General features: G+C 43.2%; 5 protein-coding genes across 8 annotated transcripts; 3 read left to right on the forward strand and 2 right to left on the reverse strand.

Annotated features, from left to right (window-relative positions):
• Positions 1 to 3415: 3415 nt before the first annotated feature.
• Positions 3416 to 5218, reverse strand: DDX28 (DEAD-box helicase 28; the record flags this gene model as incomplete). The annotated part of the gene is made up of 1 exon (XM_080937085.1): positions 3416 to 5218. The coding sequence occupies one exon, from the start codon at positions 5216 to 5218 to the stop codon at positions 3593 to 3595; it is 1626 nt and encodes a 541-aa protein (XP_080793211.1). The 3' UTR covers positions 3416 to 3592.
• Positions 5219 to 5311: 93 nt separating this feature from the next.
• On the forward strand, positions 5312 to 43941 carry DUS2 (dihydrouridine synthase 2). Of its 2 annotated transcripts, none has more exons than XM_080937090.1 (16): positions 5312 to 5369; positions 8733 to 8874; positions 16456 to 16501; positions 21705 to 21796; positions 23662 to 23705; positions 25414 to 25474; positions 27144 to 27191; positions 32238 to 32303; positions 32442 to 32512; positions 34966 to 35052; positions 36697 to 36865; positions 38652 to 38773; positions 40410 to 40559; positions 41926 to 42013; positions 43018 to 43091; positions 43305 to 43941. In XM_080937090.1, the coding sequence occupies exons 2-16, from the start codon at positions 8749 to 8751 to the stop codon at positions 43540 to 43542; spliced, it is 1482 nt and encodes a 493-aa protein (XP_080793216.1). In that variant the 5' UTR covers positions 5312 to 5369; positions 8733 to 8748; the 3' UTR covers positions 43543 to 43941. The 2 variants fall into 2 exon arrangements, with proteins under 2 accessions (XP_080793216.1, XP_080793217.1); XM_080937091.1 differs by lacking the exon at positions 5312 to 5369 and adding an exon at positions 7084 to 7177.
• Positions 43942 to 50080: 6139 nt separating this feature from the next.
• NFATC3 (nuclear factor of activated T cells 3) lies at positions 50081 to 108740 on the forward strand. Its single transcript, XM_080937078.1, is given in 12 exon segments — positions 50081 to 50392; positions 64243 to 65380; positions 68803 to 68965; positions 75415 to 75614; positions 78090 to 78262; positions 80387 to 80527; positions 82181 to 82236; positions 84720 to 84846; positions 87381 to 88385; positions 96947 to 97011; positions 97014 to 97050; positions 106188 to 108740. Coding segments are annotated over 12 exon segments (3333 nt in total). The 5' UTR covers positions 50081 to 50289; the 3' UTR covers positions 106313 to 108740.
• A 134-nt stretch (positions 108741 to 108874) lies between these two features.
• On the reverse strand, positions 108875 to 114870 carry ESRP2 (epithelial splicing regulatory protein 2; the record flags this gene model as incomplete). 2 transcript variants are annotated; one of them, XM_080937082.1, is made up of 15 exons in its annotated part: positions 108875 to 109696; positions 109785 to 109950; positions 110198 to 110384; positions 110496 to 110694; positions 110787 to 110999; positions 111093 to 111394; positions 111537 to 111579; positions 111660 to 111792; positions 111866 to 111976; positions 112049 to 112103; positions 112320 to 112418; positions 112721 to 112835; positions 112934 to 113047; positions 114444 to 114572; positions 114673 to 114870. In XM_080937082.1, the coding sequence occupies 15 exons, from the start codon at positions 114868 to 114870 to the stop codon at positions 109607 to 109609; spliced, it is 2154 nt and encodes a 717-aa protein (XP_080793208.1). In that variant the 3' UTR covers positions 108875 to 109606. The 2 variants fall into 2 exon arrangements, with proteins under 2 accessions (XP_080793208.1, XP_080793207.1); XM_080937081.1 differs by having other exon boundaries at positions 111866 to 112003.
• Positions 114871 to 124806: 9936 nt separating this feature from the next.
• On the forward strand, positions 124807 to 140384 carry PLA2G15 (phospholipase A2 group XV). Of its 2 annotated transcripts, none has more exons than XM_080937096.1 (6): positions 124807 to 125013; positions 128793 to 128949; positions 132954 to 133072; positions 133313 to 133411; positions 133802 to 134026; positions 136001 to 140384. In XM_080937096.1, exons 1-6 carry the CDS (start codon positions 124887 to 124889, stop codon positions 136510 to 136512), a joined length of 1239 nt encoding a protein of 412 aa, XP_080793222.1. In that variant the 5' UTR covers positions 124807 to 124886; the 3' UTR covers positions 136513 to 140384. The 2 variants fall into 2 exon arrangements, with proteins under 2 accessions (XP_080793222.1, XP_080793223.1); XM_080937097.1 differs by having other exon boundaries at positions 133927 to 134026; positions 136001 to 136138.
• Positions 140385 to 143172: the final 2788 nt, after the last annotated feature.

The following is a 143172-nucleotide window of genomic DNA, read 5'->3' on the forward strand; positions in this document are numbered from 1 at the left end:
CACACCAGAAGAGGGCATCAGATCCCATTACAGATGGTTGTGAGCCACCATGTGGCTGCTGGGAATTGAACTCAGGACCTCTGGAAGAGCAGTCAATGCTCTTAACCACTGAGTCATCTCTCCAGCCCTCAGCACCTTTTTCTGACCTTTGAGGGCACTGCATGATTATGGTGCTCAAATATATGTGCAGGCAAAACATCTATAAACATAAAATAAAAATCTAAACACCGCACTAACAAACAAAAACAGGCAGACAGGGTTTTATTGACTTTGTTCTGTCCAAAGAATACATTCATAGAACCTTTATTTTATTTTATTTTTTATAATTGAGATCTTAAGAAAAATCTAAGGAGAAAGCTGTGAATGTAGGGCTATATTCAGAACGCTCACCTGGTCTGCATGAAGCCCTTGGTCCTGCCCCCAGCACCGCATACACCAGAATGGATTCTCTTGCATGAACTTGGGATGCAGGAGGATCAGGCATTCAAGCTCATCAAGAGTTGTTAAAGAGTTAGCTGAGATTAGCTTTCTCTACGCAAACATTGATCTCAGTCAGACAGGGACGGTTTATTAAAAGCACACCCTAATACTGATCAGGTCAGGGATGTAGCTCAGAGTTATCTGAACTACATCAAACATTTCTCAAGGCAGGTTCATGAAGAGGGGGAATCCCCCACAAAACCCACAATGAGCTCATATGCAGGTGCAGGAAGTATTGCCTAGTGGTTAGCTCTGACTCAAGCCATTTTAGACATAACAGTTCATAGTGACCTTTGATTTGATGGGTCTTAAGTAAAGCTTTGTCGAATTTCTTAAGATTAGCAAACCTCAGAGCATACAGAGCATAACGGGATATGTTCAGCATGACCCTGCTCTGAGTCGTTATTTTTTTCTGTGTCAGTGACTGGCGGGCATAATACAACAACAATATGTTGTCAGGCATGGAACAAAATGGCCACAGGTATGCTGGGGGTGGAGGGAGCAGACCTCAACAGAGTGTTTTCCCATCAAACACATGGGCTGCCTCCAATAAATGTAGGTGTAATAAGAGACTGAGGTAGGAGGATTAGGAAGAGTTCAAGGTTAGCCTGGGTTCAGAGTAAGACCCTTTTAAACTACTAAAACTGAAGCTGGGTGTGGAGACTTATGAGAGGCATATGTGAGGCATATGCTACCATGACCAGCTTTAACCCCAGCATTTGTGAGGCAGAGGCAGGAAGAGCTAAGTTTGAGACCAGTTTGGTCTACAGAGCAAGTTTTTTTTTTTTTTTGCATTTTTTAAGGATTTATTTTTTAGCATGTATGCGCAGGTAGGTTTCTGAGGCCAGTGGGTGTCTGATCCACCGGAGCTGGAGGTGCAGGTGGTTGTGAGCTGCCCAACATGGGTGCTGGGAGAAGACCTGGTGTCCTGCGCTCACTTAGCCGTCACTCTTGCCTGTTCCTCTTGTGAGCACGTCACGGTCTCACTGTTCAACAGTTACCACAGGGATGGCCTAGTTATTTTGTAGAAGTACTTTAGTTGTTTTGGATCCGAGTGGTAGTTGTCCGATAATATAAACCCATGGTTCTAAAAAGTAAATTAAAAGCCGGGGCTCTGAAAGGCTGCCCGCAGGAAGAGGAGGCATCCTGCCTTAAGAATGCTGGATGTGCTCAGATCTTAAAAGCTGATTTACAGAGCAAGTTTTATGCTAGCAGGGTTACATCATGAGACCGGCTCCAAAAACAAAAGCAAAACAAACAAACAAACAAACAAACAACAACAACAACAACAAAAAAACCCCCAGAACCCAAGCTTAGGCTCCTTTTATCCAGTCCAAATTCAAACAATGAAACCTCCTCTGGGCTTATCCAAGGTCACACAGACAATGTGTTTGCTTTTTAAAAAATTCTTTTACATTTACTTTTTGTTTGTATGTCTCTGTGTGTGCCCATATTGCACAGGATAGTCAGACAGGTCAGAGGACAACTTGAGGTAGCCAGTTATCTCCTTCCACCATGTGGGCCCTGGGAAGGAACCTGGGTTGTCAGACTTGATGCTAGGCACCATAATCCATTTAGTCATTTCATGGGCCCCAGAATCAGTGTTTTTTTTTTTTTTTTTTTTTTTTTTTTTTTCCCCAGCAACACTATGGCTTCATATTATTCAGATGGGATTTCATATTTACAAGTGTTGTAGGCCATTATATTTAAAATCAGGAGGATTTTTAAAAAGGATTTATTTGAGTACACTGTAGCTGTCTTCATGCACACCAGAAGAGGGTATCAGATCCTACTACAGATGGCTGTGAGCCACCATGTAGTTGCTGGGAATTGAACTCAGGACCGATGGAAGAGCAGTAAGTGCTCTTAACCGCGGAACCATCTCTCCAGCCAGATCAGGAGGATTTTAAAGGTGCTGGAAGGAAAAACAGTTCTTGCCAGTGACATTACATAGTGGGATTGGCAGAATGTTTTTGTAGAAATAGTATTTTGTTGAAAACACACTCATGGCACAGTGACATAATACTACTGGGCAACCTTTTCCTTTCCCTTTCCAAAACAAATAGGGTTGGAGATGCATTTGTAGAACACTTGACCAACAAGCTTGAGGTCATGGGTCAAATTGCCAGTGTGGTAAACAACCATGACAAAAAGAAACAACAGCAGCAACAACAACAAAAAAACAAAAACAAAGCAAAAACAAAACAAAAAAAAAAAAAAAAAAAAGGAAGAAAGGGCTTAGATTGATGGCTCAGTAAGAGTGAATACTTGCAAGAGGACCAGAGTTTGGTTTCTAACACCTGTCTGGGCACAGTCACAATTACATGTAACTCCAGCTTTAGGGGATCCCACCCACTCACTCTAAGTTCTGAAAGTGCCTGTTTCAGGTGTGCAAATGTGTGTTTACACACACACACACACAGAAAATTCAAAATCAGTTAAAAAAAATTCAAAGCAACCCAACCCAATAAATCCTACATGGTAAAGTATAAATTGGTAAAATCTACTGAATTCTCTTTCAACAGTGGTTACTATTAAGGCTGTCCCCACAAAACCACTATTAGCTACGAGACTCAGAGATCCACCTGTGTTTGCCTCTTGAGTACTGGATTAAAGGCATGTGGTACCACTACCAGGAAAGGGACCCTGTCTTTAAAAAAAGAAATGAAGATTACTAGAGACCAAGTCCACTGTGTGATATATAGTGCCAACTTGTTTCAAAACAAACAAATCATTTCTTATTTATATGAGGTCCATTGAAATAGCTCAGTGGGTAAAGGCAATTGTCAAGCAAGCAGGATGATCTTAGATCCCTGCAACACACAGAAAAGTGGGAATACTGACTACATGAATTGTCCTCTGACCTCCACACACACATACGATTAGAAAGAAAAAGAAATCATGACATTATGTAAAGTCAAAATCCACTTTATTTTTTAAACATTACTCTCCAATCCTGTCCAGGAGTTTACTTTTCAAATCTTGAAACAATTCATACTTTCAAAGAGGCAAGGGCTGGTGTGACCTAATGTCACCCACTGGCAAGTGTTCAACTTTCCAGGACCTCCAAGAAGTATCCTTGTTCTAGCATTAGATTTAAGCCAGCCAAAAATCAGGCTTGTTGAGGCAAAGGGTCCTTCACTGAAGATGTTAGTCCTGGAAGGCTTCTCCTTCGACGAGCTGCCAGCTCAATTTTCTGAACCAGGCTCACATCCCAGGGGTGGGTCACAAAACTGATAACAGTCCCTGGAACTTCGCTGCCCACACGACCCACCCTTCCTGCTCTGTGGATGTAATCCTGCAGAGTAGGGGGGAAATCATAATTGACAATCACCTCCACATGGATGCTGTCTAGGCCTCGTGAGGCAATGTCTGTGCAGACAAGTAAGTTTTGGGAGCCCTTCTGGAAACTCTGGAATATACCTGCCCTCATTGAGGCTGGCATTTGCCCTTGCAGTCTTAAATGTTGGATTTTGTGGTCATCCAGAACGTACCCAAGCCAGTTCACGGTGCTGGCGCTGTTGCAGAATACCAGGACAGTTCCTGAGGGTTCTGCCTTATTTGCTTTGTCATGCTGTTTGAGGATCTGAATCAGTTCTGCCACCTTCTCTGCTCCCTTTAGTCTCATAAAAGTCTGTTTGACATGAGGCATGATGCAGTGGAGCTTGGAGCTGGTGATGGTCGTCAGACTGTCCGGGTTGGTGACTTTACTCAGCAGTTGGTTTAGGCCTTCTGGAAACGTGGCTCCCACCATCACTAACTGAGCTTTGGGATTAAAGGGGTCTTCTAGCTCAGCTGGACTTTCTGCTATAGGGCTCTTTCCCAAGATGTAGTCCACCAGTTCTAGGAAGCTTTCGTCTAGCAATGTGTCTACTTCATCCAGCACTATGAAGTTAAGATGATGTAAGCTAATCAGTTGACTTTTCAGAGCCTTCCACAGCGCCCCTGGAGTAGCCACTAGCACATCTGCAGACGGTCGTTTACTCAGCTGAAGTTTGAGCCTACGCATTCCGAGGCCTCCGCCAAGTTCTATCACCTGCAGGCCCAAGGGCCTACCCAACGACTGGGCCACTGCCTGCACCTGTTCGGCTAATTCTCGGGAAGGTACCAGAACCAAGCCTCGTGGAGCGGTGGAACTACGGGAGTCCAGGTTTGGCCCTCTCAGGAGCCGTTGAAATAGGGGCAGTAGGTAGCTAAGCGTCTTGCCACTACCGGTTTCGGCAGCGCAAAGGATGTGGCGGCCGCGAAGCAGTGGGGGGATGGTTTTCGATTGCACTGAGGTTGGCTGAACAACTTCGGGGACAGCCTCCTGAAGCGCGAGCAGCACTCGCGATTCCAGACCCAGGTCCTCGAAATTGCCCCGGGACGACAGGTTCCTTAGAGTGGGCGCCTCGTGCTGCATTCGCTCTATGGAAAAATAGTCCCGAAGCGATCGCCGATGCTTCCAGCCACGCGAAGCCAGTGGCGCCTGCTCCCAACGGCCCAGCGTGAGGCGTGCGGGCTGGTTCAATTCTGGCCGCCGTGCCGAGACCAGCAGTGGACCAGGTTGCACTAGCACCGGCCGCTGGGAACTCCCACGGCCGCTCCGTCGCTGTTCCTGCCGTCGCTGCAGAGCCCGCGGAATGCGCACCACTGGCAAGGACTGGTCGGAACCGCGCACCGCAATGTTCCGTCGAGGATCCAGAAGCAACCGGACTGCTAACGACAATAGCGTTGGTGATGGCCCGGCTAAAGCCATAGTTCCCTTGATGCAGAAGAGGCGCATACAAGTGACGTCATGCACGCGACCGTAGCCTGAAGTACGGTGGCTGGAGCGGGCCAGTGTGGCGTGTGGCGCTGCAGCACGGTCAGGAAGGAGGGAGGATCCTTAAAAGTTCAGTGGCTGCGAGGTCTGTAGGTTTCCATCCGGCATGGCTATGTCCAGATTGGGGTCAACTTTGGGGAAGGGTAGTCGGTGGAGGCAGGAGTGGGAATCCGCAATAGCAGGGGGTCATGGGTTCCTGGCTCAAGGAATCGAGTGAGGATGGCCTCTTTCACCTTAATGCTTATTTTCCGAGATTCTTCCTTGAGGTCAAAATTGCCCCGATGTTATCCCATATGACTCCAAGGGTACAAAGTATGAGATGTTTTCTTAGGTATGCGCACCGCTCAAAGCCTGGGAGATCCAAGTTTCCTGAGAGTCTGAATGAATGGTTGGCCTGGGGACTGAGGCAAAAGTTGGAAATCTGGATCTAGGCTCAACCTTGTTCTCTAGTTTAGAACCCAGAGTGCATGCTGGTGGTTTTCAGCATATTTCGTCTTTGAAGTGAGATAAATGGTCTCAGTTCTTTCAGGTATAGTTTCTCAGTTTTTCTTTTCTTTTCTTTTCTTTTTTTTTTACACTTTATCCCTTCCTTTCCAGGCGAGCTCACCCTCCGTTCCTTGTCACACCTTTATGTTTCTCAGACTGGACCTACCACTCCTGAAGTCTGCTCAGATCTTCTGGCTTCTCAGGCAGATTCTAAATTGCCTGACTAGAAGTAGAAAGAAGGGTTCCGTTCATTACCCTATAGAGTGATGAAACTTAACTCACGTAGCACTCACAAGCAGACTACTTGACTTGAATTTAGTGGTTCAGATTATTAAATTTTTAATTTTTTTGCTTTACTTCATACTTCTTGAACACATCTGAAAAAAAAAAACAAAAACGGGCGTTAGGTGTCAAGTGTCTGGAGTGGGAGATAAGGTCAATGTTTGTGGACTGATTACCTGGGAGGTTCCTATTGACTGGAGGAAGTGTTTTAATTTCATTCACTTGACCTGGCCCTCCATATCTATAGGTGGACATCTGTGGAGTTTTCTACTGTAGAGTGAAAATATTCATGAAAAAAATTGGTTCTGTACTAAGTACAGACATTTTTTTAAATGTTACTCTCAAACAATACAGTATAACAAGTATTTACATTGTATGTATATTGTATGAGTCATAAGCAGTTTACAGTTGATTTAAAGCATGTGGGAGAGGGTTGGGATACAGCTTGGTGATGCAGTGCTTGCCTATTAGCGTTTGTGAAGTCCTGAATTCAACTCTTCCTAAAAAATCAAAAGTATGAGTCTGTGTAGGGATTTTATGCAAAGGGCTTGAGCATCCTCAGATTTTGGTATCTTTGAGGTTCTTAGAATTAGTCTCCTAATAGCTACCTATTGATGACACTACCTTTAAGAAGATTAAAATTTAGCTGAGCATGGTGGCATATGCTGTTAATTTCAGCACTTGAAAGTCAGAGGCAGGTAGATTTCTGAGTTGGAGGCCGTACTGGTCTGTAGAGCATGTTCCAGTCAACATAGACTGTAATAGTGAGACCCCGCCTTAAGAAAAAAAGTAGGACATAGGTTACTTAATTTTATTCTTTTTTATGGTGGTGAGGATGCAGGCCAGAGCCTGTGAATTCATAATAGGCAAGTGCCTTACTAGTAAATTACAGTCCTGATGCTTGATTGTTCCTCCCTCTACCCTTGTGGTGTCTTTCTTTGTGTACCTCTGGCTAGCTTAGAGCTCACCATGCCCAGCCCCAGCCCTTCTTTTTGTTCCTAATGTTTCTCCCTTCACAGTATCTCTAGAATGTGACCGCTGCTTACCAACCTCACTGAATCCCTGTCATCTCTCAAGTTGATTGACCGAATTGCCTTTGAGTTGATCTCTCTGCCATCCTGCTGGGTACAAGTCCTTTCACGATCCCTTCCTCGTTTGCTATTAACACAACAGTCAGTGTGATTCTGTGAAAACATGAGCGAGCTCCTGCTACTTCCCCACTTACAACCCTTTACTAGGTTATCTTTTTGAAGAGCCAAGAGAGTCTTAAGAATGTCCCCGAAAGGCCTACACAATCTGAGTACTGCTCCCTATTATCTAACTGCTGTTCCTAAAACATTGGACTTCCATGATTTTCTGTCGCATAGTCCATGTTATCCTCCTCACGACTCCTCCAACACACCAGGTCAACTTCTGCTTTGGGTCCTTTGCACTGGCTATTGCCTCTGTTGCCCATTCTTCTAGATCCCTATTTGGTTAATCCACATCTTTGTTTTGGTCTTATCTTTTTTTTAATTGAAGCATAACTCAGCTTCTCTATTGAAAACTGATGCTAACGCTTTCAGCCTTGCTTCATCTGCTTTTTAATTTTAATTCCTGTGCACTACTGGTTTCCCAGCACAGTAGATAATTGTTTATTTATTTATATGCTTACTGGTTTTTGATTGTACTCTCCTATATTCTCTTAGGCAGGAGTCCTCCCAGTCTTGCCAGCCTTCCCCCCCCCCCCATACTATGACAGTGACTGGCACTTAATAAATAGTTGTAATGACTGGACATGAATCAGAGATAGGTATTTAAGGAGGGAGGAGGCCTGCCCAACATGACAGAAAGGATTTTTTTCTATTTATGTTTCTTTTTTTCTTGTTGTTTTTACTATATAAGGGTTTTTGCCTGCATGTGTGCTTTTGTATTACAGGTGTCTTAGTCAGGGTTTCTATTCCTACACAAAACAAAGGGTTTATTCAGCTTATAATTTCCACATTGCTGTTCATCACCAAAGGAAGTCAGGACTGGAACTCAAGCAGGTCAGGAAGCAGGAGCTGATGCAGAGGCCATGGAGGGATGTTACTTACTGGCTTGCTTCTCCTGGCTTGCTCAGCTTGCTTTCTTATAGAACCCAGGTCTACCAGCCCAGGGATGATGTCACCCACAATGGGCTGGGCCCTGTCCCCTTGATCACTAGTTGAGAAAATGTCTTACAGATGGATCTCATGGAGGCATTTCTTCAACTGAGGCTCCTTTCTCTCTGGTAATTCCAGCTTGGGTCAAGTTTACAAAACTAGCCAGTACAACATGTGTGCCTGGTTTCTGTTAAGGCCAGAAGAGGTCATCAGAAGCCCTGAAACAGGAGCTACAGAAGGTTATGAGCTGCCATGTAGGTCCTGGGAATCAAGCTCAGGTTCTCTGCAAGAGTAGCAAATGCTCCTAACCACTGAGATTTCTCTCCAACTCTACATTTTTTTTTAATTTAAAAATTATTTTTTAATTGTGTGGGTGGTGGGGCATGGGTATGCATGGAGATCTGAGGACAGTGTTTGAGAGTCAGTTCTCTCCTTCCACTGCCGGTTCCAGGGATTGAACTCAAGGTGGTCAGGCTTATGCAGCAAGCCCCTTCCTCCCCTGAGCCATCTCACCTGCCTATCACTATGTTTCTAACCTATATTTCCTCTTTCTTCAGGCATAGCAGAGGAGGAATGATTGTGAACAGCCTCTCCCTGTGCTACCACAATAAACTCATATTAGCCCCAATGGTTCGTGTGGGGACTCTGCCAATGCGCCTCCTAGCCTTGGATTATGGAGCAGACATTGTTTACTGTGAGGTAAGGTATTCCTGGATTTCTGGGCGTCTCAAGGGAGTGGGTATGGCAGTGTTTAGGAGGCTGGGGATGCATATGGGACTTCCATTGATGGTCTCATTAAAGTCTGAAGAGATCCACACATATGATACTGATGACTTCTGTTGGTCCTGATGCCCTCAGGACGTGGGCAGTAAAGGCTGTGGGTCATATGGACAGACGGACAGTCTGTCATGTCACTGCCCAGGTCTCCATTCAATACACCAGTGAACTAACTGAAGTTTGAAAGAAGAGAAAGAGAACCGGATTCAGAGTCAGGAAGTTTGACGAGGTTGGTGGCGGTAGCTGGAGGACCTTTTTTGGCACTAGGTCAGTAAATGTATCCATTGGCTGGCCCAGAGATTGTTAGGGCTTTAGAGCCAGGTTCAGAAAGATCTGATAGGAAAATGGAATTGTGAGAGTAAGCTGATACTGGATAGTGAGGGAGTGTTCTCAGTGGAGCACTTCTCAGAATTATCTGGAGATAATTCTGTTATTCGTGACTGTTGAGATGTTGGGTAGAAGAGGCTTCACACTTTGTATCTGCCAACAGGCAGGGAAATGAAGCGAATACGTCTTCCAACTGGGCCACATCTCTGCAAGTTTCTGACACCTCCCAATAATATCTGTAGATTGGCTTAATGATAACATCCCAATAGCCCAGCCTAGTCCCAGAGTCTATACTGTTCCCTCAGTTTCCCAAGTGCTAATTTTAGAGGTGAGAGCTACCAGGCTTAGATCTAGCTATATGAGATCCATCTCAAAACAAATATAAAAACAAAACAAAAAAAAAAAATTCTCTAACCAATCAACCAAATAGCGGCCAACCAAATAAATAAATGAATGACAAGAAGAAAGCCAGAAGGTATTTGATAAGAGAACAGGGCAGCTGGGAATAGCTGTAGTATAATAGAAGGCTTGGGGCTGAGGAGTGAATAGCAAACCAGAAAGCCTTCAACCACACTGTTGGGTATCTAAGGGTAATTGAGGAGGTACAGGCAGCTTTAGGAACTTTGAGGTTTGAAAGAAGGAGGGTAAAGGAAGTTGTTTGTAGATGACTTGCATGTTTCTAGAATAAGAGGAAGGAAGGCATTCAATATGGCAGGGGTGGGGGTGGGGGTTAGGCAAGGTCAGGCCTTGGGAGGTCATGTGTTTTTGTTTTCAGTGCAGGAGATGGAATCTAGGGATTTGCAGATCTTAGATTTTCTACCATGAGTTATGTCCTAGTTTAAAGTTCTTTCACCAGAATGTTGGTGTTTATGGGAGCTAGAGGTACATGTGAAAGTCAGATGACAACTTGAGGATTTGGTTCTCTAATACCCTCTTGGCTTCTGCAGATCAAACTTAGGTCATTAAGCTTGTGCAGGAAGTTTTTTTTTTTTTTACTTGCTGGGCCATCTTCCATCTTCTGGCTCAGAATTCTTTTTTTTTTTTTGAAATAGAATCTTACTTTTGCCACCCAGGCTGGTCTCAGTCTCCATAGTGTTTAGTCCAGTTGACTGCTGTTTTACTTGACCTTTTTTTTCTGGAGAGATGTGAACCAACATATATTCATCTCAGATGGGGTACCAGTGACAGAGCAAAGTACAGAGTCCAAGAATCCAACTTGGTGAACCAGTGAGGGTTTTTTTTTTTTTTTTAAGATTATAATATAATGATCCAAATGAATTTTATTGGCGTTTCTTCAGGAGTATGGGTAAGGAGTTACATACAGGAACAGAAATGACTCAAAGCTTACCCCAGCATAGGTGACAACTCTCAAAAGACAGACAGGTAGAGTACATTGTGAAACTTTCAGGCAGCTAGATAAACTGGAGACCATCTCTGTTTGGCAGTTCAGTTGGTCTGAGCCTCCTCTAGATAGCTTAGTCTGTCTTTCCCAGGTGGCTTAATCTGAGAGAGTCTTTTTAGAATTCCTTACCATTTATGTATACTCTGGGTGGGAGGAGCCTGGTATATCTGTTCAGTTTCAGGAACTTCCTGAAGACTTCCTGAGTTGTTCACTTCAGGAGTCTAAGGCCCCCACTTTAGGAAGGAATGTTTCCCCTCCCCTAAAAACATCCTGTATCTTTAGGAGGCTCCCTCTAGCATGGAAGGTTAAAGGATAGAAGATTTCACCTCCCTTTAGAACATCCAGTGTGGCTAACTAGCTTTCCTCCAGGATAGAAGGTTTTATTTTGACACAGTGTATAGAACCTACCCTTCTCTGAGATGACAAGTAAGTAATGGAAGGAAAAAAATGCAAGGACTCCCATCGTTACAGGCTACAGGAGGATTAGGAAGTTGTTCTTCTGTTGAAAATGAAGAATGGAATAATGAAATGATCCACGTGGTATTATTTATTGATAACCATCCTGATTAAGCCAATTAAAGTTTTGAGTCCTTTTATTAATGGCCAGACCAAGATCAATCTAGTGCCTCTAAAAAGTCTTTTGGTGCCCAAGATCAGGTGTAAGGGTCTTTCTGGCACAAGGTTATCTTGGCAGTCAGGAACCAAGAAATACCACAAAAACACACTATGCAACAAACCTCACACAAGAGATTTATTGGGGAGAAACACAAGGTGGCTGCTACCTCTGAACAGGAAGAGAGACAGCTGAGGACTGGACAAAGGGAGGGCTTTTATAGGGCCTTGGAGCATTCTGGCACAGAAGGCTCGGAAGCCTCAGGTTGGCTGTGGGCTTTGTCCCTGGTTGGGGCTATGCATACTGCTAGCATAGGGTCAGGGATTTCTAAGATGGTGGCAAGATGAAGTGGGAGGTAAGAGGAAGAAGGAAGTATTCATCCAAGAGATTTTTCTTCCTGTTTTTTTTTTTTTTTTTTTCCCCAAGACAAGGCATTATTGTAACTCAGACTGTCACCAAACTATTTATATGTCTAAGGATAGCTTTGAAATCTAGATCTTCCTGACTCTAGCCCTCAAGTGCTATGAGTTCTGGGATTACAGTTATGTGCTACCAGGTATGTGGCTTTTCCAAAACTTTAAGGTAGAGGTCAGAAAGCAGGTTTCTGAATTGAGGCTATAGAGGCTCACATCCTTGTTCTAGAGAGTTGTGACAGGTATTGGTTAGTAAGCAGGTCCATAAGCCTTTCCTATATTAGAACATGCCTAGGTAGGTAAGAGCCGGTCTCCTGGGGTCAGCATTGGGGCACCTGACATTAATAATCTGCCTCTTCGGGGCCCTGGGTGCTCAGCTGTGTGTCAGCTGTAGGTTTTCTTGGCTGGGACCCAACTTTACTTTCAAGAAAAGTTTTTGGGTTTGGAAGGGAAATGGGAAAAGGAGCAGTAAAAGAATCACTGACGTCTCACAGCCTGAGGCATGGGGACAAAAAAGACCAAATCCCCATGGAAATACGTAGACCAGGCTGGCCCTGAACTCCCAGAGATCTACTTGTGTCCACTTTCCTGAGTGTAGGAATTAAAGGCATGCACTATCATGACCAGCAGACAACAGTTACCTTTTCTTTGCCTGTGACGAACCCTACGTCCTTCTTCAGAACAGTTGAGAGAGATGTTGTGGGTCATCACCAGTGTGGTCCCTTTTTGTCAGCTAGGTTCAAGGGATGATGGATTCCAGGGGACGCCCCCAGCTTACCTGCTATTCTACTTCATCTCTGTCCAGTTGTGTCCCCCAGGGTCACTTCAAAGCTCAGGGTGAATGGTGTCTCTCTCCATTGTACTTGTTCTTTATGTTCTGTCTTCATAGATGAATGATTGTCAACTCCATGCCCTGTCTCCCGAGTCTTGATCCATGGAGTGCTGGCACCCTTGTCCCTGCCTCGCCCACCTGTGATTTTCATGTACTAGAGCATTCGGGTTAAGGGCTTCAGCTCCGTAGAGTCATCCGCTCACCTGGGCTCAAACCTGTTCTGGGGCAAGCCTCTCAGTGTTGCAGAGATGCCTCCACCTATATAGTTGCTCCTTTTCTTCTGACCATCAGTTTTCCAAACAGCCTGGAGATCCAGAACAGGGCATGTTTTCACTGAGAGAGGTGTAGAATATATGAGGGTCGGGGTGAGGGATGACGTCCATGGCACAGCACTTGTCCTACATGGTCTGTTGATGGCCTAAGTCATCTGCACTAATGGGGATTATGGAAGCTGTGCAGTGGAAAGTCTGTCTGCCGGGTTCTACAGGGTCAGCTAATTCTGTGGGGATTCTTGGGGGTAGTTCAAGGCATTTAGAAGCTAGAGGTTCAGGGCTCATGTGCTTCTTTTAGTATAGCCTTCTTTTCTCACTGTCTCTCTCTTCCTTCCCTTCTCCCCCTCTTTCTTTCCTCCTCCCTCTTGTCTTGGGATAGGGTGGCTGGGGCTAGCTTCAGACTTATTTATTATATGACTGAGAATGGCTTCAACCCTCCTGCCTCCACTTCCTGCTAGTAATGCATTAGTCAGCGTTCTTCAGAGGAGCAGAACTGATTGTGTGTGTGTGTGTGTGGGGGGGGTGTTAGAGTGACTTACAGGCTGAATTGAGGTTCTAATACTTAGCTGTCAGGCAATTTACTAATTGGGCCATACCCAACTACTACACCTGTTTTTGTTTGTGTTTTTGCTTTTTGTTGTTGTTGTTTGGTTGGTTTGTTTTAGTATGGGTGTTGAGGATTGAATTGGGTCATCAAACTTGCACATCAAGCATTTTACTGGATGAGCTAATGTTCAAACTTGAAAAGCATGTTTTACCAGTAAATGTGACTAATTCCTTTTTTTTTTTTCAGGGTCTTGCTTAAATTTGGAGTGGAAATTCCAAATACTTTAGCCCTGTTTAATGTGCTCTATGCCGAGACAGTTGGTATGAGGAACAAAGAGGTTTTTGCTGAGGAGTCAGTCCTAAGCCTCACACCCAGGCCCAGCTCTGAGGAGAGCAGGGAGAAAAGCAGGTGTATCTCTTGCTTGGCTTGGGACCAGAGTCTGACTATTGGGCAATGTGGTGCTTTCCTTTAGCCCCAGCACTCAAGAAACAGGCAGGCAAATTTCTGGGAATTTGAACCATCTTGGTCAACATAGTGAGTTGCAAGCCTAATACAGCTACAATGTGGTGCCCAGTGCCCTCTGGTGGAGCTAGAGTTGCTCTACAGGCCAGCATCAGTACAAACTACCTGGATGTTCTTTCTAGGTGAATCACATAGTTGATCTGTGAGATTACAGAATCAAGTCAGTTTATCCACCTTGTATGAAGGTACTCCAATAGTCCAAACTGTAAGGAGACACCTGACTTATTTTCTTTGTGTATGTATTGGCTTTTTGAGGCAGGGTCTTATAATATTGTAGCTGTATTAGGCAAGCACCACCACATCTGACAAGATTTATTTTTCATTTTTATTTTATATATAACAATGGGTGTTTCCCCTGTATGTCTATCAGTTGTGTAACACTATTCCTGAGGAGATGTGAACAGATGTCTCTCAGTCTAGATACAGAACCAACAATAGACCAAGAAGTCTAGCTTGGTGAGCCAGAGCTTTACTGAGGTTATTTATAGGAATAGGGGTGAGGGGTTACTTATAAAAGTAGAAATTACTTAAAAAAGAAAGGCCTGTTTGCATGGGCGGGAACTCATAAAAGCTGGAAACTTGGAGCACACTGCACAGCCGTGTGGAGGGAGCACTTTCCAGGTGCCTCAGTTGGTCTTTGTTTCTCCTAAGGAGTTTTGCTGGTTTCTGCTTCTTTCAGGGTGCAAGGCTGATCTGTTTCTTCCTGGCTGCTAGGTCTGAGCCTCTTCCAAGAGGTTCAACTGGTCTGAGAGTGTCTCTCAGTGGTCCTTACTGCTTATATATATTCCAATGAGTATATATAGCCCGTTGCTTATTCATAACTTCATCAGTGGACATCTGAGCTGCTTCTGTCTCTTAAGAATGTGAGAAATGCTGCAAGTATCTCTTTGAGATCTTACTTTCAAGTAGAGTATGTGCTCAAAAGTGAGGTTTCTGGACCTTTCCCCTGTTCCCTGGGACTGAGCATTGAATCTAGGGCCTCACACACATAGGCAAGCTACCTCCCAGCTTTTTTAAAGAAAAATTGAGCTGGTGTGATGGCTCAGTGGGTAAAGGTACTTGTTGCTAAGCCTGACAGCGAGTTCCATCTCTGAGTCTCACGTGGTAGAAGAATAGGATGGGTTCTCAAGTTGTTTTTGATATCCACACGTGCACCATAGACATACAGTATATATGAAACAAATAGATGTAATAAAATAATTTTAAAAATAAGGTGAAGAGCAGTTGAAAACATTTCACATCAATCTCTGGACTTCACACAACTTTATGGACTAATGTTTCTGAACACACATGTACATTCACTCAAACAGCACATGTGCACACTGAATGCTTTCCCACATGCCCACTGTCTTTTTGCCTATTGGACATTGCCCACCCCTTGGGGTACCACAGGATTACCGAAACTTGATTGTGGTTGTTTGTTCAGGACTGAACGTTAGACTTTTGATGGTTTGAACATTATCAGGAAAGAACGGACACAAAAATGCATAGAACAAAGCTGGGTGGTGGGCACGCCTTTAGTCCCAGCACTCAGGGCAGAGGCAGGCAGATCTCTGAGTACAAGGCCAGCCTGGTCTACAGAGTGAGTTCCAGGACAGCCAGGAGGACACAGGAAAACTCTGTCTCAAAAAACCAAAACAAACAAGGAAGAAAGGAAGATAGGACAGATGTAGAGTATGTTTATCTACATGTTGCTATTATCGAGAGACGTCACATGGGGGCCATCCGGTCCTTTCTTTGGTCATCCCCCAGCTCTCCTATGCATGTAATGGTATCCACCAGGCTGAGTTTGTGTTGTGTTGAAGCTCATAAGAGGAGAGTGTGAGGATGACTATCTTGGATGATAGTCTTTTACTTTTTACTTTTGGGTGCCAGAGTCCATGGCCATGAGTTTGAGACTTGTCTTAAATACTGCTTAAGTACTTACTACATCTGCTTAAATACTCACCGAACCAAGCAGAACTGTGTTGTATCCAACCAAGAATCACAAATCAGTAGACATCACACTCCCCTCCATTTATGATGCTGATTTTGAAGAAGTCTCTTTTTTTTCTCTCTGCTCTCAATCTGCTGGAACAGCTTACCCAGGTGTGAGGCTCACCTCTGTTTACATAAAGTGAGCTGAGTAGATTTTTCTTTTCTGTGTTTGTCTCAGATCTTCTCTAGGCTTTTATTCTCTAGTTCTGATTTTGCCTTTGTCTGGTCCCCGGAACCCTTCACTGCCTGTCCTGTGTCTAGTAATTGCAGTGGGAGGCTCTTTGAAGTGCTAGTGCTTGAACTGAGTCTAGTCCTAAGGACATTGTCTCAGTGTCTGTACCCTGGATAATTTTCTTTCCAGTACTCTGAATGGCTTATCCTCTGACAGCTTCAAATACCTCCAGGATCCTGGAGAAAACAGCAGATTCACAGTAGCTCCTGTTGGTCATCTTAGTTGTAGGGGATAGCACGATGCGTCCCCAAAGCCATGATTTGTTATCAGCAGTATGGTTACCGGCTAAACAGTGGTCATCAGGAATGTAATGAAGACCTTCCATCTGTCTACAAGACTAACAAATGTCTTCTGATTCCTCTGCAGGAGCTGATTGACCTTAAGATGCTCCAGTGCAAGCGAGTTGTAAATGGTGAGTGCAGCACTGGCCTTGGGATTCTGTGTGTGTCCAGCTGATTCAAGCAGGTCTGTCACCACCGCTGCCCAGGATCCTTCCTTGTATTATGTAATTGCATAGATCACATGCTTCTTTAGTCACTGCTCTTCAGATGCAGTGACAAGAGTCACATCTGAGGTTCAGAGGTGCAGTTCATTGGTAGAGTGCTTACCTAACGTGTTTGAAAGGTTTGGACCTCGGCATCACATAAATAAATAAACTAATAATAAGTCAGTTGTGAAACAGGCTACAAATGCCTTTCTCTGATAGACTTGAAAGCAAAGAAATGTCTATATTTCATAGTGTAGGTAGGACTTTAGTGGCCCAGGAGTAAGGATCACTTTAGTACTGGGTGCACCTCAGACATGTAGTAGTCTCTTAATAGTGCAATGAGAATCATAAGCCTAGTTTTACTTAATTCATAGAGTTAGGTCTTGGCTCAACAGAGGTAAAGTACCAGTAAATACTTTGCACACTTTAAGCTCTGTGGGATATGTAGCTATGATGCATTGAGATTCTTTTCTGCTTTATTGATGGGGCAGATTATGCTTTGACTGACATAGTAATCACTGAGGGTCTAGAGAGTTTGTTTGTTTGTTTTCTTAGGCTATGTATGGAGGATGGCTTTGAACTCCTGATAATCCTGCCTCTACCTTTTTTAAAAATTTATTTATTATATATAAGTACACTGTAGCTGTCTTCAGACACACCAGAAGGTGGCATCAGATCTCATTTTAGATGGCTGTGAACCACCATGTGGTAGCTGGGATTTGAGCTCAGAACCTCTGGAAGAACAGTCGGTGTTCTTAACTACTGAGCAATCTCTCCAGCCCGTAACACTATTTTAAATTTATATTTTATTTTGTGTTATGAAAATTCAGGGTTGGGCATGGTGGTATGTAGGTTTATGTTAAGGCAGTACATGATTGGACAGTGGAGAGGTAGGCGGGGAAAGAGGCTGGAGGAGCGGAAGAGGAGGTGGAAATTTCGGAGGCAAAATGGAAGCCTATGTGTATGTTTCTCTCCGTGCATATCTAGCTTGATGAGGTTGCTATGATTATTTCTAAGGGTCTATGGGTCTAATTTATCTTTCCTGGATGGCAGTTTATATCTTTGTCTACTGGTTGTGAGCTTATTATGTAGAGAGTTTGTGGATTGAGAATTTAACATATAAACCTGCTTAATAAGTTAATGGATATGGAGTCATGTTTGTACCGGGCGGTGGAGGAAAGTGAGTTAAAACAACACTCTGGGGAGGTTGTGTCCACTCGGGACAAAAGCAACAGGGACAGTAGAGTGAACCACACCTGAGTTCTTAGAGGCAACATAGAGTGCCAAGTTAGAGCGCAGGATAAAAGATTTGCACTTTTTAATATTTACCGCAACAGTGGTGCACTCCTTAACCCCCAGAGTAGGCTGATCTCTGTGAGTTCTAGGTCAGCCTGGTCTGCATTATGAATTCCAGGCCAACCACAGTGAGTGAAACTGTGTCTTAAAACAGACAAGTAGGGCTGCAGAAATGGCTCAGTGGTTAAGAGCATAGACCACTCTTCTGCAGGGCCTGAGTTCAATTCCCAGCACCCACATGGTATTGTCTATAACTCCAAGATCTGATAACTTCACATAGACATACATTCAGCAAAACACTAATGCACATAGAATAAAGTTAAATTATAAAAAAATAAAACAAGTAATAAATTTCAGTATTACTGGGCTAGAGGTAGTAATGTATGCCTATAACTTAATCATTTTGACGGGAGATTAGGAATCCAAGGCCTGTTTTTGAGACGTTGTCCAAAATAAATTTTAGTATTACAGTTCTGTATAGGCTAGAAAAGAAAAATGCTCTGGAATCATACACCTAAAGTGGAAATTCCAAAAGGGGAGAGTGTGTATATTCCTGCGCACACAATAAGCACATGCATATGTAAATGTGATTTCATTATGTCTATCTTCTCCCTCACATACTGTTTTGCCACTTGCTTTTCTGCCAGGACATTTTTCTGTGTCAGAAACTATCGTTGACAATATCAGAATGGGTGTCGTCAACTCCTTGATGGCATTTCCCAGTATTTTGCTGTTGCAATGATGCATTATAAGCATGCCAGTCTTGTATGATTCTTCTCTTGGACCTCTTCTTACCATCTCTAGCTGCCATGTCATCCCTTTACCCTGCCTTTCAGAACGGATGGGGAATTCATCAGAGAAGACCTCCAGATGGGAATTTAAACCAATAGAAAGTCTTTGTTAGCCAGCCGGGAACTACACTTGATGTTTGGGATCCCAGTGTGGCCCTGAGCCTTTCTCAGGTGGAGCATTTAAGCATAAAAGCCATGTTTTGGGTCGACACACTTCTGTTAACAAGAACAGTTAGCCAGAATCAGAACTATAGAAGCCAAGAATAAGGTTAGTGCATTTGGAGACTTTTCCAGAACTGTGAACTTGGACGGTGTAGACCGTCATTTTGGCAGATGTTACAGTCTGAGTGCTGAGTTTGATTTCCATCATGGAGCCAGTCATGGTAATGTTACCCACTTCTCTGTTCAGCCTGGGATGTGAGAAATAGCTGTATTTGTGCATGTGCTTCACATGCTTTAAAGATCTCCTCTGTTCTTAAGATAGTCTTTGTCATAGGCGTAGTCATATTTTTCGTGTAGTTAGTTATCTACTTTGAAAGTTAATAGAGTAAATTACTAAAGAGTAAATGAGAAATTTACAAAAGAAGAGTGAATGGGACACAAGAACTTGTGTTTAACCAAATAAAAACAACAAGAACAACAAAAAGTTAAAACTAGATGAGCCAGGTATGGTGGTGCACACCTAATCCCAGCATTTGCTGCAGGAGTATCTCCGTGAATTTGAGTCCAGTTAGTCTATATAGCCAACTCTAGAGCATCCAAAACTACATAGAGAACACACGAAAACACAGTAGATGAAATATGATCGACTTATTTGTAGCTATGTTCTAATGTTCTATAAAGTTGCTACTGAGAACACTAGTTATGCAGTTGTAGAATCATCAGCCCCAGAGAGATACAAAGTGAGACTTAGTACCAGGTTTAGGATTGTACTCCTGTAGTCTCAGCATTGGGAGGTGAAAGTAGGAAGACCAGGATTCAAGGCAGGTTTAAGAACAGCGTGGACTATTTGAGACCTTGTCTTTAAAAAAATCAATCCTAGGGTCTATAGAGATGGGACCCTCTAGTACCCACATGGTAGAGAACAAGAGTCTGACACCCTCTTCTGGCCCTTGAGGGTACATGATACAAAGACATGCATACAGACAAAACACCACCTGTACATATAAAATAAAAATTATTAAAAAACATCAATCACACAGAATTAGATTTCTTTAGGCTTCTGGTCACATTTTTATCAGTTGATCAGTATATAACTTGTTTTATGTGTGTGAACTATTCAAAGTCATGATATTTAATATATACATATATATATATATATATACCACATCATAACAAATAGCAGTATATATAATTTTATATCTGAAAAAAAAGTTATCTAGGGCTAGGGATGCAGTTCTGTGATAGAATATTCATCTAGTAGGAGATCATTGAGAAAGAAAACAAAGCTGACAGGTATGATACACACCTATAATTCCACCATTTGGAAGCAGAGGCAGGAAGGTTCAGACTTCAAGACTTGGGCCACATAATCTCTGATGTATACATTTTGTCCATGAAGCTCATCTCAGCCTGTTCTTGACTAGAAATAGTATTTGAGAGATAGACAAATGGGTCAGTGGTTACGAGCACTGGGTGCTCTTGCAGGGGGCCTGGTTCAATGGTCATTATCCTTATGGCAGCTCACAAACCATCTCTAACTCCAGTCCCAGGAGACCCAGTGTTCTCCTTGGCCTTTGAGAGCAGCAGGCACACAAGAGATGCACAGATACACATGCAGGCGAGGCACTCAGATCCATAAAGTAAAGTGATTTTTTTTTTAATGAAAAAGAAAGAAACACTCTTAGAAACACTACAGAGCACTTTATCACTGTGCCTGGAGCCACTCATTCATCCATCCATCCATCCATCTATCCATCCATCTTTAATCAGGGTCTCACTGTGTATCCTTGGCTGTCCTAGAACTCAGTCTGTAGGCCAGCTGTCCTCAAACTCAGAGATCTACCTGCCTCTGCCTCCCAGTACTGGGTCTAAAGGCATGTGTCACCACCACCCAACGGTTACAGTCTATCTAGTTAAACAACGAGAGCACCAACATAAAACAAAACAAAACTGTCAAGAAAAGCACTAAATATGACTTTTTTTTTCTCTTGGAGACAGGGTCTCATGTAGCTAGTCTGGCTCGCATTGAACTCACTGTGTAACTGAAGATTACTCTGAATTCCTGATCCTCCTTCCTCAGCCTTCCGGAGGGTGGGCTTACAAGCGTGCACCATCCCGCCTGGCTCTGACATACGGAACTGTGAAAATGTATCCCCGTGTTTGGCCTCAGCTGGGAAACTGACTCAGTTTTTTACTTGCCATATTTCATCTGTCTATGAATAACTAGAAATAGTGAAAGTATTGATTTGCAGGTCATAAATGAATTTAATAGATAAGTGAATTTGTTTATTTATTTTTTAATTTTTATTTATTTTATAAGTACACTGTAGCTGTCTTCAGATACACCAGAAGAGGGCATCAGATCTCAGGACCTTTTGAAGAGCAATCAGTGTGCTCTTAATCGCTGAGCCATCTCTCCAGCCCGATAAGTGAATTTATAAGTATTGCCAATTTCAGGTAATAGGGAAGGATGAAGGAAGTGCGGTCAGTCTCCACCCATGCCACCTGGGTATTACATAACTGAGACATGGCTTTGCTGAAACCTTAGTGCACAACTTTCTAAAGCAGTTTGGGCTCAAGTTTCATCCATGTCCCTTTCTCCTAGTTAAAATGCCAATAGCATTTTAAAACTTGCAGAACACTAACTATAAACATGTCATTTACCAAATAATTGTAAAGTGAACGACATCACTCTGAAAACCGACCATCATTAGCAACTCAGAAGCTTCCCAGTGCACATTTATGTCTTTAAGGAGAATATATGTATATAAAATCCACTCTTTTCCCTCTGTAGGTTGTAGTCTTTGGTGGCCTTCAGGGCCCAGGCTGGCTTGAATTTGCATCTTAATGGTGTGCCCTTGTGCTTGTGTTTCATGCAGAGGTGCTCAGCACTGTGGACTTTGTTGCTCCTGATGACCGAGTAGTCTTCCGTACGTGTGAAAGAGAACAGAGCAGGGTGGTCTTCCAAATGGTAAGAGAAGTCTCCCACTCCAGCGTTTAGTGTCCTCCCTGTTCCCTGGAATTTCCTAATTCCTGCTCTGTCTGCCAGTACTGAATGCTGTACTATGCTGTACAATGGTTGTGTCCTATAATTGGCTTGAATGTTTTTCAGAGATCCGTTCTTGATTGGGTACCCTGTTGGTTAAGTTGTTGCAGTCTGTTCCATGCCTACAGTCTCAAAGTTATTTAATTATGAATAATCTGTTTGGCATGACTTCTGTATTTTTTTTAATCATTAAGATAGATTATTCTGGCCAAAGTGTATCTATTTATTTATTTAGACTATGTACACCGTAGCTGTCTTCAGATATATCAGAAGAGGGCATCAGATTTCATTACAGGTGGTTGTGAGCCACCATGTGGTTGCTGGGATTTGAACTCAGGATCTCTGAGTGCTCTTAACCACTGAGCCATCTCTCTAGCCCCAAGTGTTTTTATGTAGTGTATATTAAAGGACATAGGTTTTCTTTTTCTTTTCTTTTTTTTTTAAAGATTTATTTATTTATTTTGAGAGTACACTGTAGCTGTCTTCAGACACACCAGAAGGTGGCATCAGATTTCATTACAGATGGTTGTGAGCCACCATGTGGTTGCTGGGAATTGAACTCAGGACTTCTGGAAGAGCAGTCAGTGCTCTTAACTGCTGAGCCATCTCTCCAGACCCTTCTTTTTTTTTCTTTAAAACAAAATTTTTTTTATTTAATTTTTTTTCTTCCAAGAAAGCATTTCTCTGTGTAGGCCTGGCTGTCCTGGAACGCATTTTGTAGACCAGGCTTGAACTCATAGAGATCCACCTGTCTCTGCTTCCCAACTGTTGGGATTAAAGGCATGGGCCACCACTGTCCAACTATCATTTCTCTTTTTCTTTAGGCATAGCCTGTTTTTTTAGGAATAGCTCCTGAATGACATTTAGATAATTTAAAAATTTGGTAACAATGGATAGACAAAATACACACCAAAAAGTTAATTGTAGAATTTGAATGATGGGTATCTGAATATGTGCTTTTTTTTTTTTTAAACTTCTTTGGTGTGTGTGTGTGTGTGTGTGTGTGTGTGTGTGTGTGTGTGTCTGTAGGTCAGAAGCTGTTGTTTGGTATCTTCCTTGATTGCACTCCACTCTGTTGACTAAGGCAGGGTCTCTTGCTGATTTGGCTGGTCTAGCTGGCCAGCTTGCCCCAGGGATCCTCTGTTTCTGTTCCATAAGCACTGAGATTACAAGACAGACTGCTGCTTCTGCCCTTTTTTTTAAAAATAAAATTGTATTACATTGTGTGTATGTGTGTGTGTATACATGTTTGTGCCATAGTGCATATGTAGAGATAAGGGGATAACTTGCAGGAATCAGTTTCTCCTGCCTTCTGTGTCCCAGTGATTGATCTCAAGTTGACATTCTTGGCCAAAGAACCTTTTCCCACTGAGCTGTCTTGCTGGGCCCCTTCTGGTTTTTATGTGAGTGCTAGTGATCTGAACTCTGACCTTCATGCTTTCGTAGCAAGTACTTTATTTACTGAGCCACCTCTACAGCCCCCTGCATTGTTTTTCAATGTTTGAAAGTAACCATGACATTAATGAGATTGTCTAGGCCTTCCAAGTCCATCTTTTTTCTTTGTTGCTGAGTATGTCTAGTGCAATGGTCTCTTAACAAACAAGCAAACAAAAACTGCTGAGTCATTGCTCCAGCTCCAAGCGGACCTGACTCTTACACTTGCTGGCATGTGTATATGCATGCATGCATGTATGTGTGTGTGTGTGTGTGTGTGTGTGTAAGATAGGTGTGTTTGTCTACATGTGTGCACTTGTGTCAAGACAGGTTGATGTAGCTTCTTGTGTTCCCAGGGGACTTCAGACGCAGAGAGAGCCCTTGCTGTGGCCAGGCTTGTGTAAGTTCTTCCCTCCTTGGGGGATGCCTTGTCTCTTCTGTAAGCTGTGAGACCTTCATGTCACTAGCAACCCATCTTTTGCTTCCTAGCCCCTTACTTTCTTTTTCAGGAGAAGGGTATTGGGTTTCTTTCTTTGTGGTATCTGAAGGCTGTCCTGGGACTCATGTATTATACCTGCTATGGTTATATCCCAGAGATTCTCTACATGGAAACCTCCTTTTAATGTTTATTCATGGGTTTCCCTTTCCAGGGATTTTTTTACGAGTCCTTTAGCTTTAATACTCATAAAATGTAGCTAAGAGACATTCCTTCCAGAGTTAGTAGTGGTCGGGAGAATCCATGGTTGAGGTGTGGCCTTTGGAGTTAACGCAGAGCTCAGTTGGAATTCAGGCTTTGCTATTTGGTAACTGTGTGAACTTAGGTAACTGTCTTAGGTAGGGTTTCCATTGCTGTGAAGAGACACTATGACCAACAAAACTCTTACAAAGGCAAAATTTAATTGGGGCTGGCTTACAGTTTCAGAGGTTCAGTCTGGTGTCCTCATGACAGGGAACATGGCAACATTCAGGCAGACATGGTGATTTAGAAGGAACTGGGTGTTCTACATGGTGATTGCAAGGCAGCCAGAAGGAGACTGATTCTTCTGCAGTGGGTGGAGCTCAGAGTAGGACCTCAGAGCCCACTCCCACAGTGACTTACTATCCCCAACAAGTCTACACCCACTCCAACAAGGTCATACCTCCTAATAGTGTCACTTCCCATGAGCCAAGCATATTTAAACCACCATAGTGACTTACCTAATATCCTTGAGAACTTGGTTCTCTTCCTTATACAATGATGCCTACCAATCTCTGGCATTATAGGAAACAGCAAACGAAAGAATGTGTGTCATGACATGTAACATGTCATGTAACACGTGGCACATTCTAAGTGCTTTATATTATTTTTTGTTACTGAAGACAGTGAAAGAGCTCAGACCTTAACTGCTGCAAACCACAGACTGCTATAAACCAGTGGAGGAGAAAATCTCTTCTATATCACAGGATTCTTTGTAGTAAACCAGTTGTGCAGCTCAGCAAATGAAGCCAGTCTAGTACAAGTATTAGCTCCTCCTCCTATTCCTCCACCTCTCTCTCCTATTCTTCCTCCTCTTCTTCTACCTCTTCATCCTCCTCCTCGTTTTCCTCCTCCTCCTTTTTATATCTTATGTAGCAGCCCAGGCTGGCCTCAAACATGTGATCTTCCTGCCTCTACTTTCTGAGTTCTGATATTACATATGTCCCGCTGCACCTGGCTCAGTTTAGTAACTTTTGCAGAAGATGTGCTCTGCAGTGGGCTCTGTGCTCACAGCACCTTTCTACATTGGCCAATGGCTTCCACTCCTCCAGTTAAAACGATAGCCCTGGGCTGGAGTTCAGGGTCACTCAGTATTTGAAATACCTGACATGACACTCAGCATAGTAAAGTCCTGTACATCCAGCTCCTTATAGATGTGAATTTGTTGTCTTTCTTCTGGAGTTCTGCTCAGGTGAGGCAGTTGCAGTTGGGGAAAGGACTTTGTTTCTGATTTTCACCTTTTGTCATTGAGAATTAGTGTGTTTCACAGGCCCAGGAGGCTGAGGAGATTCAGGAGCTCAGAACCCTTTACCTTCTACTTTCTTCCCTTAGGTAGGGTGTTTACCTCCTTTTCTCTTTCATACTTTTCCAGAGAAAATGATGTAGCTGGCATTGATGTCAACATGGGCTGTCCAAAAGAGTATTCCACAAAGGTAAAAGATCTATTTATATTTTTTAGAATTATTCTGTGCAGATTAAATGAGGCTAAGTATTATAGTACCTGGCTCTGGGCTAGATCCTGTGCTAGATTAGAAAGATGCTCAAAGGGGTGTTATTAGGTTAGATATGATGGCAAGCACTTGTAATCTAACCTTACAAAGGCTGAGGCAGGAGGATAATGAGTTGGAGGCTAGCCTGAGCTACAGGATGACCTTGAACTTCTGATCCACTAGGCCTTATTTCCCAAGTGCTAGGATTACAGATGTTGTCCCCACACTTAGTTTTATGAGATGCTAGAGACTGAGCCTAGGACTTCATGTACACTAAACACGTTGAGCTATATATGCAGCCCATTTACTTTATTCCTAATGATCCAGATCCTATGAGTCAGCAAACTGGCTCAGCGGGTAAAGGTGTTTGCCACACATGCCTAATGATGTGAATTCAGTCTCTGAATCCCACTGTGGAAGGGGACAATCGACTCTTAAAAGTTGTCCTCTGACCTCTGCACATGCTCTATGGAATGCATGTGCTCTCTTCCCACACACCTTACACACACACACAGTAGCAGCAAATAAAATTGAATTTATAATGATCCTCCCTCTAGGGTAAAGAAATGACTCAAGAGTTAAAGTGTTTGCTGTTCTCCTGGAGGATCTGGCATCAGTTCCCAGAACCCAAGTCAAACAGCTCATAACCACCTATAACTCCAACACTAAGAGACCTGAACCCTCTGGGCTCCGAGGGCATGCCTACACATGTGGCATACATACACAGAAACACATACTTATTGAGAAAAAAAAAATTCCCCTTTCTATTATAACTGTAATTTCAACACTCATTCTGGGTTATACAACATCATCAGTATCAACAGAACCAACACAAAGTCATTCACGATAACTGTCTAATGCTTCAGAAATATAGACAGTTATGAAAATTATTGCTAAATAAGCCTATCTGTGGTCATGAGACAACCACTGGCAGGAGTGATGTCTCAGTAGGTAAGGGCACTTGTCACCAAGCCTGATTACTTGAGTTTAGACCCCAGGATGCATATACGGAAGGAGAGAACTGATTCCCACAAGTTGTCCTCTGACCCGTACACATGTACACACACACAGAAAATAAATAAATGTTTAAAAGTTTTAAAACAGAATCATTGTTGTCACTGAGCTTTGTTTTGTGACTTAGTGGACTGTCATTTGCTGGATTTTGATACAGGATATATCGTGAAGTGCAAGCTAGCTGTGAACTCACCATTATGCAGTGGAGGCTGGCCTCGAACTCCCGATCCTCCTGACTTAGCCTCTGGAGTATGTGTGCCAGCCTGCTCAGGTGGACTCCTTGTTCTAAGGGCACAGTAGATAGTTGGCTCAGTTTGCTATGACCCTGAGACTTTTATGGGGATATGAAGTTCTGAAAAATAACATCTGTAGTGCCCATTTCTAGGTGGATACGTGGTTTTGCTAAAATGGTCAGAATGATCCATCACATTCTGATTCTGGATGGGGTGTGCGGTGTGCACAGACAATGCTACCTTCCTATGTGGTTAGGGAAATGCCAGTTCTGTGGACCTTAGCTACCGTGTTGCTACCCTGTGTTGCCAAACTGTGACCGGGCCATCTTCTTCCATCATAAGGCCTTCTATTTGCTTCTCCTCAGGGAGGAATGGGAGCCGCTCTGTTGTCAGACCCTGACAAGATCGAGAAGGTGAGTGACAGTAGGATCCTCAAACATGCTGTGACTTAGAGTTCTCTAAAATGTCTCTCCTCCTTAGTCTAGACTTACTGGGGTCTGACTAGATTTTCTGTTTGGGGCTCAGAGAAAATGTCTTTAAATTTATTTTTTCTCATGTGTTATGGGTGGTTTGCCTGCCTATATGTCTGCAGCATGTACATGTAATGGCTGAAGAGATCACTGGATACCTGAGAGATGGAATTACAGGCAGTTGTGAGCTACCTGATGTGGGTGCTGGGGACTGAGCTCCAGTCCTCTGTGTATATTGTGCTCTTACACATCAAGGTCTTCTAGCCCCGACTGGAAATGTAAACAAAGCAATTTTGATATGCAGTTAGATTTGGGAACTCTTCAGTCAGCCTTTGATGCTCCTGAGTTCTGTAAAAGTCTATAGATGGGGACATGTCACCTAAGAGCCAAAGGGCCTGAGAACTTAGATATGACCTCCTGTATATTGCTACTGTCCCTTCCAGGGTGATCTGAGGGCAGGCGCACAAGTCTGTGTGTGTAGATGGGCAGGCCATTCCTAGGGCGCTGGATGGGAGTGGCAGGGGTCCTGATATGGGTCATGTAGATAGCGTATAACGAGCAGTCCTCATGCTTCAGCCTCTTGAGTGCTGAGATTCTAGTCGCATACCATAAGCCCTTTGAGAGCAGCCAGGCCAGGGTAATATGAGGCCAGGTGAAGTTAGTTTCCTGCCTTTGGAGAGTACACAAATGGGCCTGGGTATGTACGGATAACAACCTGGCCATAGCACTTTTCTCTCCTAATTTACCAGCGCTCACCTTCCTGCTCTAGTGGCTTTTTTGTCTTCCTCACATCCTCTGTCTCACTTCCCTGCCTAAGCTTTGAGCCTCGGTGCTTCCTACAGACTCGAGACTGCAGTCAGACCCAACTTGTGAGAACTGTCATGGTGTGTGCTGGCTGTCACGGCTCAACCCTTTATATTCTCTTGCTTAGCCTCAGATAACGTCCTTTTACTCTATATAATGTATCTTTAATGTTTATAGAATAGTTTCTCTTTCAATGCACATTCCTGGTGTGCTTCATTTGTTCTCAGAAACCCTTAAAATAGTTATGGCAGGCATCTGCCCCTCCCCTCCTCCTCCGAGGCAGTGCCTACTTGTGTTGCCCATGTTAGTTTCAGTCTCCTGAGCCCAAATAATCCTCCCACATTAGTATTAGCACTGTGTTTCAGTTACATTTCTGTTGCTGTAATAAACTACTGAGATCAAGGCAACTTGAAAATAGAGGAATTTAATGGGCTTATGGTTCCAGAGGGATGAGAGTCCATCATGGTAGGAGGCATGGTGGTAGCCAGGCAGGAGCAGGAAGCAGAGAGATCACATCTTTGACCACAAACCTGCATCAGAGAGAGTGAACGGGAAGTGTTGTAAGGCTTTTAACTTTCAAAGCCTGTCTCCCAGGGATATACTTTCTCCAGCAGGGCTGTTCCTTCCCATAACCTCTCCAAACAGCACCAACTGGGGAGCAAGTATCCAAACACCTGAGTCTATGAGGGACGTTTCTTATTTTAAACTTCCATATACCACCAGACCACTGTTACCTTTTTGACTGATTGAAAGATAAATAAATACTAAGCTAAAAACCCAAACTAGGAGCTGGAGAGATGGCTTAGTGGTTAAGAGCACTGACTGCTCTTCTAGAGGTCCTGAGTTCAATTCTCAATGACTACATGGTGGTTCAAAAGCATCTATAATGTAATCTGATGCCCTTTTCTGGCATTCAGGTGTACATGCAGATAGATCACTCAGATAAATAAAATAAATAAATCTTAAAAAAAAAACTAAGTAGACAAGTTAAAAACAAGAACCTAAAAATGAATTTAATGGACAAAAACAGGACAGTTTATTAAAACTGAACTAGATGTGGTACACACAAATTTGAAATCCCAGCAGTTGGGAGGAGGAGGCAGGAGTGTTAGGGATTCAAGGTCAGGTTGAACTATATAAGGCCTTGTCTCAAAAGACCAAAGCCAAACTGAGCACAAAGAGAAAAGAGGAAATTGCTTAAGACCCTCTACAAATGTGTGACAGACACAGCCAGCTTCAGAAGCTATAGTTCTGTGACTCCTAACGCCAGCATTAGTGTCCCTTCTCAGTGATGCCACTACTAGCCACAGTTCTGTAACCTTGGCTTTAGAAACTGCAGTCAGAATGGAGGGAACAACTGTGGGTCTCAGAGTGGTTTCAACACTTGACTAGAGGGTGCCTCAAGGGAGGCTTCAGTTCATGTGCACATAGATGGCTCCCTCTCTTCCATCCTCCTGACTAAGAAGGCCAATGATGTTGGCTCTGCCCCTGCCCCACATTAATGAGCAGTAATGCACTCCATCTCAAGAAGCTTGCTTCACTCTGCTATAGTCATCTGTGCCAGCTTGGCCTAGTAAGTAGGGTTTACCTCATGATAGGGGTTTCAGGTTTCCACCAAGTTAGCTGTGACTTAGGCATATGGGACAGCCTTCAATTCAGGTCCACACTGTACTGGCAAGCTGGGAATTGGCTGAGAGCGTTGTGAGTACTTTGAAAATTTTCTCAAGATAAAGATGCTCATGTGGGGTCAGGAGAAAACTACGGAAATACATAGCGATAGTGGCTTAACTATACTGTGAATGTAACTGAGTTACACTTAACAGTGTTTAAGCCAAGCATGGTAACACACCACTTTAATCCCAGATCCCTGAGTTTGAGACCAGCCTGGTCTATAGAGCAAGTTCCAGGACAGCCAGAGCTATACAGAGAAACCCTGTCTTGGGGAAAAGAAAAAAAAAAAGGAAGTAAAAAGAAAGTAGCAGACACTTGTAATTATGTCAGTCAGTACTGAAGAGGCTGAAGCAGGAGGGTTGTGAGTTTGAGGGCATCCTACACTATGTAACAAAGTCTAGGACAGTGTGGGATATGCAGAGAAACCTATCTCCAAAACCAGGAAGTTGGCAAATTTTCTTCCTTCCTTCCTTCCTTCCTTCCTTCCTTCCTTCCTTCCTTCCTTCCTTCCTTCCTTCCTTCCTTCCTTTCTTTCTTTCTTTCTTTCTTTCTTTCTTTCTTTCTTTCTTTCTTTCTTTCTTTCTCTCTTTCTCTCTTTCTCTCTCTCTCTCTCTCTCTCTCTCTCTCTCTCTCTCTCTTTCTTTCTTTCTTTCTTTCTTTCTTTCTTTCTTTCTAGAGGGATCTAACATATCTCAAGCTAGACAGTAGATCTTGTGAGGCAAGCCTGCCCAAGGATGGATATTCTATTCCTCACTCAGATGTGAATTTCATCCCTGGTTCTTTCTCTGACAGGGATTTGTGGCATAATTTAGATCTGGATGGCGGGGTGTCCACACAGCTGGTGATAAGACAGCCTCAGGTTGCCTCTTCTTCCCCCGTGTGTTCCTAGCAAGTGACTAGGTCTTTTACTTCCCTAATCTCCTTCCTGATCTTTAATGTGAATGTGAACAGAAATACCTAGAAAGTACCTAGAGCTACTTAGAATAAATCTAAAGGAAGTTCTCTGAGGTTGAAACCACTTGATCTTTTGTTATTACATTTCAAAGGTTCAAAGTCAGTACTTGCAAGGGAACCTTCTAGATATGTTTCTGTGAACCAGAGTTATTAAACTAATAACTTATTGATTGATTGATTTTTGTTTTGAGATAAGGTCTCACGTACTCTGGGTTAGCCTTCTCCTTATTATTTAAGGACGACCTTGAACTCCTATTCCTCCTGCCAATACCTCCCAAATGCTGAGGCAAGTGCCACCATGCCTAGCTAGATGGGTCCTCATGGTCCTAGCAGTGTCCCCTTCCTTAAAGTACAAATGTCTCTTCAAGGCTTTCCAGGATGACTCTAGGCAATCTTATCTAGTCTGCAGTCCGAGGCGGCACCTGTCGAGTGTTCCTGCTCACCTAGCCAGCAGAAAGGGTCTTGGTGAACTGTTCACCTTTCAACAGTTTCTTCTCCTTAGCTCTTAGATAAGGCCACTTTTACTATAATGGCTTCTCTGTTGCCCTCACCTGTCTGTAATTAAGGTAAGCACAAGTCCTCATGGCCTTTCTGGTAGCCATTGCCTAGGAGGCACCTCTGCAGGTGAGGAGTTCAGTGTTTGAGATCACCTTCCTGCCCTTGTACCTGGCCTGAAATTTTTGATGTAGGAAGAAGATAGCAGTGCCACTGACTTCCAGGGATAATTGTATCTCTCTTGATCTCTGATTCTCATGTTGCCATATCATGCTACCCTCTTAACTACTTTCCCATGTTACATCTTGGTCTTTCTTGCAACCTTTCCTAATTGTTATGTAAGAAGCATTTTAAAACATGTTGAATGTGTTATAATTTCCTTTTCTAGTTTGTATATTTGTATATCTGACTTTTCAAAAGAGGCGGATTCATGAGGGCAGGGCCTAGGCCTCTAAGACCGTCCTTCCTCATTCTTGTTCTTAGGCTGGCACCTAGGAAAAAGAAAAGAAAAGAAAAGAAAGAGCTGTTAGTCTTTTGTGTTCATAAACAGAACTAGGCCCCAGGATTATACTGAGTATGTTGGGCAATGATTTTGAAAACACAGGTTTCTAAGCTCTGTCCCTAGAGAACCATTCAGGAACTAATGTAGTAGGATCTAAGAGTTTCTGTTATTTAAACTCTCCAGGCAATTCCATGTTTTTCCTGGTAAAGAATCACTGTGTTCCACATAGGATTGCATTCAAGTCCATTCACTTACTTCTTTATTCAGTGTGTGTATGTATATATACATATATCCATATATGTGTGTATATGTATATACATAATGTTAAACGTATAATATTTTTATTTATTTATATATACATATATATCGGGGAAGGACTTACTAGTGTTGAAATTTTAGCCCAGAACAGAAGCCAAATCCTTGCCGTCGAATTTTCGTGTAAGTGCATATGAGAGCAAGTGCTCATTAGTATGCAAACTGTTCCTCTCCCGGTGTGTTAACTATTGCAAGCAGTGTGGTGGTTTGTTCCAGACGTAGATGATCCTGTCTACTTCTCTTTGCAGATCCTTAGCACTCTTGTTAAAGGAACACACAGACCTGTGACCTGTAAAATCCGAATCCTGCCCTCGGTAAGACTGTAGCATTTGAAGGTCTGTTCTTTCAGGTGGTGTTGGGCCTGGTGGTGGAACTGAGCAGATTTTCGGAGTCAGAAGTTTCTTCCTTGGGGTCCTTAATGACCACCTTGTGCTGCAATCTTTCTTACCCAGCTAGAAGACACCCTGAACCTTGTGAAGCGGATAGAGAAGACTGGCATTTCAGCCATTGCAGTTCATGGGAGGTGAGTGGTGGCCTTCTCAGGGCCCGACTGGCGGGAGAGTCCTCACAATCACTCAACAGACCCTACATGACAAACAGCTTCTCTGTGTATTTAGCCTAGGTTTCTGGTAGCCTATGAATCCAGAGACCATTTAAACTGCATAGGCTTGCATTTGTTCATTCATTGAGTACTTTCTGATGATAGACACAACTTCAAGCATTAGGAACACAAGAGGAAGAAGGAACCTGCCTGTATGGTGTGTAAGTGCTACAAGTCATGCAGTGTGCTTAAAATCCTATCAGAGCCCAGATTAGCTTCAAACTTGACACATGGCTGAGGCTGGCCTTGAACCCCTGATGTTCTTATGTTCTTGCTTTAACTTCCTAAATGTTGGACTTATAGGCATTCACCACTATAGCTGTCTCTCTCTCTCTCTCTCTCTCTCTCTCTCTCTCTCTCTCTCTCGACAGGAGTTCACTATACAATCTAAGCTGTCCTGAGCTTTTAGTTCTTCTGTCTTAACCTCCCAAGTGCTGGGGTTACAGGCATGAGCCATCACACCCACCGAATCTCATTTTTTTTTCTTATTTTCATTGAGCACTGGCTTCTCCCTTGAATGACCCCAAGCAGATGGCTTTTCTTTTAAAGACGCTGCCTTTCTTTCCTGCCCTTGTTGGACTGCAGCTGTCTCGATGACTGTTTTAAACAGTTCTTGTATCTGTAGCTCACCTGTTCTCTACTGGGAGCTGAGTCTGGTTTTTTTTTTTTTTTTCTTTTCTTTTTTAGAGATTTGTTTTATTTTTAATTGTGTGTGTGTGTGTGTGTGTGTGTGTGTGTGTGTGTGTGTGCTTGCAGAGACCAGAGGAAAGTATTGGATCCCCTGGATCTAGAGTTCCAAAATGCTGGATGTAGGGGCTGGAGACTGAACTTATGTCCTCTGTAACTTAACTGCTGAGCCATCTCAACAGACAGACAGACAGACAGACACACACACACACACACACACACGTATAAAGCTATATAGATATGAGAGGGGTGCTCTCACTGTGTAGCCCAAGCTCACCTTGAATTCATGATCCCTTGTCTCAGTCTTCCAAGTGCTGGGATCATAGGTTGGGCACTAGAACCTGCTGAGTCAGGGTGTTTCTGAAGGCTGGTGTCTCCCTGTCAGATGGGCTTCCTGTGCCAAGCATTTTTTTTTTTTTTAAACACAATCCTGATTAATACACTTTGGCTGATGTTCCATTTTGGGGGAACTCAGGGGTTTTATAGGAATAGCCCAGGTTACTGCTTATGCCTGTTATTAAATTTTGGGAGTATATTCTGAGCAGCATACGGACAGTAAAGTGGAGCTGCCTGGATCAAAGCTAGGAGGGTTTGGAAGTGACGGATGCACACATATACTGAGTTCCTTGCTGAGGCAGTCAGCTTTAACCTCAGAAGTCTGATTTGAAATCCTAGCTCTGCAGCTTTCTACCTATACATCCTTAGGGAAATCACTTAATCTTCTGATTGACACATTCCTCACTGGGCAATTAATATAATTTCTGCTTCATAGTTATTTTGAAGCTTTTATGAGATTTTGAATATACAGCCTTGCTGTAAATTAAGGAAACTTAATTTTCTCAGAAGTTGGAGGCAATTAGAAGACTGACTTGGGAGAGTTTAGGGAGGGACTGCCTGACCATCAGAAATTCAGCAAATGCAGCTGTTTAGTTCGGCGTAAAATTGGCTGCTGGGGCTGTAAGTCATCAGAGGTAGAAGCTGGGTTGGCAGGCTCTTCTGAGAAAATCAGAGACTACAGAGCACAGGAGCTTCACTCAAGCAAGAACTAGCTCGCCACCTCTCCTACTTGTCTTCACACATAGCTTGGCCCAGTCATCGCTGTAGCATACCTAAGATTCACTTCCTTATGCACAGGAACTTTTTGCTGTTGACCTTGGTAGGAAGGCCCTGGGTTGTGTCCTTCTTCTCCCATGGCTTCTCTTGAGGGTCATGATCCGTGGCGGCCCCGGCACAGGGCCTACCCCGTGTCAGGTGCTTCTCCCAAAGATCAGCTGTGCAACTTGGCCTCAGCACAGGCAGCTGTGTGGGAGTGGCCAGTCTGAGCAGGGGCAGCTGTTCCAGGTCCCTGGGGACAGGCAGGGCTGGGACTGTAGGGGCAGCATTTTTGTGACACTGTCTCTTATTTTTGGTAGAGGCAAGGGAAAGCCAGGGTGACCTTGGGAAGCAGGCCACCCACATTGGTCCTTTGCATCTATGCCCAATCTTCAGGCCCCTGAGCACTAGACTAACTTCACTCCCATGCTCCTTTGGATGGAATTCTTCCCCATAGATCAGGGAGGCCATTCCCAGCAACCTGTCCTGAATAACCACATAGCTTTCTGATCTGCTTGAGGTTCAGTAGGAAAGACAGTAGGATTTCAGGAGTGGTCTCAGCTCCCAGGCCTCATCTCTTTTCTTTATCTTTTAAGGAATCGTGAGGAGCGACCTCAGCACCCTGTCAGCTGTGAAGTTATAAAAGCCATTGCTGAAACCCTCTCCATTCCTGTCATAGCCAAGTAAGCCTCCATTCTTCCTCTTTTATGTTACACTCATTCAGAAAACACTTGTGCTAGCATAGAAAACTGGGATGGCAGAACATGGAAAACTGAAACAAGCCAGGCATGGTGGCGCATGCCTTTGATCCCACCCGTCAGAGGCAGGTGGATCTCAGTGAGTTTAAAGTCAGCCTGTTCTACATAGGAAATCCAGAACGGACAGGAAAGACCCTGTCTCAAAACAAACAACTCACCCCAGCCCAAACCAAAACAAACATAGGGCTGGCAAGTTTGCTTAGCAGTTAAGGGTATCTGATACTAAGCCTGACAATCTGAGTTCAGTCTCTGAGAACTGAATCCTGCATCCTATCCCCTGACTTCCACTTGGGTCATGCCATATATTTCCCCCATCCCTGACCAACCAAATTAAAAAAAAAAAAAAAAAAAAAGCCTCAAAAACTGATCATAAAGGAAAGGCAATGCAGCACAAGTGTAAAGTTAGGAGTGAGGTCAACACTGACGTTTAGAGCTGGAGCTCAGGGCTTTCTGATGGTAGCCTAGGCTATGGGGATGAGTAAGAACAGCTAGAGGGAAAAGGTTGCAGAATCAGACCTAGAGTATGATGATAACTCATCTGGAGTTAGGAATGCAAGGTGCAGGGGTCTGTGTGAGCAGTCCCAAGGTTGCTCTTAGCAACAAGACTCAAGAAATATAAGTCAGATAAAAGAAATCCAGACAATGGCCAGGTAGTACACACCTTTAATCCCAGCCCTTGGGAGGCAGGCAGGTGGATCTCTATGAATCTGAGACTAGACTGGTCTATATAGAAAGTTTCAGGACAGCCAAGAAAATATGATGGGATGTTGTCTTAGAAAAAGGAAGGAAGGAAAAAAGAAAGATGGATAGATGCTGGGCATAATGAAGTGCACCTTTAATCTCAGCACTTGGGAGGCAGAGGCAGGCAGATCTCTGTGAGTTTGAGGCCAGCCTGGTCTACAAAATGAGTTCCAGGATAGCCAGAGTTAAGCTGAGAGACCCTGTCTCACAAAAGGAAAAGGAGAGGGGGAAAGTGAGGAAGTGAGGGAGAGAGAAGGAAGAGAAGGAAAGGAAGGAAGGATGGATGGACGAAAGATCCAAACAAATACATTATTCTGGGTGCTACAGGCACTTGTGCTAGCAAATTTGAGGTCTTGATGAGCACCCCCGAAACAGTAAGACTTGAGGAGCTTGGACATTAGAAACTAAAGTCCTGAGGAAAGTTTCCTCTGACTGGGGTGAAGGAGTAACAGGGCGGGGGAAGGGGAGGTGCTAGGCCCTATGCTCTCAGAGAAAAAGTCATTTTAAAGGTGGCTTGCAGGACTACTATCTCAGTTTTACACCTTCAAATATTGTATGCCTTTGGCCACTGTTTTGGATAGTAGAGAAGAAAAGTCAAACTTCTAAAACAACAACAACAAAAATCTCTTGTATGCCAGACATGGTTCAGGCTGTTTTTTGTATTGCTTTGTGCTCCTCACTTAACGATGGGTTGTGATTTGTCATCACTTAGAGTCCTGATAGTTGAAGGGACTCTGCTAAAGCTTACGAATAGTGAGCGGCCGAGGAGTTCTAGAAACACTGGTCGGTTCCATTATGGGATTCTTCCAAGCCCCCTATTGCTTTTAGCGGAGGATCTCATGACCACATCCAGCAACATTTGGACATAGAAGACTTTCGACAAGCCACAGCTGCCTCTTCAGTGATGGTAGCTCGAGCAGCCATGTGGAACCCCTCCATCTTCCTTAAGGATGGCCTTCGTCCCCTGGAGGAAGTCATGCAGAAGTACATCAGATATGTAAGTCTTAGCACTTTTCATTTACGTCTTAGTTTTAACATGGAGGCTCAGAGCCCAGGCTGACCTCCAATTCCTTATTCTCCAGCCTCTACTCCCTAAGTGTTGGGATCACAGCCATGTGTCACCACACCCAACTTGAGAATAGCTTTTTCTTCTCACTATGAGTGTGGTTCTTGTGCTAAAAGATTGTATTTGTTTATTTTGATGAATTCATCGGGTATAGCCCTGGGACGCTGGGATTCAATACTGGGCTGTACATGTTCACTGCTGGAAACAGTGAGTTGTCTCCAAGCTCTGCAGTGAGTTGGATTTGAGCAGAAGTTCCAGCCCTTCCCCACGGCAGTTTTCCACCTTCCTTTTCAGTCCCAAATCTCACTCAAGCCTGGGGTTATCTAAACTCTTCTCAAGCTGTGGCATTCGGGTGGTTTTCTGATTGTTAATTAAGCTGGGCTGGTAGGACGAGGCACGTGTCCAGTTCTGGGCAGCTTCTGTCTAAAGCCTTCTTTCCCGAGGGCTGCAGCCCCTCCTCTTGGTTCTGGGTGTCCTGGTGGGCAGGAAAGGGCTGGAACTTCTGCTCAAATCCAGCTCACTGCAGAGCTTGAGGGCAACTCACTGCCTTCACCAGTGAGCATGCGCAGCCCAGTATAGAATCCCAGCGTCCCAGGGCTGTACCGGATGAACTCATAAAGCAAAAAGAATACTTTAGCACAACTAGCACATTCACCGTGACTAAGTGAGATACAGGCAAAGGACTTGAGCTCAGCCCAGGCCAGCCGTCCAGCTCTTCTGGCCACTTGGCAAGTGTGTGTCTGAGGAGACATGTTCAGCTGTGCTGAGCCTGCTTACTAGGTGAAAGGTGATGCTATCACTGTTGTTTAGCTATCCTTCCAGGAGGGTGTGTTGTCACGAAGAAATGGAATAGCCTCAAGCATCAACATGGATGCTTCTAGTCTGGTCAGGTACTTTCTGGGCCAGACAAGCTGAATCATGGTCCTGCCGCTGGCTGGGACTTACCCACTTATTCCGTACTTTCTCCTGAGCATGCCGTAGCACTTTCCTAGGTACTGAAAACAGGCCTAAAGGAGATGCTACAACAGTGTGTGGGGATGAGTGCTTGAGGTGGTTCTGCAGGCCTGTCCGAAGACCCTTTACCTACTGCTGCTATCCTGCTTGCCCCTAGCTGGGTGAGCATCTATAGTACTATTTCCGGGGTAGTCACTGTACTTCCCTGGGCCCGACTTCTCAGGCTGTAGAGTAAGGTAACAGCTGTACCTATCTTTTTATAAATATTCAAGCTGATAAATAATGTGTATGAACATGCTTAGTAGATGGGGCTGTGCCACACCCATGTCTGAGAAGTTGAAGAGAGGTTTGTCAAGATATGGTTGATCCTGGTTGTAAGGAATAGACATCTTACCTCAGTCCTAGGGCTAGATTTGCCTTGCCAAAATTTGCCGTGTTCCTCTCCCAGCCCTGGAAGGTGCTCGGCGTTTATTTCTCTGTGGTAACCTGTGGTGCCTGAAGCATGGGTTCAGTCAGGCTGCCTAAGTGGGCATGCTGTTCAACATGAGCCTTAGTTTGACCCTTAAACTGTGTATGCTAGCAGGAGCAACAGATAGCAGGGTGGAGGCAGTTCTTGTGTGGGGGCAGGTCACACAGGCTTGGTTGGCTTTAAACAAACATCTAATGCCCTCTTAGAATCCCGTTCCCTCCCCTGAAAAGCCACCTCAGCACTCGCCACTGGTACCACTGGTGGCCGGTGGGCTCACATCCGTTCTCCTCTCAGGCAGTGCAGTATGAAAACCACTACACCAACACCAAGTACTGCTTGTGCCAGATGCTGCGGGAGCAGCTGGAGTCGCCCCAGGGGAGGCTGCTTCACGCTGCCCAGTCTTCCCAGGAAATTTGGTAAGAGTTCAGTGGTCTCTCTATCTGTTTGTGGAGACTTGTCCCAGACTTGACCTTGATCCCTAAGATTTTGCTGAGGGATCAGAGATGTGTATGTGTGGGAGTGGGGTAGTAGCACGGTTTTGCTTTGTAGACGGGAGTACTTTCACAGCTTTGAAACCTTCTATTCTTCAACTATCTCAGTTGGTAACTAGGGAACTGTTAGATTAGGACAATGTCAAGCTCAGGGACCACGTCTCGTTGGGTGTGATGACTTGTTCTCAGTTTTCAGCTTCCCAAGAAGGTGATTTTTTGTTACTGTTTGTTTGCTTTGTTCTTACTTATTTTAAGACAGGGTCTCTATATCTAGTCCATGTTGTCCTGGAACTCCTGGAGAAAGGCAAGAGATAGGCCTGGCAATTCCAAAGAAAGAAGTTTTTTTTTTTTTTTTTTTTGGTTAATGGGCCTTTTGCATGCCAGGGTAAAACAAACAACAACAAAAAACAAAACAGTGGTCCATAGTACAGGCTGTCTGGGTGGTGGTGGTGCACCTCTAATCTGGGACACAGAGACAGATGGATCTCTGAGTTCAAGGCCAGCCTGGTCTACAGAGTGAGTTCCAGGACAGCCAGAGCTATACAGAGAAACTTTGTCTCAAAAAACCAGGAGTGAGGGGGCAGAGATGGGATGGGAGGGGGCTTTAGACTGAAAACCAGAGAGAGAGAGAGAGAGAGAGAGAGAGAGAGAGAGAGAGAGAGAGAGAGAGAGAGAGAGAGAGAGAGAGAGATTGATTGAGAGGGTGAGGTGGAGCTTTAGCACTCTTGACAAATGCCTACTTCCATTATACTAGTCAAGGAGGCTGTGTCTTGGTCCTTCAGATCTATTGCCATTTTAAATGATGAGATTAACCTGGAGGTCTTTAGCATCTTAGCCTCCTCCCAGCTCTTTCAGCCTCCTGTCTACTGTCACCATAATAAGCCCTCTGTCTTAAAGGCTTTTTCTCTTAACATTTGCTGCACACACCCTTCTTCCTCTAAGGCATTCTGGATCATACTTGCCCTTAGCGATCCATGTGGAGGAGTGTTTTTAGAAGGGAAAGCTCTTCCAGAAGCCTTCTTCTTGGCTTGCACTGCTGGTTCTGCCCCTATCCCATAGAGGTCGAGCAGCTCAGCATCAGTGTTTTGTGACTTCCAGAAGAGAATATAACTCCTGAGCCTTGTGTGGTTCAGATTAGGTCCATGGTAACCATGGGCAGAGAGGAATCAATCAGTCCTCAGCCTTTGTCTTTTCCTCCCACAGCCCCACATGGAGATGATAATATAAAGTCCCAGTATAGGCCAGCTCTGCTGTTCTGGCTTGTTGGAGACATCAACCTGCATAGTCATCATTGGAAAAGAGCTGAGAATGGTGGTGGTGGGGTAACCTCTGGAATCCTTTATTCCCTAGCCCAGCCTCCCTCTAGTGTTCATACTCAAAGGTTCAAATTCATCTTCTACTTTGCAGTTTAGGTAGGTGCCAGGTGTGTAAACAGTATATTCTGATGATCAGACCCTGGTAGAGTTTTGAGATACATGATACAGGAGTTTCCTGGACTCCTGCAGTACCCTGGGTTCTGTTCTACTAAGGTTTCTATCCTGATCCACCTCTTTCTCTGTAGTGAAGCCTTTGGCCTTGGCGCCTTCTATGAGGAGACCATTCGGGAGCTCGATGCTCGGCGAGCTGACCTCTTGGCCAAGACTCCAGAGGCAGTTGAGGAGTCAGCTGAAGATACCTCTGGCATCATTAAAATGGCTATCAGGTTTGACCGGTAGGTTTCCAGTATATTCCAGGGCAAGTTGCCTTGGGGTTTTAGTGGCTGTTGTATGTGAATAATGTCAAGCTTAGGGACCATAGGTCTCCTTAGTATGGATACTTGGTCTTTGTTTTCAGCTTTCCAAGAAGGTGATTTTTTATTAGTGGTTTTTTTGTTTGTTTGTTTGTTTGTTTTGTTTTTGAGACAACGTCTCTCTACATACCCATACTGTCCTGGAACTCTTTATGTAGAGTAGAGTGACTTTGAACTCACAGAGATCCACTTGCCTCAGTCTCTAGAGTCTTGAGATTCAAGGCATGTGCCACCTCAAGGATTGGATCTAAGGCAGGATCTCGTGTAGTCCAGACTAACCTTGAACTTACCATGTAGTTATTGATGACCTGAACTCCTGATCCTCTTGCCCTCAAAGAGAAGGTGCTTTCAGGGAAGAAGACAGTTCCTGAAGCGTAGATAGCACTGGTGGGAGCATATTTTTCTAAGACAGACAGACTTGAACTCCATTTCCTTCTATAACATGGGACAAGGATATGAGTCTTCTGTTCCTCAAAAGTCTGTGATTTTTTTTTTTTTCTGAAGCTCTTCCGTGGCTACAGGAACCTTACCTTTACTTGGCTCTGTATCCCTGTTCATACCTCGCCCCTCACCAGGCCAGTAGGCCTCTCTCGGCGGATGCTCCAGTCCAATTTTTCCTCACATTTGGACTCAGCTTTTAGTGGAGCTCTCATTCTTGTCTCCTGGGTCTGAGCCTCTTCGGTCTCCAATGCCCAGACAAGGAGTCTCACCTGGCAAGGGCTTGAGGTGGGGTTAAGTGGACAGCTGTTATGCAGTCATATGCCAGAGGGAGCTCCCCGTGGAAGCTGGAACGTGTCACTTTATCCCTGTCACAGACACTCTGAAGCCAGAGTTTATTGTGTCTGTAGCAGAGCAGATAACCCTGACACTCAGCAGATGGAATCACAGTGTGTACTAAGCTGGAGCTCTAGGCCTACTGTGTGGTCACCTCCCTTCCTACCTCTACCCGTTCCCTCAGATCTGGCCTTGAAAGGCCCAGCAAACCTTCTCTCCTGGCTGTTGAAGGCTGTTTTCTATCCTGGCACTCAGAGAACTGGGAGCGCTCACATACATGCACTCATTATTATGCCAAGCATGAGAAGCCCACTTTCCCTTTAGATTAAAGCCTGGATGCGCCTGCTGGTAGGACAGGAAGGAAGTGGGCACAAGAGCCGTGGGCAGCAGCATGATATCTCTGTTTCTCCAGTTCTTATAGCACCTATAGCAACAGTGGTTGATTGGTGGCTCTTGCTAAGGCATAGGGTAGAAATGACAAATGGCTCTCAACTGTTTCTCCTCCTTTTCCTAGGAGAGCATATCCACCCCAGATTACCCCCAAGATGTGCCTGCTGGAATGGTGTCGGAAAGAGAAGTTGCCACAGCCTGTGTATGAAACAGTGAGTTTTTCTGGTTGTTGCCTGTCTGACATCCAACCCCAATGCCTCCTACACTGCTACTATCTCTGTAGTATCTTATCCTCAGCTCCTGGCTGCCTGGTTAGAATTTGAACTTGCTTTCCATAGCTGTGTATAAGTTGTTAGTAGTAGGGTCAATTGCTGATAGGCCCTTATCTCCAACCTTGGGCTTGTCCAATCTTTGGGTGGGCTTCAGCCAGTGGGGCACAAAATTATGCCCACATACATATAGGGACCCTGGGGTTGAAACCTTAAGATAGTCTTGCTTTACTTCCTTCCTTCTGGCCTCTAGCCTTACACTTTCTGGGCCTTGTGTCCCTTCTACCAGAGTGACTTTTGAAAGACAAATCTAACCTCTGTCTCTTTTGTTCAAGTTATCAGCTCCCTAGAACACAAGACTCATCCCCACATACTTTGCTGTTTCATTTCTGCCACTAAGCTCTCTACTCCAGCCACACTGCCTGATCCCTCTGCCAGATGTACCTTTTTTGCCCCCATACTTGTTCCTTCTCAGTCCTTTGCCATCTGGTGACCTCCTTTCTGCTGGGAGCTGGCTCACATAGAAATCAGTAGGTAGAGATCCCATAGTCAGGTGCAGATAATGGCCCTCTGTGTAGTTCAGGGACAGAACTCTGACACACTTGATATCATCGTCAATTTGCATAACTGCCTTTTTCCCCTGAAAGATGCAGCAGGTACTTTCCCGTGGGTGGAGCATGTGATCAAGGAGCCTCCATTTGACTTAAGTTAAAAGTTCTAGTCTAGCAGTTGTAGTGCATGCTCAGGAGGAAACAGGTGAAGCTCCAACTTTGAGGCCAGCCTACAAAACAAGTTCCAGGACAGCCAGAGCTACACAGTAAAACCCTGTCCCCCCCAAAAAACAAATCCAAGGTGGGGTGGGAGTGGGAGAAGTCTTTCATTTATGTGTTCAGCATGTGATGACACAGGTGGGCAGTCTTCTGTTTCCTTTGCTCTCTCTGTACCAGGTTCAGCGACCTATAGATCGCATGTTCTGCTCTGTTGTCACTGTTGCGGAACAAAAGTACCAGTCCACCTTGTGGTAAGTTCTCATCAGATGGTATGAGACTATTAGTGTGGGATCCAAGTCTACTTTGGATCTGTGAGACTTGGGTGCATTGTGTGTGAAAGCACCCAGTGATGGCCCCTCTTAGAAGTTCTGTCAGAATCTCTTCAAAGTATTTGCAGGTTCAGGGCTTCAAGACTATAGTCTTGCTGTTTACTTGCTTTATTAATTGTTGCTTCATTTACCCAGGGACAAGTCTAAAAAACTGGCAGAGCAGACTGCAGCAATCGTGTGTCTGAGGAGCCAGGGCCTCCCTGAGGGTCGACTGGGTGAGGAGAGCCCCTCCTTGAACAAGCGAAAGAGAGAGGCTCCTGATCAAGACCCTGGGGGCCCAAGAGTTCTGGAGGCAGCAACACCTGGGGAGATATGCAAGAAGCCATTTGTAACCCTGGAAAGTAGTGAAGAGAATCTGCTGGAAGGTTGTTAACTCATGCTCTGACCGTCAGTGTGTGGGACTGATGTGAAGGGGTTATGGGTGTCGGAACCTAAGACAGACGCCCTTGGACAGTTTGCTGGCCCTTGACACGTGAACTTAGAGGTCTTGGCCCAGGCCATCAGTCTGAAACAAGTGCCAAGAAATGTCCAAGGGTAATACTGTCTTTCGTATATTTGATGGCTAAGCCAAGTTCCTAGTAACCTGAACGTTTCTTTGAAAACGAGGTTTTTAGGCCTCACTTCTAACTTGACATTGGTATTGTGCAATAAAGACACTTTGACTCTCACCCATGACCAATTGCTTCAACCTTACATCCTAACATAATTTTTCTACTTCTACCCTCTGTGCAGATCTAGCGCTTCCCAAAGCACATCTCTTACACGTAGGGAACGAGTGAACCTTTAGGGTCCACTGGATTTTGGTGAAAGCAGGAAAGGACCAAGAAAACCATTTTAATTCGATGTTAATCTTCAGTTGACTTTCCTGGTAAGAGGTCTGGATAATCTCAGAAAAAAAACAAGAGTATCTGATATCCCATAAAGGGCCAATGCAAACCTAGTAAGGTTGGTGGGTAATGGGTTCAGGAGTCTCTTTTATGCCTTACAGCTAATTTGAACTCAGACCTGATAAGGTGCCTGCTCAGGGCAGGGAACACCTGAGGGCTGTTGATGGTGGCAATTTGGCTTCTGTCAAATGCAGCAGTCATATCACTTTCCCCACCCCAGTCCCACTGGAGGTGAAAGGAAGTGGTAGATTCTCTTTAATTTCCTCCTGGCAGCGAGAAGCAGACAAATAGCTCCCACACATTTATTGGGGCCTCCCCACTCCCCTACTGGGAGGGGTGGCCTGACCAAAGGTCCCTGCCCTGCCCCACCCCTGCTTCCTCTGCTGTAAACAGGCTGTGTGACCTTCTTTTTGCCAGGATATATGGGGGGAGGATTCCCCTCTAAACTGAACCTTTCTTTCCCACCAGTCCCTTGAGAACAGCCTCGTGGCTCTGTGGCAACTAGCAGCTCCTGGCCCTGCATGTCTCTGAATCAAAGGTTTAGTGGTTTAGGCCTTGCCTATTCTATTGCTACCCATACTAGCTCTCCTTTGTTCAGATAAAGTTAGCATACTCCCAGAGGCCTTTCAAAGCCCCTTGCCTTTTGACCTTGGGTAACTCATTTCTAGTCTTCTGCCTCTTAGTGAAATCAGTTGTCCTCTGCACGTGTGAGGCTGGCCTGTGATGGGGTACTATGTGACTGTGTGTTTCTGCTTTCTGAGAGGCTGCCTTTTTATTCTACTGCTGTCAGAGTAGGGCCCCCAGTAAGAAGGAAGATAGTCTTGGTCTGATCTCAGCCATCAAGATTTAGAAAGTTTGGGGGCTGGAGAGATGGCTCAGCAGTTAAGAGCACTGACTGCTCTTGCAGAGGTCCTGCGTTCAATTCCCAGCAACTACATGGTGGCTTGCAACCATCTGTAATGGGATCTGATGCCCTCTACTGGTGTTTCTGAAAACAGTTACAGTGTACTCATATAAATAAGTAAATTTTTAAAAAAATTAAAAAATGATTTAGAAAGTTTGTGCAGGGAGATTGTTCAGTAGTTAAGAGCACTGACTGCTCTTCCAGAGGTCCTGAGTTCAAATCTCAGCAACCACATGGTAGTTCACAACCATCTGTAATGAGATCTAATGCTCTCTATTGGTGTGTCTGGAGACAGCTACAGTGTCTTATATATAATAAATAATACATATTATTTATAATAACTTATATATAATAAACAAATCTTTTTAAAAGATTTAGAAAGTTTGTATCTAGATTTGTTTGTTTCTACTAAACTTGTATTAAAATCCTCCCTTTACCTTTTCTTGTATTTGGACTGGAGGTAAGAAGCCTGAAGACATTGTCTATGTCTACCCTCAGAATAATTCACTTAAGAGTTTCCAACCCCTTCCTGTGAGAGAAGAAGTGGTACCCACCCATGCATGTCCTTAATTGAAGCACCCTCCTTAGCCTGTCTTATGGAGGCCTTTCTGTTCTCTTTTGTCTTGAGATGGTATCTTGGGAAGTCCAAGCTAGCCTTGAACTTTTAAAAAATATGTATTTATTGTTTATTCATTACTCTGTGTTGGGGGATGCACCTGGATATCAGAGGAAGACATTGGGAAATCATTCCTCTCCTTCCATCTTTATGTGGTTTCCAGGGATCAAACTCAGGTCATCAGGCTTGTGTGGCAAATGCAATCTTGTTAGCCCCTTTAACAATTTTTCTTTTTAAAACCTATTTTTACTTATGGTTTTATGTTGTGTTGGGGATTGAATCCAGAGGCTTTTGAATGACAGGCGAGCATTCTTGTAATAGACCTACATCCCCAGTGACAGTTTTTGTTGTTTTTATTCTGTGATAAAGTTTTGTTATGTGGCCCTGGCTGGCCTGAAACTTGGTTGCTATGTAGACCAGATTGGCTTCCAACTTGCAGCTGCGTCCATGTGCTATGCTTACAAATGTTCACCACCACACTTGGACTAGAATAAATGGTTTTATATTCCATGAGACGGAGGCTGAGTAAAGTTGAAGGAGTTGGTGGGGATTACAAAGTTACAGAAAGAAGCTTGATTTGGGGGAAGGATAAGAGGGATCTTAGGCTTTAACTCCCACAGGCAAAGTCCTCCCAGGTACTGCTCCTTTCAGGACTGTGGTCTTGGAAACTGCTCTCTAGACCAAGTCCAAACCCCTGGTCTGGCAGGAGAAGACAGAGTGATGGCTTGGGTTCTCAGTACTCTATGCTGACTTTAGCAGCTAACGTTTGGAGGTTAGAGTTGGCTGGTTTTAACTTACCCATCTAAATTGGAGCTGCCCCAGGCTGTTATTTTCTCTATGGCCAGCATTGGCATGGAGGTGAGCAGGCCCAGCAAACTAAGAGTTTAGAGGGTGTGTGTGTGTGTGTGTGTGTGTGTGTGTGTGTGTGTGTGTGTGTGTGTGGTGAGGGTGGAGGAGGGGGGTACATGGCACACAGAAAAAGAATTTCTAAACTTGAAGATTCCTGGTTTTCCCTAGTATGAAATAAGGGATGGGGCTGGGCTAAGCAGTATCACTCCATGGCTCTGAGGTATAGAGGAAGCCTCAGCAGTAAAGACCTAGGCCAGGCCTATGATAACAGATGAAAGAAAAAAGTATCTCTTGATTCTCAAGCCTGGGCCATAATTTACACTGGAGGGGGGGGAAAGGGTCTATAGAGACCCAGTGCTCTCTTACTCTGAGGTTCTATCTCTATATTTCCCACTAGGCCCCCTGAGAGATTTGCAGTTGGAGTACATGGTGAGCAAGAACTTTGGGGGTAAATCTTGGTCCTAGCTGGGGAGTGTGTGTATGTGTGTGTGTGTGTGTGTGTGTGTGTGTGTTTGTTGGGGGGAACCAGGAACCTTCATGGCCTACAAGAGTCTAGTTGCTGTGTTCTTGCTTGTCTCTTTTTTTCTTGTATATTTTCTTTACTTACATTTCAAATATTATCCACTTTCCCGTTTCCCTTCCGGAATTCCCCTATCCCATCTCCCCTCCTCCTGCCTCTATGAGAGTGCTTGCCCCCCACCCACTCCCTTCCACTCATTCACTCTTTCCCACCTTCCCCACCCCACCCCTGGGATTCCCCTACACTGGGGCATTAAGCCTTCACAGGATCAAGCCTCTCCTCCTGTTGATGCCCTATAAGGCCATCCTCTGCTACACATGCAGCTGGAGCCATGGGTCCCTCCATGTGTGCTGTTTGGTTGGTGGTTTAGTCTCTGGGAGCTCTGGGGAGGTCTGATTAGTTGATATTGTTCTTCCTATGGGGTTGTAAACCACTTCAGCTCTTTGTTTCTCTCTCTCCCTCTCTGCTTCTCTTTCTCTTACCCAACACAGTTCATGCTGCCTTTCTTACAAAAATAGTAACTCATTTCCCTAACAATTGGTTCTTACCTCTGCTGAGCCTTTAACACTCTATGTTGTACTAAACAAGAGCTCTTTCTACAACCTCACCCTTTTCTAGATAGTCTCTGGAACTCAGTGTCTGGGGGAAAAAGATGTATTGTTGAGCATTTAAGTGAGTGGATTTTATTGTGGTCCTTTACAAAGTGTAGGGATTGATAGGCCAGGGTCTACATTCTGCCTCCCTGGTCAGATTTATATTTTTATTTTTAAAAGATTTATTCTAACCTTATGTACATGAATGTTTTTTCTACTTGTATATGTGTACACTCTGTGTGTGTCTTGTGCCTATAAAGCCAGAAGAAGGCATCAGATATCCTGAAAGTTACAGATGGTTGTGAGTTACCATATCATTGCTGGGAACCAAATCCAGATCCTCTGGAAGACCAGCAAGTGCTCTATCTCTCCAGCTCTGCTGCCTCTACCTTAGCCTAATTCACCCCATTCAGGTGAACTCCTAACTGGAGAAGGGAGGGAGACTGGGTCCATGCTCTCAATCTAAATTATAAGCATGCATCTACAAATGGAGCTGAAATTGCTTTCATTTTTATGGAAACGGGGAAGTAAGCTGGCTAACTTCTGGGGACCTTATAGGATAGTGGGACCATGGGAATTAGTTGGTAAGCTTATAGTCAGTCTGTTCTGGTTGCAGACAGGATGTAGCATTTGGTCTCCTAGTTTCATATTCAAGCTTTCTAGGTCTGCCCCTCTGAAGACAGTATAGCTTGGTGCAAAGTATTTTTTTACCCACCAAATATGTTAAGTCCTTTGCTTTTTGTTTGTTTTGAGAAAGGATCTCATGTACCTAAGCCGTCCTCAACTCACTATATTGGGATGATCTTGAGCTCCTGATCCTTTGTCTCCACTGTTTGAGTCTGGCATTACAGGCATGTGACACTAAGCCTGACTGCTTCCTCGTCCTTGCTGCTTTTAAATGTCCTTAGTCAAGTGTTCTATATGGAAGTGACTATTTTAGTCTTCTGCTTTAAACCCTAGTATGGTGCCTTACTGTCCTTAGGATCTTAGCATCACACAGTGACCCTGCCCACTAATACAGAATCACCTTTGGCTTCTGCCCACTGGTCCCTCTGTGGAACAAACTGCTCATCTTTTGCTTACATCTCCAGTTTCTACTAATTCTGCAGAGGCCCTGGAATGTGTGGGTGGGTGTTCAGTGTCCTCAGTGCTCCTATCACAGCTCTGATCTCTTTGCACAGTAATTACATATTTGCTATTCCTCTCTCTCAACTCTGAAGGAAGACTATCTATGTATCTCTGTCTCTCCTAAGTACTGGTAAAGCCGAGCAGGAATAAACCCATCCAAGACGAATGGCTCAGGTGCTCAGAACATTCCTTGCTCTTCTGACCCTAGGCTTAGTTGGGCTCTCCCTGGGGCTCATTTTGCAGCCCAGGAATCACTGAGATGTGGAGATCTCTGCAAGGAAATTGTGTTTTCTCCATTCTCCCAGGGGCTTTTGTGAATAGTATGAGACGTGCTGTTGTGGGGGAGGTGGTCACTGGCTTCTCCCAACTCCTCTTAATCATGCTCTAAGTAAACAAGACTGAGTCCCCAGACTCCAAGGGATGGTGTCTTGGGCCATCTCATGCCTCACTGGGGAAGGCAGGCTCGTTGAAATGAAGCCAAGATTGAAAACGGGTTCTTTTGACAGTGTCACTTCCTATATGTTGGCTGTCATTGCTCGGGTGTCTCCACGATTGTGTACTAGAATGCAGAAATCAAGAAGGGGACTTTGCTGTATCTGCTTAACTTCCACCAGGGACCAGACCTAGTTTTTCTGATTTATGTGAGGTCTAGAATGCAAGGTATCCTCTAGATAACAGCTTCTGGGCCAGCTAGTGGGGACAAAGGCACAATCACTGAGGCGGGGCCCCACCCCATAGGGGTGGATCTGAATTGACTCTAGACTTGTCTCGCAAGGTTTTCTTCGGCTCCACCCCAACCTACCCAGAAGATCAAACCAATCCCTGGCCCTCTCGGGGTTCCGCCATTGAAGTTGGTATGAAGGGATGCGAGGGTGAGTGGTATGGTATATATAGGTAACCTTTGAGGCAGTCTAACGCTTCCACTCTAAAAGTAGCCATAAGGGAAAGTACCTCTGTGGGGCCAAGTATCCGGACACCTATAACCCTGGTGCTCTTCTACCCACTTCCTCGACGTGAGCTCCGCCCAATGGGAGGGAAAGGATAGTCTGCCATTGGCCTACGTGGGTTCTCAATAGACAGCGCTATTGGCTCTACACTGGTCTTGGTTTAGAAACTGCGGAAGAATAAAACTTTAACTACAACTCCCGAGAGGAAGCTGGGCTCTGTAGCTCCTCGCTCACGTGACTTCCTCCTTGCAGAGGACTCACGGGATAGGCCGGCGAGGAGGCGGGGCCCATGAGTGTCAGCGAAGCCAGCGGCCTATGGGCCTCCCCGTCTGACGGGAGCGCGGCAAGGGGCGGGGCTGGGCGCGCTGCAAGGCGCGGGAGCGCGCCGGCGGCGGTGGCGGTAGTGGCGGCGAATGTGGGGGTGGGGGGCGGGGAGCTTTGGTTGAGGCGACCGTGGCTATTAGGCACCCTCGACTGGCGGCGGTGACGGCTCCTGGTGCGGCGGGGCACTCGGCCAGCTTTCTAGGTCGGAACGGAACGCTTGGCCTCGCGGGCCCCGCCCGGAAAGTTTGCAGTGGAGCCGCGACCTGCTGGCCGGCGCGGCCCAGCATGAAGCGGCGCTGAGGAGCCGCGGCGGCCGCCTGAGAAGGGAGGCGCTGCACCCCGGGCCACGCCGATGACTACTGCAAACTGTGGCGCCCACGACGAGCTCGACTTCAAACTCGTCTTCGGCGAGGACGGGGCACCAGCGCCGGTGTCCCAGGTCTCGCGGCCTGCAGGTGGGTGCCGGGCCGGCGGGGACTGTGGAGCGTGCCCTCCCCGCGCTCCCACTAGCTCGCCTTTCCCTCGGTCCCCCTGGTGCGTGCGTGTGGCGAGTGAAGCCTGATTTAATTTGAGGAGGAGGCGTGTGGTTCGGGGCGACGTGGAAGTGGCTGGACTGCAAGCGAACTAGTAGGGAACTCCGAGAGGCCAGTGGCCGGCGGACGCCCGGGGTTTGGAGGCAGAGGTTGGGGCCAAAGCCCCAGGAGGTTTCTGGTTGTCGTTGCTGTGCCAGCGTGGTGCAGAGAAAATGTCTCCGAGAAGTGTAAGCGCACTTAGCTGTTTTAAGGCTATATGTAAAAGTCTTGAAAGGTGCGTGTTCTTGTAGTGTAGGAACCTTTTAAAATTCCACTTTAAAAAACTTCCTTTGCCAGGAGAGCAACACGTTCGAGTTAGCGTCCAATTGTGCAAATTTATATTCCACACTTAGTTTCAAGTATATTACAACCGACTTTTCTGGAAACTGGGTTGTTTTATTTGAGCAAAGTGTTTCTGGAGATGTATGCATGCATGTGTGTGTGTGTGTGTGTGTGCGTGCGTTGCTTTTTTAAACATAATTCTCCTAGAATGTTCTAGAAGTCAACTTTTGTTTTAAGAAAAAGCTCTTCTCAGAAGATATTTTAAAAGAGATCTTAGGTTGGGAAAGCTGGACACCATAATGCTTGCGGGTCAAACCAGTCAGGAAATAGAAACAGGATGATGACTGAAGACTTAATTCTCTCCTGTGACCTGGTTTGGAAGCGTGTGGTTCATTAAGTTCATTTTCCCTATTACATATGCAAGAGAACTTAGAAAAAGAAGATGGATAAGAGTATTTATTCTTTCTAGTATTGCGTGAGTTACTTTTATTCAGAGTATATTGAGGTCGTAAAACATTGGTTTCACAGAGTTGCATAGAATCTTTAGGTGGTACAATACCTTTTTAGTTCCTTTTCAGCCTTTGTATGCTGTTTTCAACTTGATAAATAATTATAATAGTTAAGAGTTGGCTGTGTTTTCGGTTCCATTAGCATTATTTGAACCAGCTTTATGTTGAAGATAAGTGGATATTTAGTTGTTAAACTGATGCAGAGTCTCCAGCTTTTGATGAAAGTTGGTAAACAGATAAGACATAGCTCAAATAATTATTACTAGGCAAACTAAATTGTCATAAATTTTATATAAAAAATAAGTAGAAAAAGCGGGGTTTATGGAGAGGATAGCATTGAATTGCACTTAGGTTATGGAAATTGAAAAAAAAAAAACAACTTGTTTGAGTGAATTTTTAGAAAAAAAGCTTGTAACTTGATTTGGAATTCCCAAAGGAAACATGAACAATTTTATTTTGCCAACTTTAAAACGTTCTAGGAGCTCCCCCCTCCCCCATCTTTTGTTTTTTTCTATCATTTCTTTCTTAGAGTCTAGTTCAGAGTGGTCTCCCATCTCTTCCAAGTGCTGGTATTAGAGGTCATGTGCCCCCATATTCAATGGTTTTTTTCCCCCATATTTCCTTAAGATTATTTGTCTTTCATTATGGTGAAATTCATATGAAAAAGTAAAACTTTTTTGCTTTTGTATTTTATTGAGACAGTGTTCCATTACATTTAGCAGGTCAGCTTAGAACTTGCTATGTAGCCCAGGCTGGCCTCAAAATGGAAGTATTCCTTCTGCTTCAGCCCTTAAGACTACTGGATTACTGACATGAGACACCACACTTAGCTATTTTATTTAACATAGTTGCGTTTTCATGAATAAGTAGCAGTTAAGTTTTGAATCAATACTCATTGTTTTTTCATAGTAGTTAGATTGTTTTGTTTTGTTTTTTTTTTTTTGGCTGATTGGTCAATTACATAAAGTAGCAGATCTTGGCAATTTTGGCCTACATTGGTTTGTGTTTCTCTGAAGGTTTGAGAGGAGTTAGAGCACATTAAGATTTCCATACATTGAAAATATTTTTGAAAACTTCTTTGTGGAAACTGAACATGGTGTTGGTGTCCCATACCTTGAATCTCAGTACTTGGGCCTCCGAGGTAGGAGAGTTCAAGGCCAGCCTGGTCTACATAGTTCCAGAATAGTCTGTCATTTTTTTTTTTTTTTAAATCAAACTATTTTGTTTTTCCTTAGTATCTAACTTCAAAATGACAGGTATGCCCCAGTAAATAGAAATTTTAGAAGCATTAATATAGTTCCAGGCAAAGTACTTAGTGTTTGTGTGTTTGTATTCCATACTTCAGAGGAAGTCAAGGCAGGCAGACCACGAGTTTGAGGACAATATGATTTATGTTAAACATTCCAGAACTATGTGGTGAGACCGTGCTCAAGAAAACAAACACAATAAACAATAAAACTCACCTATGTTTACTGCATTCCGTTATTATCAAGAGTGGCTTTTAATACTGTTTACATCTCTCTTTTTAGTTTGTTGTTAAAATAATTGTCTGAAGATTGTTTCTGTGTGTGTGAACATGTAGTGTGTAAGTTACAGCTCATCCTCAGGTGCCATCTTCTGTAAAGCTGCCCACCTCTTTTAAGACAGGGTCTCTTCATTGGCCTGGCGCTTTCTAATTAGGCTAGACATACCTAGTGAGCCCCAGGGGTCTTCCTGTCTCTGTCTTTCCAGTGCTGCCATGACTAACCTGTATTGCCAACACCCAACATTTTTACATAGCCTCTGGGAATCAATACTTTAGCTACTGAACTCTTTCCTTATCCTATTTATTTATTTAGACAAGGTCTTCATAAACTATGTATTCCTAGATGTCCTGTTCTTGCTGTGTACTAGAGGATGAACTTGGACTTTTAGTTAAAACCAATTCAATTGCAATTTGTTTATTTAAGACAGTGTTCCACAAAGCATAGATTTGAACTCACTGTGTGTGTGTGTGTGTGTGTGTGTATGAGTGCATCCATGTGCACATACAGCGGTCTGAGGAGGAAGTGCAATGTTCTGCTTTATCATTCTCTTCCTTATTGCATTGAAGAGAGATCTTTCACTGACCCCAAAGCTATGCTGGTGGCCAGCTATCCATAACAGTCCTCCTGTCTCAACCTCCCTTCCTCACTGCACATACAGTTGTGAGCTACCCATGTGGGTCTTCATAATTGCTGAGCTAACCTTCCAGCCCCAAAGTTTTTTAAATGTTTTCTAGTTCACAATAAGAATCACCAGAAGGAATGCATGCAACATTATATATAGTATCTGATTAGTATCTTATCTCCTGCTGCTTTTGAAGAGAAGAAATACTTTTGTTTTATAATGTATTATTGCAATAAATTTACTTTATATATTCTCAGCAAATACTGAATTTTTTTTTAAGGTAAAGTTTCTTACTCTCGAGCTGATGGTAGTTTTCCTGCTTCAGTTATACCTACTACACAGGTCTTTCGTGTGTAAACGTGATAATTATTTCTAGCTATATTGTCTAGTGCTTAATGTTGTCTAGTGCAGATTATATGTTTATTATAATTTATTATCTCTTTCCAAGTTTTTGTTTTTTATATTTGAGGCAGTTTTTTTCTTAATAATTATTTTTAAGTTTGTGTTTTGTCTGCATGTCTGTGTGAGGACATCAGATATTGTAGTTACAGAGAGTTGTAAGCTGTCGTGTGGGTGCTGGGAATTGAACCAGGTCCTCTGGAAGAACAGTGATGTTATCTACTGAGCCATCTTTCTAGCCCCAATTTTATTATCTTTTTTTCCTTAATGTTGGGCACGCTGGTGTACACCCTACTATTGTCTGGAGATTTTATTTTTTATGTATGTGAGTACACACCAGAAGAGTGAACCAGATCCCATTACAGATGGTTGTGAGCCACCATATGGTTGCTGGGAATTGAACTCAGGACATTTGGAAGAGCAGTCAGTGCTCTTAACTGCTGTGCCTTTTCTCTAGCCCAAATAAAATTCTTACTATATTTATGAATTTTGTGGTGTGTGTGTGTGTGTGTGTTGCATGTGGAAGTCAGAGGACAACATGAGGGAATCAGTTCTCTCCAACATGTGGGTTTCAGGCTTAAAAATCAGGTTTTCAGGCTTGATAGCAATGTCTTAACCCACTAAGCTGTCTGGCCAGTCCTATTTTGATTTAATCTTTACTCTTTTCAGTGTTGCTTGCTTCTTTGTAAACATACTTACGTTATTTTGCTTTTAATTGCATTGTTATGCTTTTTTTGTTTTAAGATTTATTTTATGTATATGAGTACACTGTGCATGAGACACACCAGAAGAGGGCATCAGATCTCATTACAAATGGTTGTGAGCCACCATGTGGTTGCTGGGAATTGAACTCAGGACCTCTGAAAGAGCAGTCAGTGCTCTTAACTACTGAGCCATCTTTCCAGCCGGGAAGAATAGTTTAGTGTGTGTGTGTGTGTGTGTGTGTGTGTGTGTTCATTTTATTTTGAGGTGGGGTGTTGTGTATGCCAGGCTGGGTTGTGTAGCCAAAACTGGTCTTGAATTTCTGACATGCTGCCTCCACCTCCCAAGTACAGGAATTGCAAGTATGCACTGTTATGCCTGACTTTATCTGTTTAGTTTTGTTTTTTATTTTAAAGATTTATTTATTTCATGTATATGAGTACACTGTTGCTGTCTTCAGACACACCAGAAGAGGGCATCAGGTATCATTACAGGTGGTTGTGAGCCACCAAGTGGTTGCTGGTAATTGAACTCGGGACCTCTGGAAGAGTAGTCAGTGCTCTTAACTGCTGAGCCATCTCTCCATCCCTGGTTAGTTTTTTTGAGACAAAATCTCACTATGTAGACCAGGCCAGCCTGGAACTCAAAGAAATTCTCCTGCCTTTGCTCCTCAAGTGCTTGGATTAAAGGAATATTTTACCAGGGTTAGTTTATTTAAATTTTTGTTTTATCTTTTTGAGATAGGGTCTCGTGTAAGCCAAACTGGCCTAGAATTCTTGGTATAGCTGAGAAGAATGTTAAATTCCTTATTCTTCTATCTCTACCTCCCCAGTACTGAGATTACAGGTATGGATTGTTATGCACTGTTAATATTTTGTTTGTTTCACACTTTTCTTGGTCCAGATTAGAAGGGTGCTTCTGGGGATACTAGCAGAGTTGTGTGATAGAGATAAGTGAATAAGTGTGTTTTGAAAAACCCAGGGGGAAAGAAGTAAGAGTGCTAATTGTTTTTTTAAAAACATTGATCTAGCTGGGCAGTGGTGGCAGGCTGCTTTAATCCCAACATTCTGTAGGCAAAGGCACGTGGATCTCTTGAGTTTGAGTTCCAGGCCAGCCTGGTCTATAGACCAAGTTCAGGGAGAGCTAGAACTACACAGAGAAACCCTGTCTCTAACTGACTAGATAAAACGTTTGAGGCCATCCTGGGCTACCTAAGATTCTGTCTTCAGAAACCAGGATTGGCAAAAATCATGGCAGTTAAAATGTTTGTTATGGAGGCCTGGTGACTTGAGTTTAATCCCTGAACTCATGTAAAGATGTAAGGAAAGAACCAATTCCCAAAGTTACCTTCTGACCTTCATATGCATGCTGTAACATGCACATGCCTACCTTGATGCATCATACATAAATACACACAATTTAATATTTATTTTGTGTGTGTATGCACTGACACAGCTTTCGAGTAGAGGTTTGGGGACAACTTGAAGAGGTCAGTGCTCTCCTTCCAGCTCTGTGGGCTCCAGGGGTTGATTCAGACTGTAGATTGGAGGCAGGCACTTTAACTTGCTGCACTGGCCCACATGCATTTGTTTACATCAGGTTGTTTTGGAACTGGACCTTGGTTTTGTATGTAACTTTGGTTTGTTAGTTTGTTTTGCTTGCCAGTATTGTCTTTTTTTTATTTCTAATGGTACTGTTGCTGATTTTATTTCAGCCTGCCATACAATTTAAAAGTGTTCCCATCTTCAGAGAGCTTTCTTCTTTTAGCTCCAGCCCTCCAGAAATAGGTGAAAATTGTACTGTAAAATATTTTACAACAAGAATAGTCAAGATCCCAGAAATAGTGACTTTCTTGGCAGTTACAAAGGAAGGAAGGCCCCACTTTGTGTTAATTTTAGAGCAGTCTACATTTCTTGCTGCTTCTCTGTAGCAGCCTGCCCCAGCCTTGATTGTCTTTAGGCTTCTGGATAAGTTCTTCCAGTTCAGGAGGTTCTGACAAGAGTCTTCATACCTTTCCCAAGCAGCAGCATCTCAGAAAATTGAAGCAGAGTTCTTCAGAATTCAGAGTTGCTGAGACTCTACTTCAAAGGAAATTTCTTCATTGTTGTGACCAAATACTCAAAAAGATTCTAATTTGAGGGAGGAGAATTTACTTTGGTTCATGGTTTGAGAGAATACTAGTGGCTGTGACTGTGGTAGCCTGAGGTGACTGCTGCTTATGTTGTTCACAGGAAACAAAGGTGGATACTGGTGTGTCATCATTTTTCTTTATCTTTTGAGACAAATCTATGTAACTCAGACTATCCTTCAATTTTGTTGTTGTTGTTGTTCTGCTTTGGTTTGAAATAGGGTTTTTCTGTTTAACTCTTGTGGAACTTGCTCTGTAGACCAGGCTAGCCTGGAACTCAGAGATCCGCTTCTCTCTATTTCCCTAGTGCTGGGATTAAAGACCACAACATCCAGTTTTGTCTTTCAGTTCTTAATCCTGCCTCAGAGTTCCAAATGTTGGTGTTATAGGTGTGCACCACCATAGCAAACTTAGAAATACAACTTTAAGATCTTTTTGTTATTTGTATACTTAGTAAGGTCTAACCATTTGCTAATACAGAAGAGATATTTGGGCAAGTATTCTAAAATAGTAGTAGAGGTTATACTCTAGTGTTTTATAGAATAATATAAAAATTAAAAACTTGTGTTACATAAATGGTCAAGGGTGGTATGCAGAGTAGTGTACACTTGTTATCCCAGCACTTGACAGGCAAAAGCAAGAGAATCAGGAGTACAAGGCCAGCCTTAACTTATCAAGTTCAAGGCTAGCCTAGGGTACATCAGAGCCAACTTTAATGTTTTTTGTTTTGTTTTTCTTGAGACAGGATTTCATGTATTCTTGGATGATCTTAAATTTGTATACTGAAGATAACCTTGAACTTCTGATTATAGAGTGTTGAGGTTACAGGTGTATGCTACCACACTTAATTTACTGGAGATAGAACCCAGAGCCTCTTGTATGCAATTAACTGCCTCTCTACTAACTGAACTGTATCCCTAGCCTAGAATCTACCTACTGTTATGATTTACCTTTCAGCAGCATCTGTAAAATATCCCTAAAATTGTTGTTTTTCTGGCAGGCATAGTCCAAACTCAGCTTTTGAGGCTTGCTTTACTTTTTTTTTTTTTTTTTTTTCAGTTAAGTACAAGGACATTTTTGGAGAGAAATTACACTGTTTGCTTTTCTTCAGCTTTAGCAGAGAACTGGAGTTTGGGCCCACAATGGACAGTTTGCAGCTACCTGTAACTTTAGCTCTGTGGGGATTTGGGATTCAACAAATGTATGCACATACAATAAAGTCCTCTTTAAAAAGTTAAAAGTTAATTGGAGAGAGGGGGGGGGAGAGGGAGAGGTTAATCCCAGGGCCTTGCATATGCTAGGGAATAATAATGGTTATAGTTCCATTTATGAAACAAAAACTTTTAAAAAGAAGATGAGTTTTATTACCAGTTCTTTCTCATTACTGGTTGTTGAAAATATTTTCTTTAAATAGGGATGGTGCTGAGGAAGCTATAATGCAGTGAGGGCAATCACATTACTCCTAAGAGGTAGGAAACCTGAGTAGGTTGAGCCCTATTTGATAGTTTGCTGTACTTTGGTCACAGCAGTAACATGAATAAGGAAGGTGTTTAAAGCTATCTTGGTGGGTAAGGAGAATAGACACAGTAGACTTGGCAGTAAGCCTGGCTTCTAAAACTGAATCCACGTCATCAATTTGCCCAGACATGCCATATGAGGTTCAAGTAACAGAGGAGTAAATTTTATTCAGGGAGACTTAAAAGAGACACAAACAAGAACATGCTTTTTTTTTTCTTCTGTGTATATATTTATATTACACAACTTTCCTGTTTGCTTGTAGTTGGCAAGCTTTTGGCAAGAAAAACAGTTTGAGCTATAAGATTTAAGTAACATAGTCCATGAATTGATAGTTTACCTTAACCTGAAATTTGTTTGGAAAGTTTTACTTGACACATTGTTATTTGTGTGTGAAAGGAACTGTAATTCAGTGAAAGCCTGAAAATCCCAGGCACACTTAGTAACTTAAAAGTTTCATTTTTTATAAAATGTACAGTTTCCATATGTCTTGCTTTTTCAGCAGGTAAAAGCTCTGCATCTAAAAAATATATCTTAGCCAAGTGTGATTGATGACTTCATGCCTGCAGTTCTAGTATTTGAGAAGCTAAGGCAGGGACACTGCTGTGAGTTTGAGTCTGACCTTGGTCTCATGCTAAGTCTAGGTCAGCTTGGTTTTTAATGTCAGACCCTTTGTCAAGCCTTTGCACTCCCTGCCTTTTGTTTTTGTTCAGTGTTTAGACTTTTGTGTTTCTTAGCTAGGCAGTGGTGGGGTGCACTTGATCCCATCACTTGGGAGCCAGAGGCAGGTGGATTTCAGAGTTTGAGGCCAGCCATACAGAGTGATGCCAATGCTACACAGAGAAAACCTGTCTAGAAAAGTGTGTGTGTGTGTGTGTGTGTGTTTTTCATAATTTGGGGGTGAAATTTTTACAAGCTTTACTTTTTCTTATTTTTTTATTTAATATGTGTGTGTACACACCAGACGAACCAGAAGAGGGCACGGATCCCATTACAGATGGTTGTGAGCCACCATGTGGTTTCTGGAAATTGAACTCAGGACCTCTAGAACAGTCAGTGTTCTTAACTGCTGAGCCATCTCTCCAACCCTCTTTTTTAATTTTTATTTATTCTCTTTTCATACAATCTTCTGGACCACAGCTTCTCCTTCCACTTCTCCCAGTTAGTTTCCCTCCACCTCCCTTTGCCCCCAGGCTCACCCCACCCCCAAAGAGCCTTGCTTAGTTGATTCTGTAGGCTGTGCTTTCCCAGTGTCTTTGACCCTTCTGGCTCCCACAACTTTTCTTTCCCTCTTCAGTGGGGTCCCCTGAGTTCCAAGGGGAAGGACCCAGTAGAGACCTCTAACTTGACCTCTGAAGTTACATTAATTTTGTTTTTTTGAGATTGGGTTTCTCTACAAAGCCCTTCAAACTTTTTAAAATGACAGGATATGGGATTTGTAAAGGTGGTACTGGGAGAAGAGGAAGTAGGGGTTGTGATCAGGATATAAAGTAATAAAAACTAAATAGCTGAAAAAAATGAAAGGATAGGAAATTCTAAAATTATTTCAGAAAATAATATTGTATGGCTGGGCAGAGGCAGGTAGATCTTAGAGTTCTAAGCCAGCTAGTCTACAGAGCTGGTTCTAGGACAGCCAAGACTACATAGAGAAACCCTGTCTCAAAAATCAATCTACCTACCCAAGGGGAGAGACTCATGATGAGACCTTACCTCTCTTTAAGGTAAAGTCACTATTGGCAAGCCGACCATGCTCCTTTAAATAATACCTCATCCCTGCCTCTAGTAACCATAATTAAATTAGTTTATTTACCATTAAAAAAAAAAAGCAAAGAGGGGGAGGCTGGAGAGATGGATGGCTTAGTGGTTAAGACTCAATCTGTAATGTAATTTTCATCAACTTTTCTTATTTATTTATTTATTTGTATACATTTGTGCATGCATGAGCCCAGAGGCTAGAGAAGGATATTGGGTGGTCTGTTTTACCCTTGAGATAGGATCTCCTACTGAACTTTACATCCTTGCCTCTGCTTCTTTAGTACTAGTGTTACAGGCTTGTGTTGCCACACCTGGTTGTTGTTAATTTTAAAAGAATATCTTTTTGTTTGTTTTTCCTTTTTTGTTTTTGAGTCATGGTTTTCCTCTGCTGGTTAGTCTGGCTTGAAGCTCACTATATCTTAAATTTGAGATCCTCTGCCTCAGCCTTGGGATAGCTGGGATTAGAGGCATGTACCATCTTGTCCGGCTTTTGACTCTTTCAAATTTTGAAGCTTTTCTCAGCTGTTCCGTGATTGTTCTTATCTGCTTATCACTTAAAATGGGACACCAAAATTAAATTGTTTTGTGATCACAGTGATGTTTGATAACTGCAGGCCTCCTTGTAGGGCTTCTTACTAGGTTACCTTTGAGGTCATTATCTGTAGTTCTTTTTCCTTAGGTTAATTAGAGTCCCAAGTGAAAAGTCTGCCAGTCTATTGCCTAGAGTGTAAGTGTGTATGCTGTGAGCCAAGGGAATAGAACAGCACTTAGGGTTTCAATATGCACGTTTTAGAACGACTCGGTTTCATCATCCTGTTTTCTGTATGGCTGCCCAGGTTTTCAGTCTTCCTTCTTTCTCCTTGTCAGAAAGAAAAAGTAAAGTGGTAGGTGTGGAAATTCAGGAGCAGGGTTAGTTACTCATTCAAAAAGCTCTGTACCCAGATAGTATTTTGTTTTGCCTTCACTTCTTCCTAATTCTGGATTTGCTTATTCTGGATATATGCTATAAAGGGCACAGTATAATTGTGTATGACTTTCACTTAGAATGTTTTCAAGGTTCATTCAGGCTCTTGTTTACTGTACTGCTTCAGCTTGCTAAGTAGGTTGGACTGCAGCTGTATAGCACCACAATATGTTTTATTTGTTCTTCCTTTTTAGGTTATCTCTTAATCTATTGAAAATTATATGATTTTTTTAACCCTTGGCTATTTAAACAATGCTATTATAAACATGTGTATATTTTTTTATTATATTGAGATATTTTTATTCTCATGAATACATAACTGGGAAGAATTGCTTAGTCCATAGTCATTCTTTTTGTTGTTTTTGCTTTTTGAGATAGTCCAGACTGATCTGGGACTCACCATGTAGCTCAGGCTGGCCTTGAATTTGTGCTAGTCCTCCTGCCTTAGTCTCTTGAATGCTGGAATTTCAGATATGAGCTACTGTGCCTTGCTAAAGAATTGAAAGCAGAGGTGGATTGAGGAGCCAGGTGTATATAGCCAAGGATGATACAGAATTCTTAACCTTTTGCCTCAATTTCCCAGGGCTAGGATTATGAGCACGTGCTATCATATTTGTGTTGCCTGTTTATTGTTTGATTGTTGATTGTTGTTGCTCTTATTTTGTTTTTGAGACAGGATCTCTTTTTGCCCCTCTCAACTCTCCATTTTTGAGACAAAGTCTTGTTATGACAAATTCTTTGAGGAGTTCTCCTGCCTCAGCCATCCACATCCTGAGATTACTGGTGTTGGTCATGAGGCAGAGGTAGGAGGATCACTGTAAGTTCAACACCAGATTGGTATACATAGAGTGTTGTAGGCCAAACATTTGTGTAAATGGCTATTTGCAGACTAGTCAGGGGTGTGTGGTGAGACAGTCCCTCCTCTACTTCTCTGTCTTAAAAACAAAAAGGGTTGGAGGACTATAGAGCTTGGTGTAGTGTTTGCCCAGTATCTGTAACACTCTAGGTTCAGTCCTGAGAAATACAGAACAACAAAACTATTGCTGTGTCCTGAGCAGCAGTGTGGCTGCTTTTGCATAGGCTAGAAGTATGTAGAGTAATACTCTCTATTTAGTCATTTCTCCTAGCCAGTTTCAGTGTCCCAAAGTTTAATTAACAGAACAAGGAAGCTGCCCTCAACTAAAAAAGTATATTCTTAAGTAAAAAGATGAAGAATATAGTAGTTGGTAGTATAGTTGTCACTGGCAGAATTTGCTTAAATATAAAAAAGCAAAGGGTGGATTTTATTTATCCATTTTAATTTAATTTGTTTTGAGACAGGGTTTTTCTTTGTAGCCAAAGCTGTTCTTAAACTCTCAATGTCACTGTCCAAGCTAGACAACTTGTGCTGGGGTAACGGAAATGCATGCCACCAGGCCTAGCAAGGAAGTAAATTGAATATTCTAAATTTGTGAAGATGAATGATCAACTATAATTTACTATCTTCAATCAGTTATTTTTTTATTTAGGTAAAGGATCTAGTGGTGTCTGGTTGCTTTTTTGTTTTAATTTATTTTATGTGTTGGATGTTTTGCCTGATAGTGTCTGTGTACCATGTACGTGTCTTCTTTTGCCCTCAGAAGAGGGCATCGGATCACCTGGGACTGGAGTTTCAGACACTTGTGAGCTGCCGTATGTGTGCTGGGAGTCAAATCAAACCCAGGTTCTCGGAAGAGCAGCCAGTGTTCTCTGCTGATGAGCCACTTCTCCATCCCCATCTAGTGGCTTTTGTAACCTAGTCTGCTGTGTACAAACATGAATTCTTGATGATATGATGTCTGTGTTAATTACATACACTTTCTACAGAAGAGAAATTTTGAATTTTACCTCAAGGAAAATACCTACAGAGAGTAAATGATGTGAATGAAAGGCAAGGCTAATACTGTTAATGGTGGGGAAGTACAGACAACAAACCATACCTCTACCAGAAATTAATAAAAACCAACCTTTTGTTGTTGTTTGTTTTTGAGACAGAATATCATTGTGTATCTAGATGGATCTCAAACTTACCTGGCCTGGTTTAGAACTGGTAATCCTTCTGCCTCCTAAATTCTAGTATGAACCATCATCTCCTCCCAGCCCAAAGGTGTCTTTGTCTCTGTCTCGTCCCCATTTCCATCTTCCTCCCCCTCTTGTTTTTTGAGATAAGGTCTCTGAGTAGTCCTGTCTGTCTTGGAACTCACTCTGTAGACCGAGCTGATCTCAAGCTCATAGAGATTCAGCTGCCTCTGCCTCCTGAGTGCTGGGATTATAGGTGTGTGCCAACATCACCTGGCTCTCAAGGTGCTTTTCAAAGACCATGCTTCATTCAATATTAAAGTGCAGTTGCCAAATACAGTACAGTTTTTATCATTTAAAAAAAGTAGTAAGGCTGAAGAGATAAGTCCTTGTTGAAAGCACCTGCTGCTCTTACAAAGGGTCTAGGTTCTGTTTCTAGCATCCACAAAGTGACTTACAACTTTCTGTGACTCCAATTCCAGGGCACCTTATGCCACCTTCTGGTTTCCAAGGGCACTGTACACATGTGGTGTATTGATATAAATGCAGGCAAACACGAAAAATTAAAACAATAAAATCTCTAAAGACTTTAATTAAATTCAGGGTTTGGGGGTGGGGTAGGGTGTGTGTGTGTGTGTGTGTGTGTGCACATGCCACTGTGCTCAGATGGGAGTCATACAGCAGTGTGCAGGAGTCGATTCTCTCCTATCATGTGGGTCTCGGAGGTTGAACTTAGATCTTTCCGTCGGCAGCAAGCACCTTTATTCACTAAGCTATCTTGCTGGTCCAGTTATCTTATAGCTCTATGGCTTTACTTTTTTTTTTTAATTTGTGTGCAAGAGAATATACAGAAATATATACCTTTTATAAAAACATTCACTATTCTCAGATTATAGTTTTGGGAAATGTAGAAGAAAAAGAATGCCATATAATTACATATTTTCTTATATAATATATATTCATATCTGCAAAAATGAATAAATGCATTTTTAAAAGTCAACCTTTGTTGTTCTTGAGATATGGTCTGATCAAATAGTTAAAGCTGGCTTAAAACTCACTAGGTTTTAATAGGTATTGAACTCTCAGTAATTCTTTTTCTTCCTGTGTGTTGCATTTAACAAACAAGAATTACTGTGCCCAGCCCTTTAATGAAGCTAATGACATGCATTTTGGTGTCCGGATTTTTTTCTCTCAGGATTGTTACTACTATTTCATCTAATAATTTATACACTTGAATTTAATAATTTCTTCTTTTATTGACTTTTTTGGGTGTGTTTTTTCTTTTCCTTCATAGATCTTGAGCCAGATGATTGTGCATCCATTTACATCTTTAATGTAGATCCACCTCCATCCACTTTAAACTCATCACTTGGCTTACCACATCATGGACTGCTGCAATCTCACTCTTCTGTTTTGTCACCATCATTTCAGTTCCAAGGTCTCAAAAATTATGAAGGAACTGATGATATTTCTGAATCTAAATATAGCTCATTAGGTGGTCCTAAACCCTTTGAATGCCCAAGTATTCAAATTACATCCATCTCTCCTAACTGTCATCAAGAAGCAGATGCTCATGAAGATGACCTACATCTAAATGACCCAGAAAGGGAATATTTGGAAAGGCCTTCTAGAGATCATCTCTATCTTCCACTTGAGCCATCCTACCGGGAATCTTCCCTTAGTCCTAGTCCTGCCAGCAGCATTTCTTCTAGGAGCTGGTTCTCAGATGCATCTTCTTGTGAGTCTCTCTCACACATTTATGATGATGTGGACTCAGAGTTGAATGAAGCTGCTGCACGATTTACTCTCGGCTCACCTCTGACTTCTCCGGGTGGTTCTCCAGGAGGTTGCCCTGGAGAAGAGTCCTGGCATCAACAGTATGGACCTGGACACTCCTTGTCACCTAGGCAATCTCCTTGCCACTCTCCTAGATCCAGTATCACTGATGAGAATTGGCTGAGCCCCAGACCAGCCTCAGGACCTTCATCAAGGCCCACTTCTCCCTGTGGTAAACGACGGCACTCCAGTGCTGAAGTATGTTATGCTGGTTCCCTTTCACCCCATCACTCACCTGTTCCATCCCCTGGTCACTCCCCAAGAGGAAGTGTAACAGAAGATACCTGGCTCACGGCTCCTGTCCACACTGGATCAGGCCTCAGCCCTGCACCGTTTCCATTTCAGTACTGTGTAGAGACTGACATCCCTTTGAAAACAAGGAAGACTTCTGAAGATCAAGCTGCTGTACTACCAGGAAAATTAGAGGTCTGTTCAGATGATCAGGGGAGCTTATCTCCATCCCGGGAGACATCAGTAGATGATGGCCTTGGATCTCAGTATCCTTTAAAGAAAGATTCATCTGGTGACCAATTTCTTTCGGTTCCTTCACCCTTTACCTGGAGCAAACCAAAGCCTGGTCACACCCCTATATTTCGGTGAGTTGGTAGAAATGGCTGCTGGTAATTTTTCATGCTTACAGGTCATTTGCATTGTATATCTACATTATCTGACCTTTTTTCCTCTCCTTTCTCTTCTCCCTTTCATTTCTCTTCTCTCTTTCCTTCTCTCTCTCCTTTCCCTGCCCTCATCTTCTGTGTTTTTCATTTTTTAAAAAAAAGTCTACTAGTCAAATAACTTAAAGGTTTATTTAAATTTTCCTTTGTGTCTTTAGAAGTTTTTAAATTGACTAAAGTTACATTTTAGAAGTATATAGATGGAAAAAAAATGTGATGGATTGTAGATAACAGTAAATGACAGCTAAGGCTCCTTAAGAGGAATTTCCTTATCTAGAAAAGATTATGGTACAGGTGAGTTATTATATTACTAATGAATTAACTGAATATGCATATTTGAAGGACTATGTGTGGGAGCATGTGAGGGAGAGAGAGAGAGAGAGAGAGAGAGAGAGAGAGAGAGAGAGAGAGAGAGAGAGAGAGTGAGAGTGTGTGTGTGTGTGTGTGTGTGTGTGTTCGTGTGGAGGCCAGAAGACAGCCATGGGTATTATTTTTCAGGAGTCATACATCTTATCCTGTTTTGTGAGATAAGTTTTTTTGTTGGCCTGGAGCACACCAAGCTGCCAGCTTTAGGGGAAAAAAATATGTGTGTGCACACTCATGGATGATGTGTGTGAATGTGGGCATGTGTGTCATGCCTTGAGTGGTGTATTCAAAGAACAACTTTCTGGAGGTGGAGCTATCCTTTCCTTCTACCTTTATGTAGATTCTGGGGATTGCGCTTAGGTCCTTAGGCTTGTATAGCATGGCAGGCACTTTACTGGATTCTCCTTTTGCTTTGTCCTATTAATGGCAAACATTTTCTCCTACAAGGTATTTACTTTAAAATATTTATTTAATTAAGATGGGATCTTGCTGTATTGCCTGTATTGACCCATGCTGAGCTAAAATGTATGATCCTATTATTCCAGTCTCCCAAAATAACTGGGACTACAGATCCATGCTATTGTGCTTGGCCTTCTTAACCCTCCCCCCCTCCCCCAAATCTTTCAGAAGACTTATGCCTTAGTCAGTGTTTCTATTCCTGCACAAACATCATGACCAAGAAGCAAGTTGGGGAGGAAAGGGTTTATTCAGCTTACACTTCCACATTGCTGTTCATCACCAGAGAAAGTCACAACTGGAACTCAAGCAGGTCAGGAAGCAGGAGCTGATGCAGAGGCCATGGAGGGATGTTACTTACTGGCTTGCTTCCCCTGCCTTGCTCAGCCTGCTTTCTTATAGAACCCAGGTCTACCAGCCCAAGGATGGCAAGGATGGGCCCTCTTCCTTGATTGCTAGTTAAGAAAATGCCTTACAGCTGGATCTCATAGAGGTATTTCTTCAACTGAGGCTCCTTTCTCTGTATAACACCAGCTTGTGTCAAGTTGACACAAAACCAGCCAGTACAGCTTAGTTTGTTTCTTTGAGACTGGGTCCTTTGTTGCTCTGACTGGCCTTAAATTTACTACATAAATGGCAATAAATGGCCTTGAAGTTCTGATCCTCTTACCTTCAACTCCTAAATTCTGGGATAACAGGTGTGTGTTACTACACCTAGTTTTATGTAGTACTAGGATTCAAACTCAGGTTTTCTCACATGCTAGGCAAGAACTCTACTTATTAACTGAACTTTGTGTCCATTACTATTTGATCTGTAGATATGTAAATAATTTTACAGTTCTGTATTTTCTGTATGCACAATTGTGTATGTATGTGTGTAGGTCCATGTGGAAGCCAGAGTTTGACGTGGAATGTCTTCCTAATTCTTCATTTGTTTCTCCACTTGTTTTTTTATTTGTTTGTTTGGTTTGGTTTTTTTTCAAGACAGGGTTTCTCTGTGTAGCCCTGGCTGTCCTGGAACTTGCTCTGTAGATCAGGTTGGCCTCAAACTCAGAGATCTGCCTGCCTCTGCCTTCTGAGTTTTAAGATCAAAGGTGTGCACTACAACTGCCCAGCTTCCTTTTTTTTTTTTTTTTTTTTTAAGGATTTTATTGTTGAGAGTTGAACCTGGTTGGCTGGAAAGCCCCAGGGATCCTTCTGTCTCTTCCTCCCCAGTGCTGGGATTACAGACTTGGGCCACTGTGCTGGCTTTTATGTGTATTTTGGGGATTTGAACCAAGGCCCTCATTATAGAATAGCAAGCATTCTTCCTACTGAACAATCTTCCAAGCTTTTGTAATATTTTCAATATTAATAGGTCTAAATTAATCTTTAGGTCTTCACACTATTTAAATTCTTATTAATCAAGGGAAATATTAGCTTTTAAAACATAAAATGCTTTATGTCTGTTTCAAGCAGTCATGTACTGGAACTAAGCTTTCCATCAGTCATAGGACTGCTTGAGATAAGCAGCTCTTCAGAAAGAAGAGTGAAAGGGAGTGGAGGAGACCACAGACATAATAGATTGATTTCCACAGAGTCATACTAGCACAGGGAGAGATACATACTGAAAGAAATGTAAAAATTTAGATTTTGAAGGTACTTAGTCTTGGGGATTGGATAGACTGCTCAGTTTTTAAGAGTACCAGCTGTTCCTCCAGAAGACCCAGACTCAAATCCTAGCATCCACATGGCAGCTAAAACCATCTGTAACTCTTACTCCAAGGGATACAGTGCCCTCTTCTGGCCTCTGTAGCTATTAGGCATGCATGTGGTGCACAGACACACAAGCAGGCAAAACACTGATACACATAAAATAAAAATGAATAAAATGACTTACTCTTCAGAGCTCTTTCTCTCTCTCTCTGTGAGTGTGTGTGTGTGTGTGTGTGTATGTATGTATGTGTATATACACACATAGAGAGATGAATGAATATCTTTGCTTTAAGAAATTGAACTACTAGTTGGACTAGGGTGATGAACAACTTTAATCCCAGTACTTGGGAAACAGGCAGGTGGGCAGGTGGCTTTCTGTGAGTTCAAGGACAGCCTGGCCTACCGAGCTAGTTTTAGAACAGCCAGTGATACTTAAGTTTTTAGGGTAAAGAATTATTTATTTACTAAAAATGAATAGAGACCCTGGTGGTGGTAGTACATACCTTTAATCCTAGCACTCAGGAGCCAGAGGCAGGTGGATCTCTATGAATTTGAGGCCAGCCTTGTCTATAGATAAAGTTCCAGAACAGCCAAAGCTACACAGAGAAACCCTGTCTTAAAAAAAAACAACCAACCAAACAATAGCCCATTAAATACCTTCCATGATTGGTACTATAACTTATAAGTGAGGTAAGTTGATTTTGGAATACTTTTTTTTTAAAAAAACCACTGGAAAAAATATTGGACCTGACAAAGAGATGCTTTGAGCTTTTGAATCTGCTTTGCAATGATAATATGATGAAATTATTCATGTGTTTTGTTTATAGCACATCTTCATTACCTCCATTAGACTGGCCTTTACCAACTCACTTTGGACAATGTGAATTGAAAATAGAAGTGCAACCTAAAACTCACCATAGAGCCCATTATGAAACTGAAGGTAGCCGAGGGGCAGTGAAAGCCTCTACTGGCGGCCATCCTGTTGTGAAGGTATGAGACTTGGGAGCTTTTCCCTATAGATATATACATGTCAATCATCAAATAAGTATATTGATTTAACTAAAAGAAAGAAAACTCAAATTTGGAGAGCCTCTGTTTTGTGTGCTTGTTGATGTGGCTGTATTTCTTTGATAGTCCAAAAGAAACCTTTCTGACTTTTCATCTGGGGAAATAAGATGTTGGTGGTCAAATTGCTGTTTTTTTCTGATTTTAAAAAGATTATATCGTGTCAGGTGGTGATGGCGCATGCCTTTTATCCCAGCACTCAGAAGACAGAAGCAGGCAGATCTCTGAGTTTGAGGCTAGTCTGGTTTATAGAGTGAGTTCCAGGACAGCCAGGGGTATACCAGAGAACCCTGTCTCAGAAAACAAAAAGCCAAAACAAAACAGAAATCAGAATATATTGTGTTTATAAATATTGTAGATGCTTATTTAATATATAAGTGATATAAAACTGAGGAAATGACTCAGGAGAGAAAGCATGTTCTGTAAGCATGAGGACTTGAGTTTGAATTTCTAACAGTAACTTAAAAAGCCAGTCTGGACTACATGTGCCTAAAACTCTCAGCACTAAGGTGTAGAAACACGTGGGTGTCAGTTTTCTGACCAGTTGTCTGCCTAGCCTAGTCAAGAAAGCTAGCTTCAGTTTCAGTGAGAGAACTTGTCACAGGGCAGTAAGGCAGAAAGTGATAAAGGAACTCCATGTGCGTTCATGACATGCAGCACACATACAAATTAAGGTTATGCAGAAAGTAGAAAGAATAATACAATAGTAGATTACCCAAAGTTTGTCATCCTGAAAAATAAGCAACATTTGATAATATTTTAGTCTCTCTCCTCACCTTTCTTGTGAATATTTATTGAATGGAAGACTAGATAGTTGTCTGGAAAGATGAATTAATTTTTTTAAATGTATTTTACATGTATTTGTGTGTGCCTGCTTATCTGGAATTACAGGCAGTTGTGAGCCTCAGGATGCTCATGCTGGGAACTGAACCCAAATCCTCTGCAAAACCAGCAAGTACTCTTAACTGCTGAGACATCCTCCAGCCGCATTACTTTTTTAAGGATGGTGGGTTAGCAAACTGTCCATCACTGTGCTATCATAAATGAGGTAATTAACTTGTAATGAGGAAGGTTTGTTTCAGTTCTAGAGGTTTTGTCCTGTTGATTGGTTCTGCTGCATTATGTGAGCTAGTGCGCCATGGGGGGAGCACATGGCAGAGGAGCTCTCACCTCATAGAGCTGTGATTGAAAATAAGAGATGGAAATTGACTGGTTCTCAGAGTGTCCCCTCCCAACCACTGCTTGAAGTTTCTGTCACTTCCCAGTAGCACTTCAGATTGGCAATAAAGGCTTTAACAAATAGGCCTTGGAGGACAAGTACATAAACCATAGCAGATAAAATTATACTGGACATTTTGTGATTAAAATATTTGGTTTTTTTTAACTTAACTAGAATAAACGTATGTAATATGTCTGGTATTTCTCATATTTTAAAGCTTTGAATTAAGATTTTTTTTTTTAAATTTAAATTCACATAAATGGAGTATAACATAAAATAAAAAACAAACTAAGAAATGTTTAGTTTTAAGCCATTGGTGGTGATTCTTGCTTGTAATCCCAGCCTTCAGAGTATTAAGGTCAAGGGATCACTGTGGATGCAAGGTCAGCCTGGGACACATCATGAGTTATAGGACATAGGCTACAAAAGATACTCTGTCTTTTACAAAGGGGGGATGGTGGGGGAAAAGAAACAACAAACAAAAAAGTTTTTAAAAAATGCATAATACAAACACAAACATCCTTAACTGTCAATAAAAGCAAATTATAAATAACTCAGATGCTTTAATAGTTAAGCAACTATAGAATACTTACAGGCTACTCCCCACCCATCTGTAGGAAAGCACAAATAGTTGCTGTATGCAACATCTTGTGTAGTTTTCCTTGGTGTTTTGGTTTGTATGCCACTACACCCACTTCTCATGGCTCTCCATGGAAGTATGCTGATTGAAAAAAAAATCTGACAGGGTTACATAGAGTATAATTGTACTTATATAGCTTTCTCAAGTTGAATAAACTATAGAGACACAGAACAGATTAATAGTTTCCAGGAAACTGAGTTTAAGTATCAGAAATACAGAGTTCAGTGCTGTAAGTGCATACTGTATTATGTTTGTGAAATAAAGGTGCTAATACATAGTAATTTTTATAACTTTCACTAAGGAAAAAAAAGAGCTTATACTATATATTTTGGCTGCTCGGTGAGACCCTGTCTTAAAAGTAAAGATAAAAGAGTATAGATTAAATAGTGGTAAGTAAGCTTTTTTTCTTTTCTATTTTATTGGGGCCTCATACATGCAAGGTAGGTACTGTACAACCAAACTTTATCCCTAGTGTGATGCAGAAATACTTCAAATCTTACCAGAGAAATTATTAAAGTTTGAAAGACAATGTTTATAATTTTGCTGTTTTTAGACTTTGTACTTTATCATATGTAAAGATCCATTGCCTAGTGATGATTTGGTTTTTTTAATTTTTATACAAAGTTTCACTGTATAGCCCAGGTTGACCTAAAAGTCAGTGTGTAAGCTAAGTATCCTCCTGCCTGTGTTTTTAAGTGCTAGAATAACAGGTGTGTGCCACTGTACCTGACTAGTGATGATTTTTTTATATGATATTGTTATGTGTACATTAACACTTATTTTTGTTTTGTCACATTTTTGCCTTTATGCAGTTCATGATATCAAATTTTAATTTTGTGTTTTTAGTATTTCTGTAGTGTTCCAAATATGTTCATGTTTCTGATGTGATCAGATTCATGGGTCCTTCTCAAGTAATTTGGCAGCACTAATAATGGAAGTGCTGTTATTAAAGTAGCTGTAGTGTGTCCTGTGGTGACCTTCAGGCTTTAACCCTCCAGCTTAAGTTAAATTAAGCTGTATAGATCTTTACTGTGGAACCGATATAGAAACATAGCAAACAATGACTTACCTTCTTCTACACAGCAGATCCTGGTTAGAAGAGTATTGATAGTAGATGCAAGGTTTTAGAGGATACTTTTAACAGTAGCCATTATTGGTAGCGTATAGATAAGATAAATGTTCTTTCTGCAATTGGATGATGCATCAATATAACTAATTTATTCTTTTTTAAAATCACTGAGATGCAAAGGAGCAGTCCTATTTTTCTTATCCTGTATTATATGTACTTAAGCAGATGTTGGCAGAAATATATATATATTCCCTTTGAAATCTTATATACATGATTACCTTCCCACAGCAGTTGTTTATTTTATCAAAGTAGAAAGGACAGGTGGCTTACATCATTGCTAAGCTTGCATAAATATGAGCCATGCAATATGGCTAAGGACTCTTTGAGATATGGTGCTTATCCATTTGTGGGATACTTATAATAACATTTATGTATAATAGTAATATTTAAAATGTTTATTTTCAATTTTAGATTTAACTACTTCATTTTGGCCAAGTACTTAGTAATTATTATTATTCAAATATTATATTTGCCAACCTTGAACTATTTTGTATTATGAAATTGTCTCTCTTATTCCAAAATTTATTCATTCAACAGTGATGTCGAGTCTTTAATATGTTAACATATATATAGAGTCTGATAGCAAGGTAAGGTGCTGTTGTCGTCACATTTTTAGAGGCAAGTGTGGAGCTGCTGTTTCTTCCATTACTGGATGATGAACTGTTGATTTCATACACTTTGAACATGAAAGAGCAATGGGCATAACAGAAAGAAGCATTTATTCTCCTTGAGTTTTGGAACGTTCCCAGTTTTCTTTAGTTTTACATTCTTCATCTGTAGACCTGAAAATAAAACTTTACAGCTGTTTCAGGATTAAATAAACTATTTAAAGTAGAATATATAATCATTCTCTACCTTCACTTTCTTTCTCATCTCTATAAGTGTAGCAGAGGTGGTAATTTGAGTGTGGCATTACTTAACTCATTTGCTGCTAAAGAATCAGAAGAAAACTTTTTAGTTTCTACCTATGTATGTTTGTTCGTGTATGCTTTTCCAACTTTTTTAGTTATTTAGCCCTTTTTTTTACTGTGTTCATATTGAGCATTTTATGCTTTATTAACTAGTTTCCATTCAATTAAATCTTGATTTAATTAAATTGTTAATAACAAAACAATTTAAAAGAGTTAAAATGAAAATATTAGTTGTAAGTACTAAAATATTTACAGAAAGTTGCAAATTCTGCTTGAGTGTAGTAAATTGCAGATTGCTATTGTATTTTAAGAGCACAAGGTAATTTCAGGAATTGAGGCACTGATGTCTCTGGGAAGGAGATGTGAGATGAGGGTGAAGACAAGCTGTAATAATGAGTTGGGAAAGGGAGAGGGAATATTGTTACAGACCAAGGGGTAACTTTTGTCATGCAACAATGTTAGTGATCTCTCTTAGTTCAAAGCCATCCTTGTCTACATAGTATTTTGGGGTAGCCAAGGCTACATAATGAGATCTTGTCCCAAAACAAGAACACAAAACAAAAATACTGCTGTTCTGGACCTGGGTCAGCAAACAGTAACTTTTATGAGCCCAGACTGGTTCTATATCTTTGTACAACTTGTGAGCTAGGAGTCATTTCATGGTTGGAGGAAAATAGCTAGAGAACATAATTTAAAACATGTTAAATTCAAATTTAAGCACTCATAAAGCTGTACAGAAACATGACTATTAGAAGGAGCCAAGGAAGCCCTACCTAAGTGAAGTCCTTTGTGAGTGTGTGTGCGCTCTTGACATAAGCATAGACCATGTAAAGACCTCAGAGAGGAATGTCAAAGCTTTCCCTTCCCAGTATGTGTGAACATTGACATTCTTTACAGAGAATGTATACCATAGTTTTGTCTTCCCTGGATGTTTATGGCCTGAAGACTGCTCCCCTATAGAGACCCAAAAACAACATCAGAAAGTACAGATATTACATTGTGATTCATAATAGTAGCAAAATTACAGTTAGGAGATAGCAATGAAAACAATTTTATGATTGGGGGTTGCCACAGCATGAGGAGGGTGGCAGCATTAGGAAGGTTGAGAACCATTGTTTTAGCCAGGTGATGGTGGTGAGTACCTTCAGTCCCAGCACTTAGGAGGCATCGGCAGATGGATCTCTGGAGGCTTGAGACCAACCTTACCTACAAATCTAGTTCTAGGACAGCCAAGCTACACAGAGAAACCCTGCTTTGGGAAGGGGGAAAAAAAGCCACTGTCTTGGCCAGATATGGTAGTACTTGCCTAAAATCCCAGCAGTCTGGAGATGCAGACAGATCATATAAACTTACTGGGTTTGAAATCAGCTTGTGCTACAAGACCCTGCAGATTAAACATAATGATTTTTAAATACCAAGAATTGCCACAAAGCTATATTCTTAGCTCTTGAATTATTGATGATCTAAGGTCTAGGTGTACCCCACTCTGAGAGGGTGTATATTTTTGTTTTTAATTATGTGAATACATGAAGTCTTTTGTTTCTGTGTACACATTTTGGAGGCCAGAAGTCTTTTGTGTGTGCACATTTGTTTGGAGGCTAGAAGACAATTTTGGGTTTTACTCAAGTGTCATATATTTTGGTTTTAAGACAAGAGGATTGCCTCTGGTTCAAGTGCTAGAATTAAGGGCATGTACCATGATACTGGCAGTTGGAAGCTTTGGAGCAAAAAACTTAAGGCAGGGTCTCTCAGTTAACATACATTGGCCTTGAATTTAGTATGGGCCCTTGGACTCATGATTTATACTAGCCTTATCTGCTGAGCCCTACCTTGTGTTTTCAAATTTTCTGATGATTCAGCTGTTTGTCTGTCTTTCTGCAAACCCTCCCACCTCCAAGTTTTCTTTTTAACATGTTCCAGTGTTTAAGTCTGTAATTTAAAGCTTTGGGAGCTGGAAAAATGGCTCAGGAGTTAAGAGCACTAGCTGCACTTTCACAAGACCCAGATTTGATTTCCAGCGCCCACATGGTGGCTAACAGCTGTGTGTTAACTCCAGTTCTAGAGAATACAGTGCCCTCTTGTTCTCTCAAGGCACCAGGCACACAAGTCATGCACAGGCATACATGCAGACAAAACACTCATGTATGTACAAGAAAAATTTTAAAATATTGGAGGGCTTTTTATGGGTTAATTTTTTTCCAACATAATATCTTTATCAATTATTTAACATTTCACATCATATACCCTGATCATGCTCACTTCCCAATCCTCCATGTTCACTCCCCATCCATTTTGTGTCCTCCATATATTCACTGGAGCATGCATGTCAAACTCATGGGTTATTTTTACTGTCTGTTTTGTAATAATACTTTTATATATAATTCTATGTGATAACAAATATGATAGACTTACAAGCTTATTTTAAAATGCCTGGATAATGAGGTATACTTTCTTGTGTTTCTTCTTTTCATTTAGCTCCTGGGCTATAGTGAAAAGCCAATAAATCTACAGATGTTTATTGGAACAGCCGATGATAGATATTTACGACCTCATGCATTTTACCAGGTGCATCGGATTACTGGAAAGACAGTTGCTACTGCAAGTCAAGAGATAATAATCGCCAGCACGAAAGTTCTGGAAATCCCACTTCTACCTGAAAATAATATGTCAGCCAGGTAGCTTTTTTTGGTTGTTGGTTGTTTTGTTTTATTTTGTTGTGGGGTCTCATTATGTAGCTCTGGCTATCCTAGAACTCACTCTGTAGACCCTGCTGGCTTCAAACGCACAGATCCACTTGCCTCTGCCTCTAGCCAGGTAACTTAAAACCTTTGTTAAAATGAGCAAGCTCAGTGGTTAAAATCCCATATTCTTGTTTTGGAGGACTAGAGTTTAGTGCTCAGCACTCACATCAGGCATCTGACAGCTGCCTATGATTCCAGCTCCCAGGATCTCTGATACCCATAGCCATCACAGGCACCTGCACTCACCTGCATGAACATGCTCACACAATTAAGAATAATATTTTTTAAAAAAAACCTAAAGTTAAAAAAAATCAGTTTTTTTTCCCTTTCTTAAAACAATTCTCAGAAAACTACATGGTTGGTTTGGCTTTGTCTTTTAGCCAACTATAAAATATTCATTGTTTATATAAGTAATTCTGAAAATTTTGCTCAGGAGAACAGTAAGTTACTATTTCCAGACAGACAGTTACTAACTTGTGTCTAATCCCAGAAGACAGGAAGAACAGGAGTTCAAGGTAATCCTCAGCTACACGGTGAATTAGAGGATAACCTGAGCTATGTTAGATCCTATCTGAAAAAAACCAGGAACATTGGACAGGAGGGGGGGTTGTGTGGCTTATGCCTTTAAAGAGGCTTAGCATTTCAGAGGCGGGGGCAGATGGATCTCTTTGAGGCCTGTCATTTCCATTTTTAGCCAGCCAAGGTTATAGTGAGATATTGTCTAGGAACAAACAACAAAAATACAGAACACAGGGGGCTGGAGAGATGGCTCAGTGGTTAAGAGCACTGACTGCTCTTCCAAGGGTCCTGAGTTCAATTCCCAGCAACCACATGGTGGCTCACAACCATCTGTAATGGGATCTGATGCCCTCTTCTGGTCTGTCTGAAAATAGCTACAGTGTACTCACATAAAATAAATGAATCTTTAAAAAGAAAAGTGAAAAAAATACAGAACGCAATACTTTAAATATCTACTCAAAGCTTCTCCTTGTCTTAAAAATAGGGTGAATGTGAATGTGTCAGTGTTATATCCTGACTGAAAATAAAGGTTAATTTGTTAGTATATACCTGTAATTTTAACGCCCAGAAGTCTAAAGTCACAACAACTTTTGAGTTTGAAGTTATTTGGGCCACAAAGTGAGAACCTATCTCAAAAAACAAAAACAAGAGTTTTTTTAAAACAAATAAAAATATTTTTAAAATTTTTTTTTTTTTTTTTAAATGTATGTGAATACAGCGTTGCTGTCTTCAGACACAACAGAAGAGAGCCACCATGTGGTTGCTGGGAATTAAACTTGTGACCTCTGGAAGAGCAGTCAGTGTTCTTAACTGCTGAGCCATCTCTCTAGCACCTTTAAACAAAATTTAATATGTATTTTCATTGCTAAATATAAGTGGTTTTATAGATTTATATGGTGTTTTGTTCTTTTTTGCATGTTTTAGTTTCAAGAATCATACATGTTTTTATTCTTGTTTTTAAGTCACTTTTTAAAATTTAAAACATTTGAGACTTATTTTTATCATGAGCATGGCTGGTGTCCAAGGAAGATAAAAACAAAGGGCTCCAATTTTCTAGAGATAATTGTAGCTAGAGATAGTTGTTGGGAATTGAACCTGAGTCCCTTGGAAGAGTAGTCAGTGCTGAGCAATTTCTACAGGCCAATTACTTTATTTCTTTTTAAAAATCCTTTTTAATATTTATTTATTTATTTTATGTGTATGAGTGTTTTGTTCAGATGTATATATGTATCATATGTGTTCTGGAACTGAAGTTATGGACAGCTGTGAGCTACTTTGTGGAGGCTGGGAATAAAACTTGAGTCTTCTGCAAGAACAAATGCTCATAACTGCTGAACTGTCCAACTGTCTGTCTGTATGCTTTTATTTCTATCTTCTTTGGTATGACTTGTTTCATATGTGTATATGTGTGTGCTTAGTGTATGTATGTACACCATGTGCATACAGTGGCCAAGATCAGAAGACTGTGTCAGATCGCCTGATACTAGAGTTACAAGCAGTTGTGAACTGCCTGGTGGGTGTAATAAGAACCAAACTTGAGTGTTCTGCATGAATACTATACACCTTAAGCACTGAGCCATCTTTACAGTCCCTTTTTTTTTTTATAGACCTATGTTAGCCTTAATTAAGGCAATCCTTAAATATCTTCCAAGTATTGGGATTATTAGAATGTGCTACTGCACCCTCCCCAAATTTTTTACCCAATTCGGGGTACAGAGTTCTTTCTGGAAATTTTTTGTTGTAGAACTCCTGATCCTTCTGCCTCTCTGTCTTTCAAGTGCTGGGATTATAGGTGTATTTGACATAGCAGATCGACAGTGTATATCTATGCCTTTGAGTTGTTCAGAACCAGTTTCTGAATGAAATTTAAAATGTATTGTTTTTCTCTAGTATTGACTGTGCAGGTATTTTGAAGCTCCGCAATTCAGATATAGAGCTTCGAAAAGGAGAAACTGATATTGGCAGAAAGAATACTAGAGTCCGACTTGTATTTCGTGTGCACATCCCACAGCCCAGTGGAAAAGTCCTGTCTCTGCAGATAGCATCTGTTCCTGTTGAGTGCTGTAAGTGAGCTTGTATATGTTTTAAGGTTTTGATGTAAGTTTTTTGTTTATTTTTTATCAAAATGGGATAAATATAGTAAAAATACAGACTGAGCTATTGAGTCTGAGTTGCTGGTTTGTTTTTCTGACATAAAAATAAATTAACAAGGTGGAAAGAGTGCTGATTTTAGGTTAGAAATGTCTTCTTGCTGTAGTTTGATTCTAGGCAGCTATGTGACTGTAGAGAAACGTTTTCGCTCTTCTCTGCCTCCTTCTCTGTTGTGTCCCCAACTTACATTTCTTCTAGCTCCTGCCTCAGACCTGTTGGAATCGAGTATAGGTTTGTACCACCTTCTCCACCTGTAAATAAAAGTATATGCGGATCCTGTGGTAAAGCTATGATCTTGATGCTTTTAGCTGTCACTTGATTATCTTTCAGGTGTTAACGTTAATAGAATTCTGTTCTGCAGGTTTTACCCCTCAGCTGAATAATAATGGGGTTGATTAGTTGGAGACAAGGTCTCACAGTGTAATACTGGCTGGACTTAAACTGTCTCTAGGTAGATAAATCTGACCTTGAATTCACAGAGACCCAATTGCTTCTTCCTTTTGGGTACTGAAATCAAAGGCATGTATCACCATGCTGAGTTTGCAACAAGTGTTTCTTAAACACTGAGCCAACTCAGCAGTCCTGCCTTTTATTTTGGAATACAAAATTTCATGTATGGCAAGCTGGCCTCAAATTTACTACATACCTTGAATTTCTGTACCTCTGACTATGTCTCTCAAGTGCAGGAGTTAAAGAAATGCATCACCATGCCAGGTTTGTGTGGATTAAATCCAGGGTCCTGGGCATGCTAGGCAGCATCTTACCAACTGAACTACATCCCCACCCAAACTACATATACTCTTAATTTGAGATCATATGTAATTATAAAATCTTCCTTTGTGTCTGTTTGCTAGTTGTTGAATTAAAGTTATATTTTATCATCTCCCGAGTGAATGTGAGAGTGCCTGAGAAGGGCTGGAGAGATGGCTCAGTGGTTAGGAGCACTGACTGCTCTTCCAGAGGTCCTAAGTTCAAATCCCAGCTACCACATGAGGGCTCACAACCATCTATAATGGGATCTGATGTGTCTGAAGACAGCTACAGTGTACTCATATACATTAATTAATTAATAGTGGGTTTAGGGATATGTGTCTATAATTCCAGCACTTGAGAGGTGAAGGCAGGAAAATTAAGAGTTCAAGGTCATCCTTGACTACAGATGAAGTTCAAGACCAGCATGGACTCTGATTCAAAAAACGGGAAGTATATTATTAGCAGTTAAGAACAGAAAATAACAGAAAAGGGTAGAACAAAAACAATGTAACAGTACATTAGAAATTAGATTATAGTCAAGTGTGGTGATGCATACCTTTAGTTCCAGGATTTGGGAAGCAGAGGTGGGAGGATCTGTTACATTTCAGGCTATCCTGGTCTACAAAGTCAGTTCTAAGACAGCCTGGGATATACAGAGAAACCCTGTCTTGAAATACCAAAAAAGAGAGAGAGAATATATCATGTTATGTTCCTGAAATCTGTGTAAGTAGAAAAATGTAGTCATTGCAGAAAATCATTGTTGCTTTTAGAAATTAAATAGTAAAATATGTGTTCCATTATGTTTTAGTTATTTATTTTAAAAATTGTCCTCCAATGAAGTCTAATGTAATAATCTAAGAAAGAGTTGCTCATCCTATAGGAGTTACTTGGATACTTGTCTTCTCTTAATTGCTCATAGCTTAATTACATATTTTGGACTTGACTTTTGTAATTAGTTTGTAAATTTTAATAGTTCTATGGATGGCATATACTCAAGAGTTAAAAACAAAATATTAAGTAAATGTATGGAAGCCAGTGCATTAGTTAAAAATATTTATTTCTCTTTTCCAGATTTTTTAGCATTTGTAAGATAATTCCTATCAATTCAATATAACTCTCTTGTTTTTAAACATTTTAGCTTCTTTAATAGAATTATTATCATTGTCTTGATTTTTAAAAGCGTAAATAAATTAATCCCAATGTTTATTTTATAGTTTGGGCATATCTTGAATGTGTGAAATATTTTAAAATAGTATTTTGTTTTTCTTAACTCTTAAAAACAGCTCAGCGATCTGCTCAGGAGCTCCCTCATATAGAGAAGTACAGCATCAACAGTTGCTCTGTCAATGGAGGCCACGAAATGATTGTGACTGGATCCAATTTTCTTCCAGAATCCAAAATCATTTTTCTTGAAAAAGGACAAGGTAAATAATATAAAATAACTCAGTGTAAGTAATAAAAGAAGGAAATAAATTATGTAGATATTTCAGTTATATTAATCACCAAATAGTCTTCATAAAGTTATAGGAATCATCTAAGCACTGGGTTTTATTGAAAACTTACAGTTACTAAAGTTACATGTAAATGTTAAATTCTCTTTAATGGTGTATTAAAAATTCACCATTAAAATTCAGCCAACATTTCTACTATGTGATGTTTACTCAGGAAACCTGGGAACATATGTCCAAACAAAGGCTGAGATACAGATGTCTATGGCAGCATTGTTCATAGCAGCTCCAAATGGAAAGAACAAAGCCCTTACCTACTGAAGAGCAGATAAAAACTGCCCTAGTTTCATTTCTCTTGCTTTGATAAAATACCCAGACATTTAGGTAACAAAGGGAGTTTGGTTTATAATTCCAGGTTACTCTATCAGAAGTAAAGGCAGGACTTCAAGCAGCTAGTCGCACCCATAGTCCCTCATGTAGATTCTTCCCAGGTGACTCCAGGTTGTGTCATACTGACAATTAAAACTACCATTATACCTAAGTAGAATATTTAGTCATAAAAAAGGGAAGTATGTGCTACTAATATATGTTGTAACATGGATAAATATTGGAGACACTAAAAGAAGTCATAACAGAATCCATAGATCAGAAATTCATAGAAGTAGGAAATAGATTTAGGGCTATGCAAGTTATGCAAGAAGTTTTGAGAGTTGGTAAAAATGGTCTGGAATTAGCAGTTAATTGTATAACTGTGAATATACTAACTAAATTGCATTGGGATGAAATTAGCAAGGTATGGTTTAAATACTTTTGGTTGGTTGGTTGGTTTTGTTTTGTTTTTCAAGACAGAATTTCTCTGTGTAGTCCTGGTTGTCATGGACCTCACTCTGTAGACCAAGCTGACCTTGAACTCAGAGATCCTCCTGCTTCTGCCTCCAGAATGCTGGAGTTAAAGGTGTTCACCACCACCACTAAAGGTGCTCACTACCACCACTGCTGACTTAGTCTTAAATTCAACCCTTAAACTGATCCTGTTGCCCTCTACTTTTAAGTCCTGCAGTATCCATGTTCTGCCCCCACATTAGGCTCCTTGCTTTTCTTTAGGATATTTATTTGTTTGTTTGTTTGTTTATGGTATCTGAGTACACTGTAGCTGGCCTCAGAGATACCAGAAAGGGACATCAGATCCCATTACAGATGGTTGTGAGCCACCATGTGGGTGCTGGGAATTGAACTCAGGACCTCTGGAAGAACAATCAGTGCTCTTAACTGCTTAGTCATCTCTCCAGCCCTAGTTTTATTTAAGATTATTTTTTTCTTCAAGTTTGAGTGTGTGTGTTTTGAGTGTATGTGTGTTTTGGAGGCCGGGGATATGTTGTTCTCTTTAACTGGTTCCTAACTTTGGGGGAGAGGAGAGAGAAAAATTTCTCACTAGCTAGCTGTTAACCTGGGCAGCATAATTTTATTCTTTTATTATTTTTTTAATATTACATTTCCTTTTTTTTTTTGTTAGTTTGAACTCTGAGAAAAAAATTCTCCCTACCAATAAATTGTGATACTACATTGATTAGGTTTTCTATGTTTTTAAACTTAAAATTGCTTTTAACTATAAATTTTTTCTTTCAATAGATGGAAGACCTCATTGGGAGGCTGAAGGAAAAATAATCAGAGAAAAATGTCAAGGGGTAAGAAATTTACCTTAATTATTTAATTAGTAAGAAGTATTTAAAAGGGGCTGGAGGAATGGCTTAGTGCTTAAGAGCACTTACTTAGTTCCTAGTGCTCACATGACGGTTCACAACCATCTGCAACTGCAGTTCCAGGGAATCCAATCTCTATTTCTGATGGCCTCAGAAACCAGGCACACATGCAGGGTACATAATACATATATTGGCAAACAAAAAGTAGTATTTAAAGACAAGAATGGTGACATGCCTTTTATCCCAGAACATGGGAGTTAGAGTAGGTACTTGTCTGTGAGTTGAAGGCCAGTCTAGTCTTGACAGTGAGACTCTATCCACATACTCCACCTCCCTCCCCAAGAAAAAGTGTTTAAGAAACTTAAAAGAAAATTTAATAATGGAGCTTTATATTTCAGGAAAGAATAATGAGAAAAAGAAAAATAACTTAGAATTTTTACTAGTTTAGCAGTGTGATACTTTTCTGGTGTTCAAATTAAAGTTTAGGAAAAATAAACAAGCTAGGCTGGGCATGCCTTTAATCCCAGCACTCTGGAGGCAGAGGCAAACTAATCTCTCTGAGTTTAAGGCCAGCCTGGTATACACAGTGAGCTCCAGAACAGCAAGGACTACACAAAGAAAACCCTGTCTTGAAGGAAAAAAAATTCTATCTTCTTCTGTGTGAAAAAAGGAAAAAATCGAACTGAAAAGTTAGAAATGGAAGGACTTTCATAATAAAAATGTCCACTAAACTGAGCATGGTGCCCCACACCTTTAATCCCAATAGAAGCTGCAGAATCTGATTTAGGTCAACCAAGGATACATAGTGAGATTTTGTGTCAAAAAACAAAGAATGTGCATAGTTCACTAGCTTGAAACTACAGCACTCAAGAGGCAGATGATAGGGAGTGTAAGTCTGAAGCCATTTCAGACTAAATAACAAGTCCAAAGCTAATATGTTCCTCCTAGCCCCCAAAGCAACTATGCTGTCTAGTTTTAAGTCAACTTGATACAAGAGGTACCCTCAATTAAGAAAATGAGAACATTATAATATATATGTATTAATTATATATAATATAATTAATATTCTCAATTATAGCCTCAATTGAGAATATAGAGAATGCTTCTATAAGATCAGGCTGTGGGCAAACCTATAGTTCAATTTTTTACTGATTGGTGGAGAGTCCTGCTTATTGTGGGTGATGCCATCCCTGGGCAGTTGGTCCTGGGCTCTGTAAGAAAGCAGACTGAACAAAGCACAGGGAGAGGGGAGCAAGCAGGTAAGCAGCACCTGTCTGTGGCCTTTGCATTGGCTCCTGCTTCCAGGTTCCTGCCCCTTTTCAGTTTCTGTCCTGACTTCCTTTCATGATACTAGTAATACAGAATTATAATTCAAGTCAATCATTGCTTTTCTGAGTTGCTTTTGTCATGGTGAGGTTTTTGTTTGCTTATTTGTTTTTGGTCCTGGTGTTTTAGCACAGCAATATTCATACTAACTAGGACAGTAACTGTACTTCTTTTTGAGTTGGCATGGTCCTTTTCTTAATAAATACCAACTTTGCCTGTAGTGGGACAAGCCCATAGTGATTTGTCATTAAATACTCTTCCTAACACCACAGCTACTCATTAAGCCATTAAGCCTTCCGAAATCCTTACTGGAAGAACCTGTGATCTTGACTGCAGTAGAGACAGTGTTTTATAGACAGGAAATAGCACTTTCCACAATGGTTCCTAAAGACTTGGAACAGTCAGATTGATGATTAGATTAGATTTTGGATAAAGATTTTCACTTTGTATGTGCATATAGGTTTTATATACTTCCAACTTAGATATTTTGAATATAAAATTTATGTTAAGAAATTTAAATTAGGAGGCTGGAGACGTGGCTCAGCGGTTAAGAACACTGTCTCTTCCAGAAGTCCTGGATTCAATTCCTAGCAACCACATGGTGGCTCACAACCATCTGTAATGGGATCTGATACCCTCTTCTGGTGTGTCTGAAGACAGCTACAATGTAGTCATATACATAAAATAAATAAATCTTTACACATATATTAACCTGAATGTTCAATAGAGCCATGTATTTCAGTACATAGTATGTAATAAGACTTTATTTATTTATTTTAAAAGGTATAAAATATAGCTCAGTCTGGCCTTGAATTGTGGTCTACGTCCTGAGTACTGGGGTTGCAAATAGCATCACCATGCCTAAAGTCTCTTCATTTTGCTCTAACTAGAAACAGTGGGTGGGTAAAACTCAATTTCTTCTTTAATGATTAAAAATTTTGTCTTTGTCAACAAGATATTTGTATAAATAAATCTCCAAATGACTTATTTGACTAGTTTATGTGAAGATTATGTGCATAATTTTCTGTGATGGGGAAACCCTTTTGCATTAAGAGTTAAATTTCATGAATTGCTTTGAATTTGGCAGGTGCATTTCATTTTAGTTCTGAATATAACACACTCTTGTTTTCCTTGTTCCTTAGGCTCACATTGTCCTTGAAGTCCCTCCCTATCATAACCCAGCAGTTACATCTGCTGTGCAGGTGCACTTTTATCTTTGCAATGGCAAGAGGAAAAAAAGCCAGTCTCAACGTTTTACTTACACACCAGGTAAAAGAAGTTGGGGTGATTTACAGTTTTTTTCTTTTTTATAATGAGAATCTTACATTAAAATATTTAATGTAATGCCAACATATTCTTTTTGTTGTTGTTTGTTGTTTTGTGGTTCTCTGTATAGCCCTGGCTGTCCTGGAGCTTGCTCTGTAGATAAGACTGACCTGGGTTTCAGATCTGCCTGCCTCTGCCTCCCAAGTGCTGGGATGAAAGGCCACTTATTCTCCAGCTTTTGTTGCATTTTCATTTGACAAATCACAATTGTCTGGCCTGTGACATATATATCCTATAGAGGATATAAAGTCAATGTTAGAGTTCTTACTTTTGTGATACCCAAAAATGTATCTATACCTCTTTTTGCAACAGCTAAAGCTATTTAATTTTCCAGATTTTTTATTCTGACCTAAGTATTACATTTAGTAAAATATACTAATGGTCAAGAAGTTAAAGAACAAATATATATATATATATATATATATATATATATATATATATATATATATATATATATATATATATATATATAGAGAGAGAGAGAGAGAGAGAGAGAGAGATAGATATATAGATATATATACACACACACGCGCACACACACACATATACAGATGATGATGATGTAGTAGTAGATGTAATGAGTCTTTCTCTCCAAGAGGAAACTTTAAATTTAATTTAAATTTTTATCTTATATGTATGAGTGTTTTTGCTGCATGGATATCTGTGTATCACTTGCATGTGCATGCTGGTGTTGGTGGAGGCCAGAGGAGAGCTTCAGATCCCCTGGAACTGGAGTTACAGGTAGATGAGTCCCATGTGGGTGCTAGGAATTGAACTTCAGTTTCTCTGCAAGAGCAACCTGTGCTCTTACCTACAACCATCTCTCCAGCCCCTCTTGTAAAAATTTTATCTTGATTTTGAAGAGTCTAAGAAGAGTCAGCATTTTATTTGATTGTTTATTTAGAAGAATTTTGTTTTGTTTTTCTTTTTTGTTTTTTGAGACAGGGAAGGGCTCATTCTGTAGCTGGCCTGGGATTTGCTCTGTAGCTCAGGCTGACCTTAGACAGTTTTAATTCTTTATCTCATTCTCCTCAGTGCTAAAATAATAGGTATATGCTACCGTGTAATACTGGTAATTATTAAGAGTTACTCATTTGTCATATATCTCATTTATAGTCTATAAAGAATATATTTCCAAATCTTTTTTGTTTGTTTGAGACAGGGTTTCTCTGCTCCCAGCCATCCTGGAACTCACTCTGTAGACCTGGCTGGCTTTGAACTCACAGAGCTCCTCCTGCCTCTGCCTCCTGTAAGGCATGTACCACTATGTCTGGCTTGTTTCCAAATCTTAATCATACATAGCTCTTGTGGTTAGTGGCATCATAGAATCTTATGAGACTTAAAAGGCACAGTGTATTAACAGAGAGGTGACATCCTATTCAGGACTTGATGTGGCTTGTTTACTTTTACTTTGTGTTTTTTTGGTGGTTGTGGTTGGTTGGCTGGTTTTTGTTGTTGGTGTGTGTGTATGTTTTTGTGTGTACATGTGTGTTCTGTTGTTTTGTTGCTGCTTTTGTTTTTACTAGCATGTGCTAGCCCTGGGTTCAGTCCTTAGAACCATCTGGGTGTCCCTGTAATTAATCCAAGCACTTTGGAGGCAGAGGCAGGAAGGTAGTTTCAAGCATGCTTGGAGTAAATAGCAAGTTTTATGGCATTCTGTATCAATAAGAAGTCTACTGGTTTATTTTTGTTTAAAATTCATAACTGTGTAGTTAGATTTATGTATCAGGAGCTCACAGAAATTAAAAAAGTGACTCAAACAATGAAAGTGTTTTAAATATTCAGGAATGGGAGTCCAGTGATGGTTAAGAACATCAGATTTTGGGCTGGAGAGATGACTTCGTGGTTAAGACCACTGACTGCACTTTCAGAGATTCTAAGTTCTATTCCCAGCACCCACATGGTGACTCACAACCAGCTGTTATGAAATCTGATTCTCTCTTCCAGTGTGTGTGACATAGAGCGTGCATGCGTGCATGTGTGTCTGAAGACAGCAACTGTGTATTCACATACATAAAATAAATTTTTAAAAAATCTTAAAACAAAAAGAACAAAGAAAACATGCACAAACCATAAAAACGACTAGTGAGCTGGCTCAGTAGGTAAAGACACTTGTTGCTAAGCCTTATGACTGATCTAAGTTGGATCCTTAGGTCCTGAATGATAAAAGAAGAATGCCAACTCCCACAAACTGTCCTCTGATCTCTACACATGCACCTGGCATGTTTCTGCACTTATACAAATGGAATGAATGAAATTTTTTTAAACTAAAAATATTTGATTGTATATCTCTCTCTATATATATATGCATACATATATGTTTACAACAAATAAAACATTTTACAAGAATTTTCTAAAGACATTTTGTTCATCCCCATAGTGCTATGGTTATATACCCTAGAATTATCGATTTAGGTTATGTCATAATCATTTTGTAAGCTACATAATAACATTTGTTTTAATCCTTTACTTTTCAGTTTTGATGAAGCAAGAACAAAGAGAAGATACTGATTTGTCTTCAGTTCCATCCTTGCCTATGCCTCATTCTGCCCAGACCCAGAGGTCTTCCTCAGATACAGGGCACCCCCATGACAGTGCATTGTCAGCATCAAGAAGCTTGATTTGTCCAATGCAATCAGCATATGCATCTATGATAACCTCCACCCATTTGCCACAGTTGCAATGTAGGGATGAGGGCACTGGTAAAGAACAGCACGTAATATCGTCTTCAGTCATGCACCAGCCTTTTCAAGTTACACCAACATCTCCTATGGGGTCTTCCTATCAGTCTATACAAACTAATATGTATAATGGTCCAACTTGTCTTCCTATGAATCCTGCCTCTAGTCAAGAATTTGATCCAGTTTTGTTTCAGCAGGATGCAGCTCTTTCTAGTTTAGTAAGTCTTGGCTGTCAACCATTGTCACCAATACCATTTCATTCTTCAAATTCAGATGCAACAGGACATCTCTTAGCACATTCACCTCATTCTGTGCAAACCCCACCTCATCTGCAGCCAATGGGCTACCATTGTTCAAATGCAGGACAAAGATCTCTTTCTTCTCCAGTGACAGACCAGGTCACAGGTCAGCCTTCTTCTCATTTACAGCCTATTACATACTGTCCGTCACATCCAGGATCTGCTACAACAGCTTCCCCAGCAGCCTCTCATGCCCTGGCTAGTTCACCGATTTCTGGGCCATCATCCCCTCAGCTACAGTCTATGCCTTATCAGTCTCCTAGCTCAGGAACTGCCTCATCACCATCTCCAGCTACCAGAATGCATTCTGGACAGCACTCAACTCAAGCACAAAGTACAGGCCAAGAAGGTCTTTCTGTACCTTCATCCTTAGTATGTCACAGTTTGTGTGACCCAGCATCATTTCCACCTGGTGGTGCAGCTGTAAGCATTAAACCTGAACCTGAAGATCAGGAACCTAACTTTGCAACCATTGGCCTACAGGATATCACTTTAGATGATGGTAAGTCCCATCTCCCCCCTACCTAACCCTACTTACTTAAATGTGTGTGTGTGTTTATATTTTTTGAATTAGGCTGGCCTTGAGCTTACTGTATTGTGGACAGTGACCTTAAATTGCTGATCCTCCCGAATGTTGAGATTATAAATATGTACCACCATACCCATGTAGTATTAGAAATTGAACCCTTGGACTGGTGTGTTCTTGCAGAACTGAAATTCATTGTCAATTTAGACTGACTTTAACTATATGGTGATCTGTCTACCTCAGCTTCCTAAATACTGGAGTGACAAAAGTGAGCCACCACATATGTTACCTGTAATACCATATATAGTTATCTGTAACTAACATCTAGTGGAAATCCTAAAGATTCTAGAACTGCATATAGAATTTTAGTTTTCTCTCTAATTCTATATTAATCTGTCTTAGGAAAATAATTCTAGATCAGCTATCTAGATCAGGAACTGACCTAGACCTAGCTTATTACCTATTACAGGTGTGTAGATGCACTGGATCCATTCTATAATGCAAAAGACATTGGTAAATGTCAGGTCATAGAGCTAAAGTGTTGTTTCCCCAACTAACTCATAACTAACCCATTCATTCTCATCTTACTCTACCACCTGGCTGGTTGCCAGTTCTCAGTTTCATACATCTCACTCTATTCCAGAGTGTCTTTCTCCCTATGGGAACTCTCATCTTCCATTTCCTGCCTCAGCCCATTGGCCAATCTGCTTTTTATTGGCAGGTGATGTTTTCATAACAGTACACAAAAGAATCTTGGTATACACCCACATGACAGTTCATACCTATAACTCCAGTCCTAGAGGATCCAGAGCCACCTTTTGTTTTTGTGGGTACTGTATGTAGTACACAGACATACACACAAGCAAAATATTTACACATGTAAAATAAAATAAAACATTTAAATGTAAAGTCCTAAGCACAAAGGGCAAAGAAGACAATATGTAACCTGTAAGTTTCTGGGGCCTTCTAGTCACACCTAATTATGTAATATAGGCAGTCAGAATTGCTGTAACTGAAGCATAAAAGATCCATATTAGAAGGTTAGCAGAGATATGTAGGACAGATTTCATAGGAAGGATTTTACAAGGCTTCTGTAAGTCAGTGATATTTGAAGATAAATGTATGTGTTCAGTAAATTCGAATTAATGGGCAACTGACATAATAAAAGCAAATTTGCTGGGACTAGAGGGATGGCTCAGTGGTTAAAGGCACTAACCACTCTTCCAGAGGTCCTGAGTTCAATTCCCAGCAACCACATGGTAGCTTACAACTATCTGTAATGGGATTTGATCCCCTCTTCTGGTGTGTCTGAAGACAGCTACAATGTACGTATAGATAATTTTTTTTTTTATCTGAACCATCTCTCCAGCTGCTAGTTTGTTTTAAGACAAGGTCTCACTATGTGGCCCAACCTTCAGGATTACTAGCCTGGGCTACATTTTGCTACATTTTGAATCTGTATCAAATAAAACCTCCATAATCCAAAAAAATTAACAAACAAAACATTCCCAGATTGAAGCATCATAGAAGACAGACTGGCTTTTGAATTTTGTTATTGTTACCTATTGAAGAACTTGATAAAAGCTTGATGTCAAGCTGTAAGTGGAGTGGGGAAGTAAACAGTACTCTGGTGCACTGCAGATACTGAACTGTAAACTCTTTAAGTGAATTTCTTTTCAGATACACATTCTAGGCTAATGTATTACTGTAGAGCCAAATTTCCAGCCATTTGTCAGTTGACTTCTTGTTTGGATTTTCTGTGACTTTCACTACATAAAGAGTGCTGACCTTGAGTACAGATCCACCTGCCTTTGCATCCCAGCTCATAGGTAGGATGAAAGGTGTACACTTCTACACCTGGCCCATGTGTCTGCCCTGGAGATAGAATTTTTCTTGAACCTTTCTATGATTTTAAGGCCAACCTGGTTTACAGGGTGAGTTCCAGGATAGGGCTACACAGAGAAACCCTGTCTTGAAAAAAAGAAAAATACTTGGAAAAAAACAACTGTGCTGCATTGTGCTCCAGATTTTGAACCAATTGATATATAAAAGTATCTTTTTCTCATCTGAAGTAATTATAGCCTTGGAGGCTTACTGCTGAATAAGCCCACTCTTTCTAGCTCTTTCTGATGTCTGACTAGCTGATTCAAACTGGCTTCTTCCCTCTTTCTGACTGAATTGCTCTGCTTGGCCTCAAACTAACTCTAGCAATCTGTCTAATCTTCTGGCTCCTCGTTCTCTCTAAAATTACCCTAGTAAAATTGCCTCCTCTGTACCAACTGAACTGAAGTCAAGAACAGACTCAACTCCACTGCACTGCACTCATTGCACTGACTCCCAGCTCAACTCTGCAGAGTACCAAACTTAAGTGACTGAATTTACTGAACTGCCCTCCAATTAGAAGTCACCTTCGAACATCACTGCTTCCTTCTACATACTAACCTTACTTTCATTGTTTGGGATTAAAGCTGTGTACTAAGGACGTGTTTGTTTTCCACAGAGGGATTAAAGATGTGTGTGGTCCCTTGTCAGAGCAGTCATGTTTACTGGATTAAAACTCCTCTGCAGTATTGTAAAACTGGACTAGTGGTTCAGAGCTTTAATGTGTGATTGAGGTAACTAAGTTGTTACAACTGTCCTTTAGTTATTCCTCCCTCTTGCCTTCCTTTGATCTTAGAGTAACAGAACCCACAGCTGCAGCTCTGCCATCAGAGAAGAGGCTTCATAGTTAATGTAGTTCAAACTGCTTCTGTGGTGAAACTGCCACTGCCACTTGCTAGCTCTATCTGTGCAACAACATGCTGACCCTGAATGTAGGTTAGTCTAGATACCACTCAGCTGCTTTAGCTCTATATATAATGTTGAGAAGTAGGTGCTTGCTGGGTTTGTTTTCCTTGGTTCTTTCGAGTGGAACCTTGCCCAGGCTTATCTTGAATTCAGAACTATCCTACCTCTGGCTTTCAAATGCAGAAATTATAGATGTCTGCTACAATGCCTAGGTTAACAGATGTCTTTTAAAAGCAAAGGAGTAATAAACACAAGATTTACATGGCCACTCAACAGGGGTTTAGAAGACTGTTATGAAGGATGAGTAGAGAAGTAATATGTCAGTGCTTTGGTGCATTTATTGGATAGTGGTTTTGCTGGTGTTCATTGTATTTACATAAATATTTTATTACATTTTTATGTATTTGTGTATATGTGTTTGGACAGGAGAGTACCTGGAAATGATTGTAGAGGTCAGAGAACAACTTATAGGAGTCAATTCTTTTTCAACCATATGGGTTTCAGGAATCAAACTCAGTAACCAAGTTTGGTGACCAGTAGTTTCTAAGTCATCTTGCTGGCCCTAGATGGTTATTTAATTTATTTAATATTTAATAATGTTTAATTTAATTACTATTTAATAAAGGAATGTTTTTATATAATATTCAAATAAAGGAAGCCATATGTAGCCAATAGGGAAAGGATATCATCAATGATATATATATATTTACTCTATTTATGGGTCTTAGGGGTTATAGGAAGGTAGTAGATAATACTGAACTTTTCCTTTAACTCAAAGGGACCTCTTGTTGGCTATGCTGTGTCATCAGTTTTCAGACATATTTATGATGAAGACTTTTAAAGGTTGAAAGAACTAATAAAGGATGCTGTGTAGACTGGGAATATATACCAAAGGATTCAGAACCGAAAGATTCTACCACCGTGGGATATGCAGTAAGAAAAATTAGTTTCAGCTGGATGTGATGCTATATGCCTTTGATCCCAGAATTTGGGAGGAAAAGGCAGAAGGATCTCTGCCAGCCTGGTTTATTAAATAGTGAGTTGCAGGACAGCTACGGCTATAAAATAAGGAGACCTTGTCTAAAAGGAAGAAAGAAAGGAAACAATCAAGGAGAAAAAAAAAGAAGAAAAAGAAAGCAAAATTAATTTTTAGATTTAGTGAAGGAATATTATATGTTATATCAAGTAAGTTTATGCATCTCCAGAAAAACAATTTAGTTGTGCCCTTTCTTTAAAAAAAATGTTGCACATAGTGACATGCAATTTTTAATCCCAGTGTGGAGAGACAAAGTTGGGCAGATCTCTGAGTTTGAAGAAGACCTAGGTATATAGTGCATTTTAGGACACCAGAACTACATATTGAGACTCTGTCTCCAGAAAAAAGAAAACAATTTTTGTGTGTGTGCATTGTTTTGTCTGCATGTGTGTCTATGTACCACAGTATCTCCCTCACATTCCTTGCAACTGGGGCTATAGATAGTTGTGAGCTGCTGTGTGTGCTCGGAATTGAACCTCAGTCCTCTGGAAAAATAGGCAGTGCTATTAACCACACAGCCATCTCTCCAGCTCCAGTTGGACCCTTTTTTATAACAAGATATTGTAAAGTATTAGGCTTATTGGTATAGACATTGATTAGAGAGTTAAGCATATTTACAGTGTTCTGTGACTACATATAGTATGACTAGAGTTTGAATCTAGCTTTGTGAAAAATTTAAATACTTTTGCATGTGTTAAGTAGTTTCTCAAACAGCTGTAATAATTTTTGACATGTTCTACATTCTGTAAACATAACAATAGGTTCAATAGATTTGTAAAGTCTGCTCTGGGTACGATAGAAGTCAGCTTCTTAAAGATATGTTATTCTATTTTACAATTTGTATCCTTTTCAAGTTACTTAGATGATTTTTTGTTTGTTGTGGTTATTTTGATTTACTTATTTATTTCATGTACATGCACACCATGTACCTGCTTTTATGCACACCAAAAAAAGGCATTAGATCCCATTACAGATGGTTGTTAGCCGCCATGTGGTTGCTGGGAATTAAACTTAGGACCTCTGTAAGAACAGTCAGTGTCACTCTTAACAGTCACTCTTAACCTCTGAGCCATCTTTCCAGCCCTTTGTTTGTTTATTTTTTAAGAAAGGGTTTCTCTGTGTAGCCCTGGCTGTTCTGGAACTCACTCTGTAGGTGAGACTGGCCTCAAACTCACAAAGATACTCCTCCCTTTGCCTCCCAAGTGCTGGGATTAAAGGCATGTACCAGTACCACCTGACTTGAAGATGGATTATTACTAGGGTAAAAAGTTTTGTCTTGGGAGCTGGTTCTTTTATTCTTCTGCCTTTGGTAATATTTCCTGTGTCATGGAAGGGATGGTATATGTCTCTCATTTAAAAGGGTGGAGAGATTATTCAGTGGATAAAAGGACTTCCAGAGAACCCAAGTTCAATACCCACATAAAAGCTGACAACCACCTGTAACTCCAGGTGGAAAGGATTTGATGCCCTCTTCTGGGCACCTGGAACACTGCATGCATGGGTTATACAGACATTCAGGCAAACACTCATACACAAAGAAAATCTCAAGGAAAGATACCTCATTTACACCTGAACACACAGCAGTAAATTATTTTTCACCACATTATGAGTTATCAGTTTGACCCCACCCCCCAGAAAAACCCAAAAAGAATGTTTTAACATGTGTAAGGAATTGAGGTTATCAAAGTTGTTAAGGATAATTTTTGCAATATTCACTGGAGAAACCAATCTGATCATAAGTCTTTTGCTTTTGTAGGATATGCCAACATAATTGGCCTCACCTACGATAATATTACAGTGAATCCAAGTACTCATTAGGTAAATCCCAACTAATTCTCACTTATCTAATTTTCAGGGTTGTAGTCCATCCCAAGTAGTTGAACTGAACTCATCAGAAACAGAGGGACTCATTATAAACAGGCTCGAAGGGATGTAACTAAGCCATTGGATGAAAAAGCATAAGATCAGTAGACTCTTCTCCTAACTTGCATAGATACCAGACACAAAACAGCGTAGCATTTAAAGTCATCAAGGTTTTTTCCCTTTGGCTACATGGCTCTTCCATTTATGTTTTCCCTCTACCTGCTTTTGGCTACCTTCCTGCCCTCCAATGCACAGCAGTCACTGTTGTGTGGAGGTCACCTCCAAGCTCTGGAGATTTAGGCCACTGAAAGGCCAACTGGTGTAGCCCACATAGCTGCACACAAGTCCACCCACAGCTCCGCCACCGCCACTGTGTGTTTGTAGGCTGCCATGATGCTTGTTTTTTATTTTGCTTTGTTTTTCTTAATGTAAAGCAGCTAAACCCAAAGCAAAGATGGGAACATTTTCTTACTTTCAACCCCTCTCATTTCTTTCTGAATTAGCCAAACACTGTCTTTCTTCAGGAAACCAAGGAATGTCTCTTGAACATAGTCTAAGAATTTGATGAAGCTACAGTGCTTCCATTCTACTTCTGAGGTTTTTCCAAATCTCTCAGTGTGCCAACATATAACTCTCTAGCTCTAGATTCTAGAACATATCACTGCTTGTCTCTAGATTTTACTTGTCCCAGTGTTTTATACCTAATTGAAATGTGTTCCCCTCTATCCCTTCATTTTTATTTCTTCCCTTTGTTCCACTACCTGTGTAAGCATGTTTCCTACAGCAGCATTCTTTTGTGTGGCCAATAAGAGTTCCCTGTAGTCATGTATCCGTGTTCACATCCCTGATCAGGACACAACTCTAGGTACTGGACTTGACTGAGGCACTAAGGAATGAAGAAATGGCAGACATGAGCACACAGGAAAGCTGGGGCCGGGTGGACTTGGGCTCTCTGATAGAGAAATCTTACCACTCCAGAAACTCAGCATGTTTATTATATACTGTTGAACAGAGAGGTAGGGTTCTTGTACACAGTTGAATTAACAAGATGGGTTTAGGTCATCTCAGTAGGAACAGTCTCCGTAAGGAAACAGTTTTATCTTTGTGTGTGTAGCTCTGGCTATCTTGGAACTAGTTCTGTAGACCAGGCTATCCTGTGACTCAGATCTGCTGGATCTGCCTCCTAAGTGCTGGGACTAAGGTGACCAGCTTGCATCTGCATTTTTAAAGGAGATTCTGTAGTTTGCTTACTTGTTTGTTTTGTTTTATAGTGCTGTAAATGGATCCCAAGGCTTTGTGTATGCTAGGCAGTAGTCTACCACTGAGTCATACCCCCAACCTCTTAAAGCATTGGTCTGATTTTGATACTGGGTAATGCTTTGCAGTTTAGGAAGTACTGTTCTATTTTATTTTTTAAATAGGGAAGGTGAGTGAAAATTACTCTTACTTTTTTTTCAAGGTTTATTTTTAAATTAATGTGTGGGTGAATGTGTGGGTGGGTATTTGTACATGAGAGTGTACAGGTGTCTTTGGAGTCTGGAAGAGAGTATTAGGTCCCTGGAGGTGGAGTTTTAGGCCTGATAGGATTCTGAGAATCAAATTTGTGTCCTTCACAAGAGAAATACATGTTTATGACTGCTGAGTCATCTCCTCAGTCCTGAAGTTTGTTTGCTTATTATAAACACTGCTTCAAGGAATTAGAAGAATGTCTGGAAGACTGCTGCTTTCTGAGAAGCACAATCTTGAAGTATACCAACTTAGCCAAAAGGCCTCAGTATCTGCTAGCTTCTTTGCTTGTTCCTACACTGACTTCTAATGTATATGTTGATTTACCCAAAGTCACACATCCCACCTACACTTTGAAGTCCATTTTGGAGGATTATTTTTACAGCAAGATTGAGCACTCTCAGAAAGGATAATTTTAATTGACCTCTTTTTTTTTTTTCCTTTGAAATTTTTTAAGTCTGTGAGTACACTGTAGCTGTCTTCAGACACACCAGAAGAGGGCATCTGATCTCATTACAGATAGTTGTGAGCCACATGTGGTTGCTGGGAATTGAACTCAGGACCTCTGGAAGAGCAGTCAGTGCTCGTAGCTGCTGAGCCATCTCTCTAGCCCTTAATTGATCTCTTAAAATTTTTTTAAAAAAAGAAAAAAACTGAGGCAGTAAAAAATATTACATAACAATTTCTGGAGTTTGTTGTTTTTAACTCCCTTGTGAAAATGCATTTACTACAAATTGGTTCATTTTATGTTTGCTTAATACAAGGGTATTAATTAATGTTTATGGATGCTGCATACAGATTCTTTCCTTCAAAAGTTGAATTATTGTGTTTGAAGTTGTATAATAAAGGCCCAGAATAGTTTTTATAGGTCAGAGGAACTTGTAAACTTCTTATCTACTGTGATATTTAAAACTGAACTTACCTTCTTAAAGCCATAAAATTATAACTCATTTGAAAACATTACCTTTTTAATTAAAAATCATCTATTATACCTGGCAGTGGTGGCAAATGTCTTTAATTCCAGCACTTGAGAGGCAGATGCAGGTGGGTCTCCAGGTTCCAAGCCAGCTTGGTATATAGAATGAGTTTCAGGACTGCCAAGGCTACACAGAGAAAAAAAAAGAACAACAACAAAAATCATCCATTACCTAAACTATCTGGACTCCAGTATTAGATTCTAGTAAAATGTGGGAGCCATTATACGTAACAGTAATTGATAAGTAAAGGAAAATTTAATTCCTCTTACTCAGGAAACAAAACAGAAAACAACACTGGGCAGCGTAGTGAATTAAATTCACCCTCTGGTTTGTTCCATTTAGTAGTGATGTTGTCTTCTTTGACACAGACCAGTTTATGTCTGACTTGGAACAACAGCCTTCAGGTTCAACAGAGAAATGGCCTAACCACAGTGAGTTCTCATGTCCAGTTCCTTTCTGGAGAATCTAGAGGGTGAGTGTTGATTGAAATACATCATTGTACTTGTGCACTAGTCTGGTATTTGCATGCCATGGCTGGATTTGCATGTGCTACAGAGGAAGAGTATGCACAGGCATCTTCTTGGTAAGCCCCTTCATTGTCTTTGTAGGTACACTTTCACTTAGTGTAAAACCAAGACTCCTAACTTGCAAGTTTTAGTCCTAGTTGTTTTTTTGTTTTTGTTTTGTTTTGACAGGGTTTCTCTCTGCCCTGGGTGTTCTAGAGAGAATATTACTCTCTGTATACCAAGCTGACCTGGAACTCAGAAATCCACCTGCCTCTGCCTCCTGAATGTTGGGATTAAAGGTATGCACAGCTACCACCAAGAGTTTAGTCTAGTTTTAATGTGTTTAAATAGATTTGTTAGAACAAAGGAGACTTCTCAATATATATAAACCTTATTTATGACTTGGGTACTGCATAAGTTTGTATGCTGGGCTGGTGAAATAACTCAGTGGATAAAGGTACCTGCTTCTGGCCTAGCCTGAGTTTAACCCCTAGGACTCATGTGGAAGAAGAGTGCTGGCTCCCTCAAGTTGTTCACTAACCTCCATAATGTACCATGGCATGAGCATATAGACATGGGTGCCTGTGCACACACACACACACTAAATACAGTTTTTAATAAATAAAGTTTAGACCCACATTTGTACTCTTCATCTGTGGCTCTACTTGGAAGCATGCCAAAGCCATAGTAATAGCATAGGTTCTGTGAAATAAGACCACGGCCTTTGGCCTCAACCTCAATGCTATCTAGTCTTCCCTCACTATTAGATTAGCTCTTTTTCTGGTGAGCATGTTGGTGAGTGCCCATACTCCTAGCTACCTACTGAGGAGGCTGAAGCAAGAGGATCTCAAATTCAAGGACTGTCTGGGAAACGTAGTGAGAGTATCTCAGGATTGGGTTTTGTATGATGTCATCTCTTTTTTCTAGGACAGTTTCCCTGTTAGCCATGGCTGGCCTGAAACTTGCTATTTAGATCAAGCTGTCCTTGAACTCAGAAATATGCTTCTGCCTCCACCTCCTAATACTGGGATTAAAAGCATATGTTACTAAGCCCCACCCAAGAAAGAAAATTATTGGGCTGGAGAGATGGCTTAGCAGTTAAGAGCACTAACTGTTCTTCCAGAGGTCCTGAGTTCAATTCCCAGCAACCACATGGTGGTTCACAACCATCTGTAATGAGATCTGATGCCCTCTTCTGGTGTGTCTAAAGACAGCTACAGTGTACTCATATATATAAAATAAATAAACCTTTAAAAAGAAAAAGAAAATTATTGCAGTGCTTGTCTAACATGTAGAGAAGTCCTGGGTTCAGTCCTCAGTGCTGTGGAGAGGGGAATCATGTGATAGATTCCAATTACCTAAATGGCATTTGCATTTGACTTTAAGATTGTTCTCTTTTGTGCACATGGGTATTTTTGCTTGCATGTATTTCTGTGTACCACATGTTTGCCATGTGTGCTCTTGAAGCCCAGAAAAGTGCACTCCATCTTCTGGAACTAGAATTATAGACAGTGTCAGTGCTATTAACTTACATTTAGAAAAAGCCTTAGATGGCATGATTAATGTTCAGGATTTTAAGATTTTTATAAAATCTTATTTTTGAATCTTGTTATATGTACACCACGTGTGTATGGTACCTTTAGAAAACAAAAAAGGGTATTGAGTCCCCTGGAATTGGAGTTACAGATGGCTTTGCACTACCACATGGATACTGGAAATGGAACCTGTCACCTTTGCAAGAACAGTCTTATACTACTGAGCCATCTCTCTAGCCCCAGTATTTTAGAAGTTTGAGGTCTCTTATTAGATAAAACCTTAGAACCCTTCTTTCAAAAGCTAGGACTACTCTGCTATCACATAATTCCTGTCTAACTGTGATAGAAACAAAAGTGTTAACTTGAGGAGGATGTGTGTCTTAATTGGGGTTACTATTGCTGTGATGAAACACCTTGATCAAAAGCAGCTTAGAGAAGAAACAGTTTATTTTACTTGCAATTTCATATAATAGTTCATCATCAAAAGCAGTTAGAGCCAGGAGAATACTGCTTGCTGGGTTGCTCCCTGAGGCTTTCTCAGCCTGTTCTCTTATAGAATCCAGGACCACCAGCCCATGGTGACTCCACCTACAATTGACTGGGCTCTTCCGTTTCAATCACTAATTATGAAAAGGTCCTACATGTTTGCCTGCACCCTGGTTTTTGGAAGCATTTTCTCAATGAGAAATAATTGTATTTGAATAATTCTAGTTGGTGTCAAGTTAATAGGAAATTAGCACAGTATGGAAAACTACAGAATTATGGCTAGAAGACTTTAAATAATTTAGTGCTGGGCGTGGTTGGTGTATATCTTTAATTCCAGCCAGCATTTGGCAGGCAGAGTTAGATTGATGAATCTCCGAGAGTTCAAGGTCTACTTGGTCTCTATAGTGAGTTTCAGTGTTTAACCCCAGGTTCCTCCCATATATAGATCAGCAATTTGTCAATAATGATGTTCATCACTAGTTATGTTGGTCTAAAAAAAAAAAAAGTATGTGTGTAAGAACAGAGACCAGAACTCCTTCAAATGCCAAAATCTGGGCTAGAAAAATTGCTCAACAGTTAAGAGCACTTGCTCTTCTAGAGGACCTGAGTTTGGTTCCCAGCACCCACAACTTGCATGCCAGCTCCCTTTTCTGACTTCTTAACATTTTAAAAATGTTAAGCTGTGAAAGAATTAGATATAGAAGGGAATGTGGGGTCTAATGTTTTGTTTGGTTGCTTGTTTCTTGGGATACTGACTTATCCAGATTAAGCACAGAGAGGATCCAGGAGTGGAAATGATAGTGATTATTGGAAAGGAGATTGATAGAGAGGGGTCTTGCTAAGGATCTGGTAAAGGAGTACATGTAGTGGAATGAATTGTATGATTTATAACGTTAAAGCTCAAGTTTAGCTATCAGTAAATAAGATTAGTTAAAGATGAACTGACTCTTCTATGGGGCTAGGGATGTGGCTTCGTCATAGAATGTTTCTCAAGCATGCAAGAGGCTCTGTGTATGCTCCATATCAGGAGTTTAGGGAAGCTTCTGAATTTCATGTCTTAACCCAAACTGAGAAAAAGTAATTATTTTTCAAATTTCAGCTTTCATTGATAGGCAAGGATACAGGCCAATACTTTAATGTTATTTCAAGTACCATGTAGTATAGTTTCAACTTCAGATTTCCTGTTTGTAGAATGGGTGGTTGTTGTTTAGTTTGGTTTTCAAAACAAGGTTTCTCTGTGTAGCCCTGGCAGTCCTGGAACTCACTCTGTCAACCAGGCTGGCCTGGAACTCAGGGATCTACCTGCCTCTACTTTAATTTTAATTCCAAGTGCTGGAATTAAAGGTGTGCACCACTATGCCTAGCTCTGACTTTCAACTCTCAATCTTTTAACCTTTGCCTCCTAAGAACAGAATGGCATCTTTTCTGGGAGACAGGGTTTTATCATGTAGCTTTGGCTTACTATGTAGGCCAAGCTGGCCTCTGACTTAGGGATCTACTTGCCTCTGCTTCCTGTGAACTGGGATTAAAGGTATTTACCATCAGGCCAGGTCAGAATGAAATCTTAACAATTAGTATTACATTTCCCTTAATTGGTTTTGGAAAAAAATAATAATGTAGCACTTTTTTCTTTACCTAGTATTAGACCTCTGAGTGTAAAAAAAAAATTGAAGATTATCTTCTGGTTATTGTGCATATTTTTAGTATATTTTATAATTAGAAGCCTTATAGAGTTCAGGATTTTATAGAGCTTTTTAAGGTTTTGTTTCTTTATATATAAGAGTACTCTGCCTGCATGCCAGAAGGCATCAGATCCCAGTGTAGATAGTTGTGAGCCACCATATGGTTGCTGGGAATTAAACCTGTAGAAGAGCAGGCAGTGCTCTTAACCTCTGAGCCATCTCTCCAGCACATCGGGGTAAATTTTAAATTATATTATGACTGGGGACATGAACTTGAGTGTCTAGTGGTAAGAAGAGAATTGACACCAACTATGAATCTGGGGCTATACCTACTCTACAGTTCTAGCTGGTTGAGGGGATGAGGCAGGAGGATCCTAAGCTCAAGAATTAGAGATTAAATAACATGGCCAAACCATGTCTCAAAAAAAATTTTTTTAAGGCACTTGGAAGGTAGGGGCAGGAGGATCAGTTGCATGCATAGGAAGCTTGAGGCCCCCGGCGCTGTAGGAGACTGTCTCAGACAACAGATAAGTAAGAACAAAAATGAAAGGAGGAAAGTTTAAAAATGTTGAAAAAGCTTAAGCTGATTATTTGCTTAAGATACCTACTTTTTTTTTTTTTTTAAGATTTATTTACTATATATAAGTACACTGTTGCTGTCTATAAGACACACCAGAGGAGGGCATCAGATCCCATTACAGTTAATTGTGAGCCACCTCTACAGCCCAAGATACCTACTTATTGCACAACTTTATCCTAGCACTTTAGAGGCAGAGGCAGGCACGTCTTGAGTTCAAGGTCAGCTTCCTTGACATAGCAAGTTTCAGGTCATCCAGGGCTATATAGATCCTAAAAATAATCTAAAAATAAATAAGCTTACATATTCTGTATTGCCATTATGGCATTGAGCTTAGTGTCTGTTTTGAGATGTGTTCTCACCATGTTAATGCCTGGGCTATAACTGGAATGTACACCAAACTGGCATTGAATTTAGAGATTCGCCTGAAGGTATGGGAGTGATACTTGGCCTTTATTTCTGTTAATATTAGTTTAACTAGCACAATGGGGAGCCCAAATTAATTAGAATAGGGTTCTCTTGTATTTCCTGGTAGTTCACAGATTAAGATTCCATTTGATTTCTTGTTTCTCTTTCTCCCAAGTTTTATCAAAGCAATTAGCACTTTGATGACTAAATCTTAGTCCACTGAAAGGAGTGGAGGAAAGGGAGAAGAGGAAAGCCAGGCAGGTAATGAGCAAGATATACTCTCCCTTTTTGTCTTATTACTTTGGAGAGATCTTCACTAGCTACAAGGGAAGCTGAGAAGCACTAGGAAGCTGGATCCAAGTGACTAACTAGATACATTTTAGTTGCTAGTGAAGAATGCCTTGTGCTGCAAGTGGGGGTGTGTGCCTTTAATCCTAGCACTTGAGAATCAGGAAGTCGATTTTTGTGAGTTGGTGACAAGCCTGGTCTACAGGGTGAGTTCTAGGGCAGCTAGGGTTATGTAGATAGACTTTGTCTCAATTAACTAAACAAAAAATTATTAAGACAGCAGAAAAATCCATATACCTGCTAAATATTTTAGAATTTATTTTTGTCTTTAGCTTGAGAAGGCACATTGATCAGATTTTAGTAAATTAACAAAAAATTTTTTGAGGCAGTCTAATGGTAGCTCAAGGTATCCTTGGCCTCCTGGCCCTCCCATGTTCAGCCTAAAGAGTCTCCCCATATCCCCCTATCTTGAGACAGGATGTCTCTAGTGTGTAACTCTGGTTGTACTGGAACTCACTATGTTGACCAGGCTAGCCTAGAGTTCACAAAATCCACTTGTCTCTTCCTCTGCTGGGATTAAATAAAAGTCCAAATAAGACCCAAAATCCACTGCAAAGATGAATTCACTGAAAAGTTTGAGTCAAAGAAAGGTCCTTTGAATCAACTTTTAACACCGTCCAGGCCAAAAAGAGGAAGGAAAAATTATCTTGACAGAAGGTAGAGGCAGGAGTGTCTGTGTAGATTTGAGGCTAGCCTAGTTTACATAGCTAACTCCAGGCAGCAAGGACTATATAAAGAGACCTTGACTCAGAAACCAAACCAAGCCAGGTGATGGTGGCACACTCCTTTAATCCCAACACCACGGAGGCAGAGGCAAGCAGATCTTTGAGTTCCAGGATAGCTAGATCTGTTACACAGAGAAATTGTCTGGGGAAAACAAAATAACCCAAAAGCCTCCTGAGTTTTTGTATATTTGTAAGTATTTCAAAAATTTACCCTGGCCACCTTGTTCCTCCTCATCTGGTTTTAAGGGGTTTTATTTGTTACTTAGGGGTGGTGGTAGTGGTGTTTTGCTTTTTTTAACCATACCAGTTCTTGTGAAATACAACTTTGAATCCTTTTGTATGGGAAATAGCTTAAAGGAGAGGCCTGTGACTACATAACACCCTGTTCTGCTGTGTAGGATATTTTCTAAAGAACATTTTGTTGTTGTCATTACTGTTTTGTTCTGGTAACTGCAGATACAACTGGTGGTTTTTACTTGTGTTGTGCTGGCACAGACAGATTCAGGTGTTGGGAGTTAAGAATTGTGGGCTGCTAAACTGGGCCAGATGCTATGACCTACATAATCTGCTGGCACTGGTATTAAGAGCTGTTGACTTTTTTATTTTGGGCTTTTAGTTCATTTTATTCTTTGAAGGAAAGAAAATGGCCAGGCATGGTGTCACATACCTTTGAGCAAAAGGCTGGTGGATACCTGAATTCAGGACCAGCCCTCTACACAGTGAGACCCTATCTCAATTAATAAATTAAAACAAGAAGGAGCTGGGCATGGTAGCATTCAAGAGTCAGGAGGATCTCTTGAGTTCAAGCCAGCTTAGAGAGTTCTAGGACATAACCTATCTCAAAATACTGAAAACAAAGAAGAAAATGGTACAGTAGGGATCTAAATATCTCTTGTCATCTGAAAATGGCAGAAACATGTAAAGCATCTTGTATAATTTGTGTACTATGATACAAATAAGTGAATAAATACATATATTCAAAATGAAGTGAAAATTGAAGTTGCATCTAGGTGTAATGGCACGCGCTTGTAATCTCAGGAAGTAGAGGGAAGGAAGGAAAGAGGGAGGAAGAGATGGAGGGAGGGAAGTGGGAGAGAGATAGAGAAGAGGGAGAGAGTTTTGAATGAACATGTATGACAGAGAGAGGGGGAGAAAGTGTTTCACTCCTCATTCTCCACCTTATTATTTTAAGACAAGTCTTTCAAGCTAGGCAGACAGCTACCAAGCCTCAGAGAGCATTCTATGGCTGAACTCAGATCAGTGTGCTTCTTTCTGCCTCCCAAGTCAGAAATAGTTTTTTTTTTTCTTTGATTTTATTTTTTATTTTATGTACATTAGTGTTGTGCCTGCCTGTATGTCTGTGTGAAGATGCCAAATCCCCTGGAACTGGAATTACAAATGGTTGTGAACTGCTATGTTTGTGTTGGGAATTGAACTTAATTTTTTTGGAAGAGCAGCCACTACACTATCTCCAGCCCCAGAGATAGTTATCTTAAAAAGGAAAATTATATGGACTTACTTTTTTAATCCACTTGTGTATATATATATATATATAGGAGTGGAATCTTTAAATTTTTCAAATGATTTCTTTTATATGTATGCAGTTTTTGCCTGCATGTATGTGAACACCTGGGGAAGCTGGAAGAGGGAATTGAATCCCTTAGAAATGGAGTTACAGATGTTTGTAAGCTGCCTTGTGAGTGCTGGAGACCAAATCTGGGTCTTAACTGCTAAGTCATCTCTTCCACTTCCAGGAGTGGAATCATTAGTTGAAAAGAATGGCTAAGTATGGTGCTGGATACCTAAAGTCCTAGCTGTCTGGAGACTGGAACAGAAAGATCCCTTGCTTAGGCTCCATCTGTAAGACCTTGTCTGCTCACCCAAAAAATGACCCAACCCACACTCTCTATAACACAGGAAAGATGAGACTGGAAGTGCTGTGTCTTGTTTTTCTTTCTCCTTTCTTGTTGATTCCTCTCTTTTTGTTTTTAGGGGAGGACTCCCTAGCCCAGCCTGGCCTGGAGCTCCCTCTGTCGTCTGTCTAGTTTGGCTTTCTGAGTGCTGGGGATTACATGTGTGAGCCTCCACACCCAGCTTTCTTACCTTTTTTCCTTTCAGATGGAAATGTATGGCATTAGCCCCATAGACATTGTGCTTTCTGAGGTCTTGGGCACATTAGAGAAAGCAAGAGCCTGTAATTCGAAAGGACTACCTATATACAAATGCCCCCATATAATAAAGGGTACATGTATTAGGACAAGACAACAAAGAATCCCCTAAAGCTTGGTGGTTTACTCTGGCTAAAACATTTCTTTCACTTTATATTCTTAGGTGGCACTGTGGGAAACCAAAAGGGAAAACTTTCCCAGAGGAATTCAAAGTAGGAAAAGTTAGAATAAGTTGAATATCTACTTTTTAAAGATTTTGCAAAAATTTTATGTGTATGGGTTTTGCCTGCATGTATATGCCTTATACTACATCCATGCCTAGTGCCTTCAGAGGTCAGAGGAGGTAAGGCATTGCATTAGAAGTTACCCCTGAACATTTTTTTAATAGTACTTTTCTAGCTCTGCTTGTAACATGAGCTTTGGGAGTGAGGATAAGAATGTTTCTGTGGGAGCTAAGGAGATGAGTCAGCAGTAAAGAGCACTTGCTAAGCAGTAGGGGCACTACCTTTAAAGATGTATTTATTTATTTATTTTGTATGTGACTACTCTACATGTACACATATATGTCAGAAGAGGGCGTTAAATCCCAGCTAGATAGTTGTGAGCCTGGGAATTGAACTCAGGACCTCTGGAAGAGCAGACAGTGCTCTTAACCACTGAGCCATCTCTCCAGTTCCTGGGGCACACACCTCTCTAATCCAGGCACTTGGGAGGCAAAAGCAGACATATCTCTGAGTTCAAGAACAGCCAGGACTACACAGAAAAACCCTGTCTCTAAAAGCAAACACAAAGATCACCTGCTGCTCTTGCTGAGGACCTGGATTTGATTCCCAGCACCCACATTGTGATTCACAGCCATCTGTAACTCCCATTTTTAGGGGATCTCTTCTGACCTCCAAGGGCACCAGGCATGGTGCATGGTGTGCAGACATACATGCAAGCAAGAAATTCATACACATAAAGTCCAAACAGAAATTAGGGGGAAGAAAGGGAAAACTCCTTGAGGAATGTTGCTTTCATCCTCAGTGTCAATCAGTTCTGGAGCAAGCAACAGTCCAGTGCTGCCCTTACCTTTACTTAAAGCCATGGGAAGGAAAATGTCTAAGAGAGGAAAAGAAAAAACTTCATATGATAATTCCTTTGAAGTTGCTAATCACTCTTCCTTTTTTTGTAGTGAACGAGATTATTGGGAGAGACATGTCCCAGATTTCTGTTTCCCAAGGCCCGGAAGTGATCAGAGACGCTCCTCTCCCAGGTCCGGAGTCTCCAGATGTGATGAGTTCTAACAGTGCTCAGTGAAACCTTGTGCCCACCACCTGCTCAGCCTGCTCCTCTCCTGGAACTTCAAGTTTCCAACCAGACTTTAGAATCTGTTGCAGAAGTTGGACTCACTGTGGGAAAAGCAGCATTCCTTCACCTTAAGCCTTGGGCAGATTTTGTAAAAGAACAGGAACAGCATTAGCTGTGGGAAAATGAGCTTTGCTTTTTTATATATATATATATGTATTTAAATAGGATACTTTTATATGATGGGTGCTTTGAGTATGAATGCAGCAGGCTCTATCTCAGAGGTGCTGCTCTTGCAGGTGACCTGGTTGCATAGTTAGGATTACTAATTTGTACTGCTTTCTGGTCATTTGAAGAGCCCTTTAGTTTTGATGATGTTTTTAAAATAGAACTTTTGATAAACCCTTCCAGATTCAGACAAAAAATAAATTTCCTAAACCCACACTTACACCTCAGAAACTTAGCATGCATCCTGAAGCCTTTCATAGAGTCATAGGAAATAAAGCCAAATGTAGCTCAGACTCTTTATAAAGTGTTAGGTAAATCGAGAAGACCATTCCATCATTGAAGTGTTGGCATATGAATACATTCCAGAGCATAGCCTTTTGTAACTTTAGGTAGTTATCAAGCCGTTTCTCCACTAGCTCCATATTCAGGCTTTTTCTTCCCCTCAGGACCTTGGGTAAAACGGTCATTTGTAAGATGAATTTCAAAGGTAGGGTTTTAGCTTAGGTAGTTATTTTCTACCTAACCTTTCAAGTGGGAGCCTCTGCCTTTAGTCTATAGTCTTTGAAGCCAGTATCCTGATAGTTTAAGGCTTTGCAGTTTTTTTTAATTCCTTGAGGCCAGACCAGCAGTGTTAGGAGCTAAATATGAATGAGCTGTGTAATAGAAGAGAGTAAATAAAATGCAGGACTCCAGTGGAGAAGGCTTTAAGATTCACATGACATGGAAGGCTTATCTCCTGTTTATAGCCTGCAACAATTCTGTCCCATAGTGTCTTGGCTATGTGACCTAAAAACCAGCCTTTCCTCCACAAGGCTTTGAGACACATCCAGAAATGAGGTGGTATCATAGATCTGTCCGTCCTTCTACACCAAAGACACAGTGGTGCTGCTGCTGCTGGTTGTGAGATTTGTGTCTAAGGCAGGGGCCAGCATAATACTCCAGCCTGCTGTCTACCAAAGGACTATTCCTAAACCCTGCCTTTACCCTTCCCTTTTAAAGCCTCTGAATTTTACAGTCTGTTTTCAAATGAAATGTTGTACTTTCATTCATTCAGAAAGCAAATTGAGTGCCTATAAATGAGACACTGTGCTGCACTGGCCGAAGACTTAACGTTCCTCTAGGTGATTGCGACCCTTGATGATAGGGGCTGTCTTTTACTAAGGCTGTATCAGGCCTAAGCAGGAGTTGGCCTGTTGCAGGGTAGGATGTACTGATTCAAGATGAGAGAAGTATGTGTTTTGTTTTTAACATGATGCTTTACATTTCTCCCCTAAAACTAGTTAGAGAACAGTCTTATCAGTAGCCACTCTTGGAGCTGGATATTTTCCAGATTTCTTTGAAAGTGAGTTTTATTTTAATGAGTGTGGATAGCGATATTTGCTTTAGGGGCCCCATGGTTGGTAGCCCACAGCTAAAGGCATTGGCCTCTCAGGTGAACTTGCAGACTTGGCCAAATTTGCTTCCTCTTTCCCCAGGGGCAGTTGCCTCATATGGGGTCATTGCAAGACCCCTTGGGGGTGCTGCTTTGCTGCCTTCAAGAATAAAAGCCTCTATGATCCAGAGTTGCTATGCACCAAATTTGATGCCTTTGAATACCTTGATGCCTGTAGCATTAGAGATGCTTTCCTATTTAAAACAGGTTAGATTTTAAAATAGAGCTTTGTATTCTATGTAATGGTTTTATATTAGCTTTGTATAAGCTTTCATGTAAGAGTCATATTTTTTGGTTTTGTAGATAAAGACTTAAATTTTTGTGCAAAATGGTGGTAAAGCACACATCCATTGGACTATGCAGATTGATTTCCAGTAGCAGCACTGAGCAACCGGGCATTTGCCAGCACACACCCTTTCCCCTCACCTATACCAGAGCTTGGGATGAGGATGAAGGAACAGCCTTCTGTTTACTAGAAAAATGTAGAGGGCCAGCCAGTATCACCAGACTTCTGCTGGGCCTAGCCGAGAAGCCCAGTGCTTAATATGTAGAACACATGGGCTCCAGTTGAAACCTTGTGTTTTATAGAACGGATGTGTAGGTGAAGAAATTGGTTTTTGGTTATGTTTACAGCACTTGGGATTGTGTTTTCTTGTACATTTTGTATTTTAAAATCTTTTATAGGAGTACAGTGCTCCTTATACAAATACAAAGGGAAGATGAGCCAGAAGTTCAGGCTCTTCCTCAGTTACAGTGCTGAAATAAACAGTGACAGATCAACAGTCTCTTTGAAATCTCAATTTTTCTCCATCTGGGCCAAAGGCTCTTTGGCTTTTTAAAAGTCTGCTTGACCAGGAGGTAAGAGTTCAAACTTTCTTCTAAGGGTTGAGTTCTGTACCCTCTAATCCATGCAAAGGACACGTCATGGTGTTTGCTGGCTTCTGGACAACTGGTCTTCCAAGTGTTGAAAAAGACTTTGGCAAAGTCCCCTTTAACCTGAGTTTACATGTGCTACGTGCCCTCTGGTGTTCCCTGGGGATACTGCAGCAGCACAATCTAGACAGCTTGGACTAGAATTTCCTATGTATAACAGTCTGGATTTGAACAGGCAGTCCTCCTGTCTCTACCTCCTGAATGCTGGTTACAGGTGTAACCGTTCAGCTAGTGGTTTGTCATCCCTTGGCCCTGGTTGGAGCAGGATCAGCATACTTATTGTGAAGCCACCCTGGTACTTCAGAGTCCAGGTATCCCAAGGGTGAGGATCAGGAGAGCAGACAAACTGGGCCTCTCTAGTCAGGCTCAGGTGAATCTCCCAGGAGTCATAAATATTAAAGGTACCAGGCCTAAACATTTTAAAAAGAAACACAGGCCTGCTGTACACCCTTCAAGCTCAGTGTCTGGGGACCGAAGACAGATGGAAGGTTTTTCTGCCTGTCACACCATCAGGAATGGAGCAGCCACATCACATCTCCAGCCCTGCCTGTAAGGTAGCCATCATCGGAGGAAGGAGAATGGTGCTGAGCTTGGTGCCTTTTCCAGGTGCCTTTGACAAGCCAGAAAGCAGCCACTGGGTTGAGGGTACTCTAGACTCAGGAAAGGCTTGTTAGCTGGGGACATCAGCTAATTCTGCTTCCTGGTTTCCTCTTCTACAAACACACCCACTCTTTCGGGGCTTGTAACACAGTGCGAGATGGGTCACCAACAGGCATCAGAGTGGTGTAGTCGTCAGGAGCCAGCTGTGCAAAGTGACACATATTTAGGGATTGGAGCTCCAAGCTCAGCCAGGCCCTCGAGCACTTCCTCGTCCCTACAACACAACCTCACCTGGTAGGCTTGAAAGACACTGAGAAGATCCTTCATACCAGCTGTGTATGGGACCCCCTGCATTCGGACCAAGGCTCCTGGCTGTGACAACATTGAGGTGGGCGTAGAGGCCAAGGCAGTAGGAGGTGTGGTGAGGTAGCCCACAGTCGTGGGAGAAACTGGAGGGCTAGCGTGGGAGACATAGGAACTTGGTCATACATCCCATCTACAACCTAGACCAAGACCATTCTCTCTTGTAACCTGTGCCTTGTGCTTGATCCTTTGTACTTTCCGAACTCTCTGCCACTACAGTGATATCCGCACATCTGTAGCCCACATCTGTAACTCCCTTCCCATCTCAAAATGAATTCAGGGCCAGAAATAAGTGGGGATCTCTCCGAGTGGTGACAGGAGGTCTGAGGCTGTCGAGATACCTGGGATAGTAAGCCGTGTAGTTCATGTAGAGTTGAGTGGCTGGCCCTGGATAGTAGGCAAGGGGAGTGGCGGCAGTGGGTACCCTGGCAGCTGGAAGCAGTGCAGAAGAGGGATATAGTGCTGTTGTCTCTGTGGGAATGAGGGCTGGGGTGGCCTGGAAGGTGGCGTAGGTAGGTGGTGAGAGGCCTAGAGACAAGAGCACATTTTAGAGAGCCCATGGTTACCCAGAATAGAAAGTGGTGGCTTAGAACAGCTTGGCTCCCACATGCTTCTTCCTCTGACCCAAGAAGCACTCACAGGGCAGTTTGCACGGTGGAGGTGACATGCCGCTGCGGCTCAGGGAACCCCCCATCAGCACACGGCTCATCTCCTCTGTGGAACAAGGGACTACTTCCACGTAGCGTTCTTTCATCACCTTCTTGTGGCATCGCTGGGCAGCAGCCAGAGCACGCTCCACTGACGTCATCTGGATGAAGGCATCACCAGATGGTCGGCCCTGTATGTACCACCTTGTAAGCAGTTTGTCACATAATAAAAGTGCCTTACTCCTAACATATCCTTTCCTGCTTTTCCTAACGGTAGTCTCACCTGCTGGTTGAGCACCATGTGCACACCATGAGGCCGAATGTCAGCTGCTGCCTCTCCTAGAAAACTCAGAATGTCTTCAATGGTGGCTGTGTAGGGTAGGCCTCGAAGGCGTACACAGTCCCTACCAGTCCCTCCTGCCAGTGGAAAGGGAATCGGCAGCAGTGGAGCAGTCAGTGTGGGAAGGAGTGGACTGGTTGCATAGCGGTTAAGGACCTAGTAAGAAAGGCAACAGGTTTATCATGCTACACAGGGGACCCAAGGCTGAAGAAGCAGCACATTGGAACATGGGGAGCTTTGAGTGCTCACCTGCTGCACCTCAGCTGCAGTGCTCCTGAAGAGTTCAATGTATCGCTTACCCAGCATGCCTTTGTGCCTGCGCAGAGCAGCCTGCGCCAGTTCCTCACAGGCAAAGAGAGCAAAGGCGTCCCCAGTAGGCCTGCCATCAGGGTGGCGCACAAAGAGCAGCCCATCAGCACCTCCAGTCACTGGGCATTCTGGTCCCAGGAAGCCTAGAACATCTGTCGGCCCGGCTGAAAAGGGCAGTCCCCGTAGCCTAAGGATCACTTGATCTTCCCGTGACAGGAAACGGGCCACCTCTAGTGATGTGCCTAGGTTAGAAGGACAGGAGTGCTTTGCTGATTTAATCCTTGTAGCATGCACCCACAGGGGACCCAAGAGACAGTGAGTGTGGGAAATGGGATACAGATCAAGACAAGAGAGAGAACTAGAGCCTTCTATGGGCACACTCACCCCCTGCGATCTTTACAAATTCCTCCCCTGTGGCTTTATATACCTGCAGGTATAGAAAGCAGCCCATAGGTCTCAGTCCTTACTCAGCTTTGCCCCTGCTCCACTTCTAGCCAAAAGCCCCACCTCAATATAGCGGACACCCATATGGTGCTTGTGTCTCTGCAGGGCTAGGTCCCGCTGTTCGCTGTCCACGAATCGGATGAGGGCCTCACCATTTCTTCGGCCCTGGGCGTTGAGACAGAGGGCCACACCACCCCTGTGGAGCCCTGTGTTGTTAGTGCCTCCTGGGAAGGCTTGCCCTCTAACCCCTCCCATCCTGCCACACCCACCTGGCAATGTTGAGCCCTTTGAAGAATCGAGCCACATCCTGGTCTGATGACTGCCAGGGCAACCCGCGGGCCCGTACTACAGTCTCATTGTCCACCACATCAGCTTTGCTGCTGTGAGGGCAGAGCACAGGATCAGAGCTGTTCAAACATTGTCACCTGCATCCCTGTTCCCACCACACTCACCAAGGTCCTGTCTCATATTTCTGCTTCACCACCTCTGGCTTTGAGAACAATGGACCTGAGAGGAGATGGCACGGGGTTCAGCAGGGTCTGGTGGAGGAAGTCTCCCCACCAAGCTCTGCGAAAATAGGACAGGTGAGGGGATTGAGGTGACAGGGTTTTTCCACCTTGTGTTCTCTCAAGAGAAGGTCACAAGTCTTCAAGAGGACTCTGAGGAAGTCATGGGCATGCACCCAGCCCTGACAGGAGCTGACAAGCAGGGCAAGAATCTTACCACTGGGCCCTTCAAGTAGATGGAGAATAACAGCTACCATAGTCTTCACTTCCCAAACCCCAAAGTCATCTTCCGTAGCATCTGTTTCTAGTCCCAAGTCTATAGACAGAAGTGACAACTGAGGTCCAGGTCCATACATCCCACATCACCCCCCAAACACCCACAGAATCCTGGCAAACACTAGTTATGATCCAGTTCATACATGTACCTACAGGTCCTCAGACCAAACACAGACATGTCCACATTCCAAATGTATCTCAGCATAAATGCAGACATGGGCACCCTAAAGAAGGAGGCCGAAAACATAGTCTTGCCTACATTAACACAACCCATATGGCATCGTGCACATGCTTGGACATAATAGTCACCCCTCCACCTTAATTCTGATGGGTCACAGATACCCTGTGCCATGGTGCCCACTGTGAGGTCTCTGGCGGAGCAGGTGCTTGGGTGCTTCGTATGGAATTCTCTGCGGAGGTCGTAGAAGGAGAAGAAGGTGTCGGGGAGCACCAGGTTCTGGGAGCACATGGGAGTGGGGATGAATAGGTAACCTAAGGTGTTTACAACAGGGGCCTTGGAAACCCAACCATACCCATGTGCTCTCAATGACATACCTTCCTGGAGGCCTCAGGATGCAGAACCTGTCGCAACAGCTGCTGCCCATCCGTGCAGAGCACATAGGGGCCCCCGCCCAGCAGAGCCACATCCCCGCTCACCAGCTGTGAGAACTGGGGACAGGGAGTGGAGACTCAGACATAGATTCCCAGCTAGGCAGCTGAAACTGGGGGTAGGAGGAGGGAGGGACTCAGGCTGCAAAGCTGGTTTAGCAGGATGTTCAGCCCTACCCTGCCTGGGAAGTAGAAGGCCTTGCCCTAAATCCCAGGCTGCTAATTCCCACCCCTGCCCTAGTCCACCTTCACCTCCTCTAGGCCAAATGAGAACAGTCACACATAACCCAAGCCCCCATCAAACACACTCCAGGAGTCTGGAGTAGGGCCAGAGCAAACACCTGGTGGAGTGAGGCAAGCAGGTGGGGAAGGGAGGGACAAAGCAGGTTAAACCTGTCCTGGACCTGGCACCACCCTCAGACAGGTGGGGGAGGTTCACACCTGCCCGAGGGCCAAAAGGCTCTTGGTCAATGGCGGCTCCGCCCCTTGGTCTGACCAACCAAGGAACAGAAACACCAAGGACAGAGCTTCATACTTGGACACTAGCAGCAGCCTGAGCTTTGACCCACACCCTATCGACCAACTGGCAGTAAACTGTTTGCTCTTTGAGGGGGTGGCACTCTGAAGGCTACCCAGCACGATCCTGCCCTTCCCCTGGCAATTCTGTGACACTTTTCAATCTAAGGCGGACAGGGAAAGGCACCCAGATTTTCTACAGGTGAGCAGCAAACCTGGAGCCCTTCTGTAACATGGCTCAGTTGCAGCATCTGTATGTTTCCTCATTAAGAACCAGAGTTGGAAGAGGGAAGAATCTAAAGGACTTAAGACTCATTACAACTCAGTCATGGGGTGAGTGCACCAGTGCAGACAGGGAAACTAGTGAGACTCACTCCCACTTGGCCAGGGTGCGGGGTGGGGTGGGGGTGGGGCATGCCCCTGGGCCTTTGGGCTCCGCGGGCAGGTAGCCCCTAGATTGTGTTCGGCCAGCACCCACCCACGCCTGGCCAGTCGGCTGGGACAGGCCTAAACCAGCCGCCCTCACCTAGAGGCGTCTACCCCTGAGGCAGACACCGCCCGACGCCCTCGCTTCAGCGGTTCCCAGGAGAGCAGGCGGCAGAGACCAAGTGATCTACCGCCAAACCTAAGCCCCTCGACCCTATTTCTGAGGCGTCCTCTGCTAGCGGGGAGTGGGAGGGAAAAGAGGGGACCTCAGGGGTGGGTTCCCCAGCCGCCACGGTCCACTCCCGCAACAGGAGTGAGTGCCTGTAAAGGTTGGAAGGTAAGGTGTCTCTGGGAATGGCCTAGCACGCGGACACACGGCAGTCGCTCAAAAGTTTCAAACAAGACCCTGTCCTGTCCCTGCTCCGGGCCTCGCCTCCTGCCCTCCCCCTACCACAGGGGGCTAGTGTACCTGCCACGCCGCAGTCCCGCCACCCCCGCGGGCCCCCGCGCTCACCTGCTGCAGCACCTTGTCCAGGGACTCCGCCCGCGCAAGGCTGTCTGCGCTGAGTCCGCTCGCCTCGCGGCACTGCGGACTCAGGGCGGCCGCCTCGGCGCGAACTAGCGACTTGTGCAGTGTCCCCACCTAAAAGCACCAGGGGTAACCCAATGAGCCGCTGTGCCTCTCAGGCCCCGAAGCGTCCCGAGAACCCACCCCCATCCCCCGCCACCTCTTTCCACCCTACCTGTCGGCTGCGCGGCTCCACCACTTGCCAAACTAGGAGGATTAAGTCGGTCTCGTCCGAGCCTAGGTCCGGCCCCAGCGCACCCGCAGTGGCCCCGAACAAAACAACCAGCGACTGGGGTTCGGGACAGGGGTCCGAGGCGGAGTCTACGGCGGGGTCTGGGCCCGGGGGTGGGGGCGGCGGCGGCGGTGGAGTCATGGCCGCAGAGGAAGGGGGCGCTCGGCCACACACACGCGGACCGACGAGGCGCACGCACGTACCGACCGACAGCAGACAGAGGAGCTTGGGCGGGATCCGGTGTGTTGGGGGCGGCACCTGCGGCGGGGTGTAGTGGGAGCTGCAGAGACCCGCCCGCCGTGCCCTTTGGGGCTGGGCGGCGCGGCAGGCGATCTCAGCCTACTCCGGCGTGTTACCTGCGGCCCGGAGCGCCACGTGATCAGGACGGGCGCAGGGAACCTCGCGGGAGAGCCAGAACCCTGCCCAGGAGGCAAGAGCTCACTTCTGCCGGGGCGTGCGCTGGGCGGCTGGAGTCCCACCTCTTGCTGCCGTCCAGCGAGACTTCTGGGACGAATCCATTCTTTCTCCTACTTCCTTTCCAGCAGGCACTATGAGTCCTCCGCAAAAGAATGTGAAGGATCAGAGGCCTTTTCCATTCCGCAAGGGTCATGCGAGACCCGTGGAAGTCAACGGGAGGCAATCTAGGGACTGTAAGGGTCGCGACGTCTGGCTTGAGTTTAATGGAAGCCAACTCAGGGTCAAAGGCCGACAGTGAGCGCTACCAGGTATCCACAGTGGAAGGCGGTGGGAGAGACCCGTGGGGGAAAGGGAGGGCCGTAAAGATCAAGGGTTCTTAGAACTGTGGGAGGTCACTAGAGATCACAGAGAGGGACGTGCCCATACAGGTGTTAGAGTCAGTTCGGTGTAGTGCCGGCAGTGCAAAGCCTAAGTTACTGTGGACCTGAAGGCTCAGGCCTTAATGCCAGTAGAGAATCTCGCCTCAGACCTTAAGAAAACTATATTCTAAATGAGGCTGGGTCAGCTGGTCGGGGTCTGGAGGGCCAGCCCACTTGGGATTTGCCTGCTTGTTTTTAATCTCTCTTGAATGATAGAGATGTTATCTGGCTATTGAAAGAGCTCCTGCAGGTACCGGCTAGAGTTGAACTGTCCACGGGAGTCTGCGTCTCAACCCAGTTCAGACTAGTCCCATTAGCCCCATGCAGTTTGGTGAGACTCCCTTACTGCTGTTTCCAGGCCGCCCTGTGGGCTCAGAATAGTTTTCTGTCTGGTGAGAGTAAAGAGCTACAGCCTGGCTTGGGACTTAGAATACAGGATGCCGAGGCCAAGGCTAAAGAAGAACCTCGTGTGTTTGGAAACAGCGGGGCGCTTCATATCAGTCTTGGGTAAAAAGCAGCCCATAACCCGGGTGCATCCCCAACTCATGACCAAGGAAGGTCGTGCGGAGCCAGAGAACCTAGGATGGATGGTGATCCTCCCGGGTTTTCCCACACAATAGCGCAGGGACACAGTGACCCGATATAGTGGAAAATGGGTGCTGTGCACACCCAACAATCCTTCTCGGGGCGACCCACCGGGAGCTCGCCTACTCAGCCCCGCTACCACGATAAGCCTGGAATGTCAAATATTTGCTCTAGAAACCCAGCGAAACCGTGAGGTGAGGCCCCTCCCCTGCTCCCGCCCATTCCGGAGCGCGCATGCGTCTGTACAGGCTTTCCGGTAGGACACGCTCTTCCTACTTGTTCCTGCAACGCCTCCTACTCCCGCCCCCCATCCCTCGGCCCGGTTACTTAAACTTCAAGGTCTTCAGTAAAGGCTCCGGTTCAGTGAGGCGTCCCTACACGGCTATTCCAGTGCTGCCGGTATCGTTCCTACCTACAACCTCCCAGCAAGGCTCCCCCAAGTCGTTCACCTCGCCTCCTGATTCTCGGGAGACTTTAGACTGTAGGATCCCTGGTTGTCCTGAACTCCCTGGGAAGAAGCGGCTGTACCCAGGTTTCTGCGAGGTAAAAACGTGAAGAGCCGACTGACAGAACTGGGCGGCTCCATTCAACTGTGGTACACTCGTCCCCTGATTAAAACAGTTCCAGAACTTCATAGTCTTTGGGTTTTCTGTTTCATCACATTTGTTTTTGTGTAGGTACATACAAGCCATAGCGCGTGTGTGGAGGTCAGAGAGTTGGTTCTCTCCTTCGAACCTCAGGCAAGCCCTCTTACACCTTTGTTTTGTTTCTGCAACCGACTGTCATGTACCCATGTACTCGCTAAATTTGATTTTCTTGCCTTTACCTTCTAAGTGCTTAGGAACCCAACCTGAAGTGCTCTGCACTCAAAGGCAGAGACCAGAGGATGGCTACAAGATCCAAGATAGCTTGGGCTAAGTTTTGAAAGTTCCAGGCCCTAAATCAAAGCCAATAGAGTATTAGAGTATGGGCTTGCAATCACCACAGGATTGCAAGAGTTCTAGGCCACCGGGAGCTGCTGGTTAAGCAAAAGTAAATAAACTTGAAAGTTAATTATTTAACCAGAGGGTGGTGATGTCTGACTTTAATCCCAGGACTGGGGAAACAGGCAGGTGGATTTCTGAGTTCAAGGCTAACCGGAGCTACAGAGAGAAACCCTCTCTCAAAAAAATGACAAAATCATGTATAGCCAAGTATGGTAGTTTATACCTTTAATTCTAGTAGAGACCAGTGGATCTCTGTGAGATCAAGGCCAACCTGGTCTAGGACAACCTACATAGAGACCCTGTCTCAAAAAAAAAAAAAAAGAGTCCCAGATCACAACATCATTTAATAGACAACTTTGTACTCCTTACCCTACCCCATGAAGCCAATTTATAACATCTCCTGTCTGTACTAAGTTTTATTTACTTATTTGTTTAGTGGTTCTTGACAGTACTGCAACTTGCTTTGTAGATCAGGCTGGCCTCAAACTCCTAGAGGTCTGCCTATTTCTGCCACCCCATTGCTGGGTTTTAGAGGCTGGTGACACCATGCACACTCAATGACTTTCTTTTCGTTGTCATTTAATGTATTTGTTTTAAAATTTAATGTGTGTCTTAATCAGGGCTTCTATTCCTGCACAAAACATCACATCACGACCAAGAAACAAGTTGGGGAGGAAAGGGTTTATTCGGCTTACACTTCCACACTGCTGTTCATCACCAAAGGAAGTCAGGGCAGGAACTTGGAGGTAGGAGCTGATGCAGAAGCCATGGAGGATGCTGCTTACTGGCTTGTTCCCCAGGCTTGCTCAGCCTGCTTTCTTATGGAACCCAGGGCTACCTGCCCAGGGCTGGAGCCACCCACAATGGGCTGAGCCCTCCCACCGTTGATCACTAATTGAGAAAATAAATACCTTACAGCTGAATCTCATGGAGGCATTTTCTCAAGGCAGTTTCTCTGTGATACCTCCAGCTAGTGTCAGGTTGATACACAAAACCTGCCCAGTAAAAATGTATATGAGTATTTTGCCTGCATGTGTATGTGTGTACCATGGGCATGCATGCCTGGTCTTCACAACAATCAGATGTCAGACTCCCTGGAACTGTAGTCACTTATGGGTGCTGAGAATTGAATCAGGGTCCTCAGCAAGAGCCATCTCTTCAGCCCTGCTTCTGCTTTCTGTGCCAGCAATAGTAAACTTCTTCCCCAATATTTTCACCTCTTAAAGTACCCCCTACTATAGAAGGATTCTCTGCAGCTTGAAATTTCTTTACTGTTGAATGTCTCAGCCACAGTTACTAAACAGAGTGAGTCCTAGTCCCAAACTGTATTCTAGGAAGACGGGACCATGTTTAAGGGAGTACACAGGAAGATTCTGTGAAAAATAGTTTGTTCACTGTTACTCACATGGGTGGGCTGGGGGATGTTGGTATAACCTTTATATTAAGAGAAGTGGTGAGGGACTGGAGAGATAGCTCAGTGGTTAAGAGCACTGGCTGCTCTTCCAGAGGTCCTGAGTTCAACTGCCAGCAACCACATGGTGGCTCACAAAAGGAGTGGCGAAAAACTCTCTCCTTTCTTTTCGACCAGAAAATATCCTGCAATAGAACAAGATTCGACTAGAGGATCATTATACTTTCTCAGCTGCTTCCAGCTAACCCCACTTCCAAAGGTCTTCTGGGTAACTAGAAATAGCCAGCCGGCCCAAGTTTTTTTTCCATCTCCCAGTCATTGCATAATCGCTTAATACCACCAGAGGGCGCACTGACACCACCACTTTAACCTGTCTGACCAAAGAGGGAGTTAGAAGGGTGAGAAAGTAATGTGTTAGAGCATACATCACTCTGTGGGCAATAACCAAGGACAAAAAGGGAGTGTCTTCATGCTACCAGCCAAGCGGTTCCTTCTGTCTTCAGAATCTACATGTGATTCCTGAGACGCAGGATTTAATCTGCGAATCGACAATCTCATACACATATATAACACATTCTGCTTATACTCCCCTGAACCCCACTCCTCCCCTTCTCCTACCAAATTCGATTTCACTTTCATGTTTGTTTTGTGTTTTGTACAAACTGCTACCATTGACCAGGACCACTATCATGGACATAGGTATGAAGCTATTCACTGTAATATTAGAGAAACGTCAGTTAGCTACACCATTGAAGATTATGGCTTCTCTCCTAAAGGAATTCTGTAATAGGATCTGATGCCCTCTGCTGGTGTGTCTGAAGACAGCTATAGTGTACTTATATACATAAATATACCTTTCAAAAAAAAAAAAAAAAGCTGTAGCTATTGCCATATCCATAAGCCAAAGGTTTATGTGTTTGGTTTGGCTTTTCTTTTCTTTTTTTTTTTTTTTTTAAGATTTATTTATTATATATAAGTACACTGTAGTTGTCTTTAGACACACCAGAAGAGGGCACCAGATCCCATTACAGATGGTTGTGAGCCACCATGTGGTTGCTGGGATTTGAACTCAGGACCTCTGGGAGAACAGTCAGTACTCTTAATTGCTGAGCCATCTCTCTGGCCCTGGTTTGGCTTTTCAAGACAGGGTTTGTGTCTGGACTGACTTAATAGGCCAGTCTGGCCTTGAACTCAGAGATCTGCCTGCCTCTGCCTCCTGAGTGCTGGGATTAAAGACATGAGCCACCCCGCACAGCTTTAGTCAGTTTCGGAGAACTCCTCTGAACTCTTTCTTTCTGCCTCTTTCTTGATGTTTTCTGACCCTTGGAGGGGGGTAGCAGAGGTGTCCCGCTTATGACTAAGTACTCAGTAGTCATTCATTCTCAGAAATGAGTCTAGACACAGGTTGATGCTTTTATATTTAGAAAGTTTTTTTGTATTTTATTTTGTGTTTATTGATGTTTTATCTGCATGAGGTCAGAAGAAGGCTTTGGGTCCCCAGCAACTGAAGTTGTCTGTAGCAAACTCTGATGTGGTTATCCATTCAGCTCAGAACAGAGAACTGCCATGTGGGTCCTAGGAATTGAGCCCGGTCCTCTAGAAGAACTCATGGAGGGGTTTGGTGGTAGTTGGTTGGTTGTTTTTTTAATTCCTGGCTGTCCACAAACAGTCTTGTAGAAGAGGCTAGCCTGGAACTCCAGAGATCCACCTGCCTCTACCTCCCTGTGTTAAACATTTATTTTATGTACACAAATACACTGTTGCTTCCTTCAGACCCACCACTATAAGGTATCAGATCTCATTACAGATGGTTGTGCTCCACCAAGTGGTTGCTAGGACTTGAACTCAGGACCTATAGAAGGTCAACCTCTCAACCACTGAGCCATCTTCCCAGCTCCTCCAATGAGACAAGGCTTACTTGTCAAGGTCTACCTTCTTTGCCCCCCCACCCCAGTTCTATTCCACCCTGTGCTCTGAACCCTTCTGCTACGGTTCTCTAGCTCTCTAGATCGTGAAGCTCTTTACCTTTGTTGTCCTGGAAAACTTCTTGTCAAGAGAAACAACCTTCCTTGATGTTTAAACCAGATCCTGTGCTCTGTTCTGGGCCCTTGCCTCCTGTGTTCTGAACTGAAAGACTAATTGGATCAGAGTTTGGCTCCTCACTGACTCCAGGAACACTGACTTGCTGAGTCTAGAGTTTAGGGATAACTGATTGCCACCAAATGGGCTCAGCTAAGACAACTAAATAGCTTTTGAAGTTCTGGTTTTAGTTTGGTACCCCAAGCCCAACCACCCGTTTGGTCTCTGTAGGGGACCTAGAAGCATGGAAGCATGGGTCTCTGTGAGGAAGTGGTGTGGACAGTGTCCAGCAGAGACCCCCTAGCTATGGAATGCAGGGAAGTCAGAGGCTGAAGGCTGAATGGGCTTGAGAGGGGAGATTAACCAGGGAAACAGAACCTGACTCCCATTCAAGGTCCTCACAGGGATTGGGAGAATATCATGGAAAGGTTGTGAGTTAAAGGGGGTGTTACTCAGGGTTCTTTAGAGCTACAGAGCTTTTGGAATGCCTCTATATAGTAAGGAGATTTATTGTGATGACTTACAGTCTGCAATCCAACTAACCAAACAATGGGCAGCTATGGATGGGAAGTCCAAGGATCTATGAGTCCCATGAGGCTATGCGTTCCAGCTGACCTTTTATATAAACTAGAATCCTGAAGGAAGTAGGTTCCAACAGATGTGCTGGCAGGTAAGTGCAGGCAGAAGAAAAGGAAGCCTTCCTTCTTCCATTGTCCTTGTGGAGGGCTCCTGTTGAAGGTGTGGCCCAGATTAAAGGTGTGTACCACCACGCATAGATTAGGAACTTTCAGGCTGGCCTTGAACTCAGAGATCTATTTGCCTCTGTCTCCAGGAATTAAAGGCATGTACTACCTAGTTTGGGCCTATGCTTTTCATGGCCACTATGCCTCAAGATCTTGATCAAAGGCGTGTGTCATCCAATGTCAAGATCTGGGTCAGAAGCCTAGGTCTTCCAGCCTCAAGATCTGGATTACAAGTCTGCCCTCCATTTCTGGATTGTAGTTCATTCCAGATGTAGTCATGTTGACAACTAGAAATAGCCATCACAGAGGGAGAAGGAGTGGTGGAGCCTAATTTATTCATGGTGTCCACTGGCACATGGGATGCATTCCTCCAGAATAAGGACATAAATTGGAGCAGCAGCAGCAGAGGTGTTGTGAGAGAAAGGTAGTTTGGCTTTACAGGAGTAAAGCTGGCAAGACTTATTGACTACCCAGACTGAAGGTTAGAAAAGCAGGACCTTGGGGCTAGAGAGTGGCTCAGTGGTCAGGAGCATGCTGTTTTTACAGAGGACCCAAGTTTGCCTTCCAACATCCATAACGGATGGCTTACAACTGCCTGTAACTCAACTCTATCCGGTCCAGCGCCTCTGGCCTCCAAGGGTATTTTGTTTACGGCCACATGGCCACATACCTCCCACACTCCATGAGGTTTAAAATAACAAAACCAAGCTTGAGGCTGGAGAGATGGCTCAGTGGTTAAGAGTGCTGACTGCTCTTCCAGAGGTCCTGAGTTCAATTCCCAGCAACCACATGGTGGCTCACAACCATCTGTAATGGAAACTGATTTTTCTTCTGGTGTGTCTGAGGACAGCAATAGTGAACTCAGTGGATAAAATAAATAACTCTTTAAAGACAACAGAAGTGTACTCATATACATAAAATAGACCATTTAAAACGTCTTTTAAAACACACATCTGTGTATACTATATATATATGTGTGTTATCATATATGTATTATCATATAGGTAGATGTACAGAGTTCAGGACAGGGTTACGTCTATGGACAAAGACTGAAGAGATGGCAGGGTCACTATGAAAGAAGGGCATTATTGATCCTCTGCCCATACTATCCTAATGCTGAGGTGGCTGAAGTAGAGGAATAATCAGTTGGAGGCCACCCTGGATGTTTTAGTTGCTTTTCTATTGATGGTAGGAAACATCAAGACCAAAAGAAACTTGGGGAGAAAAGGGCTTTTTGGCTTACATATTCTAAAGTACAGCCCACTGAAAGAAATCAAGGCAGGAACCTGAAGGCAGGAGCTGATGCAGAGGTTGTGGAGGAGTGCTGTTCACTGGCTTGCTCTTTATGATTTGCTCTGTCTGTTTTCTTATAGAACCCAGAACCATCTGCCGGGGGAGGCTCCACCCACAGTTGGCTGGACCTTCCCATAACTAAGAAAATCTCCTACAGGCTTAACTGTTCATGGTCTGATCTTACGGAGGCATTTTTTGAACTGAGGTTCCTTTTTCTCAGGGGGAACTTTTTTTTTTTTTTTTTTTTGCCAAGTTGACAGAAAACTAGCCAAGACATTGAGCCACGTAACAAGCCTTCTTTAAAAAGAGGAAGGGAGCTCATCTTCCGATGTTTGTCCGTAGTACCAGCAGAGGTCATTTACCATCCTTCCTTAATCCCGACTCCTGATACTTGGCATGCTTGTGGAAGTGGGGCATCATTAAATCCCAGGTTGAAAACTGTGCCTTTCTTCCAGGACTCTGGTTACCTGAGACTGTTGGTTTGGCAAGATGTTCTTACCGACCAGTGCCCAAGGCTGTCCAAGTCCTCTTGGCTCTGGACTTCTGCCTGTCCCTAGCCTTGGCAGTGTCTCTATGACCCTCTACTGGCCTTCACCAGACCAGTCTGTAGCAACCTTCTATGGGTGCTAGAGATTAAAATAAGGGGGGGGGGTGAGGCTTGAGGTATTGGTTAGTGTGCTTTAAAATATCCTGTTTTCTGGGGCTAGAGAGATGGCTCAGTATATATGAGCACTTGTTGCTCTTCCAGAGGACTACAGTTTGGTTCCCAGTACCCCTATGATGCCTCACAACTGCCTGTAACTCTATTCCAGATTGAAGTCCCTTTTCTGACTTCTGCAGGCACCATGCATGTATGTGATGCACATACACACATGTGGGCAGAAATACTCATACACATAAAATAAAACAAATAAATCATTAAAAATAACCTTCCTAAGCCGTGAGGTGGTGGTGCACACCTTTAGTTCCATCACTGGGGAGGCAGAGGCAGGTGGATCTCTGTAAGTTTGAGGCCAGCCTGGTGAGTACCAGGATACCCAGAACTACACAGAGAAAAATCCTGTCTCAAAAAAAAAAAAAAAAAACAAAAAAACCAAAAACAAACAAACAAACAAACAAAAAAAAAACCAAAAGGAAATGAAATAAACAACTTCCTATTTTGCTATAAAAACTAAGAATTATTGGCAGTAACATGGGGTCAGCTGTTTACCAAGAAGAGGGAAGAAGAGGTGAAGGGTGGGACTGAGCAGTGACCCAAGAGTACACTTGGCCTTCAGAAGGAAATATGTGGAAGGTTATTTCTCAGAAGCACTGGTCAGCTCACACAGTGCTGGCATATTGAGCCTTTTGCCTAATCTGCCTGGGCCCCAGCTCCTGGTTTTTGTCTTCTGCCCTTCCTGAGTTCCCAGGCTTGCATGGACAAGCGCTAAAGTGCCAACGTGAGCTCTTGAGCCCTGTTCTTTGCAGGGGAATCTTACAAATAAACAGTTCAGACTTTCGGATTCAAACCACTTCCACCTCTACTCCTGTGCTGCACTTAAAATAGGGTAACAGACCATTTGAAACAGGCTGACCAGACCTGCTTCTCCCAGACCTGTTTCTTGGGTCCTGCCTGCATTTCTACCAGAAAGGCAGACAGTAAAAGTTTCCTGGGCATAGGCGGCCAAACCTAGATGTCCCTGAGGATGCCAATGTAAAGGCTGTATAAAGGTCCTGGACAGCTGCTGGTCACCAGAGTTCCAAAACAAAACAAAACAAAACAAAACCGAACTATCTAGGACTAACTTCCTCTTTTCTTGTTTAGAGAGGTCGTTCAGCCACAGCAAATGATGGACATGTTTTCGGTTCTTCTGGTGTGGGAAGGCTAGGAATTAGGAATGAGAGCCATTTGAGTGGACTTTAAGAATTGGATCGTGTTGGGTACACGGTGAGACGGGACTGTGCAGTGGCAGGACGATAACCGGGAGATGGGCAGCTCCCATCCGTCGATCGATGCGTTCGGCGAGCAGCACAGTCCCGGAGGTGGGCATGGGCGGGTGGTGAGCTTCGGTGGGAGGGACGCTCCTGGCGGAGAGTTGCAATTGGTAGAGCCTTAGCAAGAGGCGGGTCCTAATTGACTGGTAGCTGCGAGCGGTGGGGTTAAGCACAACGCTGCGGCCCCGGCCTAGGCACGATCCCTGAGCAAGAAAGCAGCCCCTTGGACCTGCGGCCACAGTCTCATGCCATGGATCGCCATTTCTGCACTTGTCGCGAGACCCAGCTCCGGTGTGGCCTCCTGTTCCTCCTGCTTCTACTAATGATGCTGGCAGACCTGGCGCTCCCGGCCCAACGTCACCCCCCAGTGGTTCTGGGTGAGACTTGTGTCCAGTGGGGTGGTGAGTGGATCCTGCAGGATCCAGTGCAGCTAGGGTCTGCTGGGCCGACAGCTCTGTTGTGCAACTGCTTTTGAGCACGAAACCAGAGCATTTGGTTTCTAACCTGGGTCAGTTCGGTTAGCCCACCTCCCGCCATACTGGGCATGGGTGTGGTTTGGCACCCTCTAAAACAAGAGAGCAAGGTGAAGAGATACTGTCCGGTTTTCCACTCTACCTAACAGAGCATCAGCTCCAAACCTTGCCTCGCTATGCCCCCATTTTTTAGCTGGAAAGACTGAGGCAATTCAACCCTACCTCAGCGGGTTCCTAGGTAGTCTGAGAATTGGTCTTAGTCTACCTAGGAGGCATCACCCTCGCCCTCTGTATTTCACTGGGAATGAGTGGTAGCAAGGTTTATCCACCCTGGCCACCAAAATCATTTTTCCTTGCTCTCAGCTTATGGAATGGTTGGCATTGACTTTCGAGGTCTAAGGGAAACAGATGGCTAAGGGAAGGGAAGATAGAGGAAAGGGTTGGGACAACAGTCATGAACTGGCGTTGAAGGAGTCAGGGAGCATGCTTCCACTCTCCCCTACCAGACCTAATTACTCCATTACTCCGGGCTGAATTGAGGCCAGGTGACATTCCCTGCCTACTTGCTCTTCCGTCTCAGACTTGGCAGCTGAGCAGAAATAACAATGTTTCCATATGGTAATAGGCCAGGCTGAAATCTCTAGGAGTCTTAGATGCCTCCTTCAGCCAATGACTGATACTTTTGAACTTGTGTTTCAGCGGTCAGCCAGGACTCCTGTGAACAGAGACATGCTGAAACGTACACTATATAATTCCTCTGCTGCAGCAAAATTCCTGTGCTCTCTCTGTTTCTTTGTTTGTTTGGTTTTGGTCTTGTCTTTTGAAGACAGGGTTTCTCTGTGTAGCCCTGACTCTCTTGGAACTCTCTGTAAACCAGGTTGGCCTTGAACTCAGATACCTACCTGCTTCTGCCTTCCAAGTATTAGGATCAAAGGCATATGCCATCATTCCTGCTTGAGAAACCCTGTCTTGGAAAACAAACAAACAAAATTAGGCATTCTAGGTCAGAAAAGGGCATGGGAGATTCTGAACCTAGGTTCACTGAGATTTGTATACAGTTGGCCCTACCTTTCCCAAGCTCCTTGATGGTAGCAACAGTGGCCCTCAGAAATGAGGACTACATTGGCTAAGTCAGCCTGGGTGAGTGGGCGTCAGAAAAGCCTTTCTGAAATATGCAGGAAGTAAGGTTGGTTGGAAGATGTCTCCAGGCTAGTTGGAATGGAACTGGGGGAAGGTGGGAGGCATGGGTGGTGTGGATCTTGTGACTTATTGGGTCATCTGGACTTTACCCTGGGGATCAGGGTGAAGAAGTCACATGTGAGCGGAAGGAGTTCTAAGAGTAAGGGCATCGGGATGTGTGTGTTCCCTGACCGCATACATGTTTGCTACTTTCTTTTTTGAAGCAGGGTCTCTCTGTAGCCTTGTCCTCCCTTTGCAGATCAGGCTGGCCTTGAACTCATAAGAGATCTTTTTGCCTTTCCCTCCCTAGTACTGGGATTGAAGGAGTGTACCACCACACCTGACTTGTTTGCAACATATTTTTGCCTGGATGGATTGGCACCAACTGCATACATTAATGTATCCTATCCTGACTTTGGCTGTCCTAAATCATAGCAGAGAAGCTTAGATCCTCAAGGATCTTGAGCACCTGCACTCCTGTGCACCTTCTCAAGGATGGGGGCTGCTGCTGTTAACTCAGACCAGAGAGCTGTTTCTAGACACTGTGGGTCGTGAGTTATGGAAGAGGTAGAAAGTTGATCTTGGAGCAGGAGGTGAGATCTTAGGCAAATGGTTTGCATCTCTCTCAGCCTTCTTATCTATTAAGTGAACAAAGAGGGCTTGCAAGAAGGTTCAGTGGACAAAGGGGATTGCTATTGAGCCTGAAGACCTGAGTTCTATCCCCAGATGAAACCAATTCTGGCAAATTGTCCTCCAGCCTCTGCATCTGTGCTGTGCTCTCATCTAACCCCTACATAGACATATAAAGTCAATGTAATTTTACAATGTAAAGGTGACTCTTCCCAGGGTTATTTGAAGTATAAGTTTTGTGTCTGGCTCTTGTCCATGTCTCAGGCAAGTATCTCAGGAAAGGGCCATTGCTATTTTTAGAGGCAAGCCTGACCAGGGCAAGGGGTATCTGGTGGCTTCCTCTTTCACCCATTTCCGAATGGGGACATTGCTCAGCTCATGTGCCCAGTTCACAGGCATGTCATGTAGAGGCTCCCGGCACCCATGACATTCTGAAGTCATTGGGATAACTCCTCAAGCAAGGACATGTGCTGTGCTGGGTCCAAAGACACTGGTCAGAAAAGTCAAGGGGCTCTTTAAAATGACTGGCTCTTAAAAGGGTGTTTCTCCTCAGGCATTGGTAGCACACGCCTTTGATCCTACACTCTGGAGGCAGAGATAGGCAGATCTGAGTTCCAGGACAGTCAGGGCTACACAGAAAAGTCTAGGGGGAAAAAAGGTGGGTGGGTGGAGGGGAGGTTGTCTTTGTAAAGTGTTCAGAATGTAGCCTTTAAGAAGTAGGTGGTTAACTGGCTTTAGATACTGGAAGTTGAAGGGATGGGTGTGAGCCAAGGCCCTAGGGTTTGTATGACCCAAAGACATTGACAGAGGTGGTATCCAGACCTGCTTGGAACTTGGTCACATGCCCTGCCCTGTGGCTAGTGTGGCATGTTATTGCAGATTAACCATCTGCAACGTACCTCAACCATGTTAAGACTTCTCATAAACCCTGTCCTCTGGAACTTTTCTGATCTTTAGCAAGTCCTATGGGCCTTGGTAGGCCTGCTGGTACGATTGTAAGTCTCTCATTTGTGTTTTTTATCATGGCCTCCTTCCGATAAGCCTGTGGTCCCAGCATTTGGCAGGTTGGAGGCAGAAAAAGCAGGTTTTTTATATCAGTGAGACCCTGTCTCAGATAAAAACAAACTAAATATAAGTATACTACCTCTAGATTTAGTTTTTGGTGTAGCACTCTATCTTTTAGAGTGGTTTAAGCCTGGACAGTGAATATATATCTAATGGTAAGGCTGTAGCATTGGCCAAATTTTGGAGGTTCCGAAAAACTCCCATGAGCCTCAAAATCTCTTCTAGTTAGAGTGTGATCTGGGTCCATTAACCTAAGAGAAACCATCAGTAGTTGAGGTCTCAGAGGGATCCACAGCCTCTCTTGGGGACGTGACTTTGGGTTTGAATTCCCTTCTGAATGGCCAATGAGAAAGTTCCATTGAAGATCCAGGAGAGTTATTTTTATCCCATAACATTGCCGGCCCTCCCCACAAATATAGCAAGCCTCTCCTTAAGCCTCCACAGGGTATCTGCTGGCAGCTTCTTTTCTATATGTGAGTACACTGCCACTCTCTTCAGACCCAACAGAAGAGGGCATCTGATCTCATTACAGATGGTTGTGAGCCACCATGTGGTTGCTGGGAATTGAACTCAGGACCTCTGGAAGAGCAGCCAGTGCTCTTAAACCACTGAGCCATCGCTCCAGCCCCTGTAGTGGCTTTTCTATATGAAGGTGGTATCCTGGCCTTTTCTGATTTTTTTTCCCAACCCTGGCATTGTGCTTCAATCTCTGTGTCATCATTCTGGGTGGCTCTTTTGAGGAGTTCAAGAGGCTTGGGAGTCACCAGCTTACTGGGGCCTGGAGCCATGCCTGTCTTTTTCTTCTGCAGTGCCTGGTGATTTGGGTAATCAATTGGAAGCAAAGCTGGACAAGCCAAAAGTTGTACACTACCTTTGCTCCAAGCGGACGGACAGCTACTTCACACTCTGGCTGAATCTTGAGCTGCTTCTGCCTGTTATCATTGACTGCTGGATTGACAATATCAGGTGAGGGTTGGGGCACAAGACCAGGGCTCAAGCATCCAAGGTGCCTAGAGAGGTCTTCAGAGCCCTTGTCCTCGTTCCTCAATAGATGGAAAAATGACCCCTTTTTTTTCTAAGCTCAGTAGCCCTTGATCCGGTCTGGTCTGGTCTGGTCTGGTCTGGTCTGGTCTGGTCTGGTCTGGTCTGGTCTGGTCAGCACTAGCAATAAACTCTCAGAAAGAAGCATGAACTTCCTTTTCTTTGTGCTGTTCCCAGTTCTCCTTTCGTCTAGGTCCCAGACTCAGGGTTGGGTTGTTTTGTTTTTGCCCCTCTTCCCAGACTCAGTGTGGCTTCCCTTCTTCCTCTGCCTGGGTCCTGGCTGAGCCTACCTCTTCAGCTGCTCTTTCCTTCTGCCATATCCACATATCTGCACATTAGTGTGCAGACACGAGGAGACAAAAACAAAAACAACCCCCCCCAAAAAAAACCACTTGATGGCTCACAACCATTTGTAATGGAATCTGACGCCCTCTTCTGGTGTGTCTGAAGACAGGTACAGTGTACTCACATATATAAAATAAATAAATCTTTAAAAAAAATCAAAACAAAGCCCCCCAAACTGGCCTTTGCTGGTACCAAATTTTGTTGGCAAGGAACTGTGTTTTGCCAAATTCAATATAGAAGATATGTTTTTTTTCTGTTATAAAGTGAATAGTATTGGCATCAGAGTATGGTGGATCAAAAACTGTTCTTACTTTGCCGGTCATCTCACTTTTAAAGAACATATGTATGTATGTATATATGTATGTATGTGTGTGTGTTTGTATGTATGTATGTTTCTATGTAGGTAATGCATAGGGGTATGAATGTGGAAGTTAGAGGACAATTTGTAGAAATTAGTTCTCTCCTTCTACAATGCTGGCCCCAGAGACTGAACACAGGATCTCAGACTTGGTAACAAGCATCTTCACCCACTGAGCCATCTTGTGTTCATGCTATGATATGATCAACCCAAACCTCATCAGTTACTAACCATAAATATGTTTGTAAATTAGAAACAAGGTGAGTGTGGTGGTTTTCCTATAATCCCCGAATTCCAGACATGCTGAGGCAGGAGGGTGGTCACAAATTTGAGGCCAGCTTGGGTTACAGGCAAAACATTGTATGCATAAAATATAAATAAATCTTAAAAAAAAAAAGCATGCTTGAATGAATGACTTAGATTTGTACCAGAATACTCTTGAGGTCTGCACAGTAATGAACTTGCCAATGATTAATTTAATTTAGTCCTGAGGCACTCTCTGGAACTGACATTGTCATTAAACTTGCTTTACAGGAAGTGGGGTGTGGCTTGGTGATAAATCACTTGCATATCATACATAAGGCTCTGAATTTGAGCCTTAAAACCACAACCAAGCAAAAGATTTATTTATTTATATATATATATGAGTACACTTGTAGCTGTCTTCAGACACAGCAGAAGAGGGTATCAGGTCTCATTACAGATGGTTGTGAGATTACAGATCCCATGTGGTTGCTGGGATTTGAACTCAGGACCTCTGAAAGAGCAGTCTGAGCCATCTCTCCAGCCCCAGGACAGGATTTCTTTGGCCATCTTAGAACTTGTTCTGTGAACCAGGCTGGCCTCAAACTCAGAGAAAGAGAAAGAGAGAGATCCTCCTGCCTCTGCCTCCTGAGTGTGGTATTCTAAGGTTCCCCTTGCAGACAGAAGCCTCTAAAGGCCGAGACTATGTGTTTCTTTTTGTCTGTTTGTTTCTAGATTTATTTTATTATTTTATGTGTATGATTGTTTTGCTTTCATATATGTAAGTGTACTCTGTACTGGGTGCCAATGAAAGTCAGAGAAGATATCAGATCCCCTAGGACTGGGAGTTACAGATGGTTGTGAGCCACCATATGGGCGCTGGGAATTGAACCTGGGTCCTCTGCAAAAGCAACAAGTACTCTTAATAGCTAAGCCAAATTGAAGAACATAGTTGGTGCTGGCAAATGCTTGAGCTGAACTTCGTTGATTAAAAGCTTTTCCCAGAGACCTGCTAGCTGGTCTTCTGGCACTCAGTCCATCCCGTTGTGTATACTATCCTCTTTGTTGACTGACTCTTTGGTGTGTGGTTGCAGCTATTCCTGGGCTGTTGATCTACATTTCTATTTCTGTCCTGGAGGCACATGGCCTCAGGTGCTGCCAGTGGAGGCACAGGCTGATACTGACAGGAACCTTTGTCTTCACTGCTCCTCTGACCTGTTCAGATTTTCATCTTGCACAAAGTTGCCTTGGCTTTTCACACCCATTTTCTGCACTTTGCTGGTATCTACCGAGAGTGGCCTTGGGCCCTGTCATGTGGCCAATGTCAAGTTTTATTTGTTTTTTTTTTTTTTTTTTTTTTTTTTTCTTTTTGAGACAGGCTTTCTCTGTGTAGCCAAGGCTGTCCTGGAACTTGTTCTATAGACCAGGCTGGCCTTGAACTCACAGAGATACACTTGTCTGCCTCCTTAGTGCTGGGATTATTAAAAGCATATACCATCATTTAGTATGTATGGATTTTTCTGCCTTCCTGTGTGCTTGTGTGCCAGGTGTGTACAGTCAGTGCCTGTGGAGAATCCTCTAGAACTGGAGTTATAGATGGTATGAACCACCATGTGGGTACTGGGACTTGAACTCCAGGTTCTCTGAAACAGCAACAAGTGCTTTTAACCATTGAGCCCTCTTTCCAAGCCTCTTGGTAATTGATCTTTAATGACTGTAGGATTCAGGACCACTAATAAATTCAGCTTTTCTTGGGCATATTTGCCTCTGGTGTTTCCTATTTCTTCTCCAGGTTTTTCAGATGCCTGACCTAAGGAAGGAGAGTAGAGCAGTCATATACTGCTCTGAGTTTGGTTTTGTTTTTTTATGGCAACCACAGAAGCTATGCGATGATAAAATCTTGAGTTAGGAGCTGCTAAATCTGTGGTAGTGTGTTGCGCAGCAACAGAACAGTCACGAAGGATTGCTAAGAAGAGGGCAGTCCCTATCACTGCATTTAGGAATTGGCAGACAAACTCTGGATGTTGTGGATTCTGAGCAGGTCACGTGGTATGGTCCATTCCCTTTCTCTTTGAATGGCACACCTTGGGAGAGTGCCCGTGCCCAGCACAAGTGGGTCTACAATACAGGTTTCTCCTGTCTCTCCCCACCTGCTCCCATAATTCCTCTGGGCTTTGTCCACCCTCTCTCCCACCCATCTGAATAGGCGTCATGGGTGCTCATGTGAGGTGGCCATATCTGCTGTATGCTTTCCTCGACGTCTGCCTTGCTCTGTGATGTGTTAGGAGGGATGGGAGGCACCAACAAAAGTAGGCTGCTTCCTGGGATCAAGAATGATGTTGGCGACTTGGTGGCTATAACTGGTGTTTTCTTCTTCCCTGGTCCAAGGCCCTCGTTCTAGGTGAGGGGACATCTGGAGAAGGGAATTTGCTTTGGGGCTCTCCACCCTGTTAGTCTCTGGAGTGAGCCTTCATGGAGTTCTCATTTGGATTTTGTTATTCTGATGCTCTGTACTGTTGGGGGTTTTTGTTTGCTTGTTTGTTTGAGACAGGGTCTCTTGCAGCCCAGGCTAGTCTCAAACTTATATGTAAATGAGAATATCCTTGATTGCTTAATCTTCCCAACTCCACCCCCCCAAGTCTATGTCTGACGTTGACCTGTGTTTTTTTTTTTAAGATTTATTTTATGTATGTGAGTACACTGTAGCTGTCTTCAGACACACCAGAGGAGGGCATCAGATCCCATTACAGATGGTTGTGAGCCACCATGTGGTGGCTGGACATTGAACTTAGGACTTGTGGAAGAGTCAGTGCTCTTAACCGCTGAGCCATCTCTCTAGCCCGTTATTATTTTTTAGACTCCTTTAGATTTCAGACCAAATCAGGGTGTGAGACTGGAGTGTGGGTAAGGTCACAGAGCAGTACTGAGACATACTAAGCTTAGTGGTACCAGGGAGTTACTAACTCACTGTCTTCACTGACAGGTTGGTTTACAACAGAACATCTCGGGCCACCCAGTTTCCCGATGGTGTAGATGTGCGTGTCCCTGGCTTTGGGGAAACATTTTCTGTGGAATTTTTAGACCCCAGCAAAAGGAACGTGGGTATGTAGCTCTTGCTCCTTGCCTCCAGGGTATGTGACTGGGGGCTCTAGGCTCCAGTGGGTCCCTAGAATATGAGAAGCACTATGTTGCTTTGAAGGGGTAGCCTGTGAGTGCTCTTTGATTAGTGGACACAAATTCCTTTTCCATTTCTTCAGGGTGACAGATGTCATTGTCTCTGTGGGTGGTGTGGGGAGCTAACACTGGTTATATTTTATGTAATTCTGTGCATTCTGTTCGTAGGTTCCTATTTCTACACTATGGTGGAGAGCCTTGTGGGCTGGGGCTACACACGGGGTGAAGATGTCCGAGCTGCTCCCTATGATTGGCGCCGGGCCCCAAGTAAGGAATCACCCTATCCCCAACCTGTTCCATTCCCTAGGGATCGGGAGGCAGGAATAAGGTAGTCTTGGCCACTAATAATCCTTGGGCTCTCTCCAAGTCTCTGGCTTCCTGTGCATTGGCACCGCCACCAGCTCTGATCAGTCTTACCTTATCTTTCCCTGTCATTCATTCTAGGATTTCTGGACCTCTGTCTGAGTCTTGGCAGGGGCAGTGGGGGGAAGGGTCTCTTTGCTCTCTTTTTATTGATCTTTTGGGGGAACTAGTATTCTTCTACTTAGTCTCCAACACTCTCTGCACCCTGTAGTCCTGGGTCTGGTCTGTAGCTTAGTTAGTGGTTCAGGTCCCAGGACACTTCCTGCCTGACCCCTGCTTGGCTCTGGCATGCAGATGAAAACGGGCCCTACTTCTTGGCCCTCCGAGAGATGATCGAGGAGATGTACCAGATGTATGGGGGCCCCGTGGTGCTGGTCGCCCACAGCATGGGCAACATGTACGTGCTCTACTTTCTGCAGCGGCAACCACAGGCCTGGAAGGACAAGTATATCCACGCCTTCGTCTCACTGGGCGCGCCCTGGGGGGGCGTGGCCAAGACCCTTCGTGTCCTGGCCTCAGGTAAGACCTCCCTCACCCCTCATGGATGACTGTTCCCAGGAATGCTTTCTCGTGTCTTCTGTGGTCTCACTCCTCATGCTTCCTCCATGAACTAACAGAAAGAAGCCTTCTATTTTAAATGTCCATTTCTGGGGGACCCCGTGAGATGGTTCAGTAGTAAAGGAGTTTGCTGTACAAGCTCAAGAGCTTGAGTTCAATCCCCAGAACCAGTATAAAGGTGAAAGGAGAGAACCAGCTTCACAAAGTTGTCCTCTGGCCTCAGTGGCATGTGTGCTCATATACGTAACACATACACACAATAATTAGTTAAAAAGAAAAACAAATATCTATTTTCTTCTCTTCAAAGGAAAATTTAATGCTGTGGCTTGTGAGCTGGGTCAGCAGGTCAAGGTTGTTGTCAAGTCTGAGGATCTGAATACAGTCCCCAGAACTCACACGGGAGAAGGAGAGAACCAGTTGTCTTCTTACTTCCACATGCACGCTGTAGCACTCATATGAGGGGACACACACACAAAGAGAAAATCTAATACAACCCTTGGTTTCTCCTCTTTAGTTGATAGTCCTTGTAATTTGTGTAATCTGTTGTAAACATGTACATACACACAAACACAGTGCTGTATACCTGACTGGCAGAACTTGATTTGACCCACAGTTCTTTGGGGTCCCTTCTCAAACCTTTCTCAGCCATCCCCACTTTGCCTCATTAGGAGGAAGGCTGACTGCCATATCCCGTTTCTAAGTTTCACCTGCCTCTGTGGGCAGTTCAGGGAGGCAGAGGTGGTGGTGATCTGGCTGGGTCTGTTCGCTTGGTAGTTGGGAAAGTCAATCCTCTCTTGGACCTTCTCCAACCTCCAACTGACTTGCATTTTCATGACTGTAGGACTGATCATCTCAGCCATAGAACAGGGCCTCCGTGCAGAAAAAAAGCTCCCCAACCCTCCATCATGACTGAGTGGTAGTCCTGAGGACCCCTCACTTGGGGACTGTGAGCCAGGACCATCTTAAGAATCCCTAGACAGTCTTTCTGCCATCACTGGTCCCTCCTGACCTGCAGGTCGGGTTCATACTCTCTCCCAGTGATCCTGAATTGAGAGGGCAATAGCTTAATGGCTCAGTGGCTCAGATGCTTTGATACAGGGAGTATTCATCACAGTCATGCTTTGCCATTCCTGGGCTTACAGGAAGAGATGAGGGCACCTTCAGAATGGGGCAGTGGGGCATAAAGATTCAGGCATTGCCCATCTCAAAGCTTCCCTGTGAAACCCCTTCAATCTTTGCCTCAGATATAGAAACTGCTTTCAGCTCTAGAAACCCAGGGGTGGAAGAGATGGAAATCCATGCACTCCTTGGAGTTTCCTCTTCCCCAAGGATTCTAGTGGTAGCAGGCAAAGCTGAGGCCCTGGGGTCAGTAAACAATGCCTCCCTGCTTGAGACAGTGTTGGATAATGGACTCTGATAGTACTTGAACCAGTCAGTAGCCCCTGTCTAAGTTGCATCAGCCCCTGAAGTCTCACTAGGTGATGGGAAGAGCTGACTCCAGCTGTAGCTCCTCACCCTCTTGCTTCCAGCAAGTCTAGCCTCCTGGGCCTGAGAAAGGCATGTAAATCTTTCAATGTGATAAAACAGAAACAAGCAAACAGTGACAAAACAGCTGGCCTATTGACTTGCAGCTTCACTGAAGACAAAACTTGTGCCTACAGGCATGGTGATAGGTGCTTAGCAGAGGGTGTCCTTCACAGATGAGTGAATGTAATAAACAGCATGAGGGGCGGGGCAGGAGTGCTCTCTGAACCTCTGATGAGGAAATACATGTAAGTTTTCCACATACAGAAAGACAAAGAAAGAAAAGCCCGTGGTATGTGGATGGGAACATGATGCTAACTAGCAGTCTAAGGTTATGGAGTTGGCTGATCCATTGGTTGGGTTGGTGAACTTCCTTCCTGAGCGCAGGCTGATAGAGCTTTGTCCTTCCAGGTGACAATAATCGCATCCCTGTCATTGGGCCACTGAAGATCCGGGAACAGCAGCGATCCGCTGTCTCCACCAGCTGGCTACTGCCATACAACCACACGTGGTCACACGAAAAGGTGTTTGTGCGCACACCCACAGCTAACTACACACTCCGGGACTACCACCGGTTCTTCCAGGACATCGGCTTCGAAGATGGCTGGTTCATGCGGCAGGACACAGAAGGGCTGGTCGAAGCCTTGATGCCGCCAGGTGTGGAGCTGCACTGCTTGTACGGGACCGGTGTCCCCACACCAAACTCTTTCTACTATGAGAGCTTTCCTGATCGAGACCCAAAAATCTGCTTTGGGGATGGTGATGGCACAGTGAACTTGGAGAGTGTCCTGCAGTGCCAAGCCTGGCAGAACCGCCAAGAGCACAAAATATCCTTGCAGGAGCTGCCAGGAAGTGAACACATTGAGATGCTAGCCAATGCCACTACCTTGGCTTATCTGAAACGTGTGCTTCTAGAACCTTGATTTCCTATGCCAGGCCGGGCTGCTGGATGGCTGGACCACAGGGCTTCTCTTGGCCTCTGACTCTTTCTTGGTCTCCGAGCTTGGCAAGGGTCTGTGACCATCATTCAAGGTCTTAGGAGGCATCTGCCTCAGGGGGATGCTATTTCTTAACCTTCTTATGTAAAATGGCAGTGAAGAAGGAAGAAGTGTGGACTCAGAGGACATTTGATGGAAAAATGCTGCTACTGATGATGCATTATGACCTCACGCCAGCTCTGGAGGCTGGATTGTTTGGCTCCTCACCCCAGTCCCTAACTTGGGCCGTGCAATCCTCTTAGCTCTCTGGTCTTTCTACTCTAGCCCACTGGGCCCTAACCTTCCCTTGAGGGATGTTAGTTACTAAGCTGGTGTCCTGCCATGGAAGGTTCCACAGAGATCCTTAGGTGACCTTCCCACACATTGGCCTCAGGTAACCTACTACACTGGCCATAGGTGGCTAGAGCTGCTGGCTTCCCTGTGACCTCACTGGTAGACATTCTGAGTGTGGGGTCTCCTGGAGGCAGTCAGGTAAACCCCCGTGGGCAGGGCAGTTGGTTGTGTTCTCCCTGATTGGATTATTTACAGTCCGTTCCTACCTCTCATCTAGTAGCATGCTAGTTCTGGACTGGGCAGAAGAGGACCTCTCAACTCTGGGGGGCCATGTCCTAGGATTCCTGATCTCCCTGCTTGTGACGTAGGTTCCAGTACTGAAGCTGGCTCTGTTGGTTCTGGGACTATAGTTTTAGTGGGGCAGGGCCTAATGGCACGCCTTCTCTTAAGGTTCTTAGGAAGAAAGTAAGCTCAAAGGAACAACCATGGTTGCTTAGACCTTCCCATGAGCCACGTTCTTGAGAACTCCATGGTGCACCCTGCTATAGGGTCTTTCTAGCATCTACTGGGCTGGCACGGGGTTGAGAGGTGGTAGAGTTGCTGCCCAACACTTGCTACCATCAGGCAGCTGAATGGGTTTTGGTTTGCAGGAAACAGTCCAGAGATCTGAAAGGGCTCCCAAGAGAGCTAGGAACTTAGAGTTCCAGCTAGGGGGTTTTTGTTTGTTTGTTTGCCCCAGGGGTGTCACGTGATATCTGTGTGACAGCAGAGGTGGGGAATCTGGGCCTGCCTTAGGGACAGTGGATCTGACTATAAGCTTGGGTCAGCTTTTAGGTTAGGGTCTCAAAATCACTCGGAGGCTGGACCACACTGCCTTCCCAAATCGTTTCTGGCGCTGAACTTCCCCTGTTAAGCACATTCCTGTCATCTGTCCCTCACCTGAGTGGTGGGACCCTCCACTTGGGGTCCTGAGCAAGCTGTACCTCGATTTTGGCAATAAAAGTATTCTGGATGCTGGAAGGTGCCTTGTTGTGCCCTGAGCATGAGAGGAGGGAGCCATGGCGTATGAAGGCGCTGTAGCGGTGGGTGCTTGGTCTGTAACTTTACTGGGGCCTTACTGAGATCTCAACATTATCCCTCTGCCTTCGCTTTACACTTTTGCCCTGTTCTCTGGAATTGTGTCTCTTGTACAGTCTTCTGTACAGTCCGCAGTGTGATGCCCCAAAGCTGAGGGCGAAGATAAAGGATAAGCCTGCAAGTGACCCTGGCTGCATCCCCTGGGCTCTTCCTCCCTCAGCTTCTGGTCTCAGCATCCTTTGGTGTGGTACTGACTCCCCTGCAGGCTTTATAGCAGGCAGGGAAAGAGTAGGTTGAAGAAAGAGTGAAACTTGGCTCAGCCCAATTTCATGGTTGCAGATGCTAGACCAGGACTTTTTAGAGATGGCAATGAACTCAGTTCCAAGTGCATAACAATTTAAGGCATGTTTGTGGTGAAGCTCTTTGCAAAGTACATATGGCTTCATCCATAGCATAGTTTCTTGACTTTGAAATAATGCTTTATATAAGGGAGAATGACTGAGGTCAATCTGTGGGATCGGCTTGGTCCTAAGATAATGTATCAGTCACTTAGGCTGTTGGAAACACAAGTGACATCACTCATAAGAATGGGTCTTATGGCCTAAAAGCACTGTTCAAGATTTTGAATTTAAAACTCATTTTAGGAGGTCACCTTTCCTAGACTCAGCATCTTACCCGCATACCTTCTGAGTCTGAACAGGAAGCCATACAAAGAGATCAGATACAGGCCTGCTACAATTTCGCCAGAGGGCCTATGCTTCTGATACTGGGAAGCTGTCACCAGCGCTGAAAACCTAGGAGGGGAAGACAGAGGTCCATAGTCTCCTGTGAGCTTTCCTATTCTCAAGATTCTAGCAGGAGTGAGAGAGAGACTAGCTTAGAGAGGGATGAGATGATGACTAAGACATAGCACACAGAGATGGATAAAGGGAGTGTCTGAAATAGGGACGCATGCAGAGGGATTGGTTCAATACTAGTTTCCATTGAGTTGCCCAGACTAGGCTCCAGGTGTTAATACACTCTGTGCCACTAGGGGGCGATCTAAGCCTCGTACCAAGTGTAATGCATAAAAGGAAGGGGATGGTCAAGAAGAATGAGGTTTCTCTTTTTCCCCTTTGTCTCTGTCGCCCCTTTTCTCCCCTTCCCTCACAATAAACCTTTCTAAAATAAAGAAGTCGGATGAGGTATGGACACTCGAGTCCCCCTCCCCCAATCCAACTCTTTTTGAGCCCTATGGGTACCTCAGTTTCATAGCTGCAGAGAAGGCATTCTGACAGTGTCAGCCCATTTGCTTGAGTGGCCTTTTGACTTCCCTGAGCCTCAGCTTTCTTATCTGATAAACGAGGATAAGTAATTATCCTGCAGGGTGCACCTGTAGAACAACAGTGCTGATGTTGGACCTCATCTGATCCGGTGTCCAGTACATCGTGAGTTTTCTTCAGCTGAGCAGCTTCTCTTTGTGGATGTGAGACAGCAAGGCCAGAGGTCTAGATGGAAGCCAGATTTCTCTAAATAACTATTGCAGTGACAAATGGGCAGCTCTCACCGAATGGAGAGAGACTGATTCTAGAAGCAAGGGTCAGGCTCAACTGACCTAAATATATTCAGGCTCACTTATTATTCCAGAAGGTGTGTAAGGATGTAAGGGCATCCAGCTGCTGCCCAGGCTGAGTTACCTACAGCAGTTTCCCTCCTCCATATACCAGCAGTCACTGCCAGACTTACTATCTGTGGATAGGTAGGTAACAGGGTTTCTCAGGTGAGGTAGGGAGTTTACATCAAAGAAGTATTGGTGAGTCCCATACCCTGCTCCCGACTCCTTACACCCCCTACCCTTCCTCTTGCCAGGAAGTCAGAGTCTGGCTGCAGGCTTGTGCTGGGAAATCTCCCTCATCCTCAGAAGACCTGTCTTTAGACTCGACCATGCTCCTTTGGAGCTGAAGCCTGAACTTGGGGCCCTTTTCAGCTGCATCCGAGACTCTTTAAGGGTTCTAAGAAGAGAATCCAAGAAGGGCAGCACCTACAAGGGGTCCTCAAGGATTGCATCCTAGGCCTATGTTGTTCAGCTCCAAAGAAACCTGGGACAAAGGGCTGAGGTTCCTATTAACATATCAATTGCCATATTAACTTGCATCTGCCAGGCTCTCCCAGACCTTTCCAGCCTCTGAACTTGCTTCCCTTCCCCCAGCTTCTCTTTCCTGTACACTCCGACATTTTTACTAAATGTTCTCTTGGTTCTTCTCTTAGTCTCTTGGTCCTTGCCTCCTCTCTTCATTCATTTGCCCTCTCTTCTCTCCCCTCTCTCTTCTTTCCTGCTTGCCCCCACGCCCTCACCTCTCCTGGCCTGGTCTATTCTGTAGGCCATGTTCAGTCTGGACTCTTCCAAATGCCTCTGGCTGTACTCTCCCTCAGATTTACAATAAAAACCTTCTTTCTCTTCAACTGTACTTAGGAGTGATCATGTCTCTATTTTTTCAACAGGAAGGAGGAAGGAAGCGTTTTAGGAGAGGTTCAATTAATTATTTGTTTTTTCCAGATAAGAGCTTCTCTGTGTATCTCTGGCTGTACTGAAACTCACTCTGTAGACCAGGCTGGTCCGGAACTCAGAAATCCCCCTGCCTCTACCTCTGGAGTGCTGGGAGTGATAAGTTATTTCTCCCATTGTGAAATGAGCCAATTCAAGTGTGATGAGATTATATTAGATTATTGGGAAACTGCTCTTGGGTGGGAGAGTTCACTGTCACCAAGGAGGCCAGGAAGTCACTTTAGGGAGAGGGGATTGGAGGGGGGAGGAAGGGACCAAAATGATTGGATTATGTAGGGAAGAGCCTGGGGGTGCCCCCCCCCCCCCCCCCCGCCCAGGGACTGAGGGATGCTGGGAGAAGCTGGAGGCCAGCTCTGCTTTGACGTTTAAAATAAGCACTTTAGGTCCTAAACCAAACAGTGAGAACCACCACTGATTGGTTTCGAGGCTTTTTTTTTTTTTAGGTGTTTTAATTTTTAATTGGGTGTGTATGTGAGTATGTGCAGATGCCTCCAGAGGCACTCTTACCTGATGGGTCATCTCTCCAGCCCCTTTAGAGGAGATTTGAAGTCATTTCAGTCTGTATTTCAGCATATCTCCTACCCCATGAGGATGTTAGGGTCACAGGTCCTGTTATCTCAACATGACTTTGACATTACAAATTTTACACCTCGTAGAACCACCTAACCGAGTTACAAATGTTCACACTTTGTCGAATTTCACAATCAAACAAAACCAATCTCATTTTAAGTAGCTTTGGGTGGGGTATGGAGTGCTTGAGACAGGTGCTTCGGATAGGACTGCGGCAGGTGGCTTCCAATGGGCGTGCAGAGTGGGGAGAGTTCAGTTATTGTGAATTTCCAGATGGAGTGGGTGGGAAGAAGGGTTTGAGTGACTGGGAAGCAGTGTGTGGTGAATTGTGGACAAAAAGATCATGGTACCAGATTTGGAGTTACAGACTGTTCCTCAACAAACTAGGTTTAGCCATGCATCCTTCATAAACTGATACAGGGAGCTAAATTAATAATAAAAAGCAGAAAAATATTTATTTAAGGACAAAGATAACCAGTGACTCCCTCAAGGGCTTCCTGATATGAAAACAGAGCTTAATTTTTATTTTCAAGACAAGAGTTCTCTGTACTAGCCTGCAGTCCCAGAACTGCTCTGTATACTAGGTTGGCCTGGAACCGGAGATCTGTCTCTGCCTTCTGAGTGCTGGGATAAAAGGCCTGTGCCACCACCACCCAGGAGGGTTTAAAAATTGCTTGTTTTTTATTTTGAAACAGGGTCTAACTGTGTAACCCTTGGCTGAACTTGAACTCACCGAGATCCACCTTCCTCTGCCCCTCCCCCTCAGATTAAGGGCAGGTGTCACTAAACTCGGCTAATTTTAAAGATTTTATTTATATGAGTACACACCATAAAACACACCAGAAGGGGGAATCAGATTTCATTACAGATGGTTGTGAGCCACCATGTGGTTGCTGGGAATTGAACTCAGGACCTCTGGAAGAGCAGTCGGTGCTCTTAACTGCGGAACCATCTCTCCAGTTCACTCTGCTAATTTTAATTTAAAAAAAATTTTTGTGTATGTTTGCCTGTATGCATAGTGTACCACATGGGTGCCTGCTGGGTCTGGAAAAACTTGGGTAACAGGTGGTTGTGAGCTACCATGGAGGTGATGAAAATAGAATCCCTTTTCTCTGCAATGCTTTTAAGTGTTTACAACCCCCCCTTCCTACCCCCCTCCTCCCCCCTCCGTCCCGCCTCCAAAAGGGTTTCTTTGTGTAACAGAGCCTTGGCTGTCCTGGACTCAGTAAACCAGGCTGGCCTCGAATTCACAAAGATTGACTTCTCTCTGCCTCCTGAGTGCTGAGATTGAAGGTATAAGCCACCATTCCCGACACTATTTAATTCTTAATAAGGTTTTAAATCTTAAGCCAGAAATGGAGAAAGAAGGGGGTGGGAGCGGTCCCTTGCAAACAAACTCCAAGTCTGTCTCTTTCAAGGTTATCTGACAAGTTGTAAAAATTTTCTCCGGGAGATAAGTTCCTCCTTTGGATGCTTCAGCCTCTTCCTCTTCTCGTAGGCTATTCCTGGAGAAAATACTGATTTCTTGGGGTCCACTTTTGTTTTCTTTTTAAAAGTCTGATAGCCTAAGAGCACGGCTATCTTTTTAGAATATATTTATTCCTGCCAGACTGTTCGAAGGTCCAGTGGAATATAAAAGGTCTTGGAATGAACGCCAGCGCCACTAGAGAAAAAGATAACCTAAAAGGAGATGGAGGAACAACCAGCGGGAGAAGAAAAGGACAGGATGTTGCAGCTTCCCTAAGAGGGGCGTCAGTAGGGTCGAGGGAAACCAGGACAAAGCCAAGAGAGCAAGAAGTGGCATCCTTCCAGGGTCGAATTGAATCTGAACTGAATGTCAGAGAGCCGGTCCCGGGAGTGTATTTCTTTCTGGGTTCCCCAGGCTGAAGGGCGGCAGTTATCTAGATGGGGAGGCGGTCCAGAGCTCTTTGTGTCAACTGTCTGGGGTCTCACCAGGCTGGCGTGCAGTCCCCACCAAAGGCCAAGAAGGAAAAGGAGTGTGTGGGCCCTTTAGAGCTCCAAGCAGCAGCATCCTCATGTGGAGCCCCAGAGGCTTCAAGTGACTGCGTGGGGAGCCGGGGAGTGTCCATCCCAGGTGAGGGTGACCGCGCCCCAGTCAC

The sequence above is a fragment of the Micromys minutus genome (assembly GCF_963924665.1).
Source record: "Micromys minutus genome assembly, chromosome: 24".
NCBI classification, from domain to species: Eukaryota; Metazoa; Chordata; class Mammalia; order Rodentia; family Muridae; genus Micromys; species Micromys minutus.

Coding starts and splice junctions, on each gene's coding strand:
- PLA2G15 (XM_080937096.1), top strand. CDS start 124,887: ATGGATCGCCATTTCTGCACTTGTCGCGAGACCCAGCTCCGGTGTGGC. Junction 125,014..128,792: donor TCACCCCCCAGTGGTTCTGG/GTGAGACTTGTG, acceptor TTTCTTCTGCAG/TGCCTGGTGATTTGGGTAAT. Junction 134,027..136,000: donor CCTTCGTGTCCTGGCCTCAG/GTAAGACCTCCC, acceptor TTGTCCTTCCAG/GTGACAATAATCGCATCCCT.
- DUS2 (XM_080937090.1), top strand. CDS start 8,749: ATGATTGTGAACAGCCTCTCCCTGTGCTACCACAATAAACTCATATTA. Junction 23,706..25,413: donor CTTGCTGTGGCCAGGCTTGT/GTAAGTTCTTCC, acceptor ATACTTTTCCAG/AGAAAATGATGTAGCTGGCA. Junction 35,053..36,696: donor TCCATTCCTGTCATAGCCAA/GTAAGCCTCCAT, acceptor TATTGCTTTTAG/CGGAGGATCTCATGACCACA.